This window comes from Arvicola amphibius, chromosome 9 (genome assembly GCF_903992535.2).
Source record: "Arvicola amphibius chromosome 9, mArvAmp1.2, whole genome shotgun sequence".
Lineage (NCBI taxonomy): Eukaryota > Metazoa > Chordata > Mammalia > Rodentia > Cricetidae > Arvicola > Arvicola amphibius.
This window is the reverse complement of record NC_052055.2, coordinates 106,875,310-107,019,488: the sequence shown is the minus strand read 5'-3', so window position 1 is coordinate 107,019,488 and position 144,179 is coordinate 106,875,310. Positions and strand designations below refer to the sequence as shown.

At 37.4% G+C, this 144,179-nt stretch overlaps 1 protein-coding gene across 1 annotated transcript; it reads left to right on the top strand.

Moving 5' to 3' along the window:
• The first annotated feature begins 38,823 nt into the window (after nt 1-38,823).
• LOC119823596 (40S ribosomal protein S11-like) lies at nt 38,824-39,387 on the top strand. Its single transcript, XM_038343679.1, has one exon. It carries the CDS (start codon nt 38,878-38,880, stop codon nt 39,352-39,354), a length of 477 nt encoding a protein of 158 aa, XP_038199607.1. The 5' UTR covers nt 38,824-38,877; the 3' UTR covers nt 39,355-39,387.
• Nucleotides 39,388-144,179: the final 104,792 nt, after the last annotated feature.

The following is a 144,179-nucleotide window of genomic DNA, read 5'->3' as shown; positions in this document are numbered from 1 at the left end:
GGGCTTCTTTATAAGTTGAACAATAGAGATTTAGTAAATGTTATCATGACAGAGCAGGTGCCGACAAGAAAAGAATTCCTCCCAGGCTGTAGTCTGAGCTGAAAAAGCAAGAGATGAAGGCACAGTCACTGTGTTGAAGATAGAACAATACTCAAGATTAATAAGAATGGAATTAGTGGGTTCTTTAAATTTTGAAGAACTTTTATGTTCTCTCTTTCTCTATTTCTCTCTCTCTCTCTCTCTCTCTCTCTCTCTCTGTGTGTGTGTGTGTGTGTGTGTGTGTGTGTGTGTCTTGGGCTGGATAGTTTTATGTAAGGTTGACACAGTTTAAAGTCATTTGAGAGGTGGGAACCTGAATTGGGAAAATGCTTCCAAAAGATCAAGTTGTAGGCAAGTCTACAGGCATTTTCTTAGTAAGTGATTGACAAGGATGGACTCATCCCAAAGTGGGTGGTGCAAACACTGTACTGGTTGTCCTAGGTTCTGTAGGAAAGTAGGCAGAGCCAGCCATGGAAAGCAAGCCAGGAAGCAGCACTCTTCCATAGCCTCTGTATCAGCTCTTGCCTCTAGGTTCCAATTGACTTGTCTGCCTGATTTTGTTTCCCTCAGTAGACTGTCACTTGGAATACATAAGACAAACAAACCCTTTCTTTCACAAGTTGTTTCTCCTCACAGTACTTTATTACAGCAACAACAACCCTAACTAGGGTGACAGGGTCTTACTCTGTAGTCCAGGCTGAACTGAAAATCACTGATTAAGCCAGGTTGGCCTCAAACTCATAATTCTTCAGCTTCATCCTCCATGGTGCTAGGGCTACAGTCTATTCTGCTACACTCTTGTAGAGCTGACTTGTTTTTTAACTTTGAGATATCTTCAAAAACCATCCTCTTACTGTGTATATCCTACTAAGTTTTTACATAGGTATTATGCATGTTTTATTCAAATAGTATGAATTTCATTATTTTGTTTTATAAATAATGCTTTGCCAATGATTTTCATATATAAATCTATATACTTCTTATCTTATTTTCTATGTATGTATATTTCTTCTCAAGTGAAACTGCTTTTTGAGGCAGAGTCAAAAACAGAAAAATTAAAGGGAGATTGGAAGGAAAAGGAGCCTCTCATTCTGGTTCAGTTTGCAGTTCCTATTGGTTGAGAGTCAAGAAATTTCCATACAACTGATAAAGCCTATATTGTGTTCAGAAAGAATGCTTATTCTTCCTAAAGACATCTCAAATAAGCAAGCAAAAACAATCTTTACTTGTAGCCAGAATGCTTGCTACATGAAGTTTAATTTTATTTGTTTACCAGAACGCTGAGAGTTCCTTTGTGGTTGCCAGGTGACAATGTGGATATTGGGGTCCCCAACTGGGGTTGCTAGTTTCATTTATAAAATAATTTAAGAATGGCATCAAAGAGAATGAATCTCCAGGGTAATTGTATTAGGGTTTAACAGAAAAAAAATACCTCAGGGAAGGCAAGATATAAACATCAGCCTCTTCCTGGAGGAGGAGATTAGACAAAGAAAATGGGAGCCCTGCCATTTGACATAAGCTGGAAGTGACCTTCATGATGAACAAGCAGCCAGATAATCATGGTGGTAGGGAGAAGTCACTCAAAGGAATATTTTATCCCCATTCAGTGTATGAGGAAACTAAATTAAAACAGATAATCTAAATCACTTCTTTCCACACATCCATTAGGAATTATTGAAATTTACTCCTCCATCCATTCGAATTCAAACCTCAATTTTTTTTAACACCAAGGTATTTCATTTTGGCTTTCACAGCTGTTTGATCTAAATACCTGAACATTCAGGCCGTGATAAGACGTATGAAACATAAGAGTAAAATGGACTATAGAGAGGGCTCAGTGGATAAAGGCACTTGACGCCAAGGCAGAGGACCAGAGCTCCATCCTAGGACCCACCTGATGGAGGGAGGCAAGTAATTCCTGAACCTTGTCTCTGACCTCCACATGGATATTTTCCTATGAACATTTTTGAGCAAATGCCATTTTGGCACGATTGAGCATCATTTGGGTACATGCCTAAAAATGGTATTATTGGATCTTGAGGTAGATTGATACCCAGTTTTCTGGAAACTTGCCATATTGATTTCCAACATGGCTGTACAAATTTGCATTCTCACCAGCAATGGAGAAGTGTTCCCCTTTCTCCACATCCTCTCCAGCATAAGCGTTCATCAGTGTTTTCGATCTTCGCCATTCTGTCAGGTGTAAGAAAGTATCTCAGAGGTGTTTTGATTTGCATTTTTCTGATGGCTAAGGATGTTGAAGAATTCTTTAAATTTATTTCAGCCTTTTGAGTTTGTTCTATTGAAAATTCTCTGTTTAGATTAGTACTCCATTTTTTAAATCGGATTATTTGGTATTTTGGTGTTTAGTTTCTTGAGTTCTTTGCTATTTTGGAGATGAGCCCTCTGTCCGATGCAGGGTTGGTGAAGATCTTTTCCCATTTAGTTGGCATGCCATTTTATCTTATTGGCTATGTCCTTTGCTTTCAAAAACTTCTCAGTTTCAGGAGGTTCTATTTATTAATTGTGGCTCTCAGTGTCTGTGCTTACTGGTGTTATATTTAGGAAGTGATCCCCTGTGCCGATGCATTCAAGGATACTTTCCACTTTCTCTTCTATGAGGTTAAGTATGGTTGGATTGATGTTGAGGTGTTTGATCCATTTAGACTTGAGTTTTGGGCATGGCAATAGATATGGATTTATTTGCATTCTTCTACACATTGACTTCCAGTTACACCAGCACTATTTGTTGAATGTGCTTTCTTTTTTCCATTTTCCATTTTTATCTTCTTTGTCATAGGCATGTGGATTAATAACAGGGTCTTTGATTCAATTCCATTGGTCCACCTGTCTGTTTTTATGTCAGTACGAAGCTAATTTCATTATTGTAGTTATGTAATAGAGCTTGAAGTCAGGCATGGTGATGACACTAGAGGTTCCTTTATTATATAAGATTGTTTTGGCTATCCTGTGTTTTTTTTCCATATGAAGTTAAATATTGTTCTTTTGAGGTCTTTGAAGAATTGTGTTGGACTATGACAGGGATTGCATTGAATGTGTAGATTGCTTTTCATAAGATTGTCGTTTTTAGTCTGTTAATCCTACCTATTCAAGAGCATGGAAGATCTTTCTGTTTTCTGATATATTAATCAGTTTCATTCTTCAGAGACTTAAAGTTCTTGTCATACAGGTCTTTCACTTGTTTAGTTAGAGTTACCCCAAGATAATTTATGTTGTTTGTGGATATTATAAAGGGTCATGTTTCTCTGATTTCTTTCTCAGCCCATTTATTATTTGTATATAGGAAAGCTACTGATTTCTTTGAGTTAACCTTGTATACAACCACATTATTGAAGGTGTTTGCTGGCTGCAGGAATTGCCTGGTAGAATTTTTGGTTTCGCTTTTGTATAGTATAATTTTATCTGCTAATAGTAAAAGTTTAATTTCTTCCCTTCCAAGTGTAACCCCTTAATCTCCTTTTGCTTTCCTATTGCTCTAGCTAGAACTTTGAATACTATATTAAATAGATATAAAAAGAGTGGACAGCCTTGTCCTGTTCTTGATTTTAGTGGGATTGCTTTTAGTTTCTCTCCATTTATTTTGATGTTAGCTATTGGCTTGTTGTATATTGCCTTTATTATGTTTAGGCATGTTCATTGTGGCCCTGATTTCTCCAAGACCTTTATCATGAAGAGATGTTGGATGTTGTTGAAGGCTTTTTCAGCATCTAGTGAGATGATCATGTGTTTTTTTTTTTCTTTCAGTTTGTTTATGTGGTGTATTACATTGACAGATTTTCACATGTTGAATCATCCCTGCATCTCTGGGATAAAGTCTACTTCATCATGGTTGATGATTTTTCTGATATGTTCTTGAATTATGTTTCAGCTAGTATTTTATTGAGTATTTTTGCATCAATGTTCATGTGAGAGATTTGTCTGTAATTCTCTTTGTTAGTTGTATCTTTGTTTGCTTTGGTTATTAGGGTAACTGTAGCCTCATAAAATAAGCTCAGTAATATTCCTTCCGTTTTTATTGTGTGGAACAATTTGAGGGGTATTGATATTAGCTATTCTTTAAAATTCTGATAGAATTCTGTGCTGAAACCATATTTTCCTGGGCTTCTTTATTATTTTATTTATTTATTTTGGGTTGGGGAGGCTTTTGATGACTATTTCTATTTCCTTAGGTGTTATCGGTCTATTTAGTTTTTTTTTTTCTGGTCTTGATTTAATTTTGGCATATGGTACTTATATAAGAAATTATCCATTTTCTTTAAGATTTCCAATTTAGTGTTTAGTGGAGTACAAGCTTTTAAAGTATGGCCTGATTATTCTCTGGATTTCCTCGGTGTTTGTTGTCCCCTTTTCATTTTTGATTATTTAATTTGGATATTGTGCTTGAATTTGTAGAGACTATAGGACATTTAAAATTATTTATTATTTCAATATGAGATTTTTAGAGATGAATAAGAAAGGAAATGTGGTGGCTTAATAGTGATATATTTGTGGGTCAAACTGACAAGGTGTCAATTGTACTGACTGGTTTTGTGTGTTAACTTGACACAAACTGGAGTCATCAGAGAGGAAGGAACCTCAGCCGGGGAAATGCCACCATGAGATCCAACTGTAAGGCATTTTCTCAACTAGTGATAGATGGGTAAGGGTCCAATCGGTGGTGGTTGGTACCATCGCTGGGTTGGTAGTCTTGGGCTCTGTAAGAGAGCAGACTGAGCAAGTCAGTAAGCAGCACTCCTCCAAGGATTTTACATTAACTCTTGCCTCCAGGGTCCTGTCCTGATTGATTTCCTGCTCTGATTTCCTCCAGTGATGAACTATGATCTGGAGGTGCAAACTAAAGAAACCCTTTCCTCCTCAACTTCCTTTTTGGTCATGCTCTTTGGTTACAGCAATAGAAACCCTGAAACAAGGACTGTACTTAAATGGCTACATTTAATCATGCCATTGTATTAATAAGGAAAATGGAGAATTCAATTGTGAATGATTAGAATCATGACTTTGTATACTTTAAGCAAAGTGGCATGTTATTAGAGAATATATATGAATCATTTGATGAAAGCTCTGCCTCAGATATGCTTTGAAACACCAAGAAGGGCTTATGTGGCCATATCTTGTTTCATTTCTATATGTTTCTATGCATTTTCTTTAGTAGATGCTAAGCTTCATTATTTTATCAGGGTATATGGAGTAAAATAACTAATAAAAATTAAATATATTACAGAAATAAAATTACCAAAATGGCTTATGTAATAGGGATAGGTAAGTTCAAAAATGGCCTTCTATACACCAGAGAAGATGAGAACCCAATAGCTGCTCAGTCTGCAGAACAGGTGCCTCAACAGTTCTGATTTGGAAGTGAAGGCCTAGAACATTTCTGTAGAGTCCTTATTTTATAACACATGCTGAAAGCCAAAGAAACTGCATTTTAAGATCAGAAAAAGATGACAGCAAGAACAGTAACAATGGGGATGCTGTGGTGGTTAGGATGCAAATGGCCCTCATAGGCTCATATGTTCAAATTTGGCCTTCAGTTTGTGGAATCATTTGGGAGGGAATAGGAGGTGCGGCCTTGTTGGAGGAACAATGTCACTAGGGGTGGACTCTGAGGTTTCAATACTCGAACTTGTTAGATCCTTCTCTGTGTCTCATGCTCGTGGTAATCGCCTAGCTATTGTTGTAGTACCATGCTCACCAGCCTGCTGCCATGCTCCGGGCCATGATGGTCATGGACTCTAACTAATCCTCAGAAATTATAAGTTCTAATAAACCCTTCTTTCTATATGCTGCTTTGGTCATGGTGTCTGCATAGTAAGAGTAAGTAACTAAGACAGATACCCCTGCTTATCAGCAAGAAGTGAAGCCAGGCCAGCAGTCAACAGTACTATTTGCTTTGACCCTATTCTTCTTGTTGACTCATCAGAAAGTGTTCTCCATACTGGGGGAAGGTTGTCATCCTTCATTTAATTCTTTCTGAAAATGCTTTCACAGGTCCGCTCATACTCAAGTCTTTTAGTTTATTCTAAGTCATGTCAAGTTGACAGTCAGGACTAACCATCAGAATCCTGGAACATTTCCTCTGTGGAAGAAGTAAGATACTCATTGAATCATAGATATTATATTCTCCTAAACTAAAGGTGAACAGGGACGTATATTTTACTATGCTCTAAAGTAAAATATACTATCCAAATATTACTATCCAAAGAGGGCATTTCCATACTTCCTGGCATCTCAATGCATCTGCTTACATAATTTATTCATCTAGAATAAGTCATGATGTAAAAGAAATCATGACAATCTAACTGACTCTGGTCAAAGCTACTTTTTCAGTGCCTGAGCTAAGAAATAAACTTTCGTCTAATGGTAGCAATCATGCCAAGATTCAGTGTAGAGGTAAATTTACATATTTTTTAAAAAATTACTAAGGTGCAGTAAGTAAAAAAAAAAAAGAAATCACATGTGATTTACAATTCTTATTTTTTTACTATCCCAAATATCAAGTCATATAAGACAAGTGACCATCACAAGCATGCCTAATACCCAATGGGATGCACAAGGGTTGAGAGCCCAATAGCTATTCAGAATCTTCCCAGGCGGTGGCTTTATCTGGTAATATATCTTAATAGACCTTATCAAATGGACATAGCAAAGTCTAAACTAGATTATTTCCATGATGAATCAAATCTTGACATTTGTCATATATATTCATACCAATTATGCCACAAGGTCTGTCAATACTACTATACAAATACATTTCTACCAAGATTTAAATACATTGGACTACTTCCAATTGTTTGCCGGGGGGAATCAAAAAATATATTTATTCAGTCCCCACACAAAAAGCTCATAAACTTGAGGAAGTAATAAATTTACAGATAGCTGATGATGCTAAAAAATATAGCATCTAACTCCAAAATTGTGCCTTAAATAACTAATGGAACAGAACAGACATAAATGAAATGCTAACACTGCAAAAAGAAGGGAAAAAAAGTCCAAAGGCAGATGTTGGCATTCTGCAGATGGTCATTAACTTTCCTTTGTTTCTTTACAATGGAAGCTCAACACCATCAGTCTTGGCTTTTACCCACTATGAATCTAATGAAAGGATAGCCACAACCCTAAAAGAAGGCCATACAAGGGAAGTGAAGCCTATTCTAGTCACTCTCTGCTCTCTCTCCCATGTCAGCTCAGGAACAGTCTTCATCATCATATTCATCTTTCCCATTAACCTGATCTATAAAATATAATAGGAAAAGATATATATGGGAATATCTCAATCTGAGAATATGTATATTCAGACCCATGTCTTTGTAGTAAAACCCCCTCACTATTTTTTACTTTGTCTAGTCTCTGAATTCTGTGTAGCAGTGTTTATCAGAATTGTCTCTCTCTGAGACCTTCCTACTTCTCAACCATGGTAATAAAATGGCTTAAGTTTGGATAGTCCTTATTGTTGTTGTTGCTGTTTCTTAATGATATGTGTGAACCTAGAGATGTCTCTGGTGGTGATGACAAGAGAAGCAAGAGTATGCATGTTCTGGTAGGAGCCATCACCAATTAAAAAACACACATTGACTATGCAAAGAGGGATCAAAGACCTTAATGTAACTCCAGTTATACTGAACTAGATAGAAGGGAAAGCGGAAAGTAGTCTTGAATGCACTGGCACAATATATTCCTAAATATAACAACAGGAGCACAGATACTGAGAGCAAGAATCAATAAATGGGACCTCTTGAAACTGAAAAGCTTTTGTAAAGGCAAAGGACAAGGTAAATAAAACAGAGCAGCAGCCAAAAGAATGGGAAAAGTTCGTCACCATTCCCACATATGACAGAGGACTGATCTCCAAAATATGTAAATAACTCAAGAAACTAGACATCAAAACACCAAATAATCCAATTACAGAACTAAACAGAGAATTTTCAACAAAGGAATCTCAAATGATTGAGAGACATTCAAGGAATTGCTAAACAGCCTTAGTCACCAGGGTAATTGAAATCAAAATGACACTGAGATACCATCTTACACCTGTCAGAATGGATAAAATCAGAAACACCAATGATAGCTTGTGCTGGAGAGGATGTGGAGTAAGGAGAACACTCATCCATTGCTGGCGGGAGTGCAAACTTGTACAGCCACTTGGAAATCAGTATGGCAGTTTCTCATAAAATTGAGAATCTACCAAGACCCAGTATTACAGCTCTTAATCATACAGCCAAAGGATGCTCAACCATACCACAAGGACATTTGTGCAACAATGCATTATCCATAATAGGAAAAACCTAGAAAAAGCTGACATGTCCCACAACCAAAGAATGGATAAAGAAAATATGGTTCATTTACACAGTGCAGTATTAATCAGCAGTAATAAACAATGACATCATGAAATGTGCAGGCAAATAGATAGAACTAGAAAAAACATCCTGAATGAGATAACCCAGACCCAGAAGGATAAACATAGTATGCACTCACTCATAGGTGAATATTAGAAGTAAATTAAAGGCTACAATCCACAGTGCCATATAAAATAGGTAACAAGAAGGACCCTAAGAGGGACACATGAATATCCATGGGAAGGAAAAATCGAAGAGATCTCCTGGGTAAACGGCGAGCGAGGGGACAGTAGATGGGAAGAGATGAAAACCTGAAGAAACAGGATAGTGTAGTTGGGGAAGGGAAGAGTGGGAGAGCAGTGAAAGAGATATCTTGATAGCAGGAACCATTATGAGTTTAGGGAGAAACCTGGTGCTGTGGAATTTCCCAGGAATCCACAAGGATGACCCCAACTGAGATGCCTAGCAATAAAGGAGAGGGTGGCTGAACTGGCATTTTCCTGTAACCAGATTGGTGAATGCCTTAAATGTTAGCACATAACCTTCATCTAGTAACTGATGAAAGCAGATGCAGAGATCCACAGCCAAGTACCAGGAGAAGATCAGGGAGTCCAGTTGAAGAGAGAGAAAGGGATTATGTGAGCAAGGTGGGTTGAGATCATGACCCGGAAATCCACAGACACATCTGACCTGAGCTTGTGGGGGCTCATGGACTTTAGACTGACGGCTGGGGAGCCTGCATGGGACCAAAGCATGCCATCTTCATGTGGGTGACAGTTGTGTGGCTTGTTCGGTTTGTGGAGCCCCTGGTAGTGGGACGAGGATCTACCGCTGGTGCATGTGCTCGTTTTTAGAGAACATTCCCTATGGTGCAATGCCTGTTCAGCCATGATGAAAGGGGGAAGAGCTTGTTCCCACCTCAACTTGATGTGCCAGGCTTTGTTGATTCCCCATGGGAGACCTACCCTTTCCTAGAAGTGGATAGGAGAAGGTTGCAGGTAGGGATGGCAGTAGGAGGAGGTGAGGAAGGGTGAACTGTGTTTGGCATGTAAAATGAATAGAGAATGTGAAATACAAAAAGACTTCTTAATGATCAACTAGCCAAAAAATTACATGAAGATATACAGGAGTATATCCCCAGCCTCTCTCCTCTTTAACACTGATTTTAGTTTTTGTTGGAGAAGGTTTGTCACCATTTAAAATGACACGATTTACATTTAGTATTACCATTGTGCATAAGATAAAGTAATTTTTACAGCTTTAAAAGTATCTATGCTGGAAAGAAAAAAGTCTTCAGGGGAAAAATGTGTCTTTGGTTACACCCCCAAGGTAAAGTTGTACTGCTGAAGGTATCATGCATTTCAGACACGGGGACCAGATATGCCTGAGCTGGAGTTGATCTGAAAGCCTCCTCCCTGAGGACAAACTTTCTAGGTACTGGAAGGTACCGTGATGGCTTCTAAAGGAGAAAAGAAAGCAATTATCCTATCTACCTATGATATGGATGAACCACAAAAATGACCAGCATGACATGATAACTCTTAGGGTACAGTAGTGTCACACATACCTTCTTCCTAACCAATAGTTCTATAATTGGGCATAATATGTCAACAAGAGGGAAACCATGGCTGATACTGGAAGCTTAACTAACTACCCATGACAAATGAAGTCATAGGTCTTAGAGGAGAACAAGCATCTACCACTTTACCAAACCCACATAACTTCTAACTAAAATCTGTATCTTTTTCTTATGCTCACAGATAAGTGTTCTGTTCAGTCCACATCAACAAAATTTTTATTTGCAGTAGGTGGAGCCATACCCAATCAAAATGCCGCGTTATGGAGCCCAGTTCCAATGGATACATCTACAAAACAACTTCAGCTCTGAAAGTTCAGGGAATGTTTCAGAAGAGAGGGTAGAATGACTATAAGAGCCAGAAGATCAGGGGATTTGCTGTGAGATTGTGTTTCCTAGTAATGTCAGAAGCTACGCCAGATTGAGATGATTGCATTTAGGAATACAATACACACATACTTGTATACATGTACTAGCAACTAGTGAAGAGTCAGACCATGGATTTGGATAGAACAAGGAGGGTTTAATGGGAGGTTTTAGAGGGATGACAGGGATAGAAGAAATGATGTAATCATATTAAAATTTTCAAATACAAAAGAAATAATGAAAAAGAGAGATATATGAAGACAGATTTTAAATGTTTTTTTTTTTAATTTGGTGTCTTTATGATATAAAATTGTTGTCATGCTTGGCTTTATTACTTTGGAATCCTGTTATTTCAAGGTAAGTTTTGATTAAGCTGATTCTGATAATTTACAAATATTTCATCATCAGCTGCCAAATTAAATTTACACCTACCTGGCTTTCAAAAGGAAGACGAAACTCAATAGAGATGAATAAGGAGGCAGTGGCTACGCTGGAAGGAGTGTCATTACATGAGATTTCCACAGTCATCACTATGGGAATACTAAGTTGAAGAGGTCGGCAATGAACATGACTGCTTTGCTAACTTGGTGGATCATTTTCTGGATGTTAATGCCTGTGTTTCCCTTTGAACGGACTTCAAACTGGCTTCTTTGAAAGGAGTGACTAGTAGGCAAGGCAGTTTTACATTTCCTAAAATCCCCACAGACTTCTTAGCGATATATTTCAGCTTCACTTAAAAATCTCCCTTAAGTTTAGTCCTGTGCAGGTTCCCTGCTGTCAGTCCAGAGTCAGTGAGCTCTCACTAGCTCAGGTCAGCTGTTTCTGTGGGTATCACCAATTTGGTCTTGACCCCTTTGCTCATATTATCGCTCCTCCCTCTCTTGGGCTGGTCTCCAGTAGCTTAGCCCAGTGCTTTGCTGTAGATCTCTGTATCTGCTTCTGTCAGTTGCTGGTTGAAGGCTCTATGATGACAATTAAGGTAGTCATCAATCTGCTTACAGGGGAAGGCCAGATTAGGTGTCCTCTCGACTGTTGCTTAGAGTCTTAGCTGGGGTCATCCTTGTGGAATTCCTGGGATTCCTAGTGTTATATTTCTCCCTAGCGCTTCAATGGCTTCCTCAAAAATCAAGATAACACTTTCTCCTCCCTCCCTGCTCCGCCCTTCTTGAGGATCCCATTTCCTCATGTTCTCCTCCTCCCTCCTTTTTTCTTCCCTCTCCCCTTCCACAATCCTTTCTCCTCACCCCTCCAAGTTTTCTCAGGAGGCCTTGTCTGTTTTCCCTTCCCAGAGTGATTCATGTATGTGTTTCTTAGGGTTCTCCTAATTACCTAGCTTCTCTGGGATCATGGACTATAGACTGGTTTTCCTTTGTTTTATGTCTAATACCCACTTATGAGTGAGTACATACTGTGCTTTTCTATCTGGGTCTGGATTACCTTATTTGGGATGTGTTTTTCTACTTCTATCCATTTGCATGCAAATTTCAAGATGCCATTGTTTTTTATGGCTGAGTAGTACACCACAGTGTTCATGTACCACATTTTCTTTATCCATTCTTCAGTTGAGGGGCATCTAGTTTCCAGGTTCTGGCTATTACCAATAGTGCTGCTATGAACACAGTTGAGTAAATGTCCTTGTGGTATGAGTAAATACTCTTGAGTATATGCCCAAGAGTGACATCTCTAGGTCCTGAGGAAGATTGATTGCCAATTTACTGAGAAACTGCCACACTGAGTTCCAAAGTGGCCGAACAAGTTTGCATTTCTACCAGCAATGGAGAAGCGTTCACCTTACTCCACATCTTTTCCAGCATAAGTTATCATTGGTGTTTTTGATCTTATCAATTCTGACAGGTGTAAGATGGTATCTCAGAGTTGTTTTGATTTGCATTTCTCCATGGCTAAGGTTGTTGATCAATTCCTTAAGTGTTTTTCAGTCATTTGCAATTTGGGAGGCTTGAGCAGTCTGTGAGGACATTGGCAAAGGGACCAGGATTTTATCCCTAGTGCTTGAACTAGTATCAAGGAGCTCATTCTGTTTGGAGGGATACCTTGCTCAGCCAAGATATAGGGGAGAGGGCTTTGCTTTAGCCTTGACATGAAGTGTCAGACTTTGTTGACACCCCATTGGAAGCCTTATCCTTTCTGAGGAGTAGATGGGGGTTTGGTTTGGAGGGAAGGGTGAAGAGGGAGGAAATGAGGGGCTGGGAACAGGAATAGCTATGTAAAATGAGAAAAGATGGTATTAAAAAATTCTTAGTTCAAAAAAAAGAGAAAAGATCTCCCTTAAGAGAACAACTAAGGGTTTTGAGCTGAGTGAGTTGGAGGAGGGATGGTACCTGGGAGGAGTTGAGGGAGGAGAAACTGTGACCAGATATACCGTATGAAAATTATTTTCAATAAAAAAAACTTGCCCTCAGTACTTTCTGCACAGTGTAGAATATTTATTCAGCATTCCCCTCTGGTTACTAGTTGTGGTACTCAAGCCACTGTTCTTGAATATGAGTCACTGAAATAAGAGTCTTCGTAATCACACAGAATCAGTCTTTGTTTCGAGGCTGGTGATAATTAACCTTTACTTTCAAAGCTGCAGCTAAAGAACCTAACGTTCATGGCAGTGTTGAAAGAAAACTGAATATAGCCACACACCCATTTCCTGTGTGCCTATTGCTAGGGAGTTAGTCTGAAAAGATCAGACTCAAAGGTGTTGAAGGTGAATTCCTCACTTTTAATCAGCTTCGGGCCATGCCTCCTGCGTCCCTGTTAGCACACTAGTTAAGAAGGAAGGAAGTATTGTTATCTGGCTCTCTTTCTAATTTGATATATTATGCAGAAAGTGTCTGAAAAATCATATGTGAAAACTCACAACTGCCCCTCTCCAAGCTTTGAAATACCACACGGAAGAACACAAGGGCTCAAACAAAAAGGGGAAATTTTCGAGGAAGGAGTGACAAAAGACAGGAGGGACTGATAGGAGGGACTGATAGGAACACCTTTATATTTTGTATTATAGACACATTTATAGTCCATTTTGTAAAAATGAATCCTCATAACTGTCCTAATAATAATACACACACACACACGCAAGCACGCACGAATGCACGCGCACATGCACGCATGCACACACACATACACACTTAGTGGTTTGTTCTGAACAAACTCCAACTCATCCTTGGTACTTTGGAAGGACAAGAAAGTTGATACTGGGAGACTGTCTGGACTCAGTATTTGAGGAAATTCTGATTCCAAATATCCAGCTAATAATGAATAAAGAAGAGGGGCAGATATCCCAAGTCTGAGAAACATGGCTGACCACCTCATCAGAGGGTTTGGACTAAGCTCCAGAGTGACTGACTATCTTTGTGTTCCCCAATTCCCTTCCCATGCTTATCTGCAATGTACCAGTTTATGTTAAAGTCTTTTGTTTTTGGCAGGGGTGGGGTGGGGGATAAAGAGCTATTATCTTAATTTGATTCTGGTGTACCTGGTACCTTATGCATCTGTGGCTACAAACCTGTGGAACTGTGTGTCTAGATATTATCTAAATATTATATAAAATAGTCATAGTTAAAGCATGCAAATTTGGTACATGAAAAACGGACAGAAAATTCTCTCTTTTATTTGGCACACTCTGCTATGATTGTGGATGTTCAGTATATGAAATTGTCCCTGAAATTGTTTAGCTATTTCTGCTACTTATAATCACTACTATTCAGACATAAAACTAGCCATTTGCCCAATCTTCCCATTTGAAATCTACTCTGCATATATTTACATGAGTAAATAGGTAATGTCTTTTCTGTTGTTTGTAATAGTGTTGTATGCAAGTCTATGCATGATCATCAGCTCTACTCCTTAAGTTTGTAAGAGTTTTAAGCTTTGACACCTTGGAATAGTGTAGATTTCTTGTCCCACAAGGGCTGTGTTTCAACTCAGGTAAGCAAGCTTGCACCCAGTTTCAGGAAATTCTTCTTTTAGCTCATGTCAGCATCATCATCTCACCTGTGGAACCACAAGGCTGTTGCTGAACCCTCTGTTTAGAGCTTGATATAAACCAAGTGTTTTATCCTTTCAGTTGACCCTTACATCTTAAAATTTTTTTTTGCCTTGTCTTGTAGGATGGAATGTTTCTTAGCCCTTTTTATTTTTGACAGTTTTTCTTAGTTTGTTGATCTTTTATTTAGCTTTTATTCTCCTCAAATACCTTACAACCTGACCCTACCATTTCCCCTCCCTATACTCCTTCCAGTCTCTTTCTCATCCTTCCTTCTTCCCCAGACTAACTCCTCTGTTTCCCTTAGAGACCAGGAATAGAGAGAGAGATACAGAAGCAGAGAGACAGACAGAGATGCGGAGAGACAGAGAGAAGATGGCCTGTCAGGGATATCTAGTGAACGTTCCTGTGATCTAAAGAGATTCCAAAAAAACTGGGCACAAATCCTCATATTATGTCTGGACATGGCAACCCGGTAGGAGGAAAAGGATCCCAGGCACAAACAAAAGAATCAGAGACATCACCAAATCTCATTGGTGGGATGCCCACAGGAATACCAACCTGTATAACTTAGGATGTAATCAGAGGACCTGGATCATTGTCTGGAATATGCTTCTGACCATTAAGCTCCACTTTTATTGTTTCTTGTTTTTTCTTTTTTTTACACTTCCCACCCCATCCTAGAATCAGATCTATTCATAACGATTCCTCATTTTTTTGTATACTGAATATTCTCTATGCTCATCTTCAGTGATAAATTCTACTCCAATGCAGTTTCTGGAAGAAGTTTTGAAACTTACTTGCAGTCCCATTTGAACACGAGGTTTCTCCCATCAGCTGCAGTTTATACTGATCTTCTCATTAACTGAAAAAAAAACCCACTTAAGTTCTTTCCTTTTCCTTCCTCTCACATCTAGTTTCCATGCCTTCCTCTTTGCACTCACTGCTCCTGCTCCTAAATCCCCTGAGTCAAAGCTGAATATTTATGCCAACTACCACCACCACAGTGAATCTTGGCTGTAAAATTATAATCACACCTTAACTTTTCCCCTTTGCATAGCATCATTGCTTTCTCTGCCTTATCATGTAAAAATAATTATGATCATTATTTCACCTTATTAAAATCTTCAATCACATATTAACTATAATTTGCATGAAAACCTCACCAGCATTTATTCATGCATTAGAGGGAGGCCCTAGTTTCTATCTGCTAAATCTAAATTGGAAACTCCTAGTCTGTGTATACACACACATACACACACACACACACGCACACGCACACACACAAATACACTATTAGAGAATGATTGGTTGTTGCTAGTCTATCAAATTTTATAAACCAAATTGTCGAGGAATATTATTTTAAGGTGTGTTGCTTTTATTTATGCTGCATTGTTTAACTATGAGAAGCTTTGATTCTTTGCCTGTCTAAAACACCTGATGGTCTAATAAAGATCTGAATGACCAAGCAAGGCAGGAGCAAGGATAGGCAAGGCTGGCAGGCAGAGAGGATAAATAGAAGGAGAAACAAGGAGGACAATAGGAACAAAAGAACAAGAAGAGGAGGACAACAGGGAACAGTCATCCAGCTACACAGCAAGCCATGGAGGAAAAAGTAAAGACATGTATAGAAATAAAGATAAAAGCCCAGAGGCAAAAGGTAATTGGGTCAATTTAAGAAAAATTGGCAAGAAACAAGCCAAGCTAAGGCTGGGGATTCATAACTAAGATTTATGTGTGATTTATTTTGGAGCTGGGAGGTAGGGGAGGTAGGCCCCTCAAAAATCTAAAAGAGTAAAGGGTTAAATATCACACAATATTAAATTACACAGAAGCTCCACAAACATATAAACATATCTATCATTTTTTTATCATCTGTCTATCATCTATCTATCTGTCTGTCTGTCTGTCTGTCTGTCTACTCTTTCTATCTATTATCAATCATCTATCATTTATCTATCATCTATCATTTCTCTATCTATCTATCTGTCTGTCTGTCTGTCGTCTATCTATCTATCTATCTATCTATCTATCTATCTATCTATCTATCTATCATCTATCCAGCTCATTAGCTAATGAGCTACTCCTACATAATATAAATATCTCCATATTTTGATCCTATTTAAATTTTATTTATGTTTATGTATGACCATATGGTGTGTCTGTGCCAATGGTTCCAGAAGAGAGCATTGGCACCCTGGAGCTGAGTTACAAGGAGCTGAAAATGTGCTCTACATCACTGAGTCATCTAGTCCCCTATTTTGATTATTTAATGTTATCCTTATTTCATCCTGTTATCAATCATATAGTCATCATTAATTTTAGGGGCATAGTCTGTATCACTGATAACGTCTAAGTTAGGTTTTTTAAGACAGTATTTTTAAATTTTCTACTGGTATTATTTTGTTAATCCTAGGTCTCTGGGCTGTACTGCTTTTGGTTCTTGGTACTCCAGGCCATGTCTGGAGTAGGTTCCCTCTCATGGCATGGGTTTCAAGGTAGAACAGTCATTTGCTGGACACCTTTACTGTAGCAAATCTTGCAAGCAGGAAAAATTGTGGGTCTAAGGTTTTGTGGTGGGGATTAGTGTGCCAATCCATCCCTCCACTCGAAGTCTTGCCTGGTCACAAGTGATGGCCAGTTCAGGGTCCTTATTCCCCATTGTCCATTATCCCTCATATCTAAGACTAGGGCACTCCTGTAGATTCTTGGGAGTTTGTTGTCAAGCATGAAGAACCTAATTCATTTCAGTTCTCAGCATCCATATTGATAAAATATAGGCACAACAGTGTACATTTGTATACATTCTTTCATTATATATATATTATAATTAAAATATAATTATATCATTTTCACTTCTGTCTTCCCTCCCACGCCTCCAAGCTTCCCTCTCCTCAATCTCTCTTTAAGTCCCCCTCACTCTCTCTCTCTTAATATGATGACTTCTCTCTCTTTGACTATTTTTGTTACATACATGTTTGCATAAATATATAACTACCACCTGCTGAGAATATTTAGCATTGCTTATGTGGATACAATTACAAGTCTGACTACTCTGTATTGGACAACTAATTATTTCCCTCATCCCTGGGGAGAGGATATTTCCTGCTTTTTCAGCGGTCACAACTTTTAATTGTGTGTCTGTATGCATTTGTGCACATGCCTGCAGGTGCCCATGTAGGTCAGAGAGGGAGGGAATTGGATTCCCCTGGAGCTGCCTTCACAGGTGACTGTGGGTACTTAGAACAGAACACCTGTCCTTAGCAAGATCAAGCATGCACGCTTACCCATGCTCAACCACTCCTGCTCCTTCCCTGTTCATTTTGATTAACAGAGGGTCCACTGCAACCCTGTCCCCATCACTCTGAAGGCTTCTACTCCCCTGTTTTCCCTTTATCTCAGGCAGAAACCATTGTTCTTGTGTTATATACCGCCTCAACAATACCTCGTTCTTGTTGTAGCTCTTATTTTGCATATTTGTCTCAACACTTTCCGGGAATCTAGCTCTGCTAGACGAACTGAACGTGTGTAACTCTGAATGACACCCGTGCTTAAGAACAAAGCACGGACTCCACAAATCACCAGTTCCTTATGTTGGTAAGGCTGCCAGGAGGAAAGTGACTGATGACTCTACCTGTGCTTTATTCTAGTGACAAGGTAAGCCCAAGGCAATCGATTACAGAACCCAAATTAGAAGTTAACACGAGACACGCTGGGTGACGGAATTGGGACCACTGGGTTGCTTAGCTTGGAGCCAGACTCAAATGAAGCAGAACGTCAGATGACTGAAGAAGCACAAAGCAATTTGACTATGTGAAACAGAGCGATATTTATCTTTTGTTTTTATGTCCCTTATTAAATACTCATTTCTTTCACTTTTGCACAAGCTTTTGGGAAATGGCTTTTACAGTTGGTGATTTTCTTTTTCTACGGAAATTAGAAGCGTGGCAAATCTCAGACTTCAAGCCTTGACAGCTGTACCTATCAAAGAATGTACTTCTGAAATTTCCGAGCTTTGATTTTGCACAGATTCAAATTGGCATCCTAAGATTTTTCAGACAAAATTCTGTTAGTGCTGCTCTAGACATTACTCACTTTAATGGAAAGCCCTGTGAGGATCCTGGAGGCATGCAGTGCCTGTAAACTCGACCACCTGTGGCCTGCTCTCTGCCACTTAACCGGTCATGCTGGAGATGACTCAGTGGGTGTATGCCACACAAATGAGAGTCTGAGTACAGATCTCTAAAACACATGCAAAATCCCAGGCATGGTAACATGTATCTAAAATCCCAGCCCACCTCAGTGAGGGCTTTGGAGGCTGAAAGGGGGAGAATCCTAAGTATTGCAGGCAAACTGGGTTGGTTTTATAGTGGAAATATAGATACCCTGTCCCAAGCATGGCAGAAGGCAAGGACCAACAACAGTGAAGTTGTGCTCTGGTCTTCATACATGCATCCAGTGTAACTCACATTCTCTCTCTCTCTCTCTCTCTCTCTCTCTCTCTCTCTCTCTCTCTCTCTCTCTCTCTCTCTCCCTATCTCTTTTTTTTCTCATCATACACACAAGATAAACATAACAAATCCTATGACCAGAACCATTTCACTGGGACAATCAAAATGAAAACTGAAAAAAAAAAAAAACCTATTGAGTTTGGAAAACAAACAAAGACTTTGGTTTTAAGACAGTTTCTTGCTGTCTTGCCCAGGTGGTGTCATACTCAAGAGAATTCTCCAACCTCGGTATCCTGAGTGCAGTGAGCCATCACAATTGGCTTCCAAGACTCTTCATACACATACAAAGGTTTAAACAGTGTGTGGGGGGAGGATATTGTGTGTGTGTGTGTGTGTGTTTGTGAGAGGGGGGAGGTGTTGTGCAACTATATACAGTTGGCCAAAGAGGCCAGAGGTGATGTTTCACCTAAAGGTGAGTTAGAGTTAGAAGTAGTTGTGATGTTTGTGAATTGCCTGATTGGGTACTCGGTACCATCCTCATGTCATTTGCAAAAGCAACATGCATCCTTGACCATTTAACTCATCTCTCCAACTCACTTGGCCAGTATCACTGTGTGCATGGTGGCAGGTGTGGGGCAGAGGTTAGAATTCACAAAAGCACTAGTAGCTTCAAATTCACAGTCATCTTCTTGCCTGATCTCAAGAAGGCTGGAGCTACAGCCATGAGCCACTCTGCTTAGCTTATTTTGTTTTATTTTGTGTTGCTTCTCGAAAGATCTGAGGAATGCTGAAGGTTAGACATGAGTTCTTCAAGAATACCTTCTTTGAAAAAATAAACAAGGATTTGAATAGGATATTTTAATTGCTATGTTAACAAGCCAAGGCAGATGAATCTGGACTGTGAATGAATATAGAATACTCAACATACAATACCAATAGCCTACTTACTAACACAAAGCTGCTAATGACATTTCAAATGTACACATATTGGTCACTTAATATGCTGTTAAAAAAAGCAAAAAGTGCCCTCCCCCACTTAGAAACTTCCCAGGGAAATTAAAAGTGGATCTTCATCATGCTTGCTATTGTTGTAATCCTTATTATTATTATCATTATCATTATTAGTGGTAGTGTTCTCTCTCTCTCTCTCTCTCTCTCTCTCTCTCTCTCTCTCTCTCTCTCTCTCTCTCTCTCTCTGTGTGTGTGTGTGTGTGTGAGATCTATATGAGTGTAGGAGCACACACACCATGGCTGGCTTATGGAAGCTTCTCTCCTGCCTTGGTATCTGCGGATTCAATTCAGATCTTCAGAACTGAGCAACAAGCTCTTTTTACCTGCTGAGTCATCTCTCTTGACCTCATATTTCAGACATGTGTCACTGTCCATATGGTTTTTTCAATTTGTCAATTAAAAAAGTTTAAAGAAGAAAAAAAGTCATTTATAATTTTACATCTAAAGCATAACTGTTCTGCACATTATATACCTCTTATGTGTTTTTACATTACTAGATAATATTTAATTATTATCATATCATAAAATTGATATTATATGCTCTGTATTTCATAAGATATATAATTATAATTACAATTTTTATTTCAGGAAGATTCACATTAGTTATTAAATTTGCAGAGATGGCTAGCCACCATCTGCAACTCTAGTTACAGAGGATCTGGTGAGCACTTGTGACTTCCCCAGGCATCAGACATGGATATGATACACATACATATGTGCAGGCAAATCATTGATATACATAAAATAAATATAAATAAATTACTTTTAAATTATGCAAGCTTAAATAGTTCAAATGTCAAAACCTTTAATTATAATTTTTGTAAATATCATTAAGAATGCCTAAAACGTAATTAGTATGGTGGAAATGATGTGAGTCCCTTCATTAATCACATGCTAAAAAGTCTATCAGTTATCAAGCAATTACCACGGAACACTCTTGAGTGTGCCACCAACGTGTTCCACTTGGAAGTGTATAGTTTTATCTTAGGTCGGCAATTTGAAAATTATTGTTTCACCTCATCGTGGCCAATGTTGTAATTTTTTAACTAAAGTAAGTTCTCTCTTAATATATTCATTTTTTGCTATTCACTATGATTTCATACTTAAAATATATTGCATTTCGTGATATAGAATTTTCTGCTCACACCGTTGGTCTTCATTTGCTTTCGTGTTGTATGGCTCTTTCACCGCTTCTCTTCAGAATGAGGCTAGCTTTTCGTCCTATTGAAGGGCATACTAGGACAACAACAAGGTTGCTACTGAGAAATGTGTGGTAAAAATAGTAATTTTGAATGGCAAGGTTGCTTCTATCAATGAGAAATGTAATACAGAGTATGGGGTAGAATTATTGATTATGTGATTGAGTGACAGTTTTCAAGACTAAGGGCTGGTCATCGAGATCACAGCTCTTGAGCCAGGTTGATAGCTCAGAAGACAATGCATTTGCTGCTGTGCTTGTTGATCTCTGCTTGATCCCTAAGGACAACTGGGTGGGAGAAGAGTGCTTACTCCCGTAGGTTGTCCTCAAATATCTACAGGGCACTGTGACTTGAATAAATACACGCATATGCAAGTATGTATGTACACACAAGCCAATGTAATTTAAGCATGTTAAATATGTTCCCCTTTCTTTAATTACCCTGGAGATAAAAAATATATTTAATCACTATGTGTCTAATACCTATGTGTACATATATGTGTGCAAATATTTTGAGAATAAAATGACAAGTCCCACATATGTTGAATAATGGAAAGCACATGACTGAACGAAGCATTCAGTTGCCCCTAGGTTATTTTTCTTCCTTCAAGAAGTTCAGAGTAACTTCTGGGGAAATACACTGTCAGAGACAAATTAGTCTTTGCAGCTGATTGCATAAAAAATGTTGGCATAAGTGTGGGGGAATATGTAATCTTGGAAAGGAAATTATTGATTCAAACAAGTAAAGGAAATAAACATGCCCAGTTTCTCAAGAAAATATTGAAAGGAAAATTATTATGATCACTACATTTATTCAGGCTAAACTTAATAATTTTAAATCATATTAACAGGAATTAAAGATGGAGCTCTTGTTCCTTAAGGTTTCAAGCAAAAAGGAAGGAAAATGAGAGTTTTCTTAATCAAATAAAAAAAGAGGAAATAATTTGCCCTAGAATAAATGGTTTGTAAAACTAGGTAAACAAAGAACTAAACAGTTATTTAAATAAATGAATTAATATAAATAATAACTTTTATAAAGCTCATTTATCAACTATCTATATTTTGTGTGTTGTGTGTGCACATACGCTCATCAGAATATGAGCATAGAAATGTGAGCAGAAACCAGGAGATGGCGTTAGATCTCCTGAAGCCAGAGTTACTGCTGGTTGTAAGCCACCATGTGGGTGCTGGCAACTGAAAACAGGTCCTCTGCAAGAGCAGTAGTTTCTCCCTGTGCCATTTCTCATGTGCCCCTTTAAATATACTTAAAGATAGACTTAGAATTTGGCTTATGATCATCCATCAATGAAGTTCTAGGCAGTAAATTCCCGAGTAAATTTATGTGGTGGACAGCATTAGCCATTCATAAATATGATAAAGAACACACGCACCTTGACGTAGAGCCAGTCATTTTCAGGAATTATAAGAATCTTACTGAGAGATTGTTTTATGATCACACCATGAGCTCTTTTAGGCTCTTGTGGAGTCTTATGTTCTTTATGCAGTGACTTAGTAATATGCCACTCTCCTCCACTGTACTATGAATTCCTTGAGGGCAGAATCCAACTCTTGACCTAATTCTCCTGAATTCTACCCAGGTGCATTCCAGGAATATAGGTAAACAACAGGAAGTCAGATATGCAAGGAGACTAACTATAGATTATAAATGGAAGTAATCAGACATGTGCAAAACAGAATTCTCTATTTATCTGCTGTGTTGTTTATACTTGTAAGCCACTTTCTGAGTATGGCCTTTTCTTATTCTCCCTCTGTGGTTTCATGGTACCAATGGTATTTGTAAGTTTTACTCATTAGAAATTTCCAGCAAAGGTTATCTGGATTGCTGCAGGCAACTCTTAATGGTTTTTCTTTTGCCTTTGATTCCTAACAGATATAATCCCTGGCAGTCATTTCTGAAATCAGATTAACTCATTCCTCTCGTGCCTTTTTACCCTCTCCTTCTGCTCGACCCCAGATTCATGGCTATTCATTTACCAGGCTGAGCTCTCTACTCTCTGGTTGTTTCTGTCTTGAACTCCCCTCCATGGATCCAAATGCAATTTTCTTCTTTTGTGTTTGTGGCTTTATTCAGAGTACTTTATTCAAACCCAAATTAAAAGTTTCCGCATTGCTAGGTGAAATATCAACACATTTTATCAGTTATAGCCACAGAGCATTCTTTCTTTTTCTTTGCAGCCCTAACCTTTTGTCAACTTCTGGTATACCTGTCTTTGAACTATTTGTTTATGGCTATTCTCCCCTTTGGAATAAAGGTGTATGAGGGCAGAAACTGCAGTTTAGAAAGTGTATATCCTTCTACACATAAGCTCATTAAAGAAAGAAGTGACTTCTCCATTGCTTAAATACAAAGATTATTGCTCTTACTTGAAGTACACAACTTGACAATAAATATCTAGCATCACTAAGACAGTCATTTAATATACAGTATATATGATGAAAATATTGTCTCCTCTTTTCTATTAGTATATTAGTTAGTTTGCCATTCCTACAATTAAAGCCTGAGATAATCAACCTGAAATAGAGAACAATATTTTGGCTCATAGATTTAGAATTCTAAGTATATTGTAAATTGGCCCTGCAATTTGGGGGCTTAAAAAGAAAAGGAATCTTACAATGTAGTGTAGTGGAGGGAACCATTTGAATCAATTATTCTACCAAATCATTGATAGAGAGTAAGAATGAGTCAATCTCTCTTTTACCCCTTAGATTTTTGATGATTTGGTCATGGATAATTACTTAGTTCATCTTGCATGCCAGCATTTGAGAACATATTTGTAAGTTTCTTTTCTTTTAGTGGCATTGTGATAGTATGCCTATTCTAATTTCCCTTTATGATTACAGTAACATGAGTTATCTAACTCGTGATGAAATTCAATTGAATTTAATTATGCAAAAGTTCGTGTTATAATGTTTATAAAATCCACAAATTAAAAATTTGAGTGAATTTTGAAGGTATGAGTTTAGGGATGTGGGTTTTACTCTGCAGTTAGATTATACACAGTTAGTAAAATTGTAGACCAAATATCAAACATAAACCTGAAGCCAAAAGTTAAAAACCATGGAAACTCATGTGAAGGATCACATGTAATTAAATTCATTGACAGAGCATAAACAGAACATCTAGTGATAGGACGTTGCATCAGTAGGTCCCTAAATGGCAAGGAAAGTCCCCTTAGTCTCTAACATGAATTTTTGAAGCTTTAAATGCTCTTTTGAGGTATAAACTAATTCCTTTTAAAGGTTTGAACTAAAAACTGAGAAGTGAAAGAAGCCGAGTTGAACTCCTTCAGGAGAACTGATAATCACCAGTCCCATCTGTGGCGACAGACAGGTTCCTTGGTGTATCTAATCAATACACTCACAATTTCTGTGTCCATGTTTAAGGACTGCTGACTACTTGCAAAGGTCACCTTGTCAAAGTGACATTTTGATAGCTTGGAGTTTCAGTGACAGGTCATCCGCTAGGTTTTCTGAGAGCCTTCCTTTCTTCTTATTTTTTTTTTGTCTTTTTATTTATTCTTCTCTCATTCAATACACACTGACTTCATCTTCCCCTCCCTCCACTCCTCCTAGCTTCCTTATCTATCTCCATCCTTTCCAAGATCTACTGCTTCTCTGTTCCCCTTCAGAAAATGGCAGGCCTCCCAGGGATATAGACCAAATACAATGTAACAAGATGCAATAAGAATAGGCATAAACGTTCATATCAAGGCTGGACCAGGCAACCTACTAGAAGGAAAAGGGTCCTATTCTTAAGAATCTAACAGAAACCCCAAGATGAATATCACAGCATATTTGCAGAAGACCAGCACAGGCTCCATGACTGCAAATTTATTCTCTATGAGCTCCTATGAATCTTTGCTGATTCTGTGTGCTGGGTTTTCATTTTCTCCTGAACCCCTCTAGCTCCTACAATCTTTCCTCCCCCTCTTTTGCATGGTTCCTTGAGATCTGCCTAATGTTTGGTTGTGGGTCTCTATATCTGCTCCCATCAGCTGCCAGAGGAAGTCTCTCAGATGAAGATTGTGCTAGGCACCCAATCTATGAGTATGGCAGAGTATAGCAGAATATTGTTAGGAATCACTGAATATTTTTTTTATCATTTTTTTGTTTTAGCTGGTCTCTGGGCTATCTTGCTTCTAATTCCTGGCTATCCAGGCAGTATTAGACATGGCATTGGCTCCCTGGCCTGGGCCAAACCCACAAACTCTGAGCCACAATTGCCCCAGCATATCTTGCAGGCAGGACATGTTATAGGTTGAAGGTTTTATGGCTGTGTTGATGTCCCAGTCCCAACACTGGAAGCCTTGCCTGGTTACAGAAGATGGCTGATTCAGGCTCCGAATTCCGCGACACTAGGAGTCCTCACTAGGGTCACCCTCCCAGGTTCCAGGAAGTTTTCACTGCATTGGATTTCCACATCATTCCTCAAATGTCACCCCTTTATTCCAGTCATTTCTGCAGTACTCTCTCCCCTGTCCCTCAACCCTCTGCCTGATCCCACCTGTTCCCATCACCACCTGCCACCAGTCCTTTTAAAAATTGAGCCTTCCAGTTTTAAAAGAAATCTGAATGACAAGTGAGTCAAGATTTTCCTTTCTCTGTCAGACTTCATGAAAACCTCATGGTGACATGTTCTACTCTAGAAATGACAATAACTAAGATTCCTATATCAGCTTATTAATCTGTGCAGCTGATTCAGAGTAACCTGGATGTTTGATTCGTGGTCCTTTAGAATTTTTTTCATTTTATACTCTGGATTATTGCTGAAGATAATGTGGCATTAAACTTTCAGTACCTTTTAAGGAAGGAAATTATGCATGTGACCATCTCATGGATGAAGAGTTCTATAACTCACTTTATGCCCTAAGTGTTTTAAATTTTACATATATGTTTATATATACACCTGCAATGGCTTCTCTTCCAAGTTAGTTTGACTGGATTTGGAGTCACCTAAGAGATACACTGTTATGAGTATCTGTTTCCAAAGTGATTTAACTGAGAACATTAGGAAATTTCCAACCTAAATATGAATGGCACCATCCCATATGATGGGATTCTGAACTAGGTGAAATGGGGAAAACGAGTACATAGAGGACCACAGTTCATCTCTATGTTCACTGACCATGCATGCAATGAGAACATCTGCTTCATGGTCCTGCAGCTATGCCTCCTCCATCAGGATGGACTCAATGTCCTGAACCATCAGCCTAAATAAGCCTTGCCTTTCTCAGCTTACTTTCTTGGCATGTATTTGATTCCAATATTAAGAAAAACAACAAATATAATACACATATATTAAGAATACCTGAATGTAGATAATGTCAGTATGAAACAATTTTTTTCTAGTTCATAATTCTTGACCTACCTTCAATTAAAGATTGGTAAGTCCTGTGTATTTATTTAAGAAACACACTTGATAGTGCTGGCTAAACATGGATTGCTGTTGGTGTATCCAGATAAGCTAGTTTTATTCTCTAGGAATAGTTATAAGAATTTATTCTAAATTCTAACTCTTGACCTTATTGGATTCAAGCAATTTTGTGCTCACCATAGGATTGTGCACTACATAGACAGAAACAGAGAGAATTGATGATCTATGTAGGGAGTCTACAGCAATCAAGGAAATTTTCAACACTGAGATAAAGATACACAGCATTCCTGAGAAGCCAGATTGCAAAGAATATAAAGACACACACACACACACACACACACACACACACACACACACACACACACATTCATGATTCTGTGTAACAGTGACAGGTACTACTTTTGAAACTTCCCTAATAATATTTAAGACTCATAATTTTTGAGTTCTGATGCAACTTTTGTGTCTATACATAATTTTCCTGATTTATTGTCATTCTGTATCAAGAAGAAAGAGGTATTATTACTCTTGGATATTATACATAGATCACCTATATATATGTGTGTGTGTACATTTACATATAAATATACATATATAAACATACACACATATAAATAAGTGTACCTTAAATAAGTGGGACAGATACCTTAATTAACATGATTTCATATTGCATTTATGTATATGTGATTTTAAATTTATGCTTGCATATACCTACAAGTAAATTAATAAGTTCTAATATACACTGACTCATATGCAGTTATAATTAATCCATTCTTAGAAAGAACATTGGATTTAATTTTATGAGGTCTAATTATAATAAAATGATTTTGAAGCATCTGTATATGATACTGTATATCAACTGGGACAATTTGCCTAAAATAATAATATCTATAATATTTTATACTTAGCATTATCAATCCTGATAAGCATTCTATTCTCCTAACTATATTATTGTGCTTTTAAGAATGTTGGTCATTTTCTATCCTTTGTGCTTTTAAAAATTTGATCTATTTCAAAATACATATTGTCTTTAGCTTGTTTTATTATAGAGATTAATATCAACTGCCAGCTAATTAGTAACACACTAATTTGTGTTGTTTCCTTTACTCAAGCAGTTGTAAAAATCCATATTATGACTACAGAAATCAGAGTCTCCTGTGCTGATGGTGATGCAAGAGGTCTGTCTCATTCTTCACAGCTTCTATCCTCCATCTTGACCTATTGGGCTTGTTTGCTCCTTCTTTCACGAAGAAAATGTTTTTGTTTTGCTTCTAATAACCTAGCAGCTTCAAAGAAAAATTTCAATTAATTGAAGCCAGGCCACAATGTTCTACTGATCCAAGGAAATGTTGGATCCAAACATTTGGATCCAAATCCAAAACAGGGATGCTTTTATGAGCACACAGTTAGAAATACTGATAGTGAACACATAAACCACCTTTTAAGACGCAGACGGCAAACCTTTTCAGCAGACTTCCATAATTGGATTTTAAAGTATTTCAGCTTGATAAATACTCTTTTTAAGTCAAAGCAAATGATTTTACAATTCCATTAAACTTCTTCACAAATGAACTTTTAAAATAATATTTGCAATTTGTTCCCAGTCTTTGAAAATCTTTAAACAAGACTTTCATGAGTAGAGAAATCAAATATTAAAAATAAAATAAAATCTTCAGCGATTGAATCTTTTGTCACATTCAAATTAATCATTATTAAATAAAATTCTTGCAAACAGAAGAAATGTGTCTGCATCTCCACAAAAGCGAAACAATGTTGCAGATTAAATCATGTGATTCCAAACGGTGCACAGCTTACAATTTTGAATGATTTTATCTGGTTTTGAAGCATTGCTACTGAATTTTTCGAGGGAGCTCTGATTTGTAAATAAATTTTTATATTATACCAGAGTGAAAATAAAATTCAGAGGTATATACTGTCATATCATCTAAATCCTATTATTCTGAATGATGTGAAATTGATGAACACATGTATTTTGTCAAGATTTTATTCTTATAAAATTTTGCATACTAAAATATGTTCTAAGAAGTCATACTAAACTAACAAAAATATGTTAGTGCTATAATGCCATTTCAATTTCAAGCTTAAATATTTAATGATTCTGATAAAAATATAAAATGTAACATATATTCAACAGAAGTTTTTCTAAATTTGACAGATATATCAGCAATTGGGAATATTTTTTTAGCTTTAAAGTACTATAATAATTGAAAATGCAAATAATTTCAATCTTATTAGTATAAAAATATTAAAGATTGAAGACATTCTAATAAAGAAAAATAAAATATATATCCCCATGGGGAAAAACACATACTTCTTAAAAATATAGAGCTAATGATATTATATCTTCAAACATATACTGAGAAAACATTTTATATGATTTGTATATGGAAGTCATTAGTAGTTTTTAAATATTTAGAATCAGCATAAATTGTTTTACTCAAATTGCAAAGATAACTATTATGTCAAATTTTAGAAAACTTAGTTCTGAAGACAAAATGAAACAAAATGTAAATAGATCTATAAATATGGTAATGTGTGAGCCAAAAATTGTAAAATATTGAGTTTTAATTAATTTTTGGATTCCTTGTACTCCCAGGGATTTCTCAGTTGATAATGATATATTTATGCTATTTATTGCAGAGCACATTAGAAAACAAGTGCATTTCTATCTCACACAAAATCCTATCCTTTTCAATGAAACCCTTTATAATGAAGTGGAAAATTATTATTTAACAGATTCAGTATCTCCCCACCAGCAAGGAAAGGAAGGATAAAAACCTCTTCAGATCCAAAAATTTTGTTTATTTGAGGACTTGGCTTTGCTTTGGTTTTAGTTATGCGGCTTGGAATTAAAGCCAATTTCCATTCAATTTTAGAAAACAAGTGTAATTCTCTTTCTACAAAAATGGACTTGAAGGACCTATAGCTTTGAAAATGAAACTTGAGAACCCTTTCATTATTTCAGTCACCACTGGGTTCTCTGTCTTTACTAAAAATGTTTGGCATTATAAAAGCAGGAATACACACACACACACACACACATACATATTCACATATATAACACACTTATTACACATATACTGTCTACTTGGGTAGTTTGTAAGAATAAGCCTTGAGTCCCTGTTTACCTTTGATTCTTTCTTAAAATCTGTAGGTGAATGTAGAAAGCAACTCTTATTCTATCTCTGTCTATTTCTTCTCAAAGGTACCCACTTCTACCTTCTTTCCCAATACACACAAAATCTACTTTTTCAGGTACTACACATACACATAAACAGATGCACAGAAATCTGCATTCACAAATAATTCAACAGGTATATTAATAGCACAATCTTTACATATAACTTTCAGGAAAATCATGGAAGAAAAGATGGAGAAATTGTAAGAACCTGAAATCAGGACACTTGTAGCAAGATAGTGTTTCCTAGACATGGCAATAAACTGATTCTCCCTTATCTCAATGGCTGTTAATTGTTTGTAGCCCTTCACTAAGGGTGGGACTGTATAAAATTTTCCCTAGTCTGTGTTAGCATTTTAAGTGGTGTTGTCAATATGCAGGTTGTTTGGGCAACCAGTGTGGTGATATTTCAGGAGCACAGCATCCTTGCCGTGTCTAGGAAACACTAAATAAATAAATAAATGATTAAAACAAAGTCTTTAAAGAGACAGAGTACAGACCACCATAGAATAAAAGAGTAAAGAAAAATAAGCCACATAAAGATGGAATATACACAGAGAGTCTGGATTATGTATATTATTGTGTTTTCTTTGAATTTTTTTTTTTTTTTACTGTGAATGAGCTAAGTACAGAGTGACATTTTATTGTATGGGTTGCTAAGCTAAACCAACATACATGTTTTAAAGGTATCTTGACTTCAAAATTTAGGCCTAAGGATATGTTGCTTTGGGAAAAAGGCTCTGCTTTTGTTTCCACAGAAGATAAGAACCTATGGATTTCTTCCAGATTAATATGATTTAATGAACCAACACTCCCTGAAAGGTCTTCATGAACCTCTAAAATTACTTTGCTCAAAAAACAAAAAAAGCAAGAAGTGGTTTGGAGAGACCAATGCCCAAATTCCCAAATATTGTTTATAAATATTTTTTTTACATTTAAAGGCGGATATGATATAGAGATAAATACTTTTCATTGGTATGGATCTTGGTTTATTGATATAAATTTAAGGCCTTTTATGTTATACTTATATTTCTGCTCTTGATTAAGGTATTCTGTTTGTGCAGCTTATTTAAAAACGTAATATATAATTAAATAATACATTGTAATAGATAGTTATCTATAATAATCAAGCTTGTAGTCATGTTAGATAGGTTTTCTAGATGTACAGTGATATATTTCATATGGATAGGTTTTCTTCAAACCTGTCAAAGACTTTCAGAGTATGGAATTTAAAATGTTTTAAGAACTTAGGAATTTTCATGACAATGAAACATACCTCATCCTGGCAGCACCAATCTAATTCAAGAGGATGATGGACATTGAAGAGGCTCCTTATGAAGTTTGCTAGCCATTTGGGTAAGAAACTCTTCTTGCCTAGGCTGCTTGATGTTATGCTGTATGAACTGGACATGCAGGACCCACAGAAAAATGACTGTTGAACTTGCCTAAACATGAGATGGTCCTTCGGAATTCCTGATCCATGAAAGAGTGCCAGACATTGTGCAGGACACAGAAGAAAGTTACTGAAAAACTGTCAACACAGGCACAAATGTCTTTGAAATTTCCTGCTTCATGGAAAAGTCTGCCAATACTAAGGGCCTGTAGGCTGAAGATAGATGCTGGATGCTGCAGTATTACAGAAGATCTTTGGGTAACCATCCAGGTGGCAAGATGTCTCTGTCAATTCTAGAGTTTTGGAAGTTGCTTACAATGCATATTCTGTTAACTTAGGTAATAATATATCCTTCTGAAGTCTTTGATGGAGTTGAAGAATAGATAATTATGGTTTTTCTTAGTTACAGTAAAAGATAGATTATATGTAAAACTTGAGACACAAAAATAAGATAAAAGATAGAGTATTTTCCTTAATTTGCCAGATGTAGATGAACCAAATATTGTAACTATAATTCTTGTTCGATAACTGTTTTGTTGTATGTAATCTTACTATGTTGAAGTTAGAAACCTTTTTTATTTAGATAGGAAAAGGGAGATGATGTGGGAAGTCCTTCTGTATATGAGTTCCTTTTATTGGTTAATGAGTAAAGAAGCTTCTTTTGCCTGTGATAGAGCAGAATAGAGCTAGTCAGGGATCACTAAACTAAAGGCTGGGATAGAGTTGGTAGAGTCAGTGAGATGCTATGTAGCCCCAGAGGAGAAAGACATAAGCCTCTAGCTGAAATCTTGCCGGTAAACCACGAGCCTCACTGTAAAACATAGAATAATAGAAATGGGTTAATTTAAGGTGAAAGAGCTAGCTAGAAATACCCTAAGCTATTGGTGAAAGAGTAAGGCAAATAATGAAGTTTCTGAGTGATTATTTCAGGTCTGGGCAGCCAGGAACAAATGAACAGCCTCTGCCAACACTGGATTACCTTTCATTGTACATTATTGAGATTATTTTTTAACATCACAATTTTCAATTAGTTTGTTTTTTCTTGGTTACTGATTGAAGTTTCTTTCAGGATGAAAAACACAGCATTTCTAGTTGTTGCATGAGTAAAAATTATGTGATAGTGTCTTCTGAAGCATGTATATCGTATTTCCAGAGGATCCTGTGCTGCCCTTGATCTGATGTAGGCTTCAGGGGTGGAGGTTTACATATTCAGTTACTAGATGTATTTCTACAGCATTTGTGGTCAATGGAAAGTGTTTAGTTAAAAAAAAAAATCAATGGATTGAACATCAGGAAATATTCCAAGCTAGTTTTTTTTTTTCCTAAAATGAGTTTTATAGTCACCAGATTCTTATTGAATATATTCTGATAACTCCAAAGACAAAATCATAAGTCAGATATGTCTATGGTGATTTGGATATTTTTCTTTGCTCCTTTTTCATTTTGTGTGTTTTGAAACAAAAGTCCCACCCTTTTGCCCATGTAGATCCAAACTCACTATGTAGATCAGATACACTTCAAACTCAAGACTATCCTCTTACCTCAGCTTCCAAAGTGTTGGGATTAGAGGCATGAGCTGCCACCTCTAGACAACTGTTTTCTAGGGTATTTTCAATTTTCATTAACTTATGCACAGGTAACCTAAGGTCACATGTCTTTCTTTAGAGCGGAACGCTCCTGTGGCCTTATTAGGTGACATGCTCTGTTTTTCCCTGTATGACCTGAGGAGCTGGGCTTTTTCTTCTGTGCTCTGTCATAACATGGGGTATTACTGAAATGCTACGGTGCAGTTTCTCCTTTCCTTGGGCTCAAGATGCTATTTTTTTTCTCCTGGCTTTTACTAATAGAGCCTTATTAAGCAACTCAGACATGACAGAGTCTAATGAGGGCAGAGATAGTGTTACTGTCCTTATTAATGTTTGGAACCTGACTCAGACTGATTCACAATCTACACATCCTAAATTAATGGCTTCAATTTAGTAAGAATTGACCAGGGTCTGAGGTCAGTCAATAAGGCAGTCAGTGATTCATTAAAATGATGCTCATTATTAGGGTAGCTGAGCCTGTAGGCAGCAAAAGAGAAGACAGTGATGGTTGACGGCTTTCTACCAGGTGGCAAGGCCCACTTCAATAAATTTTATACGTTAGAAAGAAGTGTAAATGCAGTGCACGCAGTTTAAATGGATTGTGTGTGTCACCTCTGAAAAGTTAGTTCATCCTGAGTTGACAAATTATCATTTAAGAAAATGAAACTCTTAGATAGATAGATAGATAGATAGATAGATAGATAGATAGATAGATAGAAAAAAAAGAAAAAAGAAAATGAAACTTTTATTTATACGAATTTATTTAGAGGATGATTTGGGGCTACATTACGGCAAACTGCTTTAGGTTTTCATTCTTCATGGCTGAAAGAAAGAAAAAGAGAAGAGAGAAAGAGGTAAGAGTTAAGGAAAATACCAAGGATAAATGAGAGGGAGTGTGTGCAAGCTAGTGATGAGCTTTTTTGTAACTTTATGCCACCCAAATTGTAATTTATGCACCCATATTCACCAATAAATGACTCTGAATGTGCTCCAGGCTTTGCCATGCACAAATCTGCAGGGACTGTCACGATGAGGTCCCACAGGCACTGACGACATACAAGCTGTCACCTCTTAGAGTTTTATTTCTGCCAGTCATTCCACCTCTGACAAGTAGATCACATGAAAATGTCAGCATGAGTGTACCTACCTATTTGCACATGCGTCGAAGACTCCACTGAGTCCTACTGTAAAGTACAGAGGACAGTCATGTTGCACAGCATCAAGCTGCACACGTGTGATCATTAACATCCCAATTCCACTCATTCTAAAGGGTGTCTCTCCAGATTCTTCCTCACTGTAAAGAAGTCTCAGCAAAGACCTTGCCTTCAACAGCATGGAAGCAGTTTATACACAATGAATTTCTTTGATGACCATGAGATAATAGCAATAAAACCAAGTAGGCTATTTAATTTTTTGTTTGTTTGTTTCTATAAATCGAGTCTGAAAGCTTTTCCAAATAATTTATCTTTTGGTTTATAAGGAGAAATTATTTTCATACACAACCCAAAATACATAATCAGGAAAATAAATAAGCTGTTCTGAATGTGGTCAGTATATTTAGGAACTTAAATATTTAATAAGCTGCAGGCATCCAGGGAGCAAAGCATCGAGAGCCAGGAGGAGATGCTAGGTACTTGTGACTCTATTTTCTTGGTATATGGCTTAGCTCTGAGATGCCAGATTTCTTGGTGCTTCTATCAGGGGATTCTCTTAATGGTCACTACTGGTTTAGGTCACTGACAAGGATTGATTTGCAAAAGCTGAAAAGAATTCAGATAACCATCTTAAAATAAATTATGTATTCATCGATATCAACAAAATAAAACATATGCCTACAGACATGAGAGTGAGCATGACTGAGTCATTTAAAGGTCACTCAAAATATGGACCATTTCTATTAAATCATGTTAAAGTCTCTTTTCAGGGATAGTTAAGTATTTAACCATTCCCTGGTGACTCTGACTCTGGGTGCTGACCCAGCTTAACCCTTTCCCACATACCCCTCAGCTTTCTCATGTAGCCCCCCCCCCCGTGTGTGTGTGTGTGTGTGTGTGTGTGTGTGTGTGTGAGAGAGAGAGAGAGAGAGAGAGAGAGAGAGAGAGAGAGAGAGAGAGAGAGCTGCCAGTCCACATAGAGACTTTCTATGAGTTGGGTGGGGCATTCAACAGCCACACTGGCCTCCCTTCTGATCTCTCTTCAGAATTATTCTTAGTCCAGTAACATCCTGACAGCAGGAGTCCCTCCTTCCACTTTACCGCCTTCCCTGGGGACTCAGACCCTGGTCCCCTCTAGCTCTTTCTTGATGCCCCTCAAGCCTTTGCCCCAGCTCAACTCCACTCCTTTGTGTCACTTGCAGACCCACAGAAGTGCTCTTTACCAGGGACCCCACAGCTACCAACTTTTCTCAGCCCCTCATGGGACTATTTCCCAAATTGACCATGTACTCAGATATAAAACAAATCCCAAAATACACAAAAACTAAAACTTACAAACTTCCTGCATCCTGTTTGACTACTGTGGATTAAAAGTGCATTATCAACAACAACAGAAAAAAAAAAAAAGAAAACTTACAACCTAAGGGAAACTGACTAACCTTCTACTGAATGAAAAATAGGCTAAAACAGAAAGCTAAAAAAGAAATTAAGGTCTTTCTAGAATTGAATAAAAATGAATATATAGCATACCCAAAGTTGTGGGACACAATGAAGGTGGTTCTAAGAGGCAAATTCACAGCACTAGGTATCTACATTAGAGAAAGAGAGAGACAAGAGAGAGAGATAGAGACAGAGAGACAGAGAGAGAGTGAGACAGATCTCATACTAGTAATTTAACAAAACACTAGAAAGTTCTACAACAAAAAGTAAAATTTACACGCAAAGGTATAGACAACACGAAATTATCAAACTCAGTGCTAAAATCATTCATTATAAACAAACAAATAATACTTCAAAGAGTCAGTGAAACAGAGAGTTAGTTCTTTGATTAAAAATCAATAGAATTGACAAACCCTATTCAAATTAATGGAAAGGTGGAAAGAGAATATCCAAATTAACAAAATTAGAAACAAAAAGGGGACATAAGAAGAGACAGGAAGTCAGGTGTTATTCAGTATCACTTTCTGCTTTATCACCCGGAAGAGTAAATCTCACTAACTTGAAAGTTCACTATTTCAGCTGAAGTGGTTGGGGACAAAGTCAGGGAGCCATGTCTCCAGTCTTCAGTGCTGTGGTTATAGGCACGTACATAATGCCTGTCTTTCTCTATGGGTGCTGGAATTTCTGATTCAATCCCTCCTATGAAACCATTCCATAGGGCCTGGAAATTCAAAAAGTAGACTTCAATTTCATAGTTTTACCTTACTAAACAAAGAAAAGATTGATGCAAATTTGATCAGAAGGGTCAACTCTCTTCAAAATATGTGTCTATTTGACTGTAAATCCTACTTTAAAGAAACAAATACTAAGGATATAAATGGGAAGGCCAAGCATAAAATCATGTTCATCTGTTTTGGGGAAAGGGGATCACTGGTTAAGAACATTGGCTGTTGTTCTAGTGGGACACAGGTTCAATTCCAACACACATGGCAACCCCCAGCCATCTGTAATTCCAGTTGGAGGCGATATAATGTCTTCTTGTCTCACTAAGCATCAGACATTCATGCACACAGACATATATACTGGCAAAACACATACAACTAAATAAAACCACCACTATCACCACCACCACCACCATCACTACCACCAACAACAACGACAAGAAAAACAACCCAAACATGCTCATTGAGTAGGTTTAGAGCATAACAAGGCTGGAAGCACAGTGGTTAGTGTCATTATGATGTTTTTCCCTGTGGATGGTAATACCAATGGCTATGATTATCCTTATTGAGTGTTTATCATGTGCTTGGTACCAGATTAACTTCTTTAAATCTCATGGTTCACTCTGTATTCACTCTTGATCATCAGAATAACTACATCATTATTTTACAGAGAAGAAAATTAAAACTTGCCAGGGTTAATTAACCTTCTTAATGTTACATCAAAAGTACGAAGAAGAGGTAAATTTTTGAATCCACACTGAGTGGATTAAAACTAGTGAAGTACTTATGTAATTATTAATAATGGGCAGTAGGCACAGCACTCTATAGCCTCCAGCAAAGGTAAATTTGGAAATAATTTTGTTGGAAGTTTTATAAACAGTATATTAGTTACATATTATGTTTTCTAATTGCATGGATTTGATTTTATACAAATGTGTTCTTTCTGAACCAGGTAATGTAGCGTATTATTGTACATTAATACTTTATCCATACATATTATATGGGTAAATAATGTATAAAGCAGTACCTTAGGTGTTTTGACTGATGGTAAAATTAGTAAAACTCCATGTTTTCCATGTGGATTTATAAGATTTACTGAAAGCTGGAAGGCTTCATTCTCATTTTTTCCAGTGTTCTCTGTAGTCAGTGGAGAACATATCATCAAGGTAGAAAGTATGGTACAGCCAGATGCCAGAGCATCAAAGTAAGAACCTGAACCCTCTGAAGCTGAAACATGTCTCCTTCAATTCCTCCCAGTTCAGGATATTCATGACCAGAATCTTGATTTAAATGTACAGGGATATATCCATTTACCAGAGACAGACTCTGAATAAGAAAGATACAAATTCACAGGAATAAGCATAAATTTTAAATTTAGAAGAAAAAATATTCAAGGAAAAATAATGCATATGTATATGTATGTGGTAATTTTGCATGTGCATACCTTGAAATGTTGCTATCATATCTATATTTAATTAGGCACTACCCCGATTCACTTTCTCGTTTAGTGATGGAGGAGTGTCTATGTGTTACTTTCATTATTAATAAAGAAAACTGCCTTGGCCCTTTAAGAGACAGAAAATTAGGTAGGCGGAATAGACAGAACAGAATTGTGGGAAAAAGGAAGCAGAGCTGGGGAGACGCTTCAGGCAGTCGCCATATGCAGTCTCCATGCTTCTCCTCTCTGAGATGGACGCAGGTTAAGATCTCTCCTGGTAAGCCACACCTCGTGGTGCTACCCAGATTACTAAATATGGGTTAAAGGAAGATGTGAGAATTAGCCAATAAGAGTCTGAAACTATGGGCCAGGCAGTGTTTTAAAAGAATACAATTTCCGTGTAATTATTTCAGGTGTAAAGCTAGCCGGCGGCTGGGTGGCGGGACGCAGCCCCGCCGCTTCCTTCTACAGTTTAGTATCATGTGTGCATACACATGTGTGCTCACGTCTCTTGTTTCTACTATGGTATCCGTATGTTTGACTCACTTATACAGATAACTTCTTAGTGAATTGCAGAGAAAGGAGCTGATTTGTTTGTGTGACGGAGGATGCTGGCACAGGTCCTGAGATTTCAGTTACCATGTGAATTTCAGCATTAGCCTTGGCAGAGTTGGCTCAGAATGCTGATAAATATAAGGACAGACAGCAAGTTAGAAGGAAAGCTAGAGCCCAACAGATATGAACTTTTCACAAATTACTGCCCACAGTTTATCCACGGGAAACTAATAGGCTAGTGCATAGTCAAAGGCAACAGCCAGAACCACTGAGCTCAGAGGTTGCAGTAGGTCACATTTTCAGAGGAGGGCACAACACAGAGCTCAGTGGAGGCCTGCAAGAGTCCAAGTGCAAGAATATCAAAGGTTTTGAATGGATTTGTTTATTTCCCTGACATTGTCCTTAGGGGACAGTAAAAAAAAAAATAAAATAAAGTCTGTGTTTCATTTACCACTTAAACCAGTAGTTCTTAAGCCCTGGGTATTTGGGTTGCAACCCCTTTACAGATGATTGACCCTTTTTCTGAGGTCACCTGAGACCATGGGAAGATCCAGTTATAAAAACCAGTGCCTTTTTTACTAATGAATGTACTTACAAGGCAGCCAGAGGAGCAGATGATGCTTCCTATAGAAGCAGCTGGATGGATACAATGACTACACTTGGTTCAGAATAGAATTATAACCAAAAACTTTAACTGTATAAAATAATAAACCCAGGATTAAGAATACTCTTAAAGGACCAAAGAGATGGCTCTATGGATGAAGTTCCTGCTGCGCAAGCATAAGGACTCGAGTTTAGATCCCAAGCACACACATACAAGCCAGTTATGGTGGTTTGCATCTGTAATCCCAGAGGCAGACGAATTCCTAGCGCTCACTGGTGAGCCGTCTTAACAGAAATGGTAAATTCCAAGTTCAGTGAAATGTCTTATTTCAAAAATTAAGGTGGGGTATTGAAGAAGGAAACCTGGGAGTTGGACCACCTCTCTTTTCCTCAGGCTGCCGGGAAGATGGCGGACATTCAGACCGAACGTGCGTACCAAAAGCAGCCCACGATCTTCCAAAACAAGAAGCGTGTTCTGCTTGGAGAAACCGGCAAGGAAAAACTCCCTCGGTACTACAAAAACATCGGTCTAGGCTTCAAGACGCCCAAGGAGGCCATCGAGGGCACCTACATTGACAAGAAATGCCCCTTCACTGGCAACGTCTCCATCCGAGGGCGGATCCTGTCCGGCGTCGTGACCAAGATGAAGATGCAGAGGACCATTGTCATCCGCCGGGACTATCTTCATTACATCCGAAAGTACAATCGCTTTGAGAAACGCCACAAGAACATGTCTGTGCACCTGTCCCCCTGTTTCAGGGATGTACAGATCGGCGACATTGTCACTGTGGGAGAGTGCAGGCCCCTGAGCAAGACCATGCGCTTCAATGTGCTCAAGGTCACCAAGGCTGCTGGCACCAAGAAGCAGTTCCAGAAGTTCTGATCTAGAACAAATAAAGTTAGTTTCTGTCTAAAAAAAAAAAAAAAAAAAAAAAAAAAAAAATTAAGGTGGAGAAGCATCTGAGGAAGATGTCCTAATGTCAATTTCAGGCCACCACATGCACCTACATAAACAAATGAATGCATACACATTTGATATACAGTATACATGAGAGAGAGAGAGAGAGAGAGAGAGAGAGAGAGAGAGAGAGAGAGAGAGAGAGAGAGAGAGAGAGAGAGAGAGAGAGAGAGAGACCATATTACTGGTTATTGGATTTAAAAGCGTAATGATAGCCGGGCGGTGGTGGCGCACGCCTTTAATCCCAGCACTCGGGAGGCAGAGGCAGGCGGATCTCTGAGTTCAAGGCCAGCCTGGTCTACAAGAGCTAGTTCCAGGACAGGCTCTAGAAACTACAGGGAAACCCTGTCTCGAAAAAACCAAAAAAAAAAATAAAAAATAAAAAATAAAAAAATAAAAGCGTAATGATGTAGTCATTCTGAACTTGGTAGAATGGGGTAGAATGATAGATGTTATTTAATTCTAATGACAGATATATCATTACTTACCAAAAATGGGGGTTATTTTTATTTTTACGCTAAGTCTTTAGGTCCAATTTCATCTATGTGTCAATTCTATAAGTTAATTCTAATGGAAATTTTATACCAAAATCCCATTGTATATTGATAGTCATGTTATATGATTTCAAAACCACAGTGAGAAATCGAAAAGGAATGTATTTTCTGATCTTCTTGGCAATGAGAAAAGAAAAAGATCAGGCAGGTAATGGAAGTGAATCAGATAGCAAATTACACAATTGTTTGGTCTGACATTTTATATACTAAATGACAGATGATAAATAGATATAGATGACAGATAACAAAAGAACAAAACAAACAAACATAAAAACTAAAATCAAAGTCAAAATATAAAAATTCCGTAGGTTGTTAAGGCAGGAAGAATCCTGAGAGAAAGAAAAATGCAAAGAAAAATCGAAGACAGAGAAATATATATGAGCATTAGTTGAATCCAAAGAAGTAGGTTGAAAGTGTACAGTCACACAAATCCTCTTTCCTTTGTTCTAAGAATCCTGCATTGCCTACAGGCATCCAGCAGTCCCTAGGATGCTCTTTTTCCTGAAGCTACAAGTCAGTGTGCACAGAACACTAGAGGTATCTCATATTGTATTAACAGCACACCCATTGGTATTTCTATCCTCTCTGTGAAATGCAAAATAAGGTTAATGATTTGTACTTAAAAATAAATTATGATGAAAAGAATGTGTTCTCTAATGCACTTTCAAGCCATGCAGGGGATACACCAGCTAATCCATGTGATTTATTAATGGCAAAGACTTCTCAATTTTAGCCCTAAGTGTCTCAAAGGCCCTGGGCCAGGGGAACAATGGTAATTTGCAAACCTCCTCTAATGTGATAAAATATATACCATCATGTTTGGTAAAAAGTACTTACTCTTTATTGAGCTATAAATACCAGTGTGATGTGAGATTTCAGTAACAAAGAAAATGTTTTTTATTTACTTTCCATGCCCTGATGGTTTCTAAAAGGTCATCTATCTTAGCTATGCATTTTCAGGGTTTTACAGTTTTTATTTTTATATTATCTAGTAGTAGAAGTTTAGCTGAACTTCAAATTTGTAAGAAATATATATCTTTCAAATTCCAAATTTTCTTAACATAGTAGTCATTGTAAATTTTCTAAGCGTCCTTTCTTTGTAATGTAGACTTGTCCTTAATGTGACAATGTACTATAGATTTAATTCATTTCATACATCATATGTTAAATTATGTAATTTTATTATTTTACTATTATTTCTTCTTTTAATCAGTTCACACATGTTTAGTTATCTCTATCATCTCCATTTGAGTCATTCTTTCACTGTATCTGACTTTTAAAGGATAATAGTGAAGTTCTAAGATACTATCCTTGCAGATTTTTTTCTTGCAAAGTGATTGGTATACTTTACTTTTCTGTACTGCTCACCCTGCCTAGGTTCAAACCTGTGCTTTATAGATTTATTGGTTATAATTACTTAGTCTCTAAAACTGAGAATAAGGTTCATACAAACATAGAGAATTTACTAAAAAAAATTTATGACAGTACATAATCATGTATTTTAATAAAAAATTTTATATTGGACTAGAATTATAGTTAGATGATTTAAAAGCACATAATGTTTCAGACAGCCTAAGTTCATTCCCATTATCAGTATGAGGTAACTCACAACCATCTATAAAGTCAGTGTCATTGGATCTTCTACTGACCCTTATGAGGACTTCACTCACGTATATAACACCCCTCCATTTCACACAGACACACACACACACACACACACACACACACACACTTAAAATAACACACATTTTTAAATGCATATATTCAATGATCAGTATTTGGTATATGCAAGAAAGAAAACTATCTTGTCTGCAGGGTAAGTGGGTATGAGACACTTGGAGTTGTAGAGAAGATGGGAACTGGACAGTGCTGTGCAGCGTGAAAGGAGAGTGGTAGACACTAATGTAAGCAGTAATGTAGAGCAAAGGGGAGATTTTCCATGTTGCATGACTGAACTATGAGCCCTGTACTTGAATGTATATATTCAGATGTGTTTTGCTTTTCAAAAATAAACGTGTTAAAATAGTCAAAAAGAGTAAATTCTGTGGATCTAGTCAAGGGCTGGTTTGGCTTCATTGGTCCAGTGGGGCAGTGTATCATGGGCATGTGTGATGGAGCAGAACCCCTTTTACCTTCAGAAAGCACTAGAGAGTGCTTATGAGTCAGGGATTACACCATCCCGTTCAAGGACTATTCTCAATTATCTAAAGACCTCCTGGTTGATTGTAGCTCTTAATGTTCCTTCACCTCTTACTAAAGCCTCCTTGAGGATCAAGAGCTTGCCCACATTTAAGACCTAAACCATACCACACCCAAACTAATGTGTTAAACTGATGCTTCACTGTGTCAAAATTTAGACATGGACTCCCCTTGAGAAATTATTAAATACTGAGCACTGGGCTTGCGGAATAGCATTAAGATTATTATGTAGGATTCGGGGGAGTGGTTTTGCTCTCTTCCTCCATTTTCCAATACTTTTACCCCTTTTCTGCTTTTCTCTTTCTCCTTGTTATAACACTTAGTAGCATCGATAAGAAATATATATTTATCTCATTGAGAAAGGCAGTTGGTAAGTTGATTCTGTTTTCATTTCCTTGGCTACAGGGTTATGAGAAGAGAAATTTCTCATTATGATTATTATTTAGAATTATGATTTTATGCAAAATGACCTGTAGGCTCATGTTTAAACTTGATCTTGAACTGATACCCAGCATGAATCCTGAGAGCTGACTGGGTCATAGAGACATGAAAGTCACCAACAGATTAATAAGTCAATAGATTTGGAGGCTATTTGGAGGCAACAGCCTAGTTAAAAGAACTGGAGGTGTGCTGGGGACGTCTACACTGTGTCTCTGGTTTATGAGCTGAACAGCATTTCTCTGCCATGCCATTCCTTCATGATAGTTTATGCTGACTGAGGCTAGCTGTCCATAGAGTAAGAGCTCAGGAACTCTGAGCAAAGTAAATTCTTGCTCCTTTAACTTGTTTTCCTCCTTTTTTTCTATTACAGTGAAGAAAGGTTAAGTCTCTTGTATTTTGTTATGGTATTAAAAACTAAATAAATTAAAAAAGAAAGACAGTTGGCAACATGAAGCCCTTTGTCAACATAAGCGTGAATGTGGTAATATCTGATTTAAGCTAGAGAACGCTAAATATAATGCTATCATGGATGTAATTTACCTTCAGTCGTTACAGAATGGAATGCTGTTGAGATCTAGCATAGAAGACTTTTCTCTGGGATTTACAGAGGCTATCAAAAATAACAAGTTAAACAACTCATAAAGATTAAATTTTGTATATCTTGATTTCTTTTGAATTCTCAGAGGCTATGACTCTCTGTGTGGGCCCAACAAATTTCCATTATATGGAACTTACATATCTGCTTTTCTTGTATAAGCAAGTGACTAAATGATAGAGGGATAGAGGATAGAAGAGTTTGTATGGTCCTGTCCTTTCTCAGAGAATGAGTTAGTCATTCATGATAGATAAAAGAGAGCCCTTCTTCAGCAGTAAATTGTCTATATATTGCCTATGCTTCTATAACTTCGTAGCTATTGGCTAAGATTTTTCTTTGGTCTCTGTTTGGTACTTGCCTGGGATGAGTAACATTTATTCACACCCCTCAAAAGTCAATGTATATTTAGTGCCCAAATATAGGATGTGACAGTAGTGTAATCACACATTCATTATCATCTATTTTGTAGGTAACATCTAATCAATGCTGTAAGTAACCAAAGGGGTTTCTGTGGTCTGTCTTTGGTTCTCATTCTCGAGTTAGATATTTGCCCTTGACTCCTCTTCTAGAACAGTTAGTGACTCAGCATGTAAATAAAAGATAATGAAGAATGTAAGACAAAGGTTGGGGAAATCCACAGATGATCAAAGAGGAAACTGAAATATCTTTTGATCTTATTTTTCTACATGGTAGAATTTGAGAATCAGAAGATAAGAATAGCTCAGATAGAATGTTTTTTGTGGTTGGTTAAGAATCAATATCAAAAAATATAGCTGCATAAAAGAAAATTTTAGATCTTTAGAGCTATAAGGAATATGTTTAAAGCATTACTGTTCCACAATGCTGTATTTTCTCAGTCAATTATCAATATTTTCACAGGTGGATATTATATAAAACTGAAAAGATTATTAAAGTAAAAAGCATAATTCCATGAATGTTGTAGGTAATAAAATCTGATAAACAAATCTGTGAAGAATACATAAGCAGGCTTCCAGAAATTTGAAGAAAGTCACAATGATTTTGTGGAAAGAAAAGAGTAACTTGATTATATTTATTTTATTGCTACTTATTTATTTGTTCTCTCTCTCTCTCTTTCTCTCTCTCTCGTGAGTGTGTGTGTGTGTGTGTGTGTGTGTGTGTGTGTTGGTGATGAGCAGATAAAATTTTGAGCTTTTTCCTTCTACCATATGTGTACCACATTTTGAACATAGATCATCAAGTTTGATTACAAGAGATTTTATTCTTTACCCTCTGTTTAGCCTTTGAGACATCTTGATGACCAGGCTGTGATTGCTTACCATTTAAATAATTTGTCTGAAATCTCGGCACACATCATGATGGTGATGAAAATTATATCAATTATATGTCATGATACTCAGAATTTTATGACATGATTGTTGCAGATGTTATATTCAATGAAGCACATCTAAGCTCAGAGGTCAATAAAAGCACTATTTTTAATTCCCTTAAAGTGTTTAAAACCCAAGAAGAACATAGTTATAGTTATATAAGGGAAACTGAGACATTATTTAGAATTAAATAATTTATTATATAAAATTAAATAATATACAAAAATATTGCAAAGATTCTTGTTGAAAAAGTGAGTTGTCTAAAAGACAGATGAAAACTGAGATACACATATAAAAGAGGCAGGTAGTTGGTGGTCCCCTAGAAAAAATAGAAAAAAGAAAATTGGAACACTAAAATGCTCCCAGCTAATTATGTTCAAGAAAGAAGACATGTTGAATTGAATATTTTACTAGCACTAGGCAAATTCATTGTTATTATAGAGATAAACTTTGCAGACATTCCTGGGCTGGTGGCATTAAACATTAAAATTAAAATTAATCCTTCTATTTTAGATGTTGGCTCACTAAGCAACCTGCCTATTAAATTTTTATCTTCCATCTATCTTGTCTAAGAGAGAGGATGCATTCTTAGAGAACTCCAGAAACTATCTCCTCAGAAATTTTATTCTCAATGTAAATTGATATATTGGTATTCCAGCACTGATGCATTAGTGTCTGTACATAAGTTACTAAGTCTGCCCTTCAGCAAAGTTAGATCTACTTTGATGGTGTGACATGAAATTTTGCAGCCTGAAAATTTTGGGGGCAGAGGTTGACCTCTGGTAAGACTAAGTAACAACTGATACCCTGATATATTGAGAGAAGCATCACCAAAGTTGATCTACAGCTTTTAAAATTAACCATGTCTAGGTTTTGTATGAAAATTGTAAGTTTTTGAAGCTTAGTGAAATATGCTAATTTCAAGTACATACTAATAAGTAGATTGACTCAAGCTGCTGGTGTTTGTAGCCATAATGATTTCAATGGTACTGTTCACCCTATTTAGTATTGTTGGCAACATAGGATGGTTGACAAATACTGGCAATCTAGTTACTATCACAAATCAGCTAGCCAAATATTTCTGTGAAGAAGTACAGGAAACAGAAATCATCGCATGTAGTCAAGTAGAGCAGAAATAGCATATACCAATCAGACATGAAAGTCATGATCATGGCACAGGTTTATTGATTATATTATTGTTTATATTTAGATACTGTCTGGAAATTAATTACATCATTGTTTATATTTTTGAGAGTGTCTGGAAATTAATTTCATCGTTATTTATATTTTTGAGACAATCTGGAAATTAATTTTAAAAATAATTTAAAAATTTTACAAAATATAAATTTGCAAATTTAATATATTACAAAATAATTTTCTTCCCAGAAATAAATTTAGAAATACTTAAAGATCTTGGAGAAGAGAGAGTTCTGATGAATAAAAAAGATTAAAAGAAAAAAAGATTATATAGAAACAGAAATAGGTCAGGAAGGTTGGACTGAGAAAAGTTTTATCAGGAGAATAAGTTCCATGGAGGCCATAGAGAGTAACAATTTACAAAGTATGCATTAAACTTTTAGAAGGTTATGTGTCACTGCTTGTGTTAGTGATTATGATGTTGCTATAGATATATTTTTCAGAAACTAGGCAGAACTAACAAGCCTTGAAGAAAAGGGAGTGAGCTTTGTTCCCAAAGACTCATTCATCAAATATAAGCAGTCACTGTGTAGAACAATTGGTTGAGGAAGTATGTTGTTCTCTTACTTAAGAAATGAAAAGAGCCTTGAGAATACAGAGAATCTTATGGCCACTATATTTATAGATAAATTATATAATATAATTTATAGATAATGTTAGTCATATAGATAATATGACTAACATGTTAAAAAACACACACTATTTATATATTCAATACCAAATGTTCATCCTGAAACTATGCATACAAGCGACATTATACACAATGAGCAGATTATATTTAAGTATAAATGTGAATATATATATACACACACATGTATATAATAACAGTTAAAATAATTTGAAAGAGAGCAATGAAGGATATATGGGAGGGTTTAGAGGAAATTAGAATATAATTAATTACATTTCCCTCCCCTTTGCTTCCTCTAAAAATAGTGTGTGTTTTACTTTCTTTCCTGGGAAAGACTACTTTTCCTGCTTCCAACATTCCTTAGTTGTCTGTAGTTCTTTGTGGAGAGGTTGAGGTCTTGTGAACTACTGCTGTCTTCTTTGTTCAGTTCAAGCTTAGGCAGTGATGTAGGTGAGACTTTATGGGTTTGACTTCAGATGTTATTAGGAGACACGGTCTCACATAAAACACCGTGATTTTCTTAGTGCAGCCCGTATGTATGCAGTCATCCTCTAGAGTATAGTCAACCTACCAGAGGTCACATTTATGAAAGTTCTTGACTGAATTTATGGAAATCACCACAGGTGAAACTTGACAAGTGCTGTAAATCTTACCAGGAAGCCTTGACTAGGGAGCTCATAAGCTGTAGGGAAGAACCAACTATTATTATTTTGTCCAATAGTCATAATATGAAACTCTGATCCATACATATTTTTACACAGGTAATTTAGTGCAGCTCTTAGTCCTTATTAGAGTTGCATCTTTGTACAGCAGATGGCAATTAGTGCAGTGAATTAAAAGGATAAGTGTCGAAGGAGTGTTCATAAATAAATGGCACATCTCTATCATATACCCTACACACACGGCTCAGGAGATATTACAAAAGAGACTATGGAAAGATTGAAAAGGCCAGAAGCTAGGAAAGACTGAGGTGGAATGTTTTAAGGAAGCCACTTGTTCATTTCCTGGCTGCTCAGATTTCCAAAATAACCACACAGAAACTGTATTAATTAAATCACTGCTTGGGCAATTACTTAAACATATTGCTACCTAGCTCTTACATCTAGATTAACCCATCTCCATTATTTTATATTTCACCACGAGGCTTGTGGCCTACTGGCAAGGTTTCAGCATGTCTATCTCTGGCGGCAGCTTCATGGCTTCTCCCTTGACTCCACCTTCCTTCTCCCAACATTCAATTTAGATTTTCCCACCTAGCTCTGTTTAACCCTATCAGGCCCAGCCAGCTTCTTTATTAAACAATAATATTCACAGCATACAGAAAAAAAATCCTGCATTAGTGGAACACATTTGAACACATTCAAAAACACATTTTAAAGACAAATAAAAAACAAACAAAAATGTCTTTGTGTATGATTCTTTCACAACTACTTTAAAGTTCATATATGGGAAAAAAGTTTAGTGGTACTTATAGCCTAGAATTTAGTAACTGTCTTAGCACATTTTGTATTTCTTACTATATTTACATAATTTTATTCTTGTTTCATTACTTATTCTGAAGCCTAACTTAATTAGCAGCATCTGATAATGAATCAAGCAAATTACAGTTTTTATATCTCTGTGTGGTTCTCTGAATATTACACAGATTTGACTAAACGTATTCAGCTTATCTTTACTTTTCTCCTGATTTAATATGCATATATTTTGTCTTTATTTTTAGAATATGAGATATTAGAGGTTGCCCGGATACTGTTGACCACACATGACCCAATTGCCCAACTTGAAAATTATAGAAAACATACCCAAATGTGTTACTTAGCTCTACTTACTTCAATCTGACAGGTTTAACATGAATGTTACTACTAATATTGTTAGGTAACTAGTTAAAAACTAGGAGATTTGAAGGTCAGTGGGAATGGATTTTTCCATTTATAATCAGCCTTAGACCCTACCTCCTGTATCTATAGTGATGTACTAATTTCAAAGAAAGGAAGGAGGGGAACTTCATAAATGCCTCTACTTGGTTTTTGAATGAAAAAAGAGAAAGGTTGAGTCAATAAGGCTCCTTGAGGGATGCTAAGTTAAGACATTTTACTCCTGTTAAAGCACTTATACTTTTATAGACTTCTGTTTCCTTTTGTGAATTCTTTTTTATTTATTTTGCTCAAAGATTATTCATCAAAAATAATATTTGAATTTTATCTCTAGTCTTAGTTGGACTCTTGACATTCCAAACAGTCCAGAAAAACATATTATTACTATTAGTATCCAGAAGGGGCTTCTAATTAAGAATAAAGACACACACTATCATCCCCTCACTTGAGTTACTTCAGATGGGTCTGTCAATCATCTGGTCAGGAAATAGTGTTTTAAGATGCTATATTTGTCAAAACATCAGTGACTTAGTTAGATTTCTATTGCTATTAAGAGATAACATCACTACAGCAATACAAATAAATGTTTAATTAGGGTAAGTGTTTAATTCACTTACAGTCTCAGAGGTTCAAGCCATTATCATCAAGCTGGGGAGCATGATGGCCTCTAGCAGAGGTGAGGCTGGAACAGAGTAATTACAGTAGTAACGACAAAATTTCTTGGTTAATCTTTGTGAATGAAAGAAAGTGAGAGAAAGAGAGAAAGAGAGAGGGAGGGAGAGAGAGAGGAGAAAGGAGGGAGAAAGGGAGGGTGGGAGGGAGGGAGGAAGAAAAAGAGAAAGAGAGGAAGGAAGGAAGGAAGGAAGGAAGGAAGGAAGGAAGGAAGGAAGGAAGGAAGGAAGGAAGATGGATGCTTCTTTTGGGCTTTGTATAATTTCAGTAAATGACTCAGAACTCTTTCCTGATTCTTCAAACCTGTCCTAAGCATTCAAAACTGTGTATAACATTGGACCAAGGTATGATCAGCAAATCTACTGTTTTTGCAAATCAGCATACAACCTTCACTGAGAAGCTGATCTTGGGAACTTTACTTTTAACCCTACTTCATTTCTCTATAACCCTTGCTTACTCTCTCCACTGTTTCTCATTTTAACAGAGGACCAGCTTCCAATATTGCTGTAGCTAAATCTTTCCAGTCTTGTGTAATAATTCTGTTCTGAGTTGCCCATGAATTTAACATTCTGCTTCACAAAGAGTGTATGTATACCATATTAAATGACTACTTCCTTAAGCCACTTCAAATTTAACATTTCTCCAGGAATTAGTTAACTTTTGCATAGCCTTGGTGGTGTCTCATGTCTGGCGGTCATCCTTTTATGGTAACTGGATAAATTAAGGCTGGTCTCCTAATAAACTTGGACTGTTCCTCTACAGTTTCATAATGCAATTCTGTAGTAGGTTCTGCTCTAAATGCCTTTGTCTCTGTGTGAATATTTTTCTTAGTTTCATTAGAAAGTTTTTCTAATTGTTATATCTTATCAGTCAATTCTTCTTTGGAACCAACATCAAATCACTTTTTAAAGGATGTAGCGTGAATTACCAGACTGATGATAGTTATATTTCACATTATGTCAATTCCAGCTAAGCTGTTTATCCCTTCATTTAATTTTTCCATTTTCAAACTATTCATTGTTGAATCATATAGAGACCAAACTCCCTGCATTGTAATATTATTCTCCATTCTTTTTTGTTTTGTTTTTCGAGACAGGGTTTCTCTGTAGCTTTAGAGCCTGTCCTGGAACTAGCTCTTGTAGACCAGGCTGAGCTCGAACCCACAGAGATCCTTAACCCTGCCTCTGCCTCCCGAGTGCTAGGGTTAAGGACGTGCATCAGCACCACCTGGCTTGTTCCCCATTCTTAACGTGGGAGAAAACTTTCAAAAAAACTAATTCCGGTGTCACACCGGATCTGCTGATGGCAGCAACGGCCAAGTTGTGCAAGGGTAGCCAGCTGCAGTGGCAGGACTTGGCTGGGGGTGAGAGGATGGCAGTGTTCCCAGACAGCCAGAGTAGAACGGTGGGTGTTGTGGTCACAGTTGGCTTCCATTGTGCTGCACGGGCCAGACTGAGGGCATCCGCAGCTTCTGGAGTGTAGTATGGGGCTGAGGGTGTGTGGCTGCCTTAGAAGACTGAGCGGATACAAGCCGGTGTCAAAGCAGTCAGGCTGGCAGTGAGGTGACCTGGGGAGAGAGTCAAGAGATAGCCAGTGTCAAAGCAGTGGTGCGAGGGAGCAGGTTGCTTAACACGTGGGGGGCATAAAGGAGAAACCCACCTGGTGGGAAGGAAGTGCACAGGGTCCACCGGGATGACAGAGCTGGCCACAAGCAGTGACTACTGTGGCTACAAAGCTTGCAAGTAGCTGCCTCATGATTTTATACCCTTTTTGGATTCCAGATGAAGTGGTTACTTATATTGTTGTATTATTAAATAAAACTCTAGAGTCAGATATCAAGGTAAAATCCTGATTTATAAGAGATGCAGCCAAGAAGTGACCAGTGACCTCCTCTCCCTCTCCCTTTCTTTTATCCCAAAGGGCTAATGAAATCTTTCTAAGCCTGCTCCAATACTTCCTGGGTCTCTCTATATGTGCTGGCTACTCCAAAACATCTATGGCTAATTCTGGTCACTAGCAGATAGCTCTGCCCTCTGATTCAAGGCAAACTTGATTACCAGTCTTAGTAGTATCAGAGTGTGATCAAAATATCCCATAACAATCAACTATGGCATCGTATAAGGATGAGATTTATTTGGTCATATATCAAGTGGATAAAATACTTCTGTCAGTGTTGATTGATTAGCATTTCTAAGTATAAAGCAACATTTTCTTGCTTTAGTGTAAAGTTAAGTAGGTAAGTTGAAAGCTCTATACATGAAGAATTTACAATATAATGTAATAATTAAGGAAGAAATAAAATGCAGAAATAAACATGACAAAAGAACCTTGGAATATGAGATATTCTGTTAAGATGTGTTTTACTTTTTAACAATATAAATGTGTATGTATCTGTGTTACTGTGTAAACATGAGGGCAGGTACCCATTGAGGCCAGAAGAAGGTATTGAATCCCTTGGAGAAAGAGTTACGTGTGGTTCTGAATTGCTCCACATAGAACCTAGGAACTAAATTTAAGTCTTTTATAAGATCAATAAGTGTGTGTGTGTGTGTGTGTGTGTGTGTGTGTGTGTGTTGGGAGGAGTGCTCAATATAGAGTTTCTCTGTGTAACAGCTCTGGCTCTCCTAGAACTCACTCTGTAAATCAGACTGCCCTTATAACTCAGTGAGATTCACCTGCCTCTGTCTCCTGAGTGCTGTGGTTAAAGGCGTGCACCACCACCACCTGGCTCAGTAAGTGTTTTTAATGACTAGGTCATCTCCTCAGCCTCAATAAGCAGTATTTTTTTTAAATGTCAGTGTGGTTAAACAGAAGTTGAGTCACACATGGTTTTGCACGATTACTGAATCAGACAAAGCTCCATGAAAAGTGTCTTTTAGTCTTAGTTGACGAGTGAACAGCAATTTACAAATAATGACAGCAGAAGGGCCTTCAGATTGGCAGGACAGGAAAGACTGTGAGCGCAGTGTGTATATGATATTCAGTGGGTATTTCATGGGATACAGTTTTGGTCATTTACTTGAGAAGTAAAGTTTGAAATGGCTGAATGCACATAGGACGAGAAACACTGACTGAGGCATTACAGAAAAAAGACACTTTAACTCTAAAGAACAATACAAAGGTGCAACACATTTTGCTCAATCACTGTTAGCAGAAGGAGGCTGTGAATCCTATTTCTGTAGTGTAGTTACGACCTTTACTTCTACGACCTTGCTAGAGACAGTTTTCTTGATGTTTGACAGGAGTAGACATTTTAACCTGGGTATTTCTAGTCCTGTAGACTGCCTGTGATCAGAACTCAACTGCATTCTCTTCCGTTTGTACTTCAATCCTGCCGTTTACTTCTGGGGTTTAAAGCTTTTGTGTAACTAAGTTTTCAAAGCCCAACTTGGCAGGTAATTCTTTATTCATCCCCAGACTTGCATCCTTGACACATAATCATTTCTCTTTGTTCATCTGTGAACAACCATCTCGCAGCTCCACACCTCACGGTACCTCTTCCCTTAGAGGTAGTTCAGTTTGATTTCAGCGCTCGTTGCCACCCCACTGCTGCCTTCTGCCTCATACGCATCAGTCTGAAGTGTAAGATTTGGAAACGTAGTTTGTAACACAATTCATGCTTGTTAAACATCCACTCAGTTACTCACTGCGATTATGCTAAGTGTAAACTTGGAGTGTGTTCCTTCAGACAATCCCTGACGTGATCTCGGTTTTCACTGAAATCTACACGTTAAAAATTCCCCACTGGAAATAGTGTGGTCATACAATGAAGTAAAAGAAAATAGGGAAGGCTAAGAAGTGCGTTTCAAGGAGAGACAGAGATACAAGGGAGGAAAGCTGAAGGCAACGGCTAAGTGTATCATGTTTTTCAAAATGATTTTTGACTTTTGTTTTACATGTATGCAAATATGTATACTGTGTGAAATCAGTACCCATCCAGAAAAGCATGTTGTGTCCCCTGGACCTGGAGTGACAGACAAATGTGAGCCACCATGTGGGTGCTGGGAATATAGCAATATCCTCTGGAAGAGCAAGCCTGTATCGTTACAATCATTTCAGTTTTATGACAATTTATAAGAATATACATGTATAAAGCTGATTAGATGATATAGTTAGTGTTGACTTTATTGTATGTCAGCTGTACCTTAAAAGCCTGGTAATAAAATATCATTATAAGACAAAACATAAATTGAAAAGGATGAGAAATGAGGGATGAAATATCTATCTAAAATTATAAATTGCCATAGATAAGCCTTTCAGAAACATTTCTATCAGAGGATAAGAATGCCTTAATGAATATTTAAAATAGTTCCTAGGGTATCACGGTTCTTGAGATCTCCTAGAATACATTCTGCATTAGGAGTGAATGGGAGGAGAAGAAACCTTCATCTTTACTGTCAGGTGAATTCCATATAAGAAAGTCAAGGCACTCCAAGCAAACAGCAGTCACCCAAAGTAAAGGCTTCTTAAACTTCCTTTTTGAAAAATTCACCCACCAAAAAAGCCACATAAGGGATCCAAAACCAAACAGCACTGAAAGGTCCGTTTCATCTGAACAATTTCCAAAGAAAGAAAGAAGAAAAGATAAAGACTTCTTTTAAGTGGTGAAGGTTCTGTGCAATGTGTGCACAGGAATGGAGACCTGAATTTTATAAACCAGGACCTAGTGCTGCCACACCCATGGGACAGTGCAGGATAGAGATAGGTAAAAGGCCAGCAAGGAAGCTGAGTTTTGGTGGATAACAGAGAAACTGTAAACAGAACCAGGAAGATTTTTTAAAAATGGCCACTACAAATATAAAATAAATGTAAGGATATGCTGTGTTTGCTTTGGGGGATATCAGTCATGTGTTTATCATCAACTATTCCATAGTTTTCTCATTTAAATTGTGTATTTCAAGGCATGACAAATAGATATTCAGTCATATTTCAGATTTTTTAAAGCAATAAGGTAGCTGTGAGTCTGAGGCAAAATTGTGAGAATTTTTTTAATTTGCACTCATAAAACTGTGGTTTTTCAAGTGTCATGGTGAATAAAATAATCAATGTAGATTCTATTGTTAGCTATAATACCAGGGGACAAAATAATGCTTGTTAAAGATAATAATTTCATCAACTTAAGATAAAGTGTTGTTGGACTCTAAAGGTAGCTGACACATAGTGTGGTCCCCGAGAACTGAAGTCCCGTTCCCAGCACCCACATCAGATGGTTCCCAGTGACATATAACTTCTGTTCTAGTGGATCCCAAACTTCTCCTTGCCTCACAGACAACTGTCCTCACATATACATCACCACGCACAAACCAGTGTCTACAGAAAAAATGAAAATAAAATATTTCTTAAAAATGAAATTAAAGGTAAAGTTTTGTTTTGTAATTTACATTAACCTGAGTCGGAAAGGAATAATTAGCCTGGATTTTATATATTTTCCCATAATGAAGGAAATATCTGAACAATGGGTTTAGACATTTCCTTCCACGATCACATTGACAAGTGAGTTCAGTGTTTTCTGTTATTGGTCTCTGTGAAATTCAAGACATATTTGAAATCTTTTCTCGTGATGTTATAGCATATTCAAGTTGCTGTGTGTGCCCTGGAGTTTAGACATGCTGAGGGTGTGATTTGGTCTCTGCATATGCATCAAAAATAGATAAAAATAAAATAGTATAAATAAAAACAAACAAGCCTGTAGAGAACAAAACAAAGTAGGGAAAAAAGTTTACAAAAAAAAAAAAAAACAATAGACTTAGAGACAAATCAACACACACACAAATCCTATAAAAGTATAAATTGGAAATCATAATATATAAACAAAAGACCTGCAGGGTAAAAATATAAAAATAAAACAAAACACAAACCTGGTCTTGAACTGCTGGAATAGGGCCTGCCTGCAAGTTTGTTTTGTTTCCCTGGTTTAGCAAAAACTGTTTTTCTTAACCTTTTCCCAAATACCTACCATGTTATTTTTGTAAATTCCCAGGAACATTTCCATTGAATGCCTTCCTATCGAGTTTCCTTCTTCTTGCATATGAGGATGTGGGAAATCCTTCCCACAATGAGTTGCACATTGGCATAGTGTTACTGCTGTACGCCATCCTAATTTATTTAAAGTCAATGAATAGCCTATGCTTTATTCTGAATTTGGTTTGTACTAGTCGCTAATGATTTGCTTTAATTTGAATGTTTATCTTATTATCTTGTTATTCTTAGTATTCTTGCTAAGTTTCACTTCTGCCATTCCTGTGAGCAATTGCCAGTTTTTAGCCTCTTTTGTTTCATGCAAACATCTGTCCCTACTGATCAATTTCTTTCTCATATTATTCTTTCCTCACTTGATTTCTGAGATAATTTTCTTTTTCATTTACTTTATTCTCTTCTGCCTATGTCTTAGTGTTTTGTTGGATACTTGTTTTTCCCCTTGATCTTGTGCTAAATTTCAATAAGATTCAAAAGCTTAACTCCCTCTTATCAGATTAAATTTTTCTGTGCGGTTGATTTGTGTTCCAGCAGCAGTGACAGCCTAAATTCATGATGGTCAAATGAATTAATTAAACTTATAAACAATAGTTGATGAACAGAATCACTTTGTTTCACTTACATTAGAAATCAGTTCATGCGTGAACTTGAATCCTCTTGTTGATCATCAGGTCCGTCCACTGGACTCTGGCTAGCACCCACAGGAGCAGCTTGGATATTTCTTGTACCTTGTGTGAAGCATTTCAATAGCTCTATCGTCATAGTCTTGATTTCTCTGCCTTTATACCTGCTCAATCTTGCCCAATGATGTCATGAGTAGATTGCTTCTTCCTTCAAATATGATCTGGTTCCCGCTTGTTGAAACTCTTGCGCTGCTCACATTGAATTCAAATAATAGTGGGCATCATTATATAAAGCATTAACAGTCATTTACATTCTACTGATGGAGTCCCAAGACCTTCATAATCTGCTATGTAGATGGCAACTATACTGGTATCTTTTGTGCTATGTGACCCCCTTGTTACTGAGAAGCTCTCATTGAATCTCCCTAACTACTTTTTTACATTTCTCTATTCTTCATCACTAGCTCTTAAAGTCATTAAAATGTTATCATCTCATATTTGAAAATAGAGACTACAGTGTTATTTTCCCTTCAATAAGAGGTATTATTACAGATCCAACGCTTTTCTCTTTCAATACATAAATATAGATGAACACAAAAGACTTTTCTTATAGTTGACAATTGGCAAGTATTACATAGGATAAATCCCTGTGTTCTTTTAGTTCTAAAATTTAATCTTCATATGATACTTAAAATATTGAAAAATTAAGCAACAATGCACAAACAAGTCTTATATGAGGAAGAGGGGACATAAATTAGTTGTTCTTTGTCCTGTGATTTTCTGAGAAACTTCTGAAAACATCATTTACTTTTTTCAAATTTAACTCCTTTCTCTAGAAAATAATAATTATGCACAAAGTAATCAAGAAAAATTATCTCATAGTTTCTTATAAGTGAAAAAATTGTGTGCAGTTAGCATCTATACAGTGATCCTTTATTAATGAAAGTTAACACCTGGCACTAGAGAGTTTCTCAAGAATCCACAAGAAGGACCCCAGCTAAGACCCAAAGGAATAGAGGAGAGTGTGGCTGAACCGGCTTTGCCTTGTAGTCAGATTGATGACTATCTTAAATGTCATCATAACACCTTCATCCAGCAACTGATGGAAACACCGGCAGAGACCTGCAGCAGAGACTTGGACTGAGCTCCCAAAGTTAAGCTGAAGAATGGGAGGAATGAGAATATTAGCCTAGAGGTCAAGACCATGATGGGGACACCCACTGAAACAGTCTACCTGAGCTAATTGAAGCTTAACAAATCCAGCCAGACAGGGAAGGAACCAGCATAGGACCAAACTCGACCCTCTGCATATGGGTGACAGTTTTATGATGGGGCAGACTGTTGGTGCACTGGCAGTGACACCAGGATTTATCTCTACTGCTTGTACTGGCTTTTTGAGAACCCATTCTCAGCCTAGATATAATAGGGAGGGCCTTGGACCTTCCCAAAGAAATGAGCCTTACCCTCTCTGAGGAGTAGGTGGAAGTTGGGGGGTAAGGTAGGTGGAAGGAATGGGAGGAGAGCAGGGAGTGGGAACTGGGATTGGTATGTAAAATGTAAAGAGATATTTGTTTTCTTTTTTAAAATACAAAATAAAAAAATAAAAAAGAATGTTACAACATATTCTTAATTGTTCTCTATTTAAAAATTTATAATACTATTTCTAACTTAGTCAAAATTCATCACTTTTTTGAGAAAAACGTGTTTTGGCTGTGCCTCTGATCGTTTCTGTATGATTTTTGTTTTTAAATACAGAATTTGAAAGCATGAGATAAAAAGCCTCTTAGATGATGTATATAAATTTTTTTAATAAAGCAAATAGTCAAGATTGTTTATTCTTTTTTGGTTGTGCAATGGTCAAAATATTTACAATTATATTTCACATTTTCTGACCTGAATATCCTCTTTTTTTGTCTTTTATGCAAGTGTTTACTCCTGGCATTTTACAATGCTGTGAAGCTCTTCTGATAAAAGACCTTGCATTCTATTCATCATTGAAATTTTATTTGATTGCCTTTTATGTTTTGTGTGTTTTTCACATTTCAACAAACATGAATCACGAATCTAATACTAGAATAAAGATGAATACAAAATAACAAAAGGCTTACAGGCTGGATTTAAGTTATAATTATTCTGTCAATCATTTGTGTAATATTTTTATCATAGCTATTTGTATACACATTCTTATCTAAATATACTCGATCTAATACTGATGTGAAAAGCATAGTACTTAAAAACTATGTTATGAAATCATTTAATATTTTTGTATGAAACATTTGATAGTTTTCATGATATTGACCAAAGTATTTTTCCTGATAGTGCCTTTTCTCATTGGTTTGCCTGCTGCAAGGGACACAAAGAAAATCCTCCACTGAACTGGTGAACAGGGAGACATATTTCAAATAGGTGAAAGTAAAGACTAGCAAATATATCTTTAGTAATAGCAGAAAATATAACATGTCTTTCAATCAAAAGTTACTTGAGTAACTTTTCATGAAAAAATGATACAAATAATAATTGCTTAGAACATAAAATAGACTATCCAATAAATATTAGGAATTTATATGACCCACTGACTTATTGACTGACTGATGGGTAAAATACAGAAACTTTTATGATTATGATACTTTTTCATAAAATGTTTTTTATAATACTAGTTCTAAATTACACCTTTAAGCATGCATATAAAATGACAACCAGTTTGAATAATCTTTTTGAGAAGAGGAATGGCTCACAAAAAACATTTTTGCAACTCAGAAATGAGGTCTAGAAATGAACAAAATAATTCGTTCCTGTGTTTAGATTCACTGTCGTGGTGTTTGCAGAGCCAATGTCTGTCAACAGTTCACGGCTGTCTGCTAATTTAAATATAGGGCTGTCAAGGGTTCTCATTGGTGTCTGATACATACAGGTCTCATGGCTTACATGGGAAAGGCTGAAGCAGGAGAACTCGGGCATGTTGGAGCCCCATGTCAATCAAACAGTGAGTTGCAGTTAGTTTGTTCGATATAAAAGGTCGTAGGCCAGCCTAAATGGTATGTCAAACAATAGCAACAAACAGGCAAGCAAATGGATTTACATCATGTAGATCCAGAGAAACTGGGTAGGGCTTTTGAGAATTAGACCAAAGAACAAATTTTCTTTTTTTTTCTTCATATTGCGTGGTGATTGGTTATATCCAGTTGCATGTACTCAGGTGTAAATAGAAGCAAATATGTGAGGTAAGCCTCTCAAAGCAACCACCTCCTGTTGCTACTACATATTTCCCCTAGAGTTCCTTTGCGGCTTTATTCCTCTTAGGATCAGCTTCACTATAGAAGATGACAAATGTGCTCTACGATTATCAATATACTCTAATTTTATTATTTTTATTTCAGAAAACCATAATTTAGTCAAATATTAGATAGTTATGACATCAAATAAATTGTTTATTTATCTATTTCTAAAATATAATTGCTCATTTTTGTATAGGTTGTTTTTCTCTTCTATATATATATATATAAAATTTCAAATATGTAAGATAATACATCAATTATATTCCTTTCATGTTTTATTTTTCTTGATAACATTTCTCTGAGTGTATCCTTCTTGAGATGATTTTCTCTGGTCCTGTACATAGATGCTGATCTATAATCTGGGTTTCCCATCCTTGTAAAATCCCTGGAGAACTTTTTCTGTGGAGATCCCCTGTTTTCCTGTCCACATGATTTCACTCTTGGTCTTTTATTCTCTATAGGCAGCTTAGTGACTCCTCGTGTGTATGTTACCTGTGGGGGGGGCGGGTAAATATGAACACACATGCAAATAGAGGGCAGAGGTTGAATCACAGGTCTTCCTTACGGAGTTGTGAAGACTAACTGGCCAGCAAGATGGTGCAATCTTATTGATTCTGCCTCCCCAGCTTTGGGACTGCAAATATTTGACATCTCCTCCTTGGTGACAGTATTTGAGATTCACCTCGCCAATGACACTAAATGTGTAATGTTTGTTATTAGCTAAATTTGCCAGACTGTTCAGTGGAGTTGTTTCTAACCACCTGACACTAACGGTTGAATGATATCCTTATCTCTATCTTCTAGAGTTTTAATCTGGGTTGTCATCAATCAAGAACATCATTAGTGATAATAAGAATACTACATATCTTACTCGTGTGTAAAAAATGGAAAGTAAGCCTTATCGCGTGGGTTATGCAGAGAGATTCTCCTTATTGCTATATTAACTTGGAGTTTAAGAATCTAGGCAGAAATTAAGGCTGGACATATTTAGCACCCGTGAAGTCTAGTAGAGCATTTTTAACTCATACCAGACAATTCTACCCGGAACTCTTCCTGCTTCACTTACTTCACTTTTAATATTACAAAGAATAAAGCAGAGGGTTAAGTGTCCTCTTAATTGTGCCACAAACCGGGTTTTGATTTTGTCTTTGCTTTATGGGAAAAGTGCCATTCTGCTTCATTTCTTTATGGGATCATAATTTGCCATAATATTAAGGAGTAGTGTACAATCTTTTCCTAGGACACTGACTGCTTAAGCAGTTTGCAAATGGGGCTTTCCTTTCCCATGTTGCCTAGTTTCCCTTCCCATAGGGAAGCGATAGAGAAAAAGCCTCAGACATGTGCACTACTGTGTTCTTCCACTAAGATTCCAGGTGCTAGAGCTACATGAACAGAAAAAAAAAATGTATGAGCATCAGAACAGAAAAATGTGTGAGAAGATGGATGCAGTTCAACTTTGATGTGGAATTAGGTAGATAAATTTGACACTGTTTTCTAAATCAGAATGAAGAAATTTACTTTATCTAAGCAGGAAAGAAAACACTTTTTAAATCAATATTTGTTGAGCTGAATTACATTTTCAGTTACTGAAGATTCATAAACTACTTATTGAAATAAAATTCACTTCTGTGTATAGAAAATCTCGTTGCCATTCTTACTTGTAGTTAGCATCTTGTAAGAAATGAACCGTGGAACCAACAGAAGCATTTGTGGTGTGTAATTGAAAGCTTATTGTTTGCAATATAATTCCATTTTCTGATCAGCTTATATAGCTGGGTTTTAATTAATTAATCTGTTGAGTATTTCAATTGCAGGGAAACGTAAAACACAATTGAATCTGTTCACTGAATCATTATAGAAATACTAAAGAAATTGCGATATTAACAAGACACACCTTAAAATAATCTAGTATAATTCCAATAACTAAAAAGCTAGTATATATTTTATGAAATGGCCATTCTTTACTGATGTTATTTCTCTTTGTATAGGTATGATTGTCAACACATTCTCTTTTCTTATAAATAAAAGTCATAAATTTAGAAGAGACATTGTTAGTTTTTTCTCCCTATTGTTCAGTATGCAATAAGACTTTTGGGAAGCAAGTTCCCACAAGACGATATGGAAATAATCTATCTGGTCCAGGAGAGGGTAGGAAACTCTTGCATTTAGACAAGTTCTCCCCACTGTTACTTTGGTGAAAAAAATAATGTAAAATCCTCCAAAGAAAGGTAAGACTCTTGGGCTCATGACTTATTGAAATGCAAACAAAACCTTTTTTAATGAGAATGATCCTCATAGGTAATATGTGTGATTACTTGGTCTCCAGTTGGTGGAAGTGTTTGGAAAGGTTTAAGGGGTGTGACCTTGTTGGAGGTGGTGTCATTAGGGAAGAACTTTGAGGTTTCAGAAGACTCAAATGATTTCGGGTACTTTCTCTGTGCCTCATGATTATGGATCAAGAAGGGAGCCGAGTCTCAGCTAGGCTGTCATGGACCCTAACAGTTTGAAACCATGAGTCAAATTAAATATTTTCTTTTGTACCTTGCCACTGATCATGGTGCTTTATCACAGCATTAGTAAAATAACAAAGATACTTTTTTTAAGTGGAGTTAGTACAAGAAAGCCTTTCCCGCTCTGGACACACTGAAGATATAATGAAAGTTTGGCTCCCAAATAAAGAGAAATGTAAGAACAGAGAATATTTCAAACCCAAGGACTTAGTTAGCATTTTCTGCCTGTTAAAGGCTAAGGCTGTACCAGAACCCTGAAAGCAGACCTGAACTAATCTGTCTGAAGTAACAAGACTAAATCTAGGCTAAGCACAAGACTGTTGGGAAAGACGATCTGTGACCAGTGCAGGCTCACTGGGGGTCTTGAAATCTGAACTCGAAACAGAACCATGAGTGGAGCGTTTTATGCCAGGCCTCACACCGAGTTAAAGTAATGGCATCTGACAGGGGTGAACAGAAAACAGCACGCCAAGAAACACACCCACGTAGATGTGGATGCCTGATTATGACACAGGTATGTAGAAATGGTATTAAAGAAACAAAATAATTCCAACACATGTTAGGAAAATAATTGTAGGTTCATGTGCAAAATATGTTAAAAACTTTGACACAAGCTTCACGGGGCAGCATAAGCCCAAGTAGAAAAACACGATAAAGCATTTCAGAAAATATGGAAAAAAAAATTTTATCTGACCTTGCTTTAGAAAAAAGAGTGGCTTGAAATAAAACATTAAAAACATCATAATTTTGAAAAAAAAATTATGCTTAATCAAAATAAAACCTGTGTTTGTTTGGAGCTACTTTCAAGTGAAATATGACTTTCGAGACTAAAATAATGAAAACCAGACAGTTTGTCCATTGTTTACTGCTATGGTCGTCAGCAGGAACCTGGGAGAGTGGGATGCCAAAGTGAGAGAGACTGAAGTCTCATGCCGTGGCCAAACTTAATCAGAGCATCAGGCAGTTTAGACTGAGGGTTAAGGAGAATCACACGACCAAGGTGTTCAATCACAAGTGCAAGTCATATGTGACCAAACACATTTTTCCATAGAGACATATGAATGACAATAGCTGAAGTAAGTTCACTCCTAACTGCCACAACTGGTAGGATCACAGAAACACATTTTCAAGGACAGTTCTGTGGCTTTGCAGAAACTGAAGTTATTAGAATCCTGTCTTGTTTTCTTGGAGTTTTCTCCCAGGCACTCAGAGTACTCACAAAGACTCCATTCTTTGTCTGTGTTCCAATGGTCTACGTAAACACTACACTAAATACAATAAGGTATATTTGTCATATTCAAGAGCCCAAAATAATATTTCAGATCATTTGTGGGTCTCCTTCTTCCTCAGGATAATCAACTGCTGATCCGTGGCGGGGGGGGGGGGAGGTCAGAAGCACGTAGGATTGGGATGACTGTGGATATGACAGAGCGAGCCCTCAGGGAGATTACTTTAGTGAGTCAGCTCAATTTTATTCCAGAGTATAGGGAATATATAATAGGACTGGAGAGCCTGGGGACAAATGCTAATTTGCATTAAGTGGCTTGCTCCTATCATAAGATTTCATATGTGGCAGCAGGGTCCTATTATAAATTTCCTAGGACAAGTTTTAATTCCCATTTGTGCAACAGGGTCACACTAGAGGTTAAATCAGGCGACCCAACAATCATTCCTGAAAAAGTGTCACATTGTTTATATGTCTCTGTGTGTGTGTGCCTGTGTCTGTGTGTTGTGTTTTGAGTGTTGGCGTGTATACATTACAGTTCTCTTTCAACTTTGTTTTTGAGACAGGGTCTTGCTTGTTTTTCTTCATATTCTGTTCTCCAGGCTAGCTGACTTGTGAGCTTCTCAGTGATTTTCCTGTCTTGGTTTTCCATCTCACCACAGGGAATGTTGTTTTAACATGTTCATATTTACATAGGCCCTAGGAATGGAACTCAGGTAATAAGATCATTGGGGCAATCCCATTGAGCCACAACTCTAGGCCAAGACATCTAATGTTTTGTTTGTCTTATTGAGACAGGGTCTCAATGTGCAGCCTAGGCAAACTATGAGCTCAAGACTGTCCTGTGTCATCCTGTGAGCTGGGGTCGTAGCCATTGGCCACCATACTTTACCACTTAAAATGTCTAACATTTTTTCATAATGGAAAAATCAAAATATGGCAATGATGAGGAAGGAAAAAAACCTCAGTTATTGTTGGTCTAAGTAGAAAATTTGTTATCAGCCAGGTGGTGGTGGTACACACCTATAATTCCAGCACTTGGGAGGCAGAGGCAGGCAGATCTCTGGTCTACATAATGAATTCCTGGACAGCCAGGGCTGTTGCACAGAGAAACCATGTCTCAAAAATAAAACAAACCAAAACAAAAAAATAAGAAAGAAAAAAAATTGTTTATCACTTTCTAAAACAATCTGTAGTGTTCTTGTAAATATAACTTTATACAGTTTAGTAATCCTTATTCTGGGCTATCTACTGAAGTAAACAAGGAATCTAGATTCACATGAAAATTTTGCAGTAGTACATTATGACTTGGCTATCTTCAGAGTCATTCAAATCTAGAAATATCCAAGATCTTTCCGAATAGGTGCTAGATAGTGAAACTGCTTCATCAACACAGTGTAATGCCTCCTCCAATTTAATACACACACAGGAGGAGGCAAAGCAGGAAGAAGGGAGATAAAGACAGGGAAAGAGAGCATCCATAAGCATACAAAGGATACATACAAGCACATAAAAACATATATAAACAGGCACATTTGCTCACATATACACAGAGACAAATACAAAGAGAAGAGAAGAGAGAGAGGGAGGGAGGGAGAGAGAGAGAGAGAGAGAGCGAGAGAGGGAGAGAGAGAGAGAGAGAGAGAGAGAGAGAGAGCATTTATACATGCTTGCAAGCCACCAAATGAAAGAAGAGAATCCTAGGGTTGTTGATTCGCTCAATTACTTTCATATGGTGTGTGTGTGTGCATGCGTGTGTGCATGCATGTGTGTGTGTGTCTGTGTGTGTCTGTGTGTGTCTATGTGTGTGTGTGTGTGTTGAGGCTGAATTTTGCTCTGCAACACAGGTTGCCTTGGAGCTAACTATGCAGTCCAGGCTGATCTGAACTCACGGAAATGCCCCTAGCCTCCACACACTGAGAGCACAGAGATTACAAAAGTGACCCACCACATCCAGCACTTGGATTCGTTTGTTTCCTGAAGAATCCTAACCCAAAGGGCAATATATTGTGATTCCATCCATGTGCCAACTAGAAAGTATACTTACAGGGAGAGAAAACAGATCTGCGGTTGCCAGGGTTTGGGTTTGGGAGAGACGGGAGATAGTGATATACAGGAGACATCAAGGGGACTTTAATGAGATACAACTTTTCCTCGCAGTTTTAGCTGTTTTCTTAGTCAGTTTTAGTTGCCATAGAGATTGTCACAGATGTAAGGCCTTGAAAAGCATTAACTTCACATAGTTTTAAAGGCTCAAATACCCAAGATCTAAACAGTAGCAGACCAAGTGTCTGTAAAGGACACCCTTCCATCTGCAGATGGACACTTTCCTACTACGTCCTCACTTGGTAAAGGCGAGCAAGGAAAAATAAATCCTCTTGTCCCTTGTATGGATACTTCCTGTTATTGTAGTCTCTGTGGTCCTTATGTTAGAGGCTTTCATACCTAAACTGGGAGGTGGGGAACACAACACTCAGTTCATGACATGTCTTACTGGTGAAAATGCAGCCCAATGTTTGCAAATCTAAAACAATGAGTAAATATTCTATTAGTCTAGAAGAGATTGGATCTTAGAGCTTAGGTGATATCCTAGCCAGTATAATGTTTGCCCTGCAGACTTCAGACCTAAGCATGGAAAGAAGATGGACAGGGAGTATATGCTCAACTGTTGGGAAGGTAGAGACAGGTAGATATTCAGATAATTGGTGCTTTTTGACCAATCAGACAAGCAGTTTGATAGTCCAAAGCCAGGGCAAGACCCTGTCTCAAATAAATAAATACATAAATATATAAATACATGGATAGATAAAGGAATATATGCCTAAGGAGGAACACTGGAAGCTGGAACACTGGAAGCTGTACTTTGGCATTCACACGTATGTGCACAAATATGTACATGAATCAGTACACACATAGGCTAAATGCCTACGCGCACACACACGACAAAAAAAATTACATAATGAAAAGACATGAGACTACCATTCTTTCTAAAAATGCAATTGCAGGTTGATTTTGAAAACCACATTTGTACAGAAAGAGATGGATCTATTCATTAGATTATTTGAAAATGAGCAATTAGAGAATTCTGTTCCTCATTGGCCAAAGCACAAAGCTCATATTAACTGAATGAAAAAGAAATCAGCTGGGGATTTTATTATTTCTATACAAAATACGTCCTGGTAATGGAGGAATAATTTCAAATATTTAATTAACCTTTACTGAACAGAATGTTTAGAGTATTTTCATTAAGCCTTTATCCTAATTTCTACCTTATGTAAAATGCAATCTGCCAGTTTTCAATAGAGTGTAAGTATAAATCACAAAATGATAGGATCCTGCAAAACGACCTTGACTAGACATAGCATTATAATTGCGTTTGAGAATATGGGGACTTAAATTTTCTGCAGACCAGGAAGGATGAGCAGGAAGAGACAATATTACACAGCTCACTTTTGTTGGCTCAGTTATTTTGTCTTTAAAATGGACGGGCTGGGCCAAACTTGTAAGCCCTTCTTCAGGTATAAAATGCAGAGATTCTGTATTCTCCTGGTGATAATTACCTAAATTTTCCTGAGTGAGCACTGAAAAGTTCTAATTAAAAGGGAGATAATTAAGACAAAATTAGGTATTTCTCTCTCTAAATCCTCCCGGGTCTTACTCCACACAACAATAGTAAAACTGTCTCAAGGATATTGTCTGACTACGAACATCATCAGCTTGACAGCAGAGTTTTCAATGTTTAGAACAGGTCATCTCACTTTCTCTTTCTCTGAAGAAAAGTTGTGTAGCCTAGTTCTGGTGCTGGGAGGTGTGTGTGTGTGTGTGTGTGTATGTGTGTGTGTGTGTGTGTAGAATGAGCAGTGGGCTGTGTCCCGCCACCCGGCTAGCTTTACCCAAAATAATTACATGGAAACTGTATTCTTTTAAAACACTGCCTGGCCCATAGTTTCAGACTCTTATTGGCTAATTCTCACATCTTCCTTTAACCCATATTTAGTAATCTGTGTAGCACCACGAGGTGTGGCTTACCAGGAGAGACCTTAACCTGCATCCATCTCGGAGAGGAGAAGCATGGCTGGCGACTCACTATGGTGACTGCCTGAAGCGTCTCCCCAGCTCTGCTTCCTTTCTCCCACAATTATGTTCTGTCTACTCCGCCTACCTAATTTTCTGTCTCTTAAAGGTCCAAGGCAGTTTCTTTATTAATAATGAAAGTAACACATAGACACTTCTGCATCATGTGTGTGTTTGTGTGTGCATGTATGTTTGTATGTTCTGTGCTGTAGAGGTGACAGATAAAGTCAGGGAAAGACAGACTTCTTCTTGGATATAATGTCAGAGACATGGTCTTGTGTCTTGTTTCTGCGACAGAATTTTATGCCCAGAACTGAAACCTCACAGAAGGGTAAATTTGGCAACAGGCAGTAACCCTCCCCCCCCCCCACAGCTGATATTCCTCACCAAGATTTACATCAGGAGAAGGCAGAGAGGAGCACGTGCAGCTTTTCTCATGAATATGCTGAAAGGCTGCAGCAGCTGGAGACAGGGACCATCTTATATCTAGTGCTCTAATTACCTTTTTTGATCATTTACGAAAAAAAATTCAGACAGGTGTTCTCTTTAGATCATACATATAAGGGGTGTGTGTGTGTGTGTGTGCATATCTGTCTGTCTATACATACATTTATACACATACACACACTTTAAAATTCTTCACACATATTTAGTTAAAATTGACTGACAACTTTTCCCGTTCCCTTTCTTCCCTCCACTGCCCCCTAAGTCTCCTCCCTCCAAGCCCGTTCATACTCCCTAGTATTTCAGTTTATTTTTCTTTGATTATTATTGCTACAGACATACATATATACACACACACACAATACATTTTAACCTGCTGTGTGTTTGTGTAGATAGAATTTCAAGGATGACCAACTTATTTTGAACAACCGGAAGGGTCTCATTCCTGTGACAGGCTAATTCTTCCCCTTCCCCAGTCATTAGTTGCCTGGGATTCTTTGTCTAGAGAAGGGTGCCTGAGAAATTTCTCTGTCTTCTTCAGGAGCATGTATCTGTTGGTATTGACATTGTTCCCATCTTGTTTATGCAGCCATTTCTAGGAGAAGCTGTTTCACAGCAGACTTCCTGGTCCTCTGACTTTAACAATCTTTGCTCCTCCCTTTCTATGAAGTTTGTTGAGCCACAGACGCAGGAGCTGTGGTGTAGAAGTATCTGTCCTCTAGGGGTTGGGTTCCCCATGATTCAGCGATCTCTGCATTGTGGTGATTACCCCCCTACACACACCCACCCAGTTCTCACAGGGATTTCCTCTGGGAATGTCCACCAGAGATCTAGGGGTCATTTTTTTTAATTATTAAAAACAACAGCACCAAAAACAAACAGACAAAAACCTAACTTCCAGTCTCTGTAAGCAAAAAGGAGCCCACTGTCCAAGAGTGCCATTCTGCAAGCAGCTGCCTATTCAGCAGGATCAACCTAACCCTGGGGGTCTCAGTGTCCTACTTTCTCTGTGTCACCACAGCAAACAGCCCTGCTGTTTGTTTCCTGGAAAGGCATCAAGCTCCCTAACACAAGAGTTTGAAACAAAGTCTTTCTTGCTTTTTAAAGCCAAACTTGAATGATTTGTGTTTGTGATATTCTCCAAGAGAAAAAAAGCATCAGACATCTTAGATTTGCATAGTTCATGGAAAGATCTAATAGAAAGACGTTTATGTTCTCCATGTATTATGGTACAGGTAGGACACCAGTCTTCACAGTAATTTCATTAGTATGCTCTCTGTTATTTAGGACTGGGGCCGAGCAGGGCTACAGCTTCACGTTCTTCAGAGACATTTCTGTAAAAATAAAGAAAATAGTTGAAAGAGTTTGGGGGAGAAAATAATAAAAACTTAAAGCAACAAATGGGAGGAAGATTTTTTTATTTGTTCTTTTGAAGACATCTTGAAGGAATAATACATGTGACTGATAGATATTGCATGTACCTTTGACCTTGGCAGTTTGATGAAAGGTTAATTTAGGCCCTTTCAACGGGTACAGTCAAAAGGACACTGCCGTGAGTGTGTGTGTGCGAGTCCAAGTCTGCTTTCAATTGTTTATCTTACATTTTGTCTTCTCCACGTCATACCAGAGCCTGAGAGTGTCGACAAGCTGACATGCATCTCAGATAGGGGCTCAAAGTTGAACTGGAATAGCAACTTTTAAAGAAACACAAGTATTTTATAAAGATTTTTCAAGCTTAAGCCTACAGTAATTGACCACAATTTTAAAAAAAAATAGCACTTAAGAAAATGATTTAAGTGTCAAAACATTTTGGGGCCTGGAAAGATGGCTCTGCACTAAAAGCACTGTGGGCTCTTCAAACAGACCTGGGTTCAATTCTCAGCACCCACAAAGTGACTCACATTGTCTGTAACTCCAGTTTTGGAGAATCCAATGCTCTCTTTGACCTCTCTTAGTATCAGGCATTCAAGTAGTATACATACATACATAACGCAAGCAATACATTCATCCTCAAAAGGCTTAAATAAAAAGTAAAAATGTTCATCTTCTTCCTCCTCCTTAACCTCCTCCTCTTCTTCTTCTTTATATTATTATTATCATCATCATCATCATCATCATCATCATCATCATCATCATCATCATCATAAGTGTGCGTCTTTAGCATGTGTCCAATAGTGAGAAAATGGAACTCATAGGACAACTTTTAGGAGTTGGCTGTTTCTTTCTGCTGTGTGTTTCATGTATTAAGCTCAGGACTTCAGACTTGCATAGCAAACACTTTTATCTTCTGAGTCATCTCACCAGCCAGGCCTAGCTTAAATTTGCATAAACACTCTGCCCCCAGTTGCCACAACTGAAAAGATATTGCTGTTTCCAAGATTTTTTTCCCTTAAGGTCATGAAAGGATTTGGGAAACATGATTTGTTTATGTTACTGTAACAGAATGCCTCAATGTAAATAACTGATCAATCTATTAATTGAGATTAATAGGTGTCATGCTAGACTCTGGGAAGTCATAGAGTAAGACACTGGTATTGGTCTTGTGAGGGCTGATCTTTGCCTTTGAGATAATGCAGAGGGTCAGAGCGTCGGTGTCCTCAAACTTTAGGTGGCAGAAGGACAAAGGATTGAACCCTGAACCCTCAGGACATTTAATGATGGGGTCTATGCATTCACGAAGCTATCACTAGTGTAACTTAGTCACTCCCTGCAAGGAACATCTCAACGCTGTTGGGCAACAAATTTTTCCCATGAGCTTTGTAGAGACCATCATTCAAATCACAGCACATAGAAAAACTCTGGATCTACCCCAGAATAAACAGTCCCTTCTTAAATATTTCATATCATTTTCAACAAACCTCCTAAGGATTGGGTGAGGTAGAGGTCACATTTGTTTCCAAGAGGTGACTTGTCGTCTAGTGTTTATTGTCGTTCAGGGGAGGAAGACTAGACTAATTTTTAACTACATGGGAACTGGATACACCATGAATTACTCATTGACAAATCTATGAGCTCTGTTTCCAGGTTTCCTGTGAAGAATTGCACTTAGGGACTCGTAATTATCCAGTAAATCATCACAAAGATATGAAATGGCGAGAGAAGGGCTTTCTTTCCAATTATGACTGCCAGTTATTCTGTGAGTGATATTATTTATTGTCAAATAGAAGACATTCACAGCACTCTGCACTTCTGAAAACTCAACGCAGAAACCAGTGACTCACATCTGTGAAGAACTTGGACTAGGTACCACTCATTGTTCAGGTGAATGAAGGTTCTACTAGGTAGAGGAAGAAGGGAAGAAATGTCAAAGTTAGTGAACAGAATCCACACAGGGGGAAATGGTCTATGAAACTGAGCTGGGGATTGTGGAACCACAGTCTAATGCATCCTAACCTCGAGACAGGAACATTTTCTCAGAAAGAGAGGAAGGTACATTGTGTGCAAACTGCAGAGAGTCAGGGTGGATTGCAAAGGATTATGGGGATGATGGAGGAAATCTGGACCTTTGAGGTTAGTGAGGATTTTAGTATACAGCTCAATAGTTCAGCCTGCCACTTAGTATGGATTATCTCACTTACCAATATGGTATTTCATACCATCCTTCCTTGGGAATGATTAATTATTTTAATTCCATATTCCCAGAGTCTCTTTTCTCACTACCACCTAAAAATAAGAAATGTGTTCTGGCAAAAGCATAATGTGTGATTTATAATAAAGGTTAAATAATATATGTTAAGGGATCTGAGGATATTGTACCATTTCTCAGTTTTGAAAATTGAATACTAATATTAACATTTTTGTGTGCAAGCTTTACATATTCTATAGCTGAAGAAGTGATCAATGAGCTGAGCACCTGCAGCGTTTTCCAGGCTTCTTGATGGTGATAAGTGCACTTAAGGCTGGTAATAGTCTACAGCAAACTATAGATTTATGCAAATTCATCTCTAGCAGAAAGTCTAGAAGTGCTGCACACCCAGGTTCTGAGACTCCAGCACAGTACCACGCTCTGCTTAGCACATTTTAGTTCCTTAAGGGAGGGGATACTTTCTATCTCTCTATGTATCTAGGTATCTGTGTATGTACCTATTTATAATCTATCTATCTGTCTGTCTGTCTGTCTGTCTGTCTGTCTCTCTGTCTGTCTGTCTATCCACATAGTCACTGAACTTACTCAAGAGAAAGCTCTAAATTGTAAAAATTAAAAAAATATTGTGTATTGTGTGTGTCTGCTCACATGCATGCCATTGTACATGAGTTGATGTTAAAGGAAACTTCTAAAGTCACTTCTCTTCCATCACATGGATAATGAGGATAGAGTTCAGAAACGTAACTGGCATCAAACCCTTTTCCCAATGAAACATCTTACTAGTCACATGTATAAATTGTGATCCTTCAGAATTGTTGATTCTGGCCTTCTTATGTTCTGCCACTTAGAGGTTTTCAGCAATGATGCTTAGAAAAAACAAAACAAAAACCTGGGGCTGGTGGAAGTCTCAGGTTAATCATTATCTCTGAGTAAAATAAATTTCACCTCTTTCCTTTCAATGAGACAAAATATACAAAATATGCACTCTTGAGGCTAATCTGTCCCTACTAGTTAGTTTCCCCAAATCTGTGTTCTCTGATTATATTTAGAAGATTTTCAGATCCTGTGATGGAATGAAAAGTGAGTGTATGTTTGTTCCAATGTTTTGAGAAAACCTTTGCATTTCTTGTAGAAACACCAGTAAATCCTACTGAATCTTGTATTCTTTCCTTATGATGGAGATGGTCACATTGAAGGGAAAACCGAAGCATCTAATATGACAGAGAACTCATCTCCTTTCATGAATTATGACAGCTAGCTTTCTGTAGTCCCATTAGTAAGAACCGTCCTAGGGCTTTCAAGACTGTCATCTATAACTAAACCTGTGCTTCTAGGTGATTTTGATTTTACTCTGTTTGGGATGCTGTGACTAAATGTTGTAAGCTGAACAGCTTACATAAAGGAAAAATTCTAGTCTGACAGTCCTGGAGGTCACAAGGTCCCAAATCAGCATGTTCACGTTCTAGGGAAGTTCTCCTTCCTTCACACTATTAGATTCCAGTTAGCTCTCTAGGATCTCTCCTAGGAAGGGGTTAATTTCATATGGAGATACTAATTACTTCTCTACAGGCCTCACTTTGATGCTCTCACACCGGGTATCGGGTTTCAACCAATGAAATTTGGGAAAGCATAGACTTTAGATGAGAGTTTTTCAGTTCCGGTTATGAATCTCCCAATATAGAAACGTGCAACTCAGATAACACAACCTATGCAGGACCTCTGGTTCCAAATATCAGGAATTTTCTTTGTCCTGACTGGGTTATAAAGATTAATTTTAGATTGGAATTTACTAATCTAAAACAATTCAACTTCAGCACTGCCAGGTGCTTCTTTTTCTATTTATTATCAGTTTGAGTGAATTGTTAACTACATTGGATTCATTGGAAATTGGTAGCAAAAAGTTATTTCAATCCTCTTAACATGCTTCCCTCCATACAGCATCTCCCAAATTCATCTCTGTGTGAGTTATTAAAGAATCATGTTTCGTAAAAATAAAAGAGCAATTTTATAAAACTAACTCTGGGCAAATTCAAGTAATACATATGCAAAACTGAGAAATGGGCTTTTATATATGATCGATTGTCTATATTTCTTTCAAATCACCAGCTTCAAATGATTTGTTATTTCTAACTAATTGTCATCATCTATCCATCTATGTGTCTATGTATCTGCACTGACTAGTTTTATGTTAACTTGACACAAGCTAGGGTCGTCCGAAAGGAGGGAACAGCAAATGAGAAGACACCAGCACAAGACCAAGCTGTAGGGCATTTTCTTAACTAGTGATGAACTGAGGAGACTTAAGCTAATGGTGGCTGGGCTGACGGCCTTGGGTTCTAGAAGAAAGCAGGTAAAGCAAGCTGTGATGAGCAAGACAGTAAGCAATATCCCTCCATGGCATCTGCATCAGCTCCTGCTTCCAGATTCCTGTTTTGTATAAATCCCTGTCCTGACTTCCTTCCATGATGAACAGTGATTTGGATTTGTAAGCCAGACAAACCCTTTCCTTTTCAGGTTGCTTTCGTCATGGTGTTTCATCACAGCAAATGAAACCCTTACCTAGACAGTATGTATTCATGTATATGCATCTATCATGCATAGATCTATCTTTCCATCTATCTTCTATCTATCTATCTATCTATCTATCTATCTATCTATCTATCTATCTATCTATCCATCTATCTATGTATATCATCTATCTACAAAGAAATTGATTATGAGTAGTTCAGGGAAACTTGCCTGTTACAATGTGGCAAAAATGTTTCCATCCAGTCCTCCATAAACATGACTAATTTTGTGTACAACTCTATTGCCATTATTACGGAAGGAAAATTATTACAGATTTGTAAAATTGAGATAGCTGACCCATAAGCAGAAAGAATATTTTGTTGAATATGCGGCATTGACATTATTGAGGTAGAAAAAATTTCATGGGATTATCTTGGTTAAATACTGGGAAATAAACCAAATAATGCAAAAGGTAAAAATAAAAAGTTGAGGAAATCTTGGGAGAGAAATAATGACTTATGTATCAAAATGAAATGTAAATAATCCAAGTAAGAAGTTAAACACAGGTCTAAAATTATGGACATCTTAAAATAATGATGGATGCTGGGACAAACAATAAAGATGGGGAAATTAACACAAAAGCTCAAAATCTCATTCAATTTGTTGATCAATATTTGGTTGAAAATTGGTTGAGGTTTAATTCTAAGTTTACCTTCACTTCCATATATAACATCTCTAAGACAGTCTCTCAGCTGATGTCTATGTACTACGTGTATTACAAATGCCCTCTACCACGGTCAGAATGAGCACAATGTCTTGATAGATTCTTTATAAAACTATGTCTTTGAACTTCCTCTTTCTGAGCTATCATTCATCATAGTTTGAGATTTATCATTCGACCCTCTGAGCACATGTCCTTGAGACTAATATAAACACCTGTGATTTTTGTAGATATGAATTGTTTTTATTTTAAAAGGCCTTTCCCTAGATATACATGAACCTTTTATTTATTTCTGTTTTGGTTTTTATAATCATTGGAGATGTAATGTAAGAAATGCAGAGAAGCTCAACCATGGTGGTTTGATGTCACAGAAAGGCAAGAAGAGATACAGTAGTAGACAGAAGAGTAAATGAAACAGAACCTGTGGCATTGGAAGAAAAAAGATTTATAGTCAGGATAAGAAGTGCAGATTCTCCTTAGAGGTCATGTGTTGGATTTGAGTGGGATCTGGAATGGCATTTCAGTCTCTTTGTGGTGTGACTGTAGCATCGTTGATGGAATTCCCTGTCTTTTTACTTTCACATGACACTGAGTACCATTTCCAAACACATCAGCTAATTATGCTTTTGGAACCTTAAAATTTCTAAGGAGATCAGATCAAGATCCTGTATCTTGTATTTCTGATACATACACGTATCTGGATCTTAGACATACATATATATTTATATATGTGTGTTTGTGTATGACTGTGTATACCCTCTAGATGCCAAATGTTACCAGATACTGAATAGTACTCATGTTAAAGATTGGGTCCTACATGAATTTTACCAAGATGAGTAACCTGGAGCACAAAAAATAAAAATCATTAAAGGCTAAGCAAAACAAAATACAGCAAGTGATATCGAAATTATTCATTCACACTCTCTACCTGTTTCACTAAATTAAGTCTTTCTTTGCCCTTAGGTTACCAAGGTCCTCACAATCACTGAATGATTAGATAATGCCCATTCTTACATTTGGAATACACAAGGAATCTTTATGACTAAGAGAAAGAAAGAAGAATGGTAATTTGTTCCTGATTACTCTCCTTCAAATGTGTTTCCTTCTCCATGGATACAATTATACTTCCTTTGTAGGCTGAAGAGCCGTCACAGCTTGTGTAGAACTCTCCTGGGTCTAAAACAAAAGATCCTGCTCATGATAAAATATCGCCTTGTATCACTTTTGAAATGCATAGTTGAACAAGGTTGGATGAAATTGCACTAAGCTGAAAGTCTCCTGTATTGATAAGGCATTTTCCTTTCCTAGCCTAACACACAAAACTCACCTTTGATGTTTCCCATTTATCCAGAAATGATTCAAACAACACAGGAGCTCTTCCATTTATTTATTTATTTATTTATTTATTTATTTATTTATTTATTTATTTATTTATTTATTTGTTTGTTTGCTTGTTTGTTTGTTCATTTATTCATTTATGATTTAAAACTTATTTTATGTGCATTGTTTTGCTTTCATGTATTTCCATGCACAATGCACGTTACTGGTGCCCATGATAACCAGAAAAGGGTGTTGAATTCCCTGAATTTGGAGTTATAGATGGTTGTGAACTACCATGTGGGTGTTGAGAATCAGATCTGGGTTCCTTGGAAGAAGAGCCAGGGCTTGTAACAGTCAAGCCAGCTCTCCAGCCCATTTCCCATTTATTTTTAACTACTAATGTTTTCTGCTGGCTTTTCCCTTCACTATTTTACTCCAGCGTGGTGTATGAATAGCTTTGTGTTATTCCACTGAATTCATTCATAGGCTACATATGGGTTATTCCCTATACTTACTTCACATTTGAGTTCTCCCATTTAACTATAGTGTGTTTGTGAGTTTCTCTTGCCACGAAGCTTGAGAGCATTAGTTCAATTCCAGAATCCCACATGATGGAAGAAAAAAAATCAGATTCCCACAAGTTGTTCCCTGACCTCCACGTGTTCTTCCCCCACAGTAAACAAATTTAACAAGCAAATAGCAACAAAAGCCAAACCCAAAAGTAAATTGGACTGAATATTAAGCAAGAAAGCTTTGACTCATTTCATCTTCCACAGGACCTCACTTCTATTCTCCTGCATTAGATCATGTCTAATATTAAATATTCAATTTCATTAATACACTTCTTGTATGTTCTACTCACCCATGTGATTTATCCACCAAATTGATATGTTTGAAATTAGCAAGAAGAGGGCTCCAATCAAAGCAAACATTGCAACAAGTCTTTCTGATATTGTTTATAATGTTTTGTTACTCAGGGAAAATGAACCAAAGAATGTGTGTGCATGTTCACACATGAACATGTGTATCTTCTCGCCACAAATTCATGCATGTACAAGTGCACATGTATGTGCACCACACACATGGGGGGAAGAGAGAGAGAGAAAGAGAGAGAAAGAGAGAGAGAGAGGGAAATAGAGAGAGGGAGAGAGAGACAGACAGAGAGAGAGAGAATTATTTTAAGAACTGTAGGGGTCTAGCATATACAAAGTCTATAGATCAGATGTTAAGGCTGAAGACCCAAGAGGAACCAGTGCTCAAGACCCAAGTCTGTGGCATCCTATAGACCAAATGTCTTCTCTGGTGGAGGTCCTTAAGCCTTTTTTCATTAGACCTCTGCCTAATTGAAGAAGGCTTATCTGTATTTTGAATGTAATCCAGTTTATGCAGTTTACTGGTGTATATGATAATTATCTATCAATATACATAACTTTCGCAGTAACCTTTCTATTAGAATTTTACTAAATATCTGGGAAGATAGCTTACCAAGGGGATACATATAATTGGTCAACATAGTCTTGCTAACACTGCTTTTAGCTTCAGTGTATTTCCTTTTCCCTTAAGGCAATAGTTCCAGAGTCATTCTTTATAATACACCTATGTTCCCTGTACACAATTATATCTTATTCGGAGATGTTTTTTTTCTATCATCTTTTAAAGATTGATTATACTACTTGTAAGGTCTTGTGGCTTAGGAAGAAAATCTTTAATGTGTAAATATAATCCTATTTTATATGTCTCTATAAACTTTGCATTGCTTCAGTACAGGAACCTACAACCTTTTTCAGTCATAGGATATATAATAACTGTCGCTTGATACTGATAAACAAAATGCTTTGTGTCCTTGCTATTCCGAAGCTTTGTGCTATTTACTTGTCATCAAATAGAAGTTTTTTTGCTCCAGAGAACACACAGAATAATTTGAGACCTGCATATAGTGATACATGAATTGATGGATTTCTATAACGGGAGTTTGCTGTGTTCACTGGGTGTCATAAAATAGCACATGAAAGAAAAGACTCCGTGTTCCCACTGACACAGTAAAAGATGGCATCCTGCTCTTTGGCATGCTTTACTTTATCCCCTGGTAGAAAAAAAAAAAACATCCTATTTATTAGGCACCGATGTGTTGGGGAAAAGATGCAAAATTGTTCTACGATTCAGTGCCTCTATCTGAGAGTAGATATAATGACAGTGTGTAATGAAACTGTAGTGTGATGAGTAGGGAAAAAGAATAAATATTTATTGTTAGATAAATAATAAGAACCTTCATGACAGTTTCGGGTAGAATAAATGGCATCCAGTCATGTACAAGAAAGAAAAACATTCGGAAATTAGAGATGATTTTCTGAATTGCAAAGACATTCGGGAACTTTAAAGGCAACCTCTTGGTATTCATCTAACCTCCTGGTAGGAGAAAAGATGCCTCTCTGGTTATCAGAATACTGAAGCAGTAGACTCCAGTGAGTAAGAATTTGCCCTGGAATTTCATGAAAGGGAGGGGAAAATTTTGTAACTCTTTCTGTCATGCAGGTTGGAACTTGTCTCTCAGACAGTTGCCTTTTCAAACCACCTTGCAGGATAAATGGGTTTGAAACAAAGGTGGGCCAATGATGGGAACAATCACATGCTAACCAGGGGCTGCTTAGTTGCATTCATATGTTGTTCCTGGTTTATATCTGAACCTCATGTTAGCACATGGAAAATAGACTCTGGGTGGTAACTGAACCTCGCTCATTAATTCTTCCTTTTCCCAATCGTTTTAATAAAACAATTGCTTCTCTCTCTAACTGGGTAGTAGAGCTTAGCTTGTGAGTGCTGCCAGAACTCAGGCTCAAATAAATCAGGCAACTACAGATAGAGTCGACTTTTCCCTTTCTGGAGCTATGAGTGTTCCACTTCTCATGAGTGATCTGCCATTCATTCAACTTGACCTACACTCTCAGCTAAGAAACTTCAGCTGATTTTTATAGTAATGTTCCTTTTTTTTTTCACTTTTCTCGCCCCATCCCCCCTCCCCCATCCCACCCCACCCCTATGTTCCCATTTTTTGTCCGGCAATCTTGTCTACTTCCAGTATCCAGGAGGATAACTATATGTTTTTCTTTGGGTTCACCTTCTTATATAGCTTCTCTAGGATTTTTACAAATTATAGGCTCGATGTCCTTTATTTATGGCTAGAACCTGGAAACAACCTAGATGCCCTTCAGTGGAAGAATGGTTGAAGAAAGTGTGGAATATATACATGCTAGAATACTACTCAGCGGTAAAAAACAATGACATCTTGAATTTTGCATGCAAATGGAGGGAAATAGAATACACCATCCTGAGTGAGGTAACCCAGGCCCAAAAAGATGAACATGGGATGTACTCACTCAAAATTGGTTTCTAGCCATAAATAAAGGACATCGAGCCTATAATTCGTAATGTTCCTTTTTTAAAAAAAATATGAAAAACAAAATAAAACAAAGCAGCTTGTCGAGTCATAAACTTTTAGCAAAAGAATAAGCTCTATCAGTCTAAAAGCAAGTTCTGTAGATTCTACTTGATTTCAAATTTTTCTTTCATTCAAAATAAAGCAGAGATAATTGGTCTTTTAATTTTGTGATTTTTTCAAAATGTAAAGAAAACAAAATAATAAAAAATGCATTTTGTTGTCTTAGTTTTAAATAACATTTGATCATCAGAAATTATGTTGGAGAAATCCCTAAAATATTATCCATGCCATATTATGATAATTCAAAAAGCTCTAGGAAGTATTTTAGAGCTTGGATTGAGATTGAGACAGGGTCTCTTATGCAGGGTGGATTCACCAAGACTTATTTTGCAGACCAGAGATTAGCCCTGAATTTATGGTGATCCTCTTACCTCCATCTACTTTGTGTTAGGATTATAGGTATGTTCCATCATGTTATGATCATATATATATATATACATATACATATATATGTATATATATATGGTCTTAGCCTCTATCATTTATTAAAAACAGTCTCAGCTTTTTATTTTCCCTTGTTTCAAGGTTGTTTTTATTCATAAAAACAGTAACAAAAATAGTCTACCAGTTTCTTTACTGGAGGAAAAATAACAAATGATACACAGATTATTGGTTATTTTTAGAACATTTACAGCAGCTTTACAGATGGCAATCTGGAGGAAAAAATGGATGATGTTATAGTTTGAAATACAATAGATGCATTTGAATTCCAAAGAGATCACATTCTGTTTCATTAAAAGCATTTAAAATTGATGTTGCAAGTGCAATAAAAACTCAATTAACCGATACCTGACTTGCCTAGAATTTTGATTTGTTATAATCCTCTCATATTTGATTTGTAGGTGATAATGATAAATGAGAAACTATCTCATGCCTCCATCGACTGAATGCTTTCGTCATGCCATTTCCCCATTTAAACACCTTTTATTAATCCTCTTTATTTTTAGTCTCTTAGTCCCAATAACTTTATGGTGCTAATTCCAAATTATCCTGCTAAACACCAATCTCCTCTATGTTCACTGTAGGTTAAACATCGAAGACGAGATTGTTTTCCAAGATGCGAGACAGACTTCCTTGATCCCACCTCAATTCTTGTAAGTGTGCACCTTACCCTCAACGATCAACCTTATACTACAGGACTCTGCTTTCTTCCCAAACCACAGTGGTCGTGTCTTCCTGGCATTGCATTGTTTTAAAATTACTTTTATTTTGAATTTTGGGCATATGTGTGTCTGTGTTTGGTGTGTGGATGTGTAGGCAATGGCCAGAAGGCAGTGCTGGTTCTTCTGAAGCTGTAGTTACAGGTGTTGTGAGCTGCCAGACCTGGAGTGCTGGGAACCAAATCCTGGTGCTCTGCAAGATCAGATGGCACTCTTCCTCACTGAGTCACCTTGTCATCGGCATTGTGTGTGTGTGTGTGTGTGTGTGTGTGTGTGTGTGTGTGTTTGCTATTTGAAAATTTCCCTTCCCCTCTTTGTCTAGTCACTGTATATTCACTCTCCTTTCAGGGCGGGAGGAATAAATTGGGTTCACAGATACATTTTACTGATACAGTATATCTTTAGTGATCCCTTCACTGATATACACACTCAATATAAGCCAATCCTACCCACTCTCCTAACATTTATTTCTCCTTCGCAATCCTCTTGCAGTTATAATTTAGCAAACATTTGGTAATTAACTGATTAATGTAATTCTTGTTTGTAAACTTTAAGGAGTATCCGAATGTATTTTCTTGCAACAGCATCCCTAAGTCTTTAGCATGGCAGTTGGTATACAGGAATGGATTGAATGAGTAAAAATAAGGGTTTCTTATGTAAAGGAATAAATATCTTCAAAAATAAATTAATACCCTTCTTATGAGGTATTTCAATTTCCAGAGATGTTAATGAAATTTGAGAACCCCCATTTGTAGAGCCAGCATCCATGTGTCGGTAATAAAATCATCAGACACTTGACCCACGGACAAGTTAGACAACAAATGCAAGGAAAAGTCTATCATTATAAAATTTATAAGGAGAAAGAGAAATGAGTTGCTTTTTTGAGGATCGCTGTAGGAAGGAAGTTGAAGTAAATTGAGTTGTGGGGTAAGTTAATCCAAATGGCGGTGAGTAAGAGTGTATGAATGTAAAGAAAGGACTGGATGACCTGATCCTGAGCATCTCTCCCACCAGGCAATGGCTCTACATCATAGTTACTCAGGGCTTCCAGAAGGTTTTGAAGTGATGTCCTTACCACTTCCTTGTGGAGCTCAGTGAATGGCATAGAGACCAGCTTGGGTGACTAGGATAAGCAAGGCAAAGTCCAGTCTAGGTCAAAAATTGTTCCCCATGGTTATCAATAATCACTGGGAAAAGTGGACCTAAAGGATGAGGGAATGGTGTGGATTATGCTCTTACAGAGAGGAAAGGTGAGCTCTCAAACAGCAGAAATGACGTTTAATCATTGGACAGCCTCATGCAACTACATATCGGAAGTGAGGCTCCCATGTAGACTTTATATACATAATAGATGACAACTAGCTAGCTGCCTAGCTAATGATAGATAGATGGATCAAGGTAAGTATACACATATGTATATTTATGCAATTTTGCATATAAGTATGCAAATTCGCATGTTTACACATACATATATATTTACGTTTACACACATGCTACATATATAAAAGCCGATGTGTAAATCTGTGTTTGTATATATATACTGAGAAATATGATACTACCTTGACAATACAAAATTATGCTTCAAAAGGCTTTGTAATTTAACCATATATCTAATAATGCAATTTATAATAGAACCGCTAAAATAGTTGGATCCAGTCTCTGTTCTTTAGCATTTTGTTTTTGTACTACATAGGCATAAAGGCTAAGAAAAAAAATGAATTTCATATTGCTTTCAATCTCCACATTTTTGTGATTTTGTATACTATGTGTTCTCATTCTGAACACTGATAAATGTGAAGAAGGATGTTCAACAGAATCTTAATTTACGTGTTTGGGAGAATAGTCAGTTCTAATCTGATAATCAAACTGTACATTAAGAACTTTCAAGAACTTTGAAACACCTTTTAAGCCATTCATTTATTCATTTGTTCATTTACTCACTCAAGGTATATTAATGAATTTTTAATATGAGGTCCTATTATAAATTATGATAGAGATTCTGTATTTGTTGCTTATGTTTATATTGATTAAAATGCTCTAAATCGCTAGCTGGAATATACTAAAATACTTTTTAGTGTTAAGTTCAAAGCAGTGATTATCTGTATTCCATAGATGACAACAAAAGATTGTTGAGTAGCTGATTCACCAGCCCTTGCAAAGTGGACCTGCTTTTAAAAGGGACTATCAATGGACGTTTTCGAAGCGGCAGTAGAGTCTATTCTTCAAATGCCATTGGTCAGGGGCAGGAAACAAAAGGAAAACCATTAAGGACAAAATATATTGCCACGCATCGCGCCCCCATGTCTGCACTCGGTGCGCTTGAACCCAGTTCACGAGATTCAGGCAAGGAGCAGGAGGTTAAAATACACAAACACATACAGACAGAGAGACAACGACACGGGTCATCCTTGAATTCTCCAAGAATGCCCCCTTTATTGTGTTCAGGGGCAGATTATATAGAGATAGCCACGCCCCAGCCAAACCCACCAGAAACCACTCTACTCCTGAAGGTCTCGTGCTCAGAGCAGCTGTAGGCACTCAGATCAGGGGATTACAAGAAATTCAGGATCTTGGGTCTCACTGCTCCCAACAATATATGGCTTAAATCACACGTGAAAGCCACATTTCCCATATCTTATATGCTAAAGTAATGTCCAGTACTGTGTAAACGCCTGTGGGGCCAATTGTGGTAAAAGTCCCAATATTTGCATAATATATATTTCCATATACCTAAGCTACTAAATGTACTTACAATCAATGGGGAGTTAACTAATTAGTGTATCTCCATGAAGTTTCTGTTCAATTCACATTGATTAGCATGACAAATCCCACCATGAAAAATTTCAAACTATTATTGGAACATTTCATTAACATTTGTCCCCTGTTCCCTTTATTTATTTTTACAAAATGTAATCGAGTAAAAATTGAGGCTAGCTGAAACTAATGATAGTACTTTCACAAGCTGTCTTGGGATAATTAAGAATAATGAAAGAAGTGATTTAATAGCTATAATTAAACAAAGATGTAAAAACTTGTTATATGTTCAATTAAAGAAACTAAAATGTCAGAAATCAGTATAAAGAGGACTATCTCACAGTAAGTTCAAATGATGGAGAGATGGAAAAGTCCTTTACATTTTTTACATAGGTGCCAGAGCAAATCCAGTTATTCATATTTAATAAGAAGCATCCAAGCATAGGAAGTGATTGCCCAAGCTAGATTTATATGGATTTCTCTGCATAAGAGAAAGCATTTTTCTATTCATTTAACAATCCTCTCAAATATAAGTAATATTGTGTCAAATAATTTCTGAAAAAATTTTTAAATATTATTTTTGTTTTAACTGAAGCAATCAGAACATTTGACTACAAACACTAAGAACATTTTACTACAAACACTAACATACATTTTATTTTTCAAATAATACCACATTAGGAAAAGTTAAAAGTTTGAGCCAAACATTTATAAAAACTATGTATTTTAATAACTAATAAGGGGCAGAGACATGGTTGTTCACAACTATGCTTCAGTCATGCTTACAGTTATATAGGAACTCCTTGCTCACTTTTAATAATTTAAAATGTTAAACATATGTGAAGACAGAAAATAGCTTCCTCCTCCTCCTCCTCCTCCTCCTCCTCCTCCTCCTCCTCTTCTTCCTCCTCCTCCTCCTTTTCCTCCTCCTCCTCTTCTTCTTTTCCTCCTCTTCCTCCTCCTTCTCTTCTTCTTCTTCTTCTTCTTCTTCTTCTTCTTCTTCTTCTTCTCCTTCTCCTCCTCCTCCTCCTCCTCCTCCTCTTCCTCCTCCTCCTCCTCCTTCTTCTCTTTATCTTCTTCTGTAATGTTCATCACTAATATATAATCGTGGGGTTTTCAGTCCATACAAGGTCATGACACATGATATGTCAGAGATGAAGAGGAAGAACAGTATCCTAGTGGAGTCATTGAATTGGGCTCACAGATGATAACTCCATTAAGACAAATTAAATAATTGTTTTGTATGCTAAGGAAGGAATTTATTTTGGATTTATAGATCCATATCTTTAGTCAGATGCACAGTTGCCCATTACAGACTACTTACAGAAGGCTAGGGATTTGCATTGCATGGTTCCAGTATCAGTGAAACTGACCAAACCTTACAGACTACAGCCATATTTAGGGTTTTTCTTATTACCTGTAAGAAACAGTAACACTTGCTGAAGAGAAACAGTTGAAAAAGGGATCTCTTCATCATTATTTCTTTGCCCTTGATAGAACCAAGAACACATGCCCATGCAACAACAAAATTTCTTGCCTTGAACTTGGAAATGTTTGGTGCTAGAGCCTCTGATGATCTCCATTTATTTATATGTCAACAAAAATAAAAATAACTCAATATTACTTTAGAGAATTTACATTAGACCTGTGTGAATTATTACTTGGAATTATTTTGAGAAATCTAAAGTGCTATATAGATACTTTAAACATTTGAAAGTAAGACATTATAACCCTACTCAGTGTGAAAGAGATCGCTCCTAGACAGTTGCATTCCTGTTAAGAGGTTTGGAGACATCCAGAGAAAATTTTGAGATTGAAAAGCAGGACAAAAGTCCTTCTAATGCAGTTACAAAATGAGAAAAGATGGCTGAGGAGGCCAACGGAGGGTAGAGCAGTTTATGACAGTCTACTGTAGACACAGAAATAGAATCAAACATTCAGTATTTAAAAGAATCAGTACATTTATTCCAATACTTATCAAAAATTTTGATGAATAACTTTCATAGGTGATGTGTTGACTGACATATTTAGACATAATGCACCAAGGTTTCAGTAGACAGAATAACAGGAGAGAGAACTGAAACCCCATATGGCTTGGCTGCTTTATCCCTTGCCATTGTAATTTCAAAAGGTCTGCAATACCTAGACCTGGTGTTTTGTGTGTGTGTGTGTGTGTGTGTGTGTGTGTGTCTTTGTGTGTGTATATTTATGTATTTAATGCTTACAGAAAGTGATTGGCCAAATTAAATTCATGTAGATTTATTTATATACACAAAATCTAAGTTTACTTGAATACTAATATGTTAGTGACTGTTTTAAGCCTCATAAATATTGAATAAATATATGTATATAATCAATATATAATATATATGTGTATGTATATTCATTACTAATGAGGCTAAGGCAGGAAGATTGCTCCATGTTCAAGGCCATCCTAATTTAAAGATAAAGCCCTTGTCTCAAAACATATAAAAAAAAAGCAGAAGCTACTATGAAAGTCTTTTAGTATCGTTATATTGTTGGCGGTTTAAGTTTTATTAATATGTAAGGAAATTCAGCACAGTATTTTTTTTTTCGAGACAGGGTTTCCCTGTAGTTTCTAGAGCCTGTCCTGGAACTAGCTCTTGTAGACCAGGCTGGCCTCGAACTCAGAGATCTGCCTGCCTCTGCCTCCCGAGTGCTGGGATTAAAGGCGTGTGCCACTACCGCCAGGCACAGAATAGCATCTTAAAACAATTTATTGCTAGCCTTAGTAGCATATCCATAATCCCAGTCAGGAACCAGAAGTGTCAGGAATTCATGCTTATTCCCTGCTATCTAGTACATGTAGTACTGCAGATATCAGATAGGAAAAAAAAGAAAATGCACATAATAATAATAATTTCTTCTTAAAATTTCATGGTTGGCTGGCACAGTGCCAGGATGCATTTAAGACTGTGTCACTCAAAGTGTTGTAGAAAAATAAGTAAACATAACGAGATTTTTCAAAAGACAGTGGTGATCTACATGGGACACAACTGAGGGTTTCTGTATAAAGGCAGTTTGTGCCACTTCATAGCACATCCTAAATTTCAGAGTTCTGCAACACATAATTATAATGATATTTTGTTCACGTTTTAATAAATAAAGCTTTCCTAAAGACCAGAATGGTAAAGCTACCTACAACACTAGTGGTCAGACGGTGGTGCACAACTTTAATCCCAGGATTTGGGAGACAGAGACAGATGGATCTCCTTGAGTTCAAGGCCACCCTGGGCTACACAAAACCAATGCAGAAACAAATCCAGGTGGCAGTGGCTCACACCTTTAATCCCAGTACTAGGGAGTCACACATCTTTAATCCCAGCAGTAGAGGGAATATAACATGAGATGAGAAAGGCTTAGTCTGCTTAGTTTGTGATTGCTTAGCCTTGGTAGAGGTAAGACTGCTCTACTGGATTGGCTACTTTGCTTTTCTGGTTTTCAGGTTGAACCCCAATTTCTGTCTCTGGGCTTTTATTATTTGTCCTACACATAGTTTTTAACATATTCAAGAGATCAAGAACATCATCCAGAAGGGATTCAAAGCAAGAAAAACAATCAAAAATATTTCAATTATGTACTTTATAGTGCCAATTTATGGCTATGTAGGCTTCAGTCAAATATCTAGTGTAAGTGAAAGGTACTTATTTCTGTTTAACAAACAACAAGTACTCGTTTGATGATAAATGTGGGACTAGTTAGTGGTTAACATGGCATGTCTGATATGAAAACTTTCTCTTGAAATAATTAGGATTCAATTTGGAAAACAAATTAGCAGCAAAATATAATAAGACAATATAAAATTAATTTGTTAAAAGTACTACAAAGGCTGTTGTTGAAGAGGTCAGAAAGATGAGATCAGAAACATTCTCTTCTTTGAAAGATGAGTGTACTTTTTGAAGCAGTAAGAAAGAGACACTGTTGGAAAGAATTAACATTTCTGTGTGACTATTTGGGACCAGCTATTGTGCTAAGTGTCACTTATCAATGATCTGCTTGCTAAAGAAATTCTTGTGAAGCAGATTTATCCATTTTGTAGGAAGAAGAAACTGAAGCAGAATAAATTTACTGAAAATCAAGCATCACGAAACTCTTATTTCAACAGGAAAAGGAGACAGGCAGCCTGTGGCATGATTTAGTAGTAGAGATATGCAAAATATTACCAATCACACCTCTAAAAATGATGAAACAAAAAACATATTGGATGTGTTCATATATTGTCAGGTGCATTGGTATTGTGTGACTTGTAGTTATTTCTGTTAAAGCAAAGCAAAGCAAAACAAACAAATACATTTTGCCTTTCATAGAAAGAAAGTGGAATGACATTTTTCGAATATTAGCCTTTGCATAAGGAAACCATGCAGAGTTAACTGTAAAGCACACATGAGCTTAATCAATCAGAAGTTCACAATTCTAACCTCAGTTAGGAACATTCAATCATAACCAATTTTCTCTCCCTTCTCCTTCCTCCTTTCCACCTCCCCCTCTCTGCATGTATATTTTTGTGGTATGTGGAAGCAAGCATTTCCATGGAACCATATGTGAAGAAGAGGAGGTTGATACTGAGAATCCTTCTTGACTAGTTTCTACTTTTTTCATTGTGATAGGGTCTCTCGGTTGAACTTGGATCTCAGTGCTATGACTAGTCTAGCTAGCCATCTTGTTCCAAGGATTCTCTGCTTTCTGTTTGGGAAGAGACTACAGGCAGATGCTTCAGTAAATGTTTGTCTTCCTTCTGTGGTCATCTTACAAGCAATTCTTCTCTGCCCATTCCCTGTTGTATACTAAGCCCCTTGAGTCTAGCCAAACTGATGGGTCACTGAATGGTCAAGTAAAGTCTTAAAACTTGCATTGAAATTGCCCTATGCTTTTCTTTTGAATTTTAAATCTCATTGGAAAGATCTGACAAATGAAAGGAAGAGTTTAGAGAACTCTCATCTCAAGAATCACATAGACGACAAGTAGTTAGGCTATTTCTTATCTCACAATGCTTCACATCACGTAGGACAGTGACTCTCAGACTAGTTTCTAATTTGTAAAATCCCATTTGCTTTGATTTTGACTTCAAACTCTATATCGGACTTACTCTGCAGTGTTTTAATGTAAATGGGCAATGCCCACCTGTCCATCACAAATCATGAGGGAATGGAATAGTTGAAAGGGAAGAGAAGGAGTGGAAGAGAAATGAAAGAGATATCTTGATAGAGAGAGAGCCACTATGGGGAGAGGGAGAAACCTTGCGCTAGGGAAATTCCCAAATATCCACAAGGATGACCCTAAGACTCCTAGCAATAGTGGAGAGGGTGGCTGAACTGGCTTTCTTCTGTACTACCCCAACTCTCATCATAGAGCCTTCATCCAATAGCTGATAGAATCAGATGCAGAGAGCCACAACAAAGCACCAGGTTGAGCTCCAGGAATCCAGTAGAAGAGAGGGGAGGGAAAATATATGAGCGAGGGATGTCAGGATCACGATGGAGAAATCTACAGACACAGCTGAACTAAGCTTGTGGAAAATCATGACCTCTAGACTGACAGCTGGGGAGCCTCCATGGGACTGAACTAGGCACTCTATATATGGGAGACAGTGGTGAAGCTTGAACTATCTGAGGGGCCCCTGGTTATAGGACCAGGATCTATCCCTGGTGCATGAGCTAGCTTGTTGGAGCCTATTCCCTAAGGTGGAGTGCCATGGTCAGCCTTAATGCAGGAGAAGGGGCTTAACCTTGCCCCAGCTTAATGTACCAGTCTTTGTTGACTCCCCCTCTGGGCCCTTACCTGTTGGGAGGAGTGGATGGGAGGTGGGTTCAGGGGGAGGCAAAGGGGGGCGGCAGGAGGTGTGGAAGGGAAACTGTGGTTGGAATATAAAATGAAATTTAAAAATATAAATTAAAAATCACTTTTGAAAAAATATCACCATCGATGAACGTATAAACTTAAATTAAGAATACATGATCATATAGGCATATCGATTTCATGTCAGTATAAGTTGCTTATCAACCACACCCTATGTATTCATCTTTGAGGCTGTAACAGAAATAGCACCCCAAACAGAGATATGACAGACACTCTGGGCTGTAACCTGCACCCTCCTTAGGAGTCTTATCCAGGAAAACTGCCACAGCAAAAGACATAGGCCTCTTCTCCTGGGCTCCAGCTCAAGAGCAGTACCACCCACCCCCAGCCTCCATCCATGGCACACAGCCCACTTCAAACTGACACTGGCAACCACCTGCCTCTGGGATCTGATTTTGATAAGTCTGTGTATGGGGTTCATAAAGCTCCTTATGTGGTCACCCACAGACTTGGGTATTCCCTTCAGAGCTCTGTTCTCTCTTCAATGAAGCACCTTTGAATGCCACAACTATTTAACCCCTTCTTAGCCATTCTATAACCTCTAGCATCATATACGCTGAGAATTTCAGTTTAAGACAGAAATAAGAGAAATTGTTGTTGTGAGTTAACCCTAGCCTGTATATGAAAGCCAACAAAATTAAGGGGATTTGTGTGTTCACCTTTAGGTATTCTAATTTTGTGGAAAGACACAAACATGCCTGTCTTTCTGACATAGCATGCTCATAGCAATGACCTGAATGTATTGCGTTGCCCTAACAGAAACTCTTATCTCCCTATAAAGGCAGGGCTGAGATGACATAATAATAATAATAATAATAATAATAATAATAATAATAATAGTCAGATTCTATACCAATGGATGGTAATTTGTAATGCAAATTTATTCCTAGTATGAGAGGTTGTCTCCTGGTATAGTGAGGGCATTGGATGAGGGAGAAATAGCTTTTGAAAACTGTAATAATGTACAGAGATATTCTGATGACCTGCAGATATAAAATGAATTCCCTAAATCCTGATGAATCACCTACTGAGAGACGCCAGCTTCTGCCTCAGCTAATGGGATTAAGTGAATGAACTAAGGGAATGATAGTAGCTTCCCAGAGGTGACTGCGATGTAATAAAAAGGCTTTGAGAGTCACTTCCACATTGCATGTTTTATTCTAGATTTATAACTATATGCAAGTCCTAGCACTGCTACCTAAAGATATATATGTGGCAGAAGATGGGCTAGAGAGATGGCTCTATTGGCAAAGTGTTTGCCATGCAAGTGTGAGGGCCTGAGTCCAAAACCCCATGAGTTCAAATTCCTCAAACCTGCATAAAACTAGAGATGGAATTTCACCTTATGCTTTTATGGGGAAATGGAGATGGGAGACAAAGACAAGAGAATTCCTGAAAGCTCCCACTGGCCAGCTAACTTGTGATTCACAAAGAAGGATGACAAGAGAAGCAGTCACAAAACAGATGGTGAAGACAGGAATCTGACACTGTCTTCTCACCTCCACATCACCATCACATGCATGCATCTGTGTGCATATGCACACACACATACATACACAAATAAAAATTATGGAAAGGTGAGTTGAGAGTATTGTGAACAATAAAAAGTAGATTATAGTCGCAAAGGAATTTACATGTGTTTTCCATTGTATGCATAGTCAGAGCTGGAGGACATCTGGGGAAGGACGATTGGGAGCATGGAACAGTTGTAGAAGGAGAATGAAGCTGAGGCAGAATGAATTCACACTTGAGCCCCTAAGAAGACTATATACTAAGAGCTGCAGTCAGGGTGCCAGAATCTGCCGTTGGCTTATCTGGCTAGCTGACTATGACATATACTAAGATATGACCCAAAGTAAGTGAATTAAAAACTCCAGACCTACATTGGTTTTCTGTAGAGTAAGAAGCTCATGGACTTTGGGGAAAAGGAATTGCTGAAGTAGATATGTCATAGGAGACATTTTTTTTGCCCAATTTGGAGAGGCCCAAGATGCTTTTATCCAGGCTATAATGAATAATTTTGCTCCAACATTCTTGAACAGATGTGTGATTTAATTTGTCTCCAGGTCAGAATATACAGTTTAAATGACAGACCCTGAATTAGCAAATTTAAATGTAATTAGATCTCAGTTTGACAGAAGTTAATTGGCAGCACTCAACCTCCAAAAGCCAAGTGAGCCATGGCACTGAACTGTACAGGTATCAAAGTAGATAGTAGGAAAGCCTGATTCCAGAGAAGTTGTACATTTGCAGGATTCATTATTATTTATCTAGTAAAGAAGTATGATGGATATTCTTGACTACATCTGGAATTAACTAAAACCCGAATGAGTGGGCCCACCTGTGAGGGATTTTTTTATTAATTAAATCTGGATCTTTAACTTCAGAAGGTAAACCTTTAATTCAAATCTTTTGAGAAGGGAAAACCCAGCTCTAATCTGGATCACACCTTCTGGTGGCAGCCTGTATAAAGGACACAAAAGAAGGAAGTCTCTGTTTTTGCCTGCTTCCCTTGCCTTCTGTAGCAAGTCCATTCCTTAACCATTGTTAGGGCCTAATTCTTCAGCCTGTACTGAAGACCAAAGGAAACATCCAGTTTCATAGGGTAAGCCACTATGGGATTCTTGGACCTTCTGTTTACAGGCATTCATTGTTAGATTATCTGGACCACAGCCTGTAAAATCATTCTAATAAATCTAATATCTATATATCTAAATATTTATATCTGTATCTATCTAACTATCTATCTATGAATATTCTTGATTACATCTGGAATTAACTAAATATATATATATTTAGCAAAGACAGAGGGGGTCATTCTATAATTTTTGTTTCTCTAGAGAACCCAGACTAATACAAGTAGATATGAAAGATGTCTATAAGCACAAAAGTCTTGTGTAATATTAATAAAATGCTAACCCAAATCATCAAAAAAAAAGATAACAATAACAAGAAGAATGAGAGCTACAGCCTTCACCTGTTTTCATACCTGCACATAATGGAACCAGTTTAGAGACATGAATGAAAAGTAAGAAAGGTTGGACAGGAGGACAATTTCAGAACTTCACAAAATATAATATTGTTTCCTTGCCTTCTGTAAAAGAACCTATGGACTTTTAAAAGAGATAATGTACATAGGGAAAAAAGAAATAATAAAGGTATTTTTGAAAACTTCACAGCAGTGACTCTGAGCTGATGTTATTAACTACAGGAGACTCAAAGTTTCACTATGGCTGGCTAACCTAAGTAAGGACTGAGCATAGTCAGGTGGTCAGTAGATAGTGAGGTCATTGCATCTGATGCCACAATGGGTCCTTAGACACATTCTATGATTACTCCTTCAAGTAGTAATTGCTTTATTACAGCGGATCAACTCAAAGCTAGTAGAATTTTTTTCTAGTTCCATGATATGTGGGAGGAGTGGTTTTGTAGTGGGAAAAGGAAAAAGGACAAATGGAAGCCTTAGGTAGTACCATATCCAGGAAAACAGTAAATCAAAAATGATTCCACATGCCTTGAGTATACTCAGAGATTATTCATGTTATTGTAAGAGCCACAAAAGACGCTGATGTGGTGATTACCATTGTATCCCCATTCAGCATACTCTATGCAGAGAACAGATTTATAGTTGATGGTATAAAGCTAAATGTAAGGAGACAATGATGGTAATGGAGCTGCAATTCCATATTGGGTTGCAATATTTGAGCACATTATCATAATCCCTGTGACGAGGTTGAGGTATTGAACAACACACACTTTTCTCACGGCGTGTCTGCAAGTTTGATCAGGTCTTTGTTTTCCTACTGGCATAGGCTTAGACATACCTTCACTCACCTACCTTGGATATATCATTTTCTAACCTGAAGTCAAAAGTTCTTCTTTTGCATGAAGATGATCACCTTTCCTTTCTGTGAGAGACTCTTTACCTCCCTGTTGATGATATTATACTTGTCAGGTGTTGTAAGCGAGGACTATAAAAATTCTGGGCAAGTTAAATGGTGGTGAATCTTACTAGAATTCAGGACCCTCTAATGCAGAAAATTATTGGACTTGTCAAGATGTACCAGAGTGTGGGGGGGGGGGGGGGGGGTGTAAGTTTTGCATCAGGTCTCTTCTAAAAAGGAAAACCGGAGCCATGGAATGTGTTGGGCTCATTTAGAACTGGGAAGGAAAATATTCCTCATTAGGTGTGTCACTCCACATTATTTCTTGAGTGACTTCAAAAGCCACTGATTTTTGAATGGCATGAGGATCCTCTATGCAATAGCTCCAGACAGCTGCACAAGGGCTCCGCCACTCACCTACACAATCCTGCTGACATGACGTGTGTCTTTAAAGGCAGGAAAGTCGATTGGAGCCTTGGCCAGGTCTTCTGCTGGGTAGCAGTGCAGGCTCTCAGGTTTCCATAGTTTATTAGTTACTGCTGTTGTGGCTATGAGCAATATCCAACAAGGAGAATCCTATGAGAGCAAGAGCTTGCTTGGCCCCTGGCTTGAGGGTACAGTTTATCATGGTGGGAAAGGTGAACACACAGGAATACCAGAAAGCTAGTCACATTGTACTTGAAGTCAGAAGCAGAGTGCATCGAATGCCAGTGCTCCCCATGCTTTCCTGCACCGTTCCCTCGTTTATACAGTCGGGACAGCCAGCTCGTGTTTAGGGTCAGTATTCCTTCCTCAGTGAAATCTCTCTGGGCATGCCAAAATAGGAGTTTCTTTGATAACGCTAAATCTACTTATGTTGTCAAAAGAGATCAATCATCACAACAGCTGTGCCCTGTGCCCTCTGCAGGTAACTACTCTCCTTTTATGAAGCATCTTTTGACTGGATATTGAGTCTTCATAGATTGAGTGTTCAGATACAGCTCATGATGTGACCATGTACTCTTACCTGCCCGTTATTAGCTCAGTATAACCCATTATAGTTTCTGCTTACATATGAGCCATCCTGCCTTTCTTTCATTTCTCCTCAGAGTGTTTTCTGGGAACAAAAATGCAGCCATCTTAGGAATCCTACTTTTGCTTTCCTAGTCTAAGCATTTTCTGCTAACTCTCCTTCAATCTCACCATCAGTTCTCATGGGTAAAGGTTTGCCAGCCTACCCTGCAGACTTCCGAATTGTCAAGTTCCCTTGAGTGTATGAGTTTCTTAGGCTCCTCTCTCTTTCTCTTACCCTCTCTTTGTCTCTCTCATATTTCTCTCTGTATGTCTCTTTCTCAATTTACACACACTTTTGTATATATACATATATACATGAAATACAAACATATAACTTTTTATATGTTTATAGATATATTTACAGATATCATTTATCTATGTCTTGGATATGTGTGTGTATGCACTAATGATGACATATAAACATATGTCTTATTGGTTCTGTTTCTCTAAATGATCCTAATCCAATAATATATGGTTTTATATTCTAATTTAGCGACTGAACAGGAAATATACAGGGGAGTTACTGGAGGAAGTTACAGGACAGGACTTGACTGCACACTGGGTTGTAGTTCTTGCCCAGCCTATGATAAAATTACTCATAATATTGGAGCCCCCCTCAACAATTCCAAAGAATACATCTTTCAATCTGAAGTGCAGGAAATGTGTCTCTTCAAACTATCAAGGTGATTTTTTGCAAACTGTAAATAAATATTGAAACTTAAAAGCTGATATGCCTCACTGGAATTTTATCCTGATGGATTGCTCCAGGAAGTACAGGCTGAGAGAACGTGATTGCCCATTACTGAAGAGAAGGTGTCAATGTATCCAGGTACTTCTTGCCAAATGTTAGCCTAATTAGGCCTAAGAAGGCCCATTTCTCTGCATGCCTAGATTCCCTCTGCATGGAAAGGTAGAGCTATCGCACCACGAGACTTTGTTATTGAGCTGGCAAGACTCCTTTATAGGAGTAGTGGGGAGACACCTGCCTAAGAGAGGACCAAAGTTGTACGCCTTCAGCGGCACTACCACCTGAATGTTAAAGAGCATAATTTGGTTTCTGGAGGAGGAATCTATATGCTTGCCAAGAGTCCAAGCCTTTGATAAAAAAGCCAAGACCAATATCCCTCTCAGAGCTTAGAGTTTTGTGCAGAGAGATTCTATACTGGATGTGGTGGAGAGAGACTGATCATTCAAAAAAGGTATCAGCGGTGAGTAGATGTTTTTCATTCAAGCAAACTTGCTAGTACTAATCCCCATATAGCTTTTGAGATTTGTCAAGCCCAAACAACAGTGAAAATTAGAAAGCAATGAGCACGTGAGATGTGAATCCTCCTTGGAAAATACCCTGGTCAGAAACCTTTCTCCTCTGCTGCTGTTCTCAAATTAAATTTGGACCAGTTTCAGCTGGACACTTCTTTCCTTTTTATTTGGTTTTTCAAGACAGGGTTTCTCTGCAGCTTTGCTACTACTGGAACTCATTTTGTAGACCAGGCTGGCCTTGCACTCATGGAGATCTGCCTGCCTCTGCCTCCCAAGTGCTGGGATTAAAGGCATGCACCCACTGCCCGGCCTCAACTGAAGACTTTTAAAGAGCGTTTTCTGTCTCTTTTAGTAAAACACAGTGGTGCTTCTGAGCAACCTCCACTTCAGAGATCATCATCAAAGGGTAACCTAGAGTATGTGTTTACTTGCAAGGCTATATCACAAGGATTATCTGTGTCTGTCTCTTCTTAAAATTTTTAAACAGTTTTAACCACATTATAAAGTAAAATATTAAACCACTACATTTTATTATGTGTATATTACTATCACCTGAAATGTAACCCTCTTTATATGCATATTATTGGTTATTTTATTGGAATAACATAAATGAACTTCCAAATTTCCTCAAGGCAAATTAAGGAAGAAAACTTCTCAACTCATTCTCTGTTTCATATGTTTTTTCCTCTATAGTTTCTAGTGTGTCCCTTTATATTTTTAAAGCAAAAACAATTCTGTTAAATCATATTTTATAGATTACATGTGTATTTGCCATTGTATGCAGCCTGTAATAGAGAACAAGAAATGGTACTTGAATTTTTCCGTAACAACTATCTTTTATCTACATTTAATATATTCACTTCAACCCTAATATGTTTCCTGTTCCATCATATCCAGGGAGCATTGATTTACTTACTTCTCAATGCCATATAACTTTTAAAGTAATATCAGAAGATGAGGCTTTTGTTATTCCATTCATAATATAAAAACCATTTCTGCTGCAGCCAAGATCTCTAAGATGTAGGAAGATACAGCATGCTTATAAACAAAAAAGCCATTTATGGCTGGTGAGGTGGCTCAGCTGGTAAAGGCACTCACAACTACTGGTGACCAAGGTTCATTCTCAGAACTGATGTGGTAGAGGAAGAGAACCATTTCCTGAATGTTGTCCCCTGGCTTCCACACATACAATATGTCTTGAGTGTTCCAATATACATACACACATGTACACAATTCAATCAATGAATGTAAAAATATACTTTTAACTCATACTTGCATACACATATATACATATACATAAATTTACAAAAATGCACAAATCAATCAATAATCTAAAATATAACTTTAACTATTGCATACACACACATACACACAAACATGTACTGTATATGATATATATTGAGTTATATTTGCTATTGCCATACCTGGAGTTTGAAATCAAATCACATAACAAAGGTCATCACTTTTTATAATAAATAATGCTTTACCCCAAACCCTTCTCCATCTCTCTAGTTCCTTCTGAACTGACCTGATGGTATTTTATCTCACCCTTTTAGTATGGTTTCATGGCCATTCATCACTGTTTTCTTTGTGCTCAATGTCAGTGAAAAATCTTCAGATGTTGTGGCAAATAATGAATCATGAGCAAGAGTTCAGCATTTATTTCAGAACCATGACAGCATACTGCCTGGAGACAGTGTTATTTCCGGTCTGTACTTCCAGACACTGAGCTGAATAAAATGCTACTGGCTGTAAAGCATGGACAGGAGATTCAACTGTGTGCAGAGAGTATTCTAATCAGAATGTGAATTACTACTTCAGGATCACAAAACCAAGGTGCCCCGGGTCTCTCTGGTGGAAGCCTGATCCTACTATAGTCTAAGTTTCTTTCCTGCACACTGTCTTATGGTTTTCTCTGAACCTCTAAGACTTGCGTTGGCTGTTTACTTCTCATCTGCTACATTAATCTTTAGATTTTTCCTCCTTTCCTTGACTTGCTTGCTAAGAAGTTAGGTGTCAATTTATCCCTTCAGTCATTCTTAAAAATAAGCACAGCTCTATTTCATCTTATAATTGTGTGATGTCTTATGAACTATTAACAGAAGTTAGAGTTAAACCTTGAAAGTGTGAAAAGTCTTTGCAACTGAAAATAGGTTTGCCCAAATGTTCATATAGGTCCAATTTCCTCTCTATAGCCTCAGTATCCATGGCAAATCATAAAGCAGTGGTTCTCACCCTTCCCAATGCTGTGACCCTTTAATATAGTTTCTTATGTTGTGCTGACCCCTGCCCCAACCACAAAACTATTATTGTTGCTGCTTCATGACTATAATTTTGCTACTGTTAATGGCATTGTAAATATTTTTGGAGCTAGAGGTTTGCCAGAGGAGTTATGAGCTATAGACTGAGAACCCTTGTCTAAAAGTGTCTATGGATGAAGTATTCATGATGTGGGTTTTATCTCCCATCTCTGAGTCATATCATCCATATGTCTTGTAATATCCTTAGAAGGCTTAATAGAAAGAAAAATGGTATCTAAGATACTTTCTGTATTCTAGGACACTGTACTTCATCCCAGGACCTCCTGCTTGCTATTACATCTGACTAATCTCTGTTTATTCTTTTGTTTCTAGTACTTCTTACTACCAAGAGACTGTGCTAATATGAGGAGCTCCTCTCTCTGTCACTCTCTCTGTCTCTCTGTCTCTCTGTCTCTCTCCCTCTCTCTCTCCCTCCCCCCCCTCTCTCTCTCTCTCTTTCTCTCTCTCTCTGTCTCTCTCTCTCTGTCTGTCTCTCTCTCTTTCTGAGATTCCATGTTTTTTGCTGACCCTGATCCATAACATGCAGCTTCCATCTGGTATACTCTTGATAGTTCCAGAATCGTAAGGCTGAAAATGGAGAAGACTTGCAGCATATTCCAATAGAGAGTCTGTCTCTTTGGAATAAGAATTATTTTAAGCATAAAAATACTGACACAAAGCAAAAGTGTTCTAAGGCTATCACTCTGAGATTCTCCTAGTCTAAATAGAACATGCCCTCTGCATATACGTTCTTACTATATAGGGAGTATTTTAGTCATGTCTTATTACTGTAACTAAATACCCGAAATAATATGAAGAGAAAAGATGTATTTTGCCTCACAGTTCTCATGGTGCACTATCTGTAATGCAGTGGCTCCAGTGTTATTGGACAGATGCAGGAGGGTCCTGGGAGTTCACTGGCCACCCAACCGAATGGAAATGGTGAGCTTCAGATTCAGTGTGAGACTTTGTCTTAAAGAAATAAGGGATGACAAAGAAAGATATCCAATGTACTATGGCCGTGGCTCTTACATATGTATGCATACACATGCCACACACAAAAATAATAAATATATGAATGGATAAATACTCACTGTGGTGAGACTCACTTACAATCCAAGGACTTATGAGTCTGAGGCTGGAGGATCACCAGTAAGAGGACATCACAGTTTCTAAGTAAACCATGGCAACATAATGAGAGTTGTCTCAAAAAGCTGATATCTTCATTGTCATCATCATCACCTTTTTCCTTACCTTCTTTCAGTAATGCGACATCATTTGGTTACTTTTTTTCATGATGGGGAAGTTCAGTCAATCACATCTGGCTTGGGTGTGCATCTACAGCTGATATTCTTTGCATTGTATATGGACCAAATATATAGGAAAAACGCCTGGGATTTGTTACATGGATTCTCCTCCTCTGACCAAGTACTTTTGCTATTAGTACTGTATGAGAACAATTTTTTTCTATGTTTCTTTCTATAACTATGCAAACACACATGATTATAGTCCTGTCTACTCATTTAATTTCCTTCTTTATCAGGTTGGATCTTGGTCTCAGCAAACTCACCCTAATTTTCCCAGTGTCTATATTTGTCTTCTAACATATAGTAGAAAATATATAAGCTAAAAGGAAAAAAATAAGTGAATTAATTTCTATTCTGATTCACATTAACATATAAATTGGCATAGTTCTAGGCTTCGTTTTTTATAAATCAGCCATTGGTTATTATCACATTTTAGTAAACCTGTACTTCTTTAAAAAGCTAAACTTTTTAGAAAAAAAATGTGTTAGAGAATCTAGCAAAGAAATCTTTGCAAAGATAAATATACTCAATGAAGTGTGATAATTTTGCCGAGCAAAATATTTATTCACCAGTGTAAGCATTTCCATTTATTGTGGTTAGAGCTGGTTTAAGCACGTTTTAAAAAGTTTCTGCCCACTGGGCAGTGGTGGCACACGCCTTTAATCCCTGCACTTGGGAGGCAGATGCAGGCGGATCTCTGAGTTCGAGGCCAGCCTGGTCTACAAGAGCTAGTTCCAGGACAGGCTCTAGAAACTACAGGGAAACCCTATCTCAAAAAACAAACAAAAAAAAAACCCAAAAAACAAAAAAACAAAACAAAAAAGTTTCTGCCCTAGGGACTGATTTGGCTTCCAGATCTCATGACCTTTCCAGATCTGGTAAAGGTCAAATTAGAGTTCCCCTGCAGTGGAGTCTTGGCTCAACTCTTCCCAAAACCTCATCTCTGATTTTAGATATAGGTAGAATGCTCTGGTTGTTTCTTTTTTTCTTTTTTGGCCTTTTATTTCTTTTCTCTTGTATCTCATTTATTAAATCTATTAGATATTCTCAGAAACCTCCCAGTATTTTTAACTAATCACTAAGTAAATGTTATATGGGTTTGCCTGCTTCATACAAAGAGGTTTAAATTCATTTCTTGATGCAACACTCAACTTCAGATTTACTCTGAACACAACTGACTACAGGAAGAAAATGTCTTGGTTCAGGAAGTTGTTGCATTCTATTTATCTAGTGGATCATGTTTCCTAGTAGAAAGAGTATATTTGTGTGTATTGGACATTCATTGGAAATGTTCTTATATAAATCTCTGAATACTATGCTTTCCTTCACAATAATATTACAGAGAACTGGCAGTACATATTAAGTTATAAATGTTTATAATATGTAGTATGTCACGACCTGCACAGCATGGGTTTGAAAAATTGCCTTGAGTAGGGAGGGAGGGAAATAGCAGATTCATGACCACAGGAAAGCAGAGGGCAGTTGGGTTGTGCTCATTCTGATGGAGTATTACAAATAACCCCAAGAACCTGGAATCCCCATGCATTTTTTGGGTACAGCACAGAGGGAGACATTAGCTAATTTCTGGTAAGAAGTGTCTGCATTCAAGAAGTCTCAGGCTGTAATCCAAAGGTGGGGAGCTCAAGTTGCTAGTTGTAAACACTGGTCCATTGCTCATAAACTCACATACTTGGACCAGAGAAAGGCTTTGCCTCTTGGAACCTGAATCAGGGGAAAGGCTTTGCCAGTTTCCCATGGGCTGGATGCCTTGGTTCTTAACATGGCTGGCTCATATCAAACAATGCACATTCACTCAGGGCTTCCTTAGATAAACCCAAATCATGATCTTACATTGTATTTGTCCCCTTTTGATGTTTCTAAGACACCATTTCTAAATCAGTTTCCAGCCAAAGTCAATATCATCTGTTTGTATGTTTGCATGAAAATGGTATGTGCTATTTAGAACAAATTACTGTGACTTCTAGTGCCTATTTTTCTTTTGACAGAGTATATATTTGTTAAAGAATACAATATAAAAAATGTAAAATGCTGAGTTATGTAATATGAGCAAGTATAGATAAAGCCAGAGCAACCTCTATATACTGTAATATATAGTCACATTGCTCTGATCAAATAACAATGTGCAAAGAGTGTTACATGAAGGTTGTTTTCCATGAATTGAGATAGGTACTACATATGATATATACTCTGGTCCTAAAAACAACACCCATTTATTTATTTATTTACTCTACTATGGAGACAAAGGTATAGGATGCAGAACACTGAACAATTTTCCAAAGATACACAGTTTAACCAAAAGTTTTTCTTAGGTTGACTCAGTAAAATGGTAGGAGGGGAACAAGATGGCCCGACAGCATTACGTCTGCACAGGCTCTATAGGCAGCTGACTTTTGTCTCCGTCAATTATATCAGGATGTATATTTAAAAGTTTAGTTCACTGATCCTCCATGACTCAGGTTCCTCTTAAATTAAATAGGTGCAGTGTTCAGTTTTTCTTTGTCAGCTGTGGTAAAATTAGGAGTTAAATAAGATGTAGCTCACAGATCCTGTTCCCACTATGCTAGTTGTGATTATGATTATAACTGTTATCATTCTTTTTTTATGGTTTATTTTTTATATTTAAAAATTTCCATCTCCTCCCCTCCTCCTCCCCTTTCCCTCCCCTCCCCTCCACCCATACCCCCCCTCCCTCCCTCTCCAGGCCAAGGAGCCATCAGGTATACTTTTCCTTTAAATTTGCCATTGGCTCATTGAAACTAATTGCTCCTCAGATACCAGGTATTTTTCTCAGAAGTCTTAGTGTTGGGTACCATGGAACAGGTATGCCACAGCTTGTCTTTACTCTGAAGATATATGAAACGACATGGGTACTTTGAAAAATAAGCCAACACAACTGAATTTTGAAGAAAAGATGAAGTATGAGAAGCACTTGCTGTAGGCTTTTTTAAAATTAATTTATTTATTTTACATTCCAGCCACAGTTTCCCCCTCCTCTCCTCCTAGTCTCCTCTGCTCCCCAGCCATACCTCCTCCCCCACTTCTATTCAGAAAAGGGCAGGTCTCCATGGATATCAACAAAATATGCATATGCAGTTGCAGTAAGACAAAGAACTTCCCCTTATATTAAGGCTGGGCAAGGTGACTCAGTTTGAGGAATAGGGTCCCAAAAATCAGTAAATGAATCAAAGACATTTCTTGCTCCTGCTGCTAGAATCCCACAGGAAGACCCAGCTACACAACTATCACATATATGTGAAGTGCCTGGGTTAGTTCCTTGTAGGCGTCCTGGTTGTCAGTTCAGTCTCTGTGAGCCCCTGTGAGCACAGGTCAATTGATCTGTTAAGTTTTCTTGTGGTGCCCTTAAAACTGAATGCTCCTTAATGGTCAAGGTTTGGAGTCCTCAGTCTGTGATGCTATTCAGCTATCGTAGGAACTTAAGAGCTGCCACCCCACTGGCGGGTTGTACCTTTTAGGAGATTCCTGGTACTGCTCTCCCCAACCACCCCCTACACTTTTTAGATGATCATCTTTCTCTTGTCAGCTCATCATAGACACACAGGCAATGGAGTCTAAATAGATCTTTCTTCTTTATGAATTGTTGTATCTCAGCTGCCTATTCCAATAACAGAGAGGCAACTGGCACAGAGCACACACAGAGGGTGGATATTATTTTTCTTCTTTCAGCTTATTCCAGAAATGTGTGCCTAGTTGTGCATATAAGCTATAATGGGGACATTAGAGGTCAAGACCTTTGAGAAACCTTTTACTTCTGGACAGACACCAGGCAATAAGGCCTTCTCTGGACAGAGTGGATATGTAATTTTCTTGGGTGAAGAGCCTAACCCCTTACCCCTGCACCTTTCTGGTCCTTTTTCATCATATTAAAAAAATACACAAGTTACAGAGTTCACTCTAACAATGGCAGAGCTGACTACATCTTTAAAGCAAACCTCTTCTTTGTGGCTGAGAAATCTGGAAGAAAAGGAACTGTTAGAATATAAAGAGTGGGGTCAAGGTAAAGGGCAGAGTTGAGAGCAGGAAAGAAGCCAATACCCCTCATGCAAACAATCACAAGTCTTGCTGTCAAGCATTCGTGAGGAAGACTCAAAGCTTCGTCCCAGAGAGCTAGGAGAGCTGAAGTGAGATTTTCAGCATCAGAGAGGATGTGCGCATCACTTTGTGTTAGTCCAAAGCAACACTGCCAAGGGTTAAAATAGCTAAGTAGGATGGGAATTACTGTTCTAAAAATGGTGGGGGTAGAGCTCTGTGAACATGTTCTGATGGAACTTAGTACAGTGCCAGGTAGAAGGTGAGCATTTCTCCCGGGATCCTAAACAGCACAGTCATCAAAGACCCCAGGGGAAACTGAATATTACTCTTCATGGAAGGGGAAAAAATATGATTAATTCTCTAGAAGAAAGGAATTGATGACATACATCTTTGATCCCAGCAAAGAGAAGACGGAGGCAAGCCAGTCTCTGTGAGTTCAAGGCCAGGCTGGTCCACAGAGAAAGTGACAGTACAGGCAAGACTTATATAGAGAAATCCTATCAAAAAAAAAAAATAACAAAAAACAAGACAAGACACAAGACCAAACCAAAACCAAACAAAACATAAAGCAAGGAAAAGAAAGCTGATCAATGGATAAGAACTCTACATGACAGACATCTTGGGAGTTCAGACAAAGGTACCACAGATGCTTGCACAGCTGTGTTTGATGGGAACAAACCCAGAGCCAAACAGAAACTGCTTACAGCAAGTAAGCCCCGGGAAGCCGGAACTGGGAAAGCTAAAGCATCATAGTAGAAAAACCTGCTGTTGGGTCTCTGTACTAGAATAGAGAGAGCAGAGAGAAGAACAGGCTCTGGAAGGACTTACCAACATTATTCTTCTGAAAGAAAATGGAAAAGGGGAACAGTAAGAAAAAAAGGTTCACAATTATGTCATTTGAGATACAAAGAAGATAAGTAAGAGATTATCTTAGAATACTAGGGAAAGTGTCTGAAAGTGCCACAGTATGTTGGGAGAGAGTATATTTATAGATTCAGCACCAGCAAGCCTGAGTTGGATGGTGAATTCCATGCCTGCACAATTACATTTATTTGTTTGTTTGTTGTTTTTATATCACAATCAAAGTTTTCCCTCCCTTCCTTCATCCCAGTTCCTTCCCCACTGACACTCCCCCACTCCCTGCCCTACTCTTGGCCCCTCCTGCCCCATTTACTCCTTTTTGACAGTTTCTCTTAGATACAATTAGTCCTCCCACGGATATCAACCAGCCATGGTGTATCAAGTTGCAGTGAGACTAGGCACTTCCTCTTCTATTATGGCTGAATGAGGCCATCTGGTAGGAGAAAAGGGTCCCCAAAGCAGGCAACACAGTCAGAAGTAGTCCCTGTTCTCACTGTTAGCTGCCTTGCACGTTTTAAATCATCCACTCAACACATAGTTTGCATTTTTAAAAAATTTTAGTCACCTTTTAATAAATTTTATCATTTATTAATTATATGAATGAATAAATGGGTTTTGTTATGGCATTTATATGCATTATATTCTGATTATCTTCAATCCTCTATTATCATATACTGTTCCCCACTCCTACTGTTCACCTTCCTCTACAGTTAACTTGAAATCTGCTAGAGAGAAGGGTCATACCTTTTGAATCTGTGAATAAAGATTTCACGGTTAATGCTACAAGGACTGGAAGGCTCTGGGACCACCATGTTATAAAATGTAGACTAAAAGAGAACAAATCAACAAACAAGAACCTTCATCCAGAATTCTGTTACTGAAAAATGTCCATTGAGAATTAAGGTTGGGTAAATGCATTGTCAAGTGATGGAAAAACCAAGGGTGTGATTTGTCACCGACTTTTCTCCAAGGGAAATGCTTGTTGCAGAATTTCAGACTAAAAAGAGATATTCTGGAAGGATATCCAAACCTTGAACAATAAAGGACCATCAACAGGAAAAACTCAGATTTACTTATCTTCTTAATTAAAGTAAGTAGAGTGATACCATATCAGTTAGTTAACTTTATCTGCAAATTTTGTGCCAATAAATATGCTTTGGATTGTGGAGCAAATGGTCTCAGCTGCACAGGCTTAGTTTTGCCATCACAAGGCTTACACAGTTCCAAAGAATGTGTAAATGAAATGGGTGTCCATGGTTGTCCAGAGGTTGCTGATTTAGAAACACTGACTATGGCTTGATAATCCTGGGTCTAACTATGACATCTAAATGACGGATATTATATTCAGTATCATTTGAATACTAAATTATATTCTGTATAAAAAGCACAATCAATAGAGAGATGGTTATTTATAAATAATAATCAACAGAGAAGGCATGAGTTATTAACGTCAGGGAACGTAGACTTCAAACAAGAACCACTTTTAAAGATAAATACATCAGAATAACAAAAATATCAAGTTATTAAATGAATCTGAGATGCTTTATGGACTTCAGAAGAAAATTTCAAATGCAAGAAGCAGCAAATACAAGAATTTGCTGAAAGAAAACAGATACATTTACAGCCATTATGGAAGACCAGAATTTTCTTTTCAGCACTAAGTAAACAGAAGATCATTTGTGCTAAAGAAAGCCAAACACATCCTCAAAAACTTGATCTCTAATTGATGTAATATCCTACAAACAATATAAGGACATACACAAATTATTTTAAGAAAATGGAAAATAAAAGGAATAATTCTCATATTAGATACAGAAAAAATAAAACGACAAATTTTTATATATATATATATATATATATATATATATATATATCTGTAAAATCATTCCGCTAGACTGACCATTTAAAAAGCTAAAAAATAGAATTATGAATACAGCAATATAGCGAGAGGATTTAAGACTAAAGGATGCATTTGATCTCTAATATGAGCTGAACTAATGCCTTGAATGGCCTTGAACTTAATGGCTCACTATCTGGAGAAAAGTACAAGATTGGAGGGGGAGATGAGAAGGGAAGGGAGGAGGAGAACGTGAGGGAACTGGATGTTGAGGAAGGGGGAAGACACTGAGGGAGAGAAAGGAAAGAGATATCTTGATTGAGGGAGCCATTAAAGGGCTAGTGAAATGTTGGGAGCTGTAAACCTCCAGATCCTGAATTTCTTGTAAACAACTTGTTTTCCCCTGATCTGAGTGCCTACAGCCGCTCTGAGCACGAGACCTTCAGGAGTTCCTGATGGCAGGAGAGTGGTTTCTGGTGGGTTTGGCTGGGGCATGGCTATCCCTGTTTAAGCTGCCCCTGAACACAATAAAGGGGGCATTCTAGGGGCATTCCTGTTGCAAGGATGACCGGTGTCTCTGTCTGTGTGTCTTTGTGTGTTTCAATCTTTAGCCCCTTGCCCGGTTCACAACATCTTTTTGGTTTTGAGAAAAGAAGTATTGATCTCTGACCAGCTCAACTTGCAAGAGAAAGCAGAACAAGCCTGTAGATTGTGACCTGCTCATCAAAGATTTCACTGCAGTCAAAGTAAATAAAGTCATCTAAAAATATTTAAAAAATAACTGTCAAAGCCCCAAACGTGGTTTAATCCAACCTCGAATTTTATAGAAAATGAAACTTGGCCAGGTATGGACACTTATTTGAGACCACACATTACTTGCTGTTAGAAATGGGGAAATTGATTTTAACAGCACTGGACTTCCTCTCAGGGCATGCTCCAAGCCAATCTGGTATAGAGGATGGAGCCTGACCTTGGTATTCCAAGCTTACATCTGGGGTCTGACTGAAGCAAGCATTGCACTGTTACACTGGGCTGCTTTACCACTCTGGGCCTTTGCACTGGCCTCTGAGAACTGGATGATGTTCAGGAAGCACCTGAAACAAGAATGCTCTTTATTTATAGCAATTAAATTATGTAGCTGAAATGATGGAATCAGAAAAGAGAATAGATCCCACTATACACTATCCCTTCTTCTAAAGTTATCATTTGAGAAATCTTTGAGTTTTACAATACACATATACAGACATATACTGAAAATCCATGTGCCAAACATAAAACTAGGAAGCAAATACACACAAAATTAGATAAGGTTAGATGCTATCTGCAGGTCCTAAAAGAATACAGTGCTAAATCAGTGGGTAAAGGTGTTTATAGTAACCGGAGTTCAATTCCTGGGACCCTCTTGGTAGAAGGAGAGAACTGAGTCCCTGTAAGTTATCCTCTGCTCACCTATGAACACCATGTCACACACACATTTTAAACTTTTAAAAATATGATATGTTGTAAATTCTTTGAGAATTTCATACAACGTCTTTTGATTATATTTTGCCCTCCTCCTTCCCCAAAACTTTTATCGAATCCCTCCCCATTCTTCGTCTACCTCCAAACTTTGTGTCTTCTTTGAAATTTTAATTTTTTTTTTTTTTTTGGTTTTCGAGACAGGGTTTCTCTGTGGCTTTGGAGCCTGTCCTGGTACTAGCTCTGTAGACCAGGCTGGCCTTGAATTTACAGAGATCCGCCTGCCTCTGCCTCCCAAGTGCCGGGATTAAAGGCGTGCGCCACCACTGCTTGGCTGAAATTTTAATTTTTAAATAGTCCACTAAATCTAATTTTCTCTTATCATATATTCCTGGGGAGGGCCATTCACAGAAATGTGATTGACCTACCATAGGGAATCATACATTTAAAGCAAACATAATGTCTCTTTCTCACATACCAATAATGTCAATAGCTCCTCATTTAAGAGTGGGATCCCTTGGGCTAGAAATCTGAATGACTTAATCTTGTACACGTCTTGGCCAGGTGACTATAGCTGCTATAGTCCCATCATGTCAGTAGACACTGCTTCTCCCTGCTCCTCCACAATATCTGGCTCTTATGATCTTTGCACCACTCCTCCAAAATGACCTCTGAGTCTTTGGGAACATGATATAGATGTCCCATTTGTGACTGAGCAATCCACTAATGTTTACCCTCTGCATTTCAATCAATCATAAATTTTGATGTTATTCACTGTCATTGAACCTCCCCAATGAACAGTAATTTTGGAATGTTGAAAATAGTGTTATTAAAAACATGTTTCTGTTGCTACTGTATTAGGACTTAGTTTTCTAAGGCTATGATAAAATACCATGGTCAAGGAAACTGATAAAAGAGAATGGTCAGTTTGGCTTATGGTTTCACTGGGTGAGTCTATGATAGCTGAGCTAAGGTACAGCGGAGGGCTCCCATCCAGATCCATGCTGCCAGGCAGAAATAAGGAACACTGGGAATTACAGGAGTCTTTAGAAACCTCAAATCCAAGCCCCAGTGACACTACTCCGCCAATAAGGCCACACCTCTTAATTCTTTACAAGAAGTTCCATCAACTCAAGACCAAGTAACCAAATATAGGAGCCTATGAGAGCCATTTTCATTTAAACCACTACATTCTGTTCCTTGGCCCTCATATGCTTGTGGCCATGTTATGATGCAAAATGTATTTAATTCATCTTCAAAGTCCCCCATAGTCTTTCAGTCTCATCATTCTTTAAAATTCCAAAGTTCAAAATCTCTTCTGAGATTCAAGGCAGTATCTTAACAGTCACTTTTCCTCTCTGTTGGGTTTGTTTCATTCATTGTATTTGTCCCAGGCATATATCCTATAACTTGGGAACCTACCGCATCTTGGAGTCACCAAAGCAACTCAGACTTCACTTTCATAGCTCCCTTCTTTTATGTGGATGGATGTTAGAGTGTACAAGCAAGACTGATGGTGCATCTTCCTACTTCAAATGATTAAAATAAGAATAATCCCTCACAGTTCTGCCCAGCTTTTTAAGTTTTAGTTGATTCTAGATATCATGAAGTTGACATTCAATATTAGCCGCTGTAAGTAGGATTTTCATCAGTATAATCTATCAAATGTGGATTCAATAAATGAAGTTGGGTCTGGAAATTATCAATCACTGGTTCTTTTTAATGGAATGACTAAGTATGGATAAATGAAACCAGTGTGACCTTTGTACATTTGAAAAAAAGGTGCCTCTGATGGACAAATGAATTTGATCATGGTGCATGAACTGACAAGCAGAGATTGTTGACATTTTCTTTCTCCTATATGTTCTCTTGGTCAAGCACTTTCATGCAGGGCAAAAACTACATAACTATATCTGACAGCCCTAATCAAGATAAAAGTGGGGTGTTACGTTGTCTCCAATATTAACTGTTTTTTTTCTCATTTTTTTTATTAAAGATTTCCATCTCCTCCCCCTTCCCTCCCATCCCTTCCACCCATACCCCTACTCCACCCCTCTCCAAGACAAAGAGCCATCAGGGTTCCCTTCACTATGTTAAGTCCAAGGTCCTCCCAGCTCCCCCTAAGTCCAGGAAGGTGAGCAACCAAACTGACAAGGCTCACAGTGAGCCCGTCCATGCTGTAGAGTTCATGTTCATTGCCGTTGTCCTTGGTTTCTCAGTCCTCCTCCACCATCAGCCACATTCAGAGAGTCCAGTTTGGTCCCCTGTTCCATCAGTCCCATTCCAGCTGGACTTGGTGGTCTCCCGTTAGATCTGTCCCACCGTCTCAATGGGTAAAAGCACTCCTCAAGGTCCTGACTTCCTTGCTCATGATCTCCCTCCTTTTGCTCCTCATCGGGACCTTGGGATCTCAGTCTGGTGCTCCTATGTGGGGCTCTGTCATTTTCTCCATCCAATGCCAGGTGAAGGTTCTATGGTGATATGCAAGATATTCATGAGTATGGCAATAGGATCTGTACATTTCTGGCACCCTCTCCTCAGCTGCCCAAGGAACTAGCTGGGGGCGTCTTCCTGGACACTTGGGAACCCCTCTAGAGTCAAGTCTCTGCCAACCCTAGAATGGCTCCCTTAATAAAGATAAATTAACTGTTTTTAATTCCTTCAGCAATTTCAAAGGTGTAAAGAGTAAGACCAAGGTAGCATTTCTCTGTGACATTAATCTATAATGACCATTTCCTACTCATAGAGGGGTATGACAAAGGTCAAGTCCTTCTGTCAATCAATTCCCTAAAGGAAGCCAAAGGCAAGTAGGACTGGGGCATAAACCATTTGCAATAATTAGAAAAGAAATGTAGAATGTTACTTCAGGAGAGTGTCATGGAAATAATTTAACATTTTTTCTTGCTACCCAGAAGAAAGATATTACATTTAAATATGTTTAAAAGCTTTTCTAAAACCAATGCTAAAAAGACTTTGAAAAGATTGACATAAAATTCAGTGTATTCTGAGGAATGCACAGAAATTTATTATAGATAAAGAATTAAGTTTATTGGGATCTTAATTTCTCTCTTGTGGCAGCTTCATTTTGCTTTGTTTGGTTTCCAACAAAGGGATAATAGCAATATCATTTTATTTTTTGATTTATTCTTTCAATAAATTTTTTTACCAAGAGCTCACAAGCCCGTGATTTTTGGTTTAATAGTGTGTACGTCACCCTAAGATACAAGTAACACCACAAAGAAAAAGGACAAATTAATCATAAAGACTATGGCCAGTTTATGATTCTTCAATTTACAACATTTTAGCTTGGTAGGAGTGTGAAAATAATGCACATTATATAAAAAGTCTACTCCTGAATATGAATTCTGATCTTTCCCATGGTTGTGTATCTTATTATATGACATGTTCCATGATGCCCAGCAATATCAGATAGCCCCTAAACCCCAGTTAGCTACACAGCTATGATGGTAAACCACCAATATCCTGCTACATAATTTCTTATCCTCTATGTAAATCAATATATTCATTTAAGATACTTTCAAATTATAATAAGTTTGTTTTTGAAGTATCTGTATTATAAATAAAAAACAAATCAATACAAGGTAAATCTTTTTCTTTAAAACATCATTGTAGTTTTATTGTGTGTGTGTGTGTGTGTGTGTGTGTATAGATGGTGAGGGTGAGCTTGTATATTCAGAGCCCACAGAGTCCAGAAAAGGAAATCAGATACCCTGGAGCTGGCACAGGCAGCAGTAACTGCCCGACAAGGATACTGAGAACTGAATTCCCAGTCTTTGGAAGATCTCCAGGTATTCTTAAGCACTGAGCCATCACTCCAGCCCCCTACAATGTGAATCTTGTACTAAAAACAGTAAGTTTCATGTGCATGCCTACAAGTTCACTATTGATTACAATGCAATGTATTGATACATGTCCTGTTTATCCACATCCACATGTCCTCATCTAATCTAATAGGATTTATTTTATAAAATATATACAGATAAATCAGAACAGCAACTCACAGGCAAATAAACCTAGAGCACTGTCCAAAAAAACATGAGCCGCTTTGAACTCAGTGGATACTGTTATGTTGTGATAAATGCAAGAGTATGCATTATATATATATATATATATATAATATGATGTTCATGAATATATATGTATTTATTATGCAAACACAAGACATTCTATAACATTTTAAACTTAAGTCTTTCTGTGTTCAGAGATACTTGCTCATCTGGGAGTAATAGAGTATCAATCTTTGTGTGAGCATGTGCATGTGTGCATCAAATTAAGAGATCTAGAACAGAAGTGCACCAAGACTCACATCTGTCATCTTTAGAAACTCCAGCTGTTGTAATCTGATGAGTTTCTTAACTGAATGCTGCAAACTATATTTGGGCCAATTTCCCAATATAAGCACTCACTTTGATAAATTCATTGTTCAGAACATGTAGCACTGTAATAGAAGATCCCGTCTCTGTACTAGGTGATGTGGTGCAGATTATAGGACAGATGATCACTTCTTATGGCACAATGCTGAACACTTTGTGGGAATTTTGGTAATTGGTGCTTGCAGGAGCCACTTCCCAATTCCATGTATATCTTCTTTGTAATACTTAGTCTCTCATTTTATCCTGTTATATTAAGTCTACTGTGCTTAATATATTATCAATATAAAATAATATATTATATGAACTATAATAAATATAATGTAATAACTATAATAACTATAATATATTATAGTTCATAACATATTTATGTTCAATTTTTATGTCTTAATCAATAAACCTTTTTAATATAATTCATAGATGTTTGAGCATTTATAAATCTGAAGTTGATTTTCACACAAACATTTTCTTTTTTTCTGTTGTGGCATGGTCTTCTTACATACTAAAGGCCATCGCCATCTTGGAACTTCCAGTTTGTGCCTTCACCTCCCAGACGTGACATGCTCCGCTACTCCAAACTACATGGCTGTTTTTCAATACAAAGCCACTCCTAAATAATGTTCACACTTTACAGGAGCCATTGTAGCTCCTGCTCCTGGAGAAAGTAGTTTCCTTTTCATTTGTTCGGATTTCTCTTTAAAAAAAAAAAAAAAAAAAAAAAAAAAAAAAAAAAAAAAAAAAAAAAAAAAAAAACCTGCCACATGCAGGTAGGATCCTGTCAGTTCTGGGACCTAGCAAATGCCAACAAGGATACCATCATATCTGGGATCTGCTGAGTTACAAGTCCTAGTTTGTGGACATTTTCCTAATGTCTTCACATGGAGACAGACAGACAGACACACACACACACAGAGAGAGACTGAGAGAGAGAGAGAGAGAGGGAGGGAGAGAGAGGGAGAGGGAGAGGGAGAGAGAGAGGGAGAGAGAGAGAGAGAGAGAGAGAGAGAGAGAGAGAGAGAGAGGGAGAGAGAGGGAGAGAGAGAGATTACAAATGCCTCTTCTAGTAAGGGCCTAATTTCCATCCGCAACCTAATTACTTTTCAACATTCTCAGTTACTAATGCCACAATGAAAGTCTTAGGATTTCAGTATATGAATTATGGGAAGAAGACACCCGGTTCACTACAGAAGCAATAGCCAAACACTGACGGTCTGATGAAGAGACTCTTGTTTCAGCCTATCATGGTTACCTCACTTATGGCGTGTAGGATAATTGAAGAAAGTCTGAGTATGGTTTTCTGCTCTGCAAGTTCCATTATAAACCGCCATTCAAAGCTGCCACGACTCCATCCTCTTCTGCTCTTGTCCCTGTAATAAAAGCTAAATAAAAGCTATAGATGACAGGGAAATCGATTGTGAATTACACTTTGTCATTCCAGGACACAATGGGATAAATTCTAACTATATAAGGATATGTTATTCCAAATGGAAAACAGTATGGCTGTCGTCAAAAGTTCTGTGTGAAGGGATTTGTGTTATCTTTAGTCTCTCAATAAACTTATAAAAAAGAATGCAAAGAGCTGTGTTAAATTTAATACTCCTTAATAATGACTGTGTTAGATACAGGAATATGTGGAATAATGGCAGGTAAAATTTATTTAAGACCTCTCTGGCTTTTCTGGGTGATCCCTAGTAATCAGTTTAGACATGTACATTTACAATACCTACCCATTCAACTGAGAATTTTTTGGTATTAGATCAATTTGTTTGACACACAAGTCTGTCTCAGATCATCATGAGACTCAGTTGCTCCACTGTTACCTTAAGTATTTATTTGGAATACGAATTTCTAGATCCTCTCATAGAGATTGGTTCAGAATGACTGAAGTCAAGACCTAAGATTCTTTGACAGAGGTCATCCAAACCTGATTGTAACAGCTCCATTGAAGAGTTACTGCTTGCATGACACCTGAATTATTTCCCTCATGCTGATGCACACTCTCATAATCTTTTTATCTGAAATGTGATCACCATTTATGAATAACTTTCTATATTTAAATAACAGAATGTTTCTATAACTTATCTAGAATTGCAGTCACTTTAAAGGGAGTGGGAAAGACATGGAAAGAGAGAGTTTCATGAAGTTAGGTGGGTAGGGAAGTGGGGAAGATTTCAGAGGAGTTGAGAGGGGCAAAGTAATATAATTAACATACTTCATATAGAAAAATTTTAATTAACAAAAGAAAAAATAGTACTTTTAATAACATGGTCCAAGTAGTACATTTATTCAAGCCTACATGATTCTCTAAAGATTTAAACCACTTCTTTTATTATTGTTACATTGGTTTACAGCAGTGTGAACCATTTATCCATTAGTTAAATTATTACATTATATAGCTGCATGTTTTTAGTGCCGATTTAGTACCTAGACAGGCAGAAAAGAAATTATCAGATTTCTTTCAAAGTCTATAACACTTGGATTCTCATGTCGTTAGTTAACATTGTGTTTGTAAATACAAGAAGATTCACATAACATCTTTGTTATGTTTTATGATAATAAGAAATACTATCTTTGGTATTCCAGGAAACAATGAAATTAGGATTTCACATATACATATATAATGTGTGTGTATTCCTCAAAATATGTCTGAATATATATATATATTATATATATATTATATATATATATAATATATATATATAAAGTGAACTCTTGGTTTTGAAACAAAAGCAACTGCTATCCTCTTCCCTTGGTCCACTTACTTCCACTCTAAGTTTTCCCTTGATCACAGAGACTGTCGTCAACCACACAGAACTCTACAGACCTGACATGTGAGTCCAAAGCAGAGGCAACAGAATGGAATTCAGCACAGCACTGTCCTCTCCAGTGGATGGCAAACTGGCTCAAAGGCTTTCAGGGTGTTCCAAGCACATTAAAAACATTTTAGAATGACCACTGCAAAAAATTCAAACCAATTCTATCAGTCAATAATGCTTCACACATGCAGTTCGTTAAAATCCTCATAAGCATTAGGATAATAACAATGAGGTTAGAACCCCTGGCTCCTCAGTGACAAAAGAAGCAGATACAATGCAATGGTGATTACATTACAGAGACAATAGATACAATATTCATTCCAAATCATGTAAGTGTCCAGCTAACACAGACAAAGTAAGCTGTTCAACTTGGATGGTAACGTTGTTTTTGAATCTGTAACCTGAAACACAGTCACTTAACAGAGTCTGTAACCATGAATAATGTCTTCTGCATAGTCCATGACATCTGCAAAATATTTTAGTATCTATTTCTTATTTAATAATCTCATACATCCTTCTGTATGTGCTTCTTATGTGCTTGGGCACTCTTCTGTATGTGCTTCTTATGTGCTTGGGGCATTGGTAGTATGTGACCCAAGCTTATGTGTACATGAGTATGCAAGAGTTCACTTCTTATTCAGTGGCACATGAAGGCCATAGGTGGACATTGACTGGGGTGTCTACATCTACCAATCTCCATCTTGTCTTCTGAAATAGGGCCTCTCGCTGAACCTAAAACTTACTATTTCATCTAGGTTGGCTGACCAGTAAGTCTACGCACCCAGTGCTAGGATTACATGCACAATGCTGCCACAGCTGGCTTTTAATGTAGGCACTGGGGATCCGAACCCAGGTCCCCATGCTTGTATAGCTAGTGTCTTATCCACTGAGCAATTTCCTCAGATCTGTCACTTCATAGTTCTTAAAGTGAACTATAAAGACTCACTTCTTACCTAAGTTCTATCATGACAGATGAAGCTGTTTCAGAACTTGGGGTTTATGATTTTCAGCCCAGTACTACCTAATCACCATAGATCAGTTCTCCTTCTCCATTTCACCTAGTCAAACATTCTCTATACACAACACAGAACAGCTACTTGAACGCTGTCTGATGCCTGCTGTAGCAACCTGGACCCATGCTTTCCTCAGCATCCTGCTTGTGATATGTCATGGAATTCTTACACTAAGTGACCATTACCAACTGGTAAGGTTTGGGCAATTTTGTCCTTCAATGAAAAAAAAAACTCAGAAAAACTGAGGTTTTCCAGCCGGGCGGTGGTGGCGCACGCCTTTAATCCCAGCACTCGGGAGGCAGAGGCAGGCGGATCTCTGTGAGTTCGAGGCCAGCCTGGTCTACAAGAGCAGCTAGTTCCAGGACAGGCTCTAAAAAAGCTGCAGAGAAACCCTGTCTCGAAAAACCAAAAAAAAAAAAAAAAAAAAAACCCTGAGGTTTCCCCACCACTACAAAAAATTGCATTTAGTAGCTACAAAAGAGAAAGGTTTCTCTCATATTTTTAAGGGTGCAGACAGATTTACACTTAAATTGGAGTTCAGAGACTAACAAATTTATATTTGCATAATTTCTTATCTAGTATAAAACACGAAGATAAATTTAGCTACATACAAAGCAAAGATTTAATGATTAGCTCTACAAAGAACACCTTGAACATTCCCAGCACATGTCTGTGTAATTAGTTAATAAAACAGTAAATGTCATAATAGCAATTTCTTATTCATCAAGGACAAAATTGAGCAGGATAATTTGTATGCACCTGTTTCTGATTTGCAAAATAAACTCACAAAATAATTTGAAATTATGAAAACTTTTATTAATTGTATTTCATGGAATTATTTGTTTAATGTTTTTCCTTAAAATCCCTTATGGTATCCCTTGAGAAATCTTTTAAACTATTGGAAGAAACCATATTTCTTTTCACATAGCTTCTAATGTCCTAGAGCATGTAGGGCCAGCAAAGCATAATTGACTAGCAGATGGTTTTCCAAATACACACAAGAGTCTCAAATTAAGCACAGTAATGAGAGGCCTCTAGAGGTAGGCTAGACAGAGTTCACTGACGGCCTACTTGACCCACAGGTATTAAACTAAAACCAGATGTTAAGTATGTACAAAAAGAATCCTAGTGAATGGATGATCATCTCTTTTTGACTTTCAATAAGACAGAACAATGTCTTACTGACAGAAATCAATTACAAAGGTAGGTATTTAAAATTTACATTGAATATGTATTTTCCCCTACCTCATTTCTTTACCTTATATTAAGAGAATTATATGTCATTTAAGAATAGTCATATGCCACCCTTCAGTATGTAGGAGAAGTCAGAGGGCTTTGTCTTCTGTCTTTATTATATTCACAATTTCATATTTACAAATGTCACAGGATTTGGAGCTGCTGAAAAGGAGTCACACTTTTACTGTGAAAGGGGTTACTCAGTGTGCTAAACACACTGCTCTCTTGGAGACTAGGAAGATTTGTAAACTTCTCAGTCGCATCTGTAAAGAAGAATCACCTGTGTCTCACCAGTGTATTTAAAAGACAGACTTCAAATATTATTTGTTACGACAATAACTGTGAGACCTAGGAGCAGGATTGGGAAGATGGCAGACATATCATAATATCTATGATCTCAATCCAAAAGAAAATGAGTGCGATTAGAGTTTTTACATCCTCATCCACTGCCTGCTCAGCTTCTGACTCTGAGGTCCACCGCTTGGCAGATGTGTCTTTGGTTTTTGGATTGTTTGTGGGTGTGTGAAATCTTTTCCCTCAAAACCTTCTGTACAGGAAGTAATCAAACATCTCATAGATGATGGACACGGGAACATGGCAACGTATCCTGAAGGTCCAGGTGAACAACTGATGTTTTATAGGAGAAAGAGAGAACCTGCAAAGTAATTACACATAAAAGTAAATGGTAATATTTATAAGGTAAAATGTTTCCGAAATGCAATGAAAACTATTGAGAAAGTCTCAGTCGATATCAACTGTAAGTGACTGATCACTTTGAGGATGAATGAAATTTTTTATTGAGTTCTTCATTTGAATGAATTTTTTTTGACGCAGTTGCTCTGTTTGTGACATTTGTTGACTTACCTGAGATGCACACTGGGGGTTCATTTGTAGAAATGCAACCTATCAGCTCCTTTCCAGTGAATATAATGAGTGTGGGGCTACATTTAAGGTCACAGAGACCAAGCTTCCAGTCCCAACACCCAAACTCACATAGAAGACCTAACCATCTGGGAAATCACATACATTTACATTTTCTTTATAGGTGCGCACTTACACAATGCCCATTTTCTTTCAGAGTCCTTGTAGTTTTGAGAAATTCTGCAAAAGAAAGTACATAAGTTTGATATGACCACAAAATGCTCCAAGGAAGAACATAACTAAAACCCACACACCTTCCCCTTGGTGAGCGAATCCATTGAGAAGGAAATCAGAAAGGGTTCCTCACCAGGACCATATACACAAGAACGTGGGGACACAAGAGATGATGGTTGATTTCAGTAGTACATTATAAAAGCTGAACAATGCTGTTGATCTATCTAATGGGCATTGGGCTCTTAGAAAATGTGAATTCTTCTGAGAAGTGAAGATTTGAAAACTTGGAAAAACTGCTGAGTTGTGAATGAAATTTCTGTTTGTTAACATCACACACCGGTGTTATTGTCTTCTGCAGATCTCCCTCCTCGAAACCCTAAAATACTAACAGCTCTACATGGAACTCTTCTTCTAGGAGGCAAATCAATAGACTTATTTTATTGCACAGATGTACTTCAGGGCACCACCTGTTTACATACCACAAAACATGATTCATGAGTAAGAGAAGCTTTATTTCCAAACGGATGGAAGACATTGTATTTCTTCCAGGCAATCTGTGTCCATCTTGTGATTTTTATATTTAAAATGATACAAAACGATCATTTTTCCTTTACCCATGCATTTCTAAACTTTTAGGAGGTGAAGCAAGTACTTTAAAAAACATCCTTTTTTTAGATTTAATAAAATATTGCTGCTGGCACTAACAGTGATAACAGGAATTTTAACATCTTTTTCCGTGTCTCCCAGGTTTTAAGTCGTTTGCTCTAATTTAAGCTTAAGCATCCTCAGGTCCTCCTAGTGATGCTGAACAGAGGCACTTGCCTTGTCATATTGACTCATGTTTAGTATGGTATTGTCCTAACAAACTGCTAAACTACCTCCAGTCCAAAAAGGTTATCTTCAAAATTCAGTTTAGGAGCTACAGAGGTGGCTCGACAATAAGGAACACTTGCTTCTCTTCCAAGGGAGCTGGATTTGGTTCCCAGCAGCCAAGCCAGGTGTCTCACAAACTCCTGTAACTCCAGCTCTAAGGGAGTTAAAACAACTCTCTATTCCAAAGGCATCTGCACTCAGATGCACAAACTCACACACAGACAGACCAAGAAACACATGCAGAGAGTGGGGTAGGACTGGGGAAAAAAGGAGGAGGGCAAGACAGAGAGAGGGAGAGAATTAAAAAGTAAAACAAATCTTAATACAATTCAGCTTGGTTGTCTGAAGGCAGCACTTCCCTAATGAGTTAAAGAATTCTCATTGAGGGCACTTTAGCAATGTCTTTGTCTAAGCTAATATTACCAGTAGCTGCTGTTTCTTTGTCAGTCTCTAGTTTTGCTCCTGATACTACAGTTGTGTCCTCTTATTGTGCACATGGCTGGCAGAGCATTCAGAGAGAATTTCCTATGGATTAGAAAAAGGATTTGTGTGGTGTGTGTGTGTGTGTGTGTGTGTGTGTGTGTGTGTGTGTGTGTGCGTGCTGGTGTGTATGTGTGTGTGGAGAGAGGGGGGGGGGATAGCAAAAGTCACCCCTAGCAAACATTTACACATGGTTAAGCACTGCACATTGGGATAGATGATTGCACACGAAAATTGGCGCTTGCCTACCCTAGAGGCTGCGTGAGAACATAATTACCGATTTGGCTCTCAAGGCTGTTTTCTCACAACCATGACATTAGTATTTGTGGATTTTCCACTTCGTGAACTTATTTAAGGGTCCTGTTCTTGCACCTGCTTTGGGAAACAATTCCTATTTGTGTAAACTTTTATATAACTTTTCCCTTTAAAATTAAAATCAGAGCAGTTTATTTCAACAGTTTGTTTTGTATAAAATTTCATTAAAAACTTGCAAAGAAATTTTCAGAATCCTTGTACTAAAACTTATGGGTAAAGATGCTGTGGGAACTCCTTCAGCCAATAGCCTTTAAGGGACCATGTGGTGTATGTTGGTAAATAATAACGCACTTATATTTTTCACATTAAAATTAATAATTCATGGGCTGTAGAGGAGAACCTATCATCTTTTCATATCACTCAAAATCTGAGCAGAAATGACATGATCTATCTGTATGCATAAAAAACTATGTGGACCGTTTTGTTATGATTACTATGCATCTTATTCGTACTATGAAATCTGACACAGAAGAAAGGAAGGAGATATATGATGCTTTACAGGTTGGTAATCTTTGCCGTGGCACCTTCCGATTTGTTTAATAAAGAGTTGAATGGCCAATAGCTTGGCAGTAAGAGATTAGACAGACTTCCGGGCAGAGAGAGAAGGGGAGAGGAGATGAATTAAGAAGAGGAGATACATCAGAGGACAGGGAGAGGAAACAGGAGGTATCAGATGGAAGAGAGGTAAAAGTCAGGAGCCTATACATATATTAACATAAATGAGTTAATTTAAGTTATAAGAGCTATTGGGATAAGCTTAAGCTACAGGCCAAACTTTTATCATTAATAATCATTCTCCGTGTCTTTTTTGTGAACTCAAAAGAAAAATCTGTCCATAGGCTTCAGTCCCCAGATCACCCTATTGGAGTCTTAGCCACCACTAAGCAGAATGTTTCTATATTTAAAACTAAGTATACAAATAGTTAAGAGAAAAAATTCTCACAGCGGGGCCCTAATTTGGTATGTGTGGTCAATTAAAAAAAAAACATAGAAATAAAGAGAACCATTTGAAGACCCAAGAGGATGGTCATCTAGAAATCAAACAGAAGAGGAAATACCTGAAGACGCCAACCATAAATGACATTGTGTTCTCATACTTCTGGCCAGCACTAGGCTTGGGGACTCCCAGCCCTGACTATACTCGGCTAACTTTCTTATGAAGTTCAGGATCACCTGGATAGGGGTGGTACCTTCACAGTGGGATGGGCCTTCCCACATCCAGTACCAATCAAGACATACCCAAAGGCCAGCTTATTAAAAAACAATTCCTTAATTGATGCTTCTCCTCTCAGATGATCTAGAGCAGTGGTTCTCAATCTTCCCGATGCTACAATATTTTAATACAGTCCAACACCACAATTCCTCATGTTATGGTGGCCCTCAACCATAAAATTATTTTCATTGCTACTTCATAACTGTAATTTTTATTGTAATGAATTGTAACATAAATATTGTTGGAGATAGAGGCTTGTTAAAGGTGCCCCCAAAACCCAAAAAGGTAGCTGACAATTGCTACCTTTGGGTGAATTAGTTCTAGAGTTAAAATTAACTAGGGCAACTAGAATTCCAATGTAGTTCTAAAATGCATACATTAATTACTCTTGTTGGTTGTTAGCCTTTCCTGTCGAACTAAAGAGACAGATTAAGTACAAATCAATCTGAAACTTGTTCCTTTGACTGAAACCAAATAACCACTGTTATTCTACATAACAGTGATTGCTTCCCTTTTTATAATTTCTTATCAATAGAATTTTCCATCTTTGTAATGCTAATACTTTTTAAATTTATCTCCTAAGTTACTAAATCACACCAAATGGGCACTTATTAATATTACATTTACAACATATGATGTTTAAGATCTTTTATTTGGTCAGATATTTTGGTTAATCCTCAGAGTTTGATATCTGAAATGAATATAAAAAATAGAAAAGGAGGTATGATATTGTAGATTCCTTCATAGAGTCAATATTCAGACAGACAATCAATTAGTTTTATACTCAATTATTGTATTCAATTGGATTGTATTGCAGAATGTACATAATTTATAAATCACCAAAACATTTTTTTAAAATGAAAAACATTTCATCTGGTATTCACCTCATGATATGTAGAAAATACTCAGAGATGTTTGTTTTATGGTGATATCAGAAAAATATTTCTTTTGAAGGTTTTGTTTATTTCTTATTTTGTGTGTGTGTGGGGGGGGAGTATGTGTGTGTAAGAGAGAGAGAAAACGAGCAGGAGAGAGATAGGATGCCATTGTGTGCAGTGTATATGTGCAGAGGCCTGAGCAGGCCAGTAGGGGGCAATAGAACTGCAATGACAGGTGGTTGTGAGCTGTCAACTTGAGTGCTGGGAACTGAATTTGGGTCCTCTGCAAGATACGCAAGTACTCTAAACTGCTGAGCCATCCTCCTAGTCCTGAATAACTCCTTAAATTCATATTCTGTATTTGTTTTAGAATTCAGTAACATGATAAATTCATTACCCAGCTCTTAACGGAAGAATGGGAGCTCACCTTACACTGTCCTTTTTAATTTTTTTGTTGTTGTTAAAAAACGTCTGAGAGTAATGAAAGAGAAGGGGAGAGGAAAAGGAAGACGGGGCGGTATTTTTAATGTTTCTGTAGATATAATCACCTTTCTCACAGAACAGTTGAAGCATTACCTATCTCTTCATTTTGAACTCATTCTTCCTTCTCATTTTGGTGTGCTTTATTCTCTTGTATTCAAGCAATGCAAATAAACCAATTCAGTTTGACTGTATTTTAGATCTTATTTAAGGGAAACTTGCCAATTACTTAAAAAGTCAGTTAATAGTGAAGACAAACTTATAATTTCCTTTTTAGTTAGAGTCTTTTGTATGTAACAACTATCTGGAAAGGCATGAGCAGTAACAATCACAAACGCTGTATACATGACCTATGTAGCTGTCCTTTACCTATCTGTAGTCCCTCCAAGTGTTTTAAGTCCCCCCCCCCAGACCATATTGGGGGAGATTTTACGATTCTAGTTGTATATCTACAAATGAGGTAGAACTTGCCTTAACTGTAAGGTGAAGATCTTTGTTTTACTAAAGGATGTAGAAGTATGAAATGTGTAGTACTCTAATGGCATAAGAGCTAACTTTGCTCTCTAGCTAGGGAAACATGAACTCACCAAGGCTCAGCTAGGAGTCACGCCAAGTAGGTGACTCTGATCTTTGTTTATGCTTACCACCAGAATAATAATTGAGGGTAAGTGAGGACAGAGAGAATATAGCTAGGAACTCTAGCCAGGACCTCTAAGGCTATTAGGGAAAAGGACAGATTTTATTGGTTTCCAAGATCACGGTCATAATCTATTGCCATCAGTACAGCAGCTATTCAGGCTCTAAAGTTGCATCCAGGGGTGTGGCAGCAGCAAACAGAGACACATTTCTCATTTAGACACCACAGCTTCCCTTCCCTATCCACCTTTTGTACCTAGTCAGGCTTGCTAATCAGGCAGTTTCAGGACTATAAGTTCAAAATCATTTGAGAGAGATGACAGCTATCTATCAAATCTAACGTATCAAGTAAAAATAGACGACACAGCTTTTAGATTATGAAGCAAAATTTGCTACTAAGAAGATAAATGATTTCTGGCTTTTAGAGTTAAAATTTACGGAGGAGTCCCATTTATTTTTAATGCAACCCATAGTTTTATAATTTAGGTATTGTTTGCTATTCTCACAGAAAGGCAAACCATGTAAATATTCAAAATGTTCAAAACATCCCTCTAGGAAGAGTGAGTGCCTGTCTGCATCCAGCATAATTGCTATTGCTGTACATAATGCACTTAACTATAATTGAATACAATATAAGCATTCCCTAGAGATCTCCTAAGAATACAAAAAGTTACTGTTAGGTTTAATTTGTTATTTATGTATATAGGTATACATATATTACATCCATATAAGTATGTGTTTGAAAAGTAAAATGTTATTTGAGAACACTAGTTGAGGCTATTCTATCTATAATTTTTCTTATACTTAAACATAGAATTATTTCCTTTGCTTAAGTATAGCCAAGTGTTATTTAAGATTTAACAGAACATGTAGAATCATTACAAACCAGGCAACATTCTGTTTGAAAAAACTCTCATCTTAGATATTTATTATTAAACCAGTTTCAAATACATTTTTTTGGATATGAGCTCATGTATTAAGAAAATCAGCCTAAAGCTACCCTTATGGATTTTCCTCTGAGTGGCACGGGATATGATTTGAATAATGGATGCCCAGTTGCAGTGGGGTGTGGTATGCGGAGTGAGGTCTGTATGCTGAAGTAATGGTTACCCTTTCGGAGTTTGAATGATCGCCCTAGGTTCCACCAAGTTCAAGTATTCAAATCAGTCCATTGGAAGGCTATAATACTACGATAGCTGAAAGACAGAATTCGTTCTTAAGTGGTAATATCTTTGAACTTTAGAGCAATACCAAACGATAAATGTTAATTGCAGGTCAGGCCTCAAAGTCATGAACCTAGTGATGAGGGTGCTAATGCATGAGCCTTGGTGGGTAATTCCACACTCAAATGATGGAAGCTTAATACCTTATTCATTATGTATCTTACCACAGCATACTCCAGCACACGCATCATACAAGCTCAGCTGAGTATCACTGACTAAAAGTGAAAAGTAAGCTGGTCTCTGACATGCGTGTCACTCAAGTATGTTAAAAATAGAAATTCATATAGCATTTATGCTGGATACATAAAAGCCACCGATAGACTTTGATTTGTTTAGAGCCGATAGCATGAGTGTTTACCGAGAAAATGGCTCCCGTGACCCGAGCAACTGGACGTTTATGATGAGTGTCATGGGTTGAAACTGAGCAGCAAAAAGACTTGAGGACATAACTTGGCAAAGGGTTTTACTTTTAAGGACCTCAGGTTACAATGAGAAAAATTCTTATACTTGGAAGATAGGAAGATAATACAGTGATTTAAAAATCAAATAAGTGAGAGACAGGAGTATGGAAGAGTCCTTCATCGTAGTGGATGAGTTGGCATTCTAGCTGTGTCCCTGCCACATGGTGACACGCCCACTGGGCCCCATCACCTCCACCTTTATGTCTCACTATCATTTGAATCTTAAATGATACCTAGCAGTTGGCATTCTGTAAAGCGCATTTCCGCAGAATCAGATAACGTAGTGTAGCTACGTTATCTCTAAGGATTCGACCGTATGAATAAATATTCAAATAAATTACAGGGATTCTTATTCCAAAAGGAAGTAGAATTTATTAGTTTTTCTCCAACTCCCACCAAGGCTGGGAGAGGTTTGATAAAGGCTATGAATAGAATGGCATAAAGTTTTGAAATATGTCTTCCCCGCAAAGCACAGTAAAGCACTCCAATTCTTTCATATGCCCCTGCTAGTCCTGATGACCATTTTTAAAATATTGATATGTCTTTAATTTTTTTTGATTTTTACATTTTTCTTTACACACATGAGTGTTTTCCTGAATATATGTATGTACACTACATGCGAGCCTTTTGCCTGTGGATGTCAGAAGAGAGTATCTGATCCCCGGGGCTCGTAGTTACAGGAAGTTGTGAGCTAACACATGGGTTCTCAGAACTGAACCATGGTCCTCTACAAGAGAAACAAGTGCTCTTAACTGCTGAACCATCTCTTCAGCTCCAAGACCCTTTATTCCTAGAATAGGTGGCTAGGACAACTGACACTTTTGGCCCCTTGTTCTGATTAACCAGAAGTGCCAAGATGGGTTTCCCATCACCGTCTTGCCCTACTTTGCCTGACCCCCTGAAGAGAAGCTGGGAAGCATCCTCACATCTTTCTCATTTAAATAGTTTTCTCACACAGCCCTCCTGTTCCATCAGACTCATTAGCTCACATCCGTGTAGCTGGGGCAAAGGAAAGGATTAAATCCCCTTTCAGTTAATTTCATTTCCATGTCAAGTTGCCTCAGGATGGTAAGTAGTCAAGTAATGCAGTTTGCACAGAACGCATTAAGAGCCAATCTGTGTATTGTCTTAATACCATCCAACTAGCAGGAGGATTTTTTTCTCTCAATAGCCATTTAGGACTTTATAACATTAGGAAATTTACTCTGTAATTAAAACCATAAAAAGCATGCATTTATGGCATTAACAGGTCGTTAAAATATACATAAGTACCTCTCTTAGAAAATGCTGAGTCTTCGAGAGACTTTTCTGGGAGTCAGGCATTTTTCTAAACCATATTTAACATTTTGTACTTGGCCTGCCAATCTGCCTCATACTCCACTGCGCAGACAGAGGCGTTCTTTCTGCTGTCAAATGTCTCCGATGAAAAGTTTCGTGATTTATTCTTTGCATGGCATTGGCTCCTTTAAGACATTATCTTCTCTGTTTATTTCTCCCCTGCAAGGATGCAAACACCATGGGGCAGAGATGTGTCTTGTTCCCCAAATCCACTACTATTATAAACGAATGAAAGAAGACACGTGTGCAGAAAAGGAAACCTGGCCATTTCATGTCATAGTAGATTGGCTGGAAACTGCTACACTATTGTGGATTGTCCTCTTCAGCAAAATTCCTCTGATTGTTGTTTAGGTGACTGCTGACTTTACATTCACCATTCATTTCTGCTCTGTTTTCTTTTTTCTTTCAGTCCTCTGAGTCTTATCACCGTGGATAGATTTAGACCTGGATGCTGGTCTTTTTTTTTTTTTTTTTTTTTTTTTTTTTTTTTTTTAATTTGGCAAGTGTCAGTTTTCCAGCAAACACACTTTAATTATAAAATCATATCTGTTAAAACATTTGGATGGGAAATATGTAAGTTTTTGTCCTTTTAATGCCCCCCCTTTTTGCATTATAAAAATTTGACAACTTCGGAGGAATTATTCTGGGGTCACTGCTTTCTGGTTTGGATAAAGAGAGATGTCTCAAAGTGAATGTAAAATTAGGCCTTTAATATAAGTTGGTTTTTTTTAAACAGTTTGTGCTTAGAAGCAAAATCAAAATGGCAATTAATTTTTTTTAAAAAAATTAACTTAAAAATAATAAGCTGCTTTGTGATGCGCTAGCATTTTCTTCTTCATTTTGTTGGTGCCTAATATCTATTTATTACACATTTAGGAATCGCAAAGCTACTTTATCCATCTATTGTAGGCTACTTCAGGCACCAAACATTTCTCATTACCTTTTGGGTAGCTTTATTATGCCTCCCAGAGAAAGGAGGGCTCACAGGCCCAGGAAGGTAAGAAAAAATATGAAAACACTGCAAGGTGCATGAGTCCTTTCCCCAAGATCAGATAAAAACAGTAAATAATCAATGACAGAGGGATGCATTCGGAGGCAGTGTTCTAAAATGTATACAGGTGTTACAGTAATGCAGGACACCATGCTGTGATTGGCTCCCCTGCTAAAGCTGCCTTTGGGTTTTCTATATTCCTTCAAGAACTCTCTGTAAGCTCATTGATTCGCCAAGTTAGGCTGCATTGGAGTCATTTCCTTCATGCTTTCTATCAGGGTGAACACACTTTTGGTTGTTACATCTCAGAAAATGTATACATTCCCATAGCCTATACTCTTATTGCCCATAAGTTTATCAGAGACCATGTTTGTGTATGCTTTTTCTAAGTCACTTAAAACATCACTTTTAGTGGTCTATTATTGATCCACACACTGTCTTTATGTCAGGAGATTCAACGTTGGGAACTTGTCCATGACTTATGTTTAAGGAGTTCACAAAGTACTCAAGAAAACACATGATGTACTGGAAAATGTGCCCATATGGGGGATAAAATAGCAGAGAGGGCACACCCCTGCAAATATACTTAATGTCTTTAAACCCTGACAGGATGCTCGGGCCAACATCTCTATCTTGTGCTCCTTGCCTCACACTTCCATGGCTTCTCCTCCCCATCACTTCTCCCCTTCTTTTACCACCATCTATGATAGAAGTCATTTTTTTTCTTGCATTTCTATTTTATTCCTCTGCCTTTCTAGGTGATTTTTCCATATCATTAAAATGTCATTTCTTCTTAAGGCTCATACACTTTTCTCATTCTTAAGGTTGACAATACATGCTGTCCTGGTTTCCTGGAGGCTAGGATTCCCCACCAGTTTGACATTTATTCAGAATAAACATGTCAGTTTGGATGCTAGAATGCAACTTTATACATTTATGTTTCTCTCTGCTCTAGTACCTTGATGATAGCATCTCTGACTTACACACTTCGGCAGCTTGTTTCCATCTTCCACTTCTACCTGTCCCAGCCTTCACTGGCTTGAGTTTATAGGTCAAGTTTATAGATCAGCTCTAAAGCTCCATTTCTTCCTTTACTGAAAACGATTGCTCTTTCTTTCCTTTCATGGGAGACATGAGTTTCCACATGTGAACTCTAGGACTCCAAACCTCTGAGAAATCCCTTCTGAAACTTTAACCATTTTCTTGATGATTTTGGTCATTACTCTATGACTCATGTATTTACTGCTATTAATTCATCACAGATGATCAACAATTTCTGGTCCCTGGTCATCTGTAAAGCTCCGAGTACTCTGATTTCTGCTATAACGTGTCTTTAGATGATTGTCTCTCATTGTAAATCAAAATGATGCCATGTCACCGTGATTGGAGGGGCTCATCTAAAATGCTACCTTAGCAGATAACAGACAGACAAAAGAGAGCCTTCTGGTCCCCTTGAATTGTATGGAAATCAGGTGGTAAAGTGTGAGAGTGATTTCTGAGTGTAACCTCCATTAATAAGCCAAGTTCTCAGTCGCCCACAAGGAAGGGACTTCTTTTCATGACTAGGATAGACTTGAAGGCAGTTCTGTCCCTAGTGAGTCTACTAAGAACTAAGAACAAGATCCAACAGAACCTAACGGGAATTCCAGGAAGACCCTGTGAAGCGCATAGAACACAGCTGCTCGATTTCTGACCTGTGGATGCTGGAATATGTTTCCACTAAATAATTAACCTGCTAGTTTCTGGCAACTGCACCAACAGTCACAGGAAATAAGGATAGTCACAGAGGTATTTTATGTTGCAAGTGAGAAAAGTAATATTAAAAAAATTCTCAAGTACTTTACCTAGGCTGACATTATTGCTCAGTTCTCATGTTAGTTCTTTATCCAAGTTTCATATTCTTTTTCTACTCCCCTTCCCACACTACAGAGAGTACAGGTTAACAATTACCGAGTGAAGAGAGGATGCCAGGCAGGTCTCACTCGGCATAGGCATTACCTTATTTAACTTCGTCATTACAAAAACCCTTTGAGGAAATTCTTTTTGACTCCTTATTATAAATGGGAAATTTTAAGATTGTGTCCCATGTAAAGATGAAAAGTTAAATGTCATCCCCCAAACCTAGAACGCATTAACTACTGTTTGAGTTCCCAAAAAAAGCATGTTTCCAAGCATCTGTGAGGATCTAGTTTATGTTCTCGTGTCCCTTTTGCCTTATAAATATTGTCAGTGCAAGAAGTCAGGCTAAAGTTTATTGTCTTTGCTTATTGTCTTATTCTTTCAACTATAATTTCAGCAGCATAGGGAACTCCCCTATAACCTTATGCTATGTATGTGTCAACTCTCTGTCTCACCACAGAAGCAGAATGAGTGATATAAACCAACAGAGGATATACTTAGGTCGGTTTACAGTATCGCAGTTTTTGGTCCATTGTGGAAGAGACAGTGTGATGGAGCAGAGCTGCTCAGCTGATGATAACCCGGGAATGCAGAAGAGCTTCAATAGGAAGGGACAGGACAAGATGTGACACCTAAAATAAGTTTATTTTACACTTATTATTAATTTACATTAATATGTGGATAATTTAAAATAAGAAATGTATAAAGTGAAAACTGTTCTTACATATGTTGGATCATTTGGCTTCTAAAGAGCCTTTAAAATGAATGAAGCAAAAATCAAAACATTTTTAAAACTGTTATTATTTTTAATAATGTGTATGTGTGTCTAGGTATAGGAATCCGAATGTGAATGAGGATGTCTTCAGAGGACATAGTCTTTGGCTACTCCTGAGGCCAGAGTTACAGACAATAGTGAGCTGCCTTCTGTGGATGCTGAAAATTAAAATTGCTTAATTGAACTAAGAAATGTTGACCACGGGCCCATCTCTCCAGCCTCACTATTATACTTCTGTTCTTGAGAAGTTTCATCTCCATGAGGTAAGGGACCCTACAGTTGCATTTCAGCGCAGGGATATGTGCTGTTCTGGTTTTAGAGAAAAGGAGGAGGAGGCAACTGTAGGTGATGCTAAGGAGATAACCCGGTCCCCATGGCCATGGCATGTGGCATGAAAACAACTGAGGAGACTAAAGAGGCATTGAATCAGCTTTTTTTTTTTTTTGCAACTATATCAGCCTCAGGTATCTACATGGGCAGCACCTAAGCGTAGATTATATTGGGACCAGAAGAACTAACCACAGCAACACATCTCCTGTAGTGATGAGCTGCGGACCTTGTTCCTGCCACCCTGCTCCCGGCCACCGGCTAGCTTATACTCCGAAATATCAACACACAAATTGTATTCTTTTAAACACTGCCTGGCCCATTATTTTCAGGCTCTTACTCACATCTTGACTAACCCATATCTAATAATCTGTGCAGCACCACAAAGTGGTGCCTTACCAGGTAGATTCTAGCGTGCATCCATCTTGGGCTGGAGCTTCATTGCATCTGGCATCTCTCTGAGGAGAGGCACGGTGGTCTGTCTAACTTAGGAGAGGCATAGCATCTGACTGAGCCATCTACCTCACTTCCTTCTTCCTGTATTTTCTACTCCGCCCACCTAAGGGCTGGCCAATCAAATGGGCCAGGCAGTTTCTTTATTAGCCAATGGGAGTCCTCCATCAATCTCCTAGAAGATGGAGCACAGAACACCACGTAGGAAAATATGCCTTCTCTATTTGCCTTAGTTCTTATTTCTTTTGTATCGCAGAGAGAAAGGCATTCAGCTTAATGGATGGGAAGATGTAGATGTGAATACTTTCAAGGCTAAGTTGTTCCAGCACAGGAAGGGTTTGAGCTGAAACTAGATTCACTCTACCACTGCCTAGAGCATGGTATCCACACACTGTAATTCCTGCCACCCAACCCAACCCAACCCAACAAGATACACAGTGAATATTGTCAGCAGAGAGCTAGTGGTGCTTTCAGGAAGGGAATAGCATTGTAGCAACAAGACAGCAGTGAGATAATTGCTTTCATTTAGAAAAAAAATTATGGCATTACATATCCTCACACAATATAAAACACACTAACCAAACCTCATTTATCAAGAACAAGATGACCCAGTGCTTAAGAACATGAATAAAATATATTTTAACAACTCTTTAAAACCTCTTATATGATCACATTTCAGGAATTAGTGGGCGAATATATGTTTAAGTAAAAGACTGAGAATTCAGAGTAGTCATAATTTTATGAAACAATCTCCAAATCTGAACACATTTTAGGCTGTAAGAATTCAAATGCCATCACACAAGAATATTATTGCTAGCACGGATTTCATTTTAAGAAATGAGAAGGGATGAATACGTTTTTATTATTATTCTACAGGCATGTCTAATTAGCTGGCTTAGTTCATAGTCTAGAAAGCTCACATTAGAATGTAAAAATTTAGGGACAATGTACACGTTAACATCGGAATATGTCTGATATTGCACCTGAGACAGGATCTCACTATGTAGCCTACGGTGGTATTACGCTCTCTATGGAGCACGGAGTTTGATCCTGTCTCTGAATCTAGGGTAATCGGGCATCCACTGTTGCAGCAGCTGAACTGCAGTGGAGATTCAACCTAGTACTTCCTTTGTGAGCGTTTTCTGTCAGCAAAGTAATTACATATACACGACAGAAAAACAAAATTAGGCCAGAGGGATGACTCAGTGAGTAAGAGTGTGCTGCCAAGCCAGATGCCCTGAAGTTGACCCCAGAAGTCACATAGTGAAGGAAGGAAGAAGAGTTGTTTCAAGTTCTTTCTGATCTGTAATAAGGAACGTTTCCACACACATTCAAGCACACAACAAATAAGTCAATGTAAAGAGAATAAAATTGAAATAGAACTATTATTGAAGATAAACTATTGTCTTATTATGTTAACACATGATATAATTTCACTACTACTATAGAACAAAAATCTCATGATAGTCTGTGTGTTTGAATAATGAAAGAACATAAATACATATATTTAATGTAGATTGCATAAACAAACAATAAACCTAATTAATACTCTTCAATATAAAAATATTAGAATGGTTTAAATTTAACATTTATATCTATTTATATAAATTTGGAGTTATTAATTTATACTTGTATATTAAGCTTATGTCTCATTAAACTGATTGCAAATATATGATCACATAATGATAAAGTCAAGCAGCGTCGTAAGATTGACTTTTAAAAACTGGGAAAGGAACTTTAAATAGGCTTAATTACTAGCTATGTTGGTAGTTCTCAAACTTCCTAGTGCTATGACCCTTTAATATTGTCCTTCATGTTGTGGTGACCCCCAACCATAAGGTTATTTTGTTGCTACTTCACAACAGTAATTTTGCATTTTATAAGTCATAATGTAAATATAAGATATGCAGGATATCTGATATGCGACCCTTGTGGGTTCACGATCCACAGGCTAGATGACAGCTACATCTCCAATACTGATTTCTTTTGTATAAAAGGGAGGGGTTGAATTTAATTCCTTCATTTTTAAGTTAATTTTTAAAGAAAAGTCATTTTTTAAATTTGAAAATTAATCATTAGCCATTAATATCTCTTAGATTTTATCATTCTCTTAATGATTTTGCATGTAACCACATGTATACAAGTTTCATTTTGAAGCCTGAAATAATTCACATGTCAAGGCTGAGACAGTAGGTTTCCATCTTAAGCATTATTTCAAGAATCTGTGTGTAATGAATGATTTAAGTTAAAAGCCAGCTCAACTGTTGGCCACCTTTGTGAAATCCCCTAACTGAGCATTTGCATCTGTGAAAATAGGATTTAACAGTTTATAATTTATAAAGCTAAGTAAGACTTAATTTCCTATGAGTAATTCTAAACCATTGGATTTATTTTCTTTTTTTTTCAAGCATTGACAGACAATACATACATAAATAGTATTTAAGTACTCATATAGTCAAGATGTGCTCCCCAAATCTGGGACTTGATTTACTTCAAGCAAAGATGTCAGAATGTGCGGGAAACGCACACATGTGAGGGGAACTGTGAAGACTACACTTTGTGAAGTATTAAATACATTTCTAAAATTCAGTTGGAAAAGAGCCATAAACATAGTCATTTTTCTTTCCTGCTATGTCAGCATTTGAAAAGCATTATTAGCTTACAAATATCAACACTATCTACTGTATGACGACCCTACATGCCTTAATTATTGCTGGAAGAAAGATGGCCCATTTCAGTGCCCATTTACAAGTGTGTATAGAGATGCAGCAATGGGCACTGACGTTTATACCTCTCTGCATCATTCGGAGGTGATGATTGCTGGAAAGATGACTGTTGCTGCGGACACAATATAATGGACTTTAATAACCGCATTAATTTCGAAACCTACCCCAGGCCAAGATAAAATACCAAAGTAGACACTTAAATGAAGTTACCCACATTACTGATTTTATTGCGACTCCCATAAATATGAGAGGTTTCTGTAACGTTAGGTCCAGATATGACAGAACATTCCCATTCCGTCTGATTTAAAGGGTCTGTGAATGTTCTCTGTGGGTGTTTAAAGTCTAAAAACATTTTGAGAATGAAATTCCTTGCTGAATTTCGTCCAATTGAGCTTTTGAAAACAAAAATGATTGTTCCTCAAATAGATGCTTTTAAAGACAAGTGTGCTTGTTTAATTTCCCATTGACTTTGGTATCCACACTGAATAACTATATGTGTGTGTATAGGCAGATCTCTATATTGATGTATATGCCAGTATGTATATCTGTAGTCCCCAGGGAAATGAATACATACACTAAAATTTTTCTCCAGATTATTTCTTTGATCTTTGTTTAATTTTCTCTATTATTAGGTATTAGTAATGTTGTAAATAATGGTAAATATTGCAAGATCAGTTTTAAAAGATGACTTATTAAATAAACCTAAAGAAAGAGAAAAAGGGTAGATATGGAGAAAGGAAGATAGGCGGGAAGGAAGGAACAAACAAACAAATGAAGGGAGTGAAGAAGAAAGAAAGTTCCTGAGTGAGAAGGCCTTATGGTCCACTGCAAACTGTGTTCCTTTTGTAGGTAGTATGACTCAAAAAAATCTTCAGTTTTTTTTTAATCAAGGAATATTTGTGGTGAAAGAAACATTTTACATGTGAAAATGTGAACGATAAAATGCATTTTCATGTGATATGGATGTCAATACAGCAGTTTAAAATAGCTTTTATCAGTTATGGCATCTATCTGTTTCATAGCAAAGTGATTGCATGACTATGAAAATGTGTTCTGTAGGCAGGGTTTGAAAGTTGAACTAGTTACCTCAACTTAGTATCACACACACACACACACACACACACACACACACACACACACACACAGAGAGAGAGAGAGAGAAGACCCATAAAAAAGAGAAATGAGCTAGGGACTATGAGGAAAGGATTGCATGCTTGCCTCGATGACAGTACTGTGTGGGGTTAAACAATAAAGTGTCATGCAGATGTCCAAAGATAATAATAGGTGAGCATTGAAAACAGATGTTTTCAGGAACAATGAGAGGGAAAACACATGAATCATGACCAGTGGCTTCCTGTATGTAAAATAAACAGTATTAACTGCAATATCAGATGTGGTGGGTTTGAAGGTATACAAGGCAGAACAAAAACTATACTTCAATCCGTGAAGTGCTTACTTAGGATATGAGTTTGGATTCCCAGGGCCCTTGTAAAATCCAGTTACAGTGGCATGCCTGTAACTTCAGCATTGAGTATAACAGAGACAGGCAATGCCTGATGTTCAGAGTTTAGCCTCGTCAATCCATAAGGTACAGTGTCAGCGAGACTCTTCCTTAAAAAATAATCTAGAAAGTGATCAAGGAAGATATTCAAACTTGACCTTTGATTTTCACACATAGCAAACACCTTTGTTGTGTGCTATTGCTATAAGTAACTCTTTCTCTCCCACTAAAGAATATGGGATTTTATTGAAGTTCGACTCATTGATTATCGTTAAGAGTATCTGTCTCCTAGGATTTGGGGAGACTTAAAGTGATCAAAAGATATTCATATATGTAATTAAAACTTTCTAAACTTCAAAGCACTACACACATCTAAGAAGATATTAGCATTTGATACGTTATTATATGCAAGATTCATTTTAGTTCTGCTAAACCAAAGACTACAAAGAGTTCTCTAACATCAAAGAACTCTCTGATATATAGACATAGATATATGTAGGGGAAGAGGAGATATAGAAGAGGAGACAGGGAAATAAGATAGTTCAGTCTGGAAAGTGCTTGTCAGCCAAGCATGATAACCTGAGTCCCAATCAGTTCCTGCCAATTATGTAAGAGGCTGGGCTTGGTAAACATAATTGCTGGCCAGTAAGTTTAGCCAGTTGATGAGCTCAAGGTTTAGAGAAAGTCTGCCCCAGAAAAATAAAACTGTAAAAAGCAATTGAGAAAGATACCTGACATCAACTTCTAACCCCCACTTTCATATGCATACCCACATATGATCACTTCTTGCTTGCACACACATGAAGAGATCAATATACTTAAAAGAGAGAACAGAAAGTGAATAGTATTCTTAGTGGTAGAAATATAAATCAATATAAAATGTATTATATTTTATATAAATATAAAATATAAAATCAATGTATAATATATTATATTATAAAATCTAAAAATAAATCCATAACATGTGGAATGTCTTCTCTGGCAAACTAGATAATCAAGATTCTCTTCTCACAAAGTACTTACACTGTGTGTGTGTGTGTGTGTGTGTGTGTGTGTGTGTGTGTATCTCCCTGTCACTTATGTCTAGATCAGTACATTGTCTTTCCATATATTATGTGTCTATCATCTATGCATCTGTGTATGTGTGTGTTTATCTATCTATCTCCCTATCTATCATCTCTATCTATCTATCTATCTATCTATCTATCTATCTATCTATCATCTATCTATCTATCTATCTATCTATCATCTATCTATCTATGTGGTTATTATGAAGGGTGTTGTTTCCCTGATTTCTTTTTCAGTCCTTTTATCATTTGTATATAAGGGACTAATAAGTTTTTTTAGTTAATCTTGTATCCAGCCACTTTGCTGAAGGTGTTTGTCATCTGTAGGAGATCCCTAGTAAAATTTTGGGATTCACATATGCATGCTATCATGTCATTTGCAAATAGCAAAAGTTTGACTTTTTCCTTTCTGATTTGTATCCCCTTGATTTTCTATTGTTGTCCTATTGCTCTAGTTAGAACTTCAAGCACTACACTGAATAGATATGGAGAAAGTGGTCAATCTTATCTTCCTGATTTTAGTACAATAGCTTTGAGTTTTTCTCTTTTTAATTTGATGTTGGCTGTCCACTTGCTGTATATTGCTTTTATATGTATAGGTATGTTCCTTGTACCCCTAATTTCTCCAAGACTTTTATCATGAAGTGCTGTTGGACATTGTGAAATGCTTTTTCAGCATCTAATGAGATAACCATGTGGCTTTATTTCTTTCCGTTTATTTATATGATGGATTACATTAGTAAATTTCCTTATGTTAAACCATCCCTGCATTCTCTGGGATGAAGCCCACCTGATCATAGAGGAAGATCTTTTTGATGTGTTCCTAAATTCTGTTTGCCAGTATTTTGTTGCTTATTTTTACATCAGTGTTCATGAGGGAATTTGGTATGCTATTCTCATTCTTTGTTGAACCTTTGTGTGGTTTGGGTATCAGGTTAACTGTGACCTCATAAAAAGAATTCATCAATGTTCCTTCTGTTTCTATTTTGTGGAATGCTGGTATTAGCTTTTCCTTGAAAGTCTGGTAGAATTTTGTGCTGAAACCATCTGACCTTGGGCTTTCTCGGTTGGGAGACTGTTAATAACTGCTTCTACGTTCTTAAGGGTCATAGTTCTGTACAAATTATTTGGCTGATCTTGATATTGGTTTGTCATATCTTATCAAGAAATTTGTACATTTCATTTAGATTTTCCAATTTTAAAAGATAGATTTATTTATTTATTTAACATTCTGGCTGCTGTTTCCCCTCCTTTCTGTCCTCCCACTCTCTCCCCCATTCCACTCTGTTTCAAACCCCCAATCTGCTCCTCTTCATTTCTATTTAGGAAAGGGTAGGTCTTCCATGAGTACAAACAAAGCATCACATATGGATGATGGAGGAGGGTCATCATCTGTCATGTGTTACTTTCATTGGTTAATAAAGAAACTGCCTTGTCCCTTTGATAGGACAGAAAATTAGGTAGGCAGAGTAGACAGAACAGAATTGTGGGAGATAGAAAGCAGAGTGAGGCAGACGCCTCGAGCAGTCGCCATGCCTCTCCTCTCTGAGTCGGATGCAGGTTAAGATCCCTCCTGGTAAGCCACCACCTCGTGGTGCTACACAGATTACTAAATATGGGTTAGTCAAGATGTGAGAGTTAGCCAAGAAGAGGCTGAAACTAATGGGCCAGGCAGTGTTTAAAAGAATACAGTTTCCGTGTAATTATTTTGGGTAAAGCTAGCCAGATGGTGGGAAGCAGCCCACTGCTCCTACTATATATGGACTTACAGTAAGAATAAATAATTCCTCATCTATTAAGGCTTGTCAAGGTGACCCAGCATGTGAAGCAAGGTCCAAATGCCAGTAAAAGGGTCAGAGGCAGCACCTGTTCCTACTTTTAGGAGTTCTTCAAGAGGTCTAAGCTGCACAACTATAACATAGCTGAAGAATGCCTAGGTTAGTCCCATGCATGCTCACTGGTTGTCAGTTTAGTCTCCATAAAACTCTATGAGCCCAAGTCAGCTGGTTCTCTTGGTTTTATTGTGGTGTTTTTGACTCTAGTGGCTTCTACAATCCTTTTTCCCTCTTCTGCATGATTCCCTGTTTCTTGATTTTTTTAAGTTTCATTCAGAGGAAGGACAATGCAAGATTTGAAGAGGAACATTTGATGGGTTTATGCAGTCAGGATTATAGCTTAAAATACCACAGTAGGAATCTCAATAAACATGGGAATTTGATTCAGTTACAGAGAAAATAATATTTTGTGGTCATGTTCAAAAGAGCTGTGGAACAATACAAATTAAGCTCTGTAGGGAAGGGAAGTTCTACGGAGGAAAGGAGGTGAGACTGAGACCTGCAACTAGGGTCTTAGCATGTAAGGCCTGATGTTGAAGTGATGAAGTGATTCTTAAAGTTACAGCATCCACCTTTAAGCTTTATCTTTTGCAATTCCTTTTATCCCTTGACTGCCTTCCTGACTCCCTAAGGGCTGGGCTATTTGATGGAAATAGATTTCAGAGTTTGTGACAACTTTGGGATTCACTGAATCACTTACTCTTCCTTGTCTGATATGCTACCATAGACACTAAGCAGTCAGAATGTAGTTTCTCTGAGTTCAAGTGCTCACAGTGTGAAATAAAAGACTAATTTTAAATGCTTAATGCAACAAAGCAATGAACAGAACATTATTAATAACAATTTCATAAACTAAATGGTAAATTAATTTCATTTTGATTTATTAATTCTATAATTAAATTAATTGAACTTATTTTTAATGTTTCTATAAGAATGTTAAAGATATGTATAAGGAGTTGGATAAGTCAATAATTTTCATAACAGGGAAGTATGAGGACTTGAGTTTGTATTCTCAGATACATGTAAATGTTGTATATAGTTCCATGTTTCCATAATATTAACACCATTGAATTTGATACATGAGGATCCCTAGAGTTTAATGCTAGTAAGCATAGCTTAGTCCATGAGTTCCAGGGTCAGTGAGAGACCCTGTACCCATAAGTAAGGTCGAAGACATCAGACATTGAATCTCTGGACACCAAATGCATTGGTGCCTATGTACACATATACCCTCAAGAATCTACGGGTTTGTGTGAACACATACATCAACAAAACACATAGAAATAAATATGCATAACAATTATATTATTTTAAATGCAAGGACTATATTAAATAATGGCTGTGAGATGCCTCACTGTCTTTATAAACTAAAATCTGCCTGAGAGCTAAAATGTTACAGATTAAAATATTAAGTTGGTGGGGGAGATGAAACATTACAGCAGAAACCATAGAATCCCAATGCTTGACTGAAGTAAATCCTGAATTGTGGTAACTCCACTTACCAGAAGTTTCACTGGTAATTCGTGGATTCCTTTCTCTTTGATTTTGGGGGTGGGTGGTTAACTGGACTAAAGGAAAGAAAAGTTGATAATAAACATGAGAGAGGAAAAGAGTCTTATTAGAGTGTGGGATAGAAAGGAACACAGTAGACAGTAGACAGTAGAGGTCAACGATGACTTGGGTTACTCTCTAAGTGTGGGCATCACCTACATTCAGTTTGCTTATGGAAATCAGTAATTCTACTGAGAAAAAGTCTCACTGTGAAATTGCAGATGCAATTCTCATTTCTTACAAGTGTGACTTGAAGCAATATTCCCAGAAGAGTTTTGTCTTATAGTATCTGCCCCAGTAAATGTATATTATATCATGGTATTAAATCCAAAAGCATTTGAGCTGCATAATATCACCATCAATATTTTGTCAGGAAGAGGAGCGATTTTTTTTCAACTTTTCCATTATACGAGAGAGTAAAGTTATCTATTCAATGCATCATAGCTGTGCTTATGTAGAGCAGATAGTTTGCAAATGTCAACAATTTTCCTCTCCATCTCTAGGCAATCAGAAAATAAATCAGAGCACAAACAGAAATCACTCCTACAGTGTATATGAAAACTACATGATCAAAAGTATTGTCATGAAGCTGTCTTCAGCCAGACCTACTCAAACCTCCTGTTTGAAAGTTGACTGCAGTGTGTCTCCCTGAACTTCCTGTTCATGACTTTCCCCAAACTGGTCAGATCTAGTACAGTTCCCACAACTAGTGCCCTCAGTCTAGTCTAGCAAACCCAACTAATACCACAGACAGGACCCCCACACCTGTCACCATTCACAGGTCCTTTCCATGCCTCATTCAATTTCTCCATACAGTCAGACTGCCCGCCTCCTTCTCCAGAATCTAGCACAGTGAGTCTACCTAACCTCATCCACTGTCAGATTTAGCTTTGGATCCACAGTTAGAGCCCAGCCTAGTCTGGCTTCCCCTGCCTGAACAATAATAGAATAGGCTGCTACCAGATCAATGCTTAACCTACAGTACAGGTCCTTCTTATACTACATCCAAATTTTCTACCAGCCAGACCTACCCCCACTCCAGGCTTGGGCCAAGAAGAACATCCTGTACATCAGCCCAGTGCCCTTTGTCCACCTGACTTAATTCCACCCGTATTATTTCCAACCTCTAGACCCAACTTACCCACATACCCTCTGTTTTCCCACTAACTGCTCTGTTCCAATCAGACTTAAAACTAGCAAAAAAAAAAAAAAAAGTCCGCAGCCCAGATCTCATTGTTGAAACTATGGACAATATAAAATGTCAAGACTGTGTAATCTGTTCAAAACCTCCAAGTCCTTAAGAAATGCTTGCCAAAGAGAAGAGAACTCCCCAGATGAACTCCACACAGAAATCATAAACATGATAAAATAAAATAAAGACACATATAAACAGCTCAATAAAATTAAGGAGAGAAATCCCAAGTCAGTGACAATAATGTAGAACATATATTCACCAAGATCACAGAAGCAAATTTCCCACAACTAAGAAAACACACACACACACACACACACACACACGAAGCACAGAGAATGCCAAATAGACAAGATCAGAAAAGAAAATTCCTATGGCATGCCATAATGGAAACACTAAGTATACACAGCAAAGAAAGTATATTGAAAGCTAAAAAAACCAACCAAACAAACAAAAAAAAACCGCATAAGTCATTTATAAAGCAAAATATATCAGAATAACAGCTGACTTCTCCACGGAAACTTTAAGTCTAAAGGCACCTGGGCAAAGTATTCCAGGTCAAAGAGAATGAAACACAGCCTAGAATAACAGACTCAGCAAAACCATCTACTATAATCTAAAGAGAAAGAAAAAACTTTTCACGATATAAACAGCCTAAAAAATTATATCCAATAAACCCAAAAATAAAATAGAGAGGAAACACTATTTTCAGCTGAAGAGAAGATGAGCATAGATAACAAAGAGACTGTGGAAAGAAAAATACAGTCATAATAATTAAATCACAAAATACCACTAAAGACAGCATGAAGAATCAAGCAGTGATGACCACAACTAACAAACACATTTCAATAACTCTAAATTCAATGGCCAAAACTCTTCATTCATGAACACAGACTAAATAAATGAAGGAAGAAACAGCGTCCCTCCGTTTGCTTTCTACAAGAAACACAGCTTAGCTTTAAAGACAGATAACACCTGAGAGGAACAGGATGGGCTAAAGGACTCCAATAGAACGAAACCAGGAAACAAGCAGGTGTTGCTATCCTCGTGCCTGGCGAAGTAGATTTCAGCAAAAGCAAATCAGAGGAGATAATTATGGACACGTCATTGTAATTAAGGGAACAATTAGCCTAGAAGATGTTACTATCCTAAACATATATTCACTGAACTGGGGTGCCAAATTTAGTAAAAAAAATACTATTGTATTTAAATGTAATAATTAATAATAAATAATTTTAATTGAATTTATGATCATTTAATTTTAATCAAATAATTAAATCAAATTATCAAATTAATCCAATAAGATTACTATCAATCCACTGATAGTAGTTTACTTCAATACCACACTTTCTCCAACGCAGGCAATCTGAACAAGAAAATAAACAAAAGACACATAGAACTAATTGACATCGTACCTCAATCCAACTTAACCCTATCTTCAGAATAGACTATTCAGACAGCAAAACTACACATTCTACTCAGCAGCACATAGAAAGTTTTCTAAAACAGACTGCATTCTGGGACACAAAGCGAAACTATACAAAAAAACAAAGGCTTGGAATCGTCCTTTGTACCCCAGAAGGCTACAATACAATAAAATGCAAAATTGAAAGCAAACCAAGATCTAGCAAATATACAAACTCGTGGAAATTAAATAGTACATTACTGAACGATGCATAGGTCAGAGAAGAAAATAAGGAAGAAATAACAAATTTCCCAGAAGTGAGTGAAATATGGAAGTACAATGCAACGAAACCTCTGGAACACAAGGAGAGCAGCTCGAGAAGGGAAATAAGTAGCGCTGATTGCTTACATTTGTCAACAAAAATCACAAGGAGCTCAAATCAGTGATTTTAATGATGCAGCTCAAGATGCTGGAGAAACAAGAAAGAAAGTAAGGATATCTGAAAAAGTCTTAAGTAATCATAACATTTATTACTTACTTAAAAATTTATAATGCAAATATAAATACCTATATGTGGTATAAACAAAGCTTTCTTATCTTGACTAACAATGCTCTCTCTAAACTAACGACCTTCTAGCAAAAAGCTCATGAATCCTTCTTTTGAGTTGTTCAGGATTGTTCAAGAGCTGTCCAAAGCATGTTGGTTATTTCGATGGTCCTAAGTTGCCCCTCTTGATTTGGAAGGTAAGTTTCTACTGCTGATAGGACCAAACACTGTAGACATGGGGCCTGGAGGCCCCTGATATAGAACTGACTTGAATACCTCCTCCCTAAGGACTAACTTTCATGACATCAGAAGGTGCTCTGCAAGTTTCCAAAGGCATGGTAGCAAAGAGTCCCACCATATCACTGTGTACACATACCAATGTGTACAATAGTGGATGCACACATACCTTGGTGGTAACCACAAGCTCTGTATTTGAACTTAAGATCCACTTTTAAAAAGGAACTCATGGCTGATACTGAAAACCTAGTCAATTCACCCAGGGCTAGTGAAGCTGTGAATCTTGGAGAACTTAAGAGTCGTCAATTTACCAAACCGGCATAATCCCTATCTATACTCTAAAGATGTGGCAATGACTGTTCTGTTTCTATATTATGAAATACCTTAAGGAGTATAGGTATTAGGTCTTCTTGGAAGTTCTGGTAGAATTCTGCATTGAACCCATCAGGTCCTGGGCTCTTTTTGGTAGGGAGGTTTCTGATAACAGTTTCCAATTCTTCGCAACTAACAGGACTATTTAGAGCATTTACCTGGTCCTGGTTTAACTTTGGTACATGGTACTTATCTAAAAAAGTGTCCATTTCTTTTAGATTTTCCAATTTTGTGGCAAACAGGCTTTTGTAGTAAGATCTAATGATTCTTTGAATTTCCTCTGTGTCCGTGGTTATGTCCCCTTTTTCATTTCTGATCTTATTAATTTGTGTGTTCTCTCTCTGCCGTTTGATTAGTTTGGCTAGGGGTTTGTCAATCTTGTTGATTTTCTCCAAGAACCAGCTTTTTGTTTCATTGATTCTTTGGATTGTTTTCTGTGTTTCTATTTTGTTGATTTCTGCCCTCAGTTTGACAATTTCCAGTCTTCTGCTCCTCCTAGGTGAGTCTGCTTCTTTCTTTTCTAAAGCTTTCAGGTGTGCTGTTAAGTCTCCAATGTGTGCTTTCTCCGTTTTTTTTTTTTTTTAAGTGGGCACTTACTGCTGTGAATTTTCCTCTTAGCACTGCTTTCATAGTAAAGATGTGTTCTTATGCTCATAATTACTCTAGTCCCTTCAAGGATACTGCTCTTTTCAGCAGACGGGGACCACTACAGAAAACCACAACTAATCGAAATGCAGAGTCATGGTGCGCAGTCCCAACAGATACATCTACAAAATAGCCTAAATACCTAACTCCCTGACACCCAGAGGACTTTGCAGGGGAGACAACAGATAGATTGTAAAGGCCAAAGTATCCAAGTACTGGGGAATATGTTGCAAGACTATGTCTCCTAGTAATATCAGAGACTGCACCCATGAAGTTTCACCAGCATTACTGTGCAAACAGAAGCAGAACAATGACAGCAGTGTACATGCTAAGTCAGGTGTGATAGTACATGACTTTAATCCCAGCACTTGGAGGAAGAGTCAGGCCAGCCTTACCTACATAGCAAGTTCCAAGACAGCCACAGCTACATCATAGAGAGTCCCTGTCTCAGAACAAAAGCATAAAACAATCCATAAAATTCCAAACAATAACAATAGAAACAATAGATGTACCAAAGTAGAAGGGACAACAACCATAAGGTCTCACTGAAGAAGTACAGGCAACTAGAGAATGCTGAAATTGGAAGAAATATGTATACTCCTTCAGAGAAGAGCACACCAATTTTTTATCCAATACCCAGTGGTCAGCACTGAAAACATTTAAGTAATACTATACAGTATGTGTGTGTTTGTATATGTGTACACATCAATAATTAATAAATAAAGTGTTCAAGAATTTGAAAGAGAGCCAGGAAGTTTGTATGGGAGGGTTTGGAGAGAGGAAAGAAAATGGAGCAATGATATATTAGAATCTCAAAAATAAAAGAAAAATAATGAAAAAACAAAAGATAAAAATAAAGCAAACCTTTTACAAAAGAAGTTATGTCCAAAACTTCATTTTTTGTTTCTTATACACGTACAATTTTGCTTAACTTCTACAAATTAAAACCAGATTCTAAAATAATTGCTCTCTGATCTAGTTGGTTCTTGTTGCTATGATCAAATACTTCACAGGAATAGCTTAGAAATGGAAGGTCATTTGGGGTTCATGTTTTCCTTGGGTGCAGTCCTTGGTTGCTTGATTCCACATGCTCATATATAATACTTTGGTAGTGTAGGCCAGTGTTGAGGAGGGGTGTCAGAGTGGGAAAACAGGTTCAGGAGTAACGTATTATCTTTAAAGGCTGTTTTCTGTGACCTGCTTTTTCCAGCGAGGCTCCTTTCTCAAAATGTCTACTACATCCCAAATTAGTAATGCCTGGTAGATATAAAAAATTCAATATATGAACAGGAAAAGGAAACTTACATATATAAGACTATAATATTATGTTCTAAAATAATGATGCACACTGAATGTATGTTTTTATTTTGTTTTCTCTTTGGTAATACCAGGACTGTATCTAGATTCTCAAGCTTTAAGGTAGGCATTACAGTACCAGCATTATAAAAATAGATACTAAACGCTACATTGATTTCTGTCTCCCAAAATGTATTTCCTATTTTATTGCCCAAAGAGCAAAATAACATATACAGAATGCATGCATACATACCCACACACATGTAATCCAAAGTAAAATAAACAGCAACAGGATTTCGTAATAATATGAAGATTTTATGCATGGGAAAGAGACAACTGTGCACTGAAGCAAGGCCTGCATGGGGAGGCCTCTGGGATATATTAGGTTAAAGTC

Excerpts from the sequence above, each read along its gene's own strand:
- LOC119823596 (XM_038343679.1), top strand. The coding sequence starts at position 38,878 with ATGGCGGACATTCAGACCGAACGTGCGTACCAAAAGCAGCCCACGATC.